Here is a 144,179-nt window from a genome sequence, read left to right as displayed (position 1 = left end):
TAGCAATGGCAAGCCTTTTCCATCATCTTCTCAGCAACAGACAGAGAGTTCTAAGCAGAATACTTCTGACTTAGCAACAATGGTCTCTGATCTAATCAAAACCACTCAAAGTTTCATGAATGAAACAAGGTCCTCCATTAGGAATTTGGAAGGACAAGTGGGACAGCTGAGTAAGAAAGTTACTGAACTCCCTCCTAGCACTCTCCCAAGTAATATAGAAGAAAATCCAAAAGGAGAGTGCAAAGCCATAAACATGGCCGAATGTGGAGAGGAAAGAGAGGAGGAGGACGCCAATGAGGAAGACCTCAATGGGCGTGCACCAATCTCCTCTGAGTTCCTCAATGAGGAACCATGGGAATCTGAGGCTCAAAATGAAACCATAGAGATTCCATTGGACTTACTTCTGCCATTCATGAGCTCTGATGAGTATTCTTCCTCTGAAGAGGATGAGTATATCACTGAAGAGCAAGTTGCTAAATACCTTGGAGCAATCATGAAGCTAAATGACAAGTTATTTGGAAATGAGACTTGGGAGGATGAACCCCCTTTGCTCACCAAAGAACTGGATGACTTGTCTAGGCAGAAATTACCTCAAAAGAGACAAGATCCTGGGAAGTTTTCCATACCTTGTACCATAGGCACCATGACCTTCAAGAAGGCCTTGTGTGACTTAGGGTCAAGTGTAAACCTCATGCCCCTCTCTGTAATGGAGAAGCTAGGGATCTTTGAGGTACAAGCTGCAAGTATCTCATTAGAGATGGCAGACAACTCAAGAAAACAAGCTCATGGACTTGTAGAGAATATTTTGGTAAAAGTTAAAGACCATTACATCCCTACTGATTTCATAGTCCTAGAGACTGGGAAGCGCATGGAAGAATCCATCATCCTTGGCAAACCCTTCCTAGCCACAGCAAAGGCTGTGATTGATGTTGATAGAGGAGAGTTGATCATTCAAGTGAATGAAGAATCCTTGGTGTTTAAGGCTCAAGGATATCCCTCTGTCATCATGGAGAAGAAGCTTGAAGAGCTTCCCTCAAATCAGAGACAAATAGAGCCCCCACAGTCAAACTCTAAGTTTGGTGTTGGGAGGCCACAACCAAACTCTAAGTTTGGTGTTGAACCCCCACATTCAAACTCTAAGTTTGGTGTTGGGAGGTTTCAACATTGCTCTGAGTATCTGTGAGGCTCCATGAGAGCCATCTGTCAAGCTAATGACATTAAAGAAGCGCTTGTTGGGAGGCAACCCAATGTTTTATAATTAACTATTTCCTTTTGTTATTTTATGTTTTTTGTAGGTTGATGATCATAAGAAGTCACAAAATCAATGAAAAAAGCAAAAACAAAATGAAAAACAGGAAGAAAATCAGCACACCCTGGAGGAAGATGTTGCTGGCGTTCAAACGCCAGTAAGCCTAGCAGTTGGGCGTTTAACGCCCAGTCTGGCACCATTCTGGGCGTTTAACGCCAGAAAGGGGCACCAGACTGGCGTTAAACGCCAGGAAAGGGCAAGAACCTGGCGTTAAACGCCAGGAATGGGCACCAGCCCGGCGTTTAACGCCAGAAATAGCTCAAAACGTGATTTTGAGCAACATTTGGTGCAGGGATGACTTTTCCTTGACACCACAGGATCTGTGGACCCCACAGGACCCTCACCAACCCCACCACCACCCTCTCTCTTCTTCCCCCATTCACCAATCACCTCAATACCTCTTCCCCAAAAACCCCTCACCTATCAAATCCCATCTTTCTCTTCACCACTCACATCCATCCTTCATAAAACCCCACCAACCTCACCCTTCAAATTCAAACCAATTTCCCCCTCTTTGGCCGAATTAACCACCATCTCCCTTCTCCCTCATTTCTTCTTCTTCTACTCTCTTCTTTCTTCTTTTGCTCGAGGACGAGCAAACCTCTTAAGTTTGGTGTGGTAAAAGCGTTGCTTTTTCGTTTTCCATAACCATTTATGGCATCCAAGGCCGGAGAAACCTCTAGAAAGAGGAAAGGGAAGGCAAAAGCTTCCACCTCCGAGTCATGGGAGATGGATAGGTTCATCTCAAGGGTGCATCAAGACCACTTTTATGAAGTTGTGGCCTTGAAGAAGGTGATCCCCGAAGTCCCCTTTTCACTCAAAAAGGGTGAATATCCGGAGATCCGCCATGAGATCCGAAGAAGAGGTTGGGAAGTACTTACTAACCCCATTCAACAAGTCGGAATCTTAATGGTTCAAGAGTTCTATGCCAATGCATGGATCACCAAGAACCATGATCAAAGTATGAACCCGGATCCAAAGAATTATCTTACTATGGTTCGGGGGAAATACTTGGATTTTAGTCCGGAAAGTGTAAGGTTGGCATTCAATTTGCCTATGATGCAAGGAGATGAACATCCTTACACTAGAAGGGTCAACTTTGATCAAAGGTTGGACCAAGTCCTCACAGTCATATGTGAAGAGGGCGCACAATGGAAGAGAGATTCAAGAAGCAAGCCGGTTCAATTGAGAAGGCATGACCTCAAACCCGTGGCTAGAGGGTGGTTGGAGTTCATCCAACGCTCAATCATTCCCACTAGCAACCGGTCCGAAGTTACTCTAGACCGGGCCATCATGATTCATAGCATCATGATTGGAGAAGAAGTGGAAGTTCATGAGGTTATAGCCCAAGAACTCTATAAAGTGGCGGACAAGTCTTCCACCTTGGCAAGGCTAGCCTTTCCTCATCTCATTTGTCACCTCTGTTATTCAGTTGGAGTTGACATAGAAGGAGATACCCCCATTGATGAGGACAAGCCCATCACCAAGAAAAGGATGGAGCACACAAGAGACCCCTCTCATCAAGAGATCCCTGAGATGCCTCAAGGGATGCACTTTCCTCCACAAGACTATTGGGAGCAAGTAAACACCTCCCTAGGAGAATTGAGTTCCAACATGGGACAACTAAGGGTGGAGCATCAAGAACACTCCATCATCCTCCATGAAATTAGAGAAGATCAAGGAATCATGAGAGAGGAGCAACAAAGACAAGGAAGAGACATTGAGGAGCTCAAGCACTCCATAGGATCTTCAAGAGGAAGAAAGAGCCGCCATCACTAAGGTGGACCCGTTCTTTAATCTCCTTGTTCTTTATTCTTCTGTTTTTCGAATTTTATGCTTATGTTTATCCATGTTTGTGATCATTGGTGTCTTAGTGTCTATGCCTTCAAGTTATGAATGTCCTATGAATCCATCACCTTTCTTGAATAAAAATGTGCTTAAATTAAAAAGGAAAGAATTGCATGAATTTTGAATTTTATAGCAGTTTAATTATTTTGATGTGGTGGCATTACTTTTGTCTTCTGAATGTATGCATGAACAGTGCATATGTCTTTTGAATTTGTGGTTCATGAATGTTGGCTCTTGAAAGAATGATGAAAAAGGAGACATGTTACTGAGGATCTGAAAAATCATAAAAATGATTCTTGAAGCAAGAAAAAGCAGTGAATACAAAAAAAAAAAAGAGAGGAAGCAAGCGAAAAAAAAAAGAGAAGAAAAACCGAAAAAAAAAAGAGAAAGAAAAGAAAGAAAAAGAAAGAATAAAGTTGTGATCCAAGGCAATAAGAGTGTGCTTAAGAACCCTGGACACCTCTAATTGGGGACTTTAGCAAAGCTGAGTCACAATCTGAAAAGGTTCACCCAATTATGTGTCTGTGGCATGTATGTATCCGGTGGTAATACTGGAAGACAGAGTGCTTTGGGCCACGGCCAAGACTCAATAAGTAGCTGTGTTCAAGAATCATCATACTTAACTAGGAGAATCAATAACACTATCTGGATTCTGAGTTCCTAAAGAAGCCAATCATTCTGAATTCCAAAGGATAAAGTGAGATGCCAAAACTATTCAGAGGCAAAAAGCTAAAAGCCCCGCTCATCTAATTAATACTGATCTTCATAGATGCTTTTGGAGTTCATTGCATATTCTCTTCTTTTTATCTTATTTGATTTTCAGTTGCTTGGGGACAAGCAACAATTTAAGTTTGGTGTTGTGATGAGCGGATAATTTGTACGCTTTTTGGCATTGTTTTTAGTATGTTTTTAGTATGATCTAGTTAGTTTTTAGTATATTTTTATTAGTTTTTAGTTAAAATTCACTTTTCTGGACTTTACTATGAGTTTGTGTGTTTTTCTGTGATTTCAGGTATTTTCTGGCTGAAATTGAGGGATCTGAGCAAAAATCTGATCCAGAGACTCAAAAAGGACTGCAGATGCTGTTGGATTCTGACCTCCCTGCACTCGAAGTGGATTTTCTGGAGCTACAGAAGCCCAATTGGCGCGCTCTCAACGGCGTTGGAAAGTAGACATCCTGGGCTTTCCAGCAATATATGATAGTCCATACTTTGCCCAAGATTTGATGGCCCAAACCGGCGTTCAAAGTCACCTCAAGAAATCCCAGCGTTAAACGCTGGAACTGGCACCCAAATGGGAGTTAAACGCCCAAACTGGCATAAAAGCTGGCGTTTAACTCCAAGAAGAGTCTCTACACGAAAATGCTTCATTGCTCAGCCCAAGCACACACCAAGTGGGCCCGGAAGTGGATTTTTATGTCATTTACTCATCTCTGTACACCCTAGGCTACTAGTTTTCTATAAGTAGGACCTTTTACTATTGTATTGAGATATCTGGGTAGCTATCTTCATTTTATGCTATCTTAGATCATTGGGAGGCTGGCCTCACGGCCATGCCTAGACCTTATGCTTATGTATTTTCAACGGTGGAGTTTCTACACACCATAGATTAAGGTGTGGAGCTCTGCTGTACCTCGAGTATTAATGCAATTACTATTGTTCTTCTATTCAATTCCGCTTGTTCTTTGTCCAAGATATCACTTGTTCTTCAACTTGATGAATGTGATGATCCGTGACACTCATCATCATTCTCACTCATGAACAAGGTGACTGACAACCATTCTTGTTCTACAAGCAATCAAAGCTCTAGTGAATATCTCTTGGATTCCTGATAACACGATGCATGGTTGATCGCCTGACAACCGAGTGCTCGCCTGACAAACGAGCCAGCCATTCCGTGAGATCAGAGTCTTCGTGGTATAGGCGAGAACTGATGGCGGCATTCAAGAGAATCCGGAAGGTCTAACCTTGTCTATGGTATTCTGAGTAGGATTCAATGATTGAATGACTGTGACGTGCTTCAAACTCCTGAGGGCGGGGCGTTAGTGACAGACGCAAAAGAATCACTGGATTCTATTCCGGCCTGATTGAGAACCGACAGATGGATAGCCGTGCCGTGACAGGGTGCGTTGAACATTTCCAATGAGAGGATGGGAGGTAGCCACTGACAACGGTGAAACCCTTGCATAAGCTTGCCATGGAAAGGAGTAAGAAGGATTGGATGAAGACAGTAGGAAAGCAGAGAGACGGAAGGGAAGGCATCTTCATGCGCTTATCTGAAGTTCCTACCAATGGATTACATAAGTATCTCTATCTTTATCTTTTATGTTATTTTCGTTCATCACCATATACATTTGAGTTTGCCTGACTGAGATTTACAAGGTGACCATAGCTTGCTTCATAGCAACAATCTCCGTGAGATCGACCCTTACTCACGTAAGGTATTACTTGGACGACCCAGTGCACTTGCTAGTTAGTTGTGCGAAGTTGTAGTGATCACAATTTCGTGCACCAGGTACCAGAGAGACGTCATATGGCAATATCTGATTGTGCAGAGGAGTAGTAGATGATATTCCACCTTTTGATGATGTTCTACCTGACTTGAGTTTTGAAGACTTAGCACGTACTTTCCCTCGCTTTAGTAGTTTAGAGAGACTAGGTGAGTATAGAGTCTTGGCTAGCCTGGGCTCCAACTTAGGAAGTTCTTAAACAGGTCAGGGACTGGAATGTTGTGTGTGTGTGTATGTGTGTGTGTGTGTATATATATATATTTTACCTAGTTATATCTAGTGGTGTTCTAACTAAAAGTCTATACTTTAATAAAGGCCGAATAACCAAACGTTATTAACTATTGAGATGTATACAAGTGTGGTTGTTTATAATTGTGGTATTTGTTATTATTTGTGAATTAATAAATAATAGATAATAATTAGGAAGACGAGTTGGTAGTGCTCAGTTTCTAGTATGATCATGACATACCAGAAATTGGGTTGTTACATAAGACATCCAAAATTGCAGTTTTTAGGTGTCCAACAATTTCATATACACCAACTTTATATATATTTGTACACTTTTCATATTTTTAATACTGAATACTAACTGTGATAATTAGTTGAGGGAAAATCTTTGCCTTCACAACATACCAACAGAATCTGTGACCATTGGCGGAGAAGCCTGAGTAGGGAATGGCAGAGACGAAGACACCAGCAGGGACGAAAGAACAAGGCCTGAAAGAGCAATGTTTCTCTCAACACGAGGAATATCATTCCAGGTGGCAACAATAGTACCCCAGATGGTGCCAGAAATTAAACTAGTTGTTGCACCCTTAATAGTTTTCATCAATGATGAATCCTCATCCTCCAAATACCTAAGTTCTGCAGGGTCTATATCCATGACTTTCAACTACAAAAAAATTTCAAAGAATAAATAAAAGTAAGTCTTTGATCAACGATCACACTACTACTACTACTCAATCTTAGAAATTGCAAAATTGCAATTAGACAATATCTTAGATTAGATAGCCTTTATACTACTCATATAGAAGAGGGGAAACACATGTTATCCTCCACATATATCATTTTGATGGGACTCCATTCCAAAAGGGAATATGGAATTCCAAATAACTAAGTCTAAAATCTACACAATGCTTACATTTAATGTCAATTTTCCTCCCTTTGAAAAAAAAAACGAAATCGACCAAAATCAGAAAAATGGATCCTAAAAATTATTGTTTGATTGGATTAAAAAAGGAGACCCGGAGGGAAAAAGGGGGGTTGGGAACCAAAGAATAATATTAATAATGGAAAACATTTAGATCGGGAATCGTTTCTGAAAACCCTAGAAAGATGCGGAAACCAGCTAAGCTATTGAAAGTATGATATGAGAGATTGTGAGGGATTGCAGTTACAATTAGAGACGAGAATTCACATTAAAACGCGGCGAAGAGGAAGAAGAAATGTTACCTAAGAGAAATTGAAAAGAGAAACAAGGTTGGAGAGTGAGGAGCTACCGCCACACACACACTGAAGCATCGTTCTTCTCTTTGCTTTCTTCCATTACCGTTTTCATTCTGTCCAAATACGAACGACAAGGATGCTGGTGCGTGGTGCACGAAATTGTGATCCTCAACAATGGCGCCGAAAACTTGGTGCTCTAAAACGTGAATCACACTTTGTCACAACTTCGCACAACTAACCGGCAAGTGCACTGGGTCATCCAAGTAATAAACCTTACGTGAGTAAGGTTCGATCCCTCGGAGATTGTTGGTATGAAGCAAGCTGTGGTCATCTTGTAAATCTCAGTTAGGCGGATTCAAATGGTTATAAAGGTTTCGAAAATAATAATAAATAAAGCATAAAATAAAGATAAAGATACTTATGTAATTCATTGATGAGACTTTCATATAAGTGTATGGAGATGCTTGTCCCTTCTGAATCTCTACTTTCCTACTGCTTTCATCCAATCCTTCATACTCCTTTCCATCGCAAGCTGTATGTAGGGCATCACCGTTGTCAATGGCTACTTCCCATCCTCTCAGTAAAAATGGTCCAAATGCTCTTGTCACAGAATGGCTAATCATCTGTCGGTTCTCGATCATGTCGGAATAGAATCCATTGATTCTTTTGCGTTTGTCACTACGCCCAACAATCGCGAGTTTGAAGCTCATCACAGTCATTCAATCCCTAAATCCTACTCGAAATACCACAGACAAGGTTTAGACTTTCCAGATTCTCAAGAATGGCCGCCAAAGGGTTCTAGCTTATACCACGAAGATCCTGATTAAGGAATCCAAGAGATACACGCTCGTTCTAAGGTAGAACGAAAGTGGTTGTCAGTCACGCGTTCATAGGTGAGAATGATGATGAGTGTCACGGATCATCACATTCATCATGTTGAAGTGCAGCAAATATCTTAGAATAAGAATAAGCATGAATTGAATAGAAAATAGTAGTAATTACATTAATACTCGAGGTACAGTAGAGCTCCACACCTTAATTTATGGTGTGTAGAAACTCCACCGTTGAAAATACAAAAGTGATGGTCCAGGCATGGCCGAATGGCCAGCCCCCAAAACGTGATCAAAGGATCAAAATACAATCCAGATATGTGGTCAAAAGACTCTCCCCTACAATAGTAAAAAATTTCTATTTATACTAAACTAGCCACTAGGGTTTACAGAAATAAGTCTAAATGCAGAAATCCACTTTCGGGGCCCACTTTGGTGTGTGCTTGGGCTGAGCTTAAGCTTTACACATGCAGCGGCTTCTCTTGGGGTTAAACGCCAAGCTGTAACGTGTTTTTAGCGTTTAGCTCTGGTTTGTGACGTGTTTCTGGCGTTTTACTCCAGAATGCAGCATGAAACTGGCGTTGAACGCCAGTTTGCATCGTCTAAACTTGAATAAAGTATGGACCTTTATATACTACTGGAAAGATCTGATGTCTACTTTCCAACGCCGTTGAGAGTGCGCCATTCGGAGTTCTGTAGCTCCAGAAAATCCATTTCGAGTGCAAGGAGGTCAGAATCCAACAGCATCAACAGTTCTTTTTCAGCCTGAATCAGATTTTTGCTCAGGTCCCTCAATTTCAGCCAGAAAATACCTGAAATCACAGAAAAACACACAAACTCATAGTAAAGTCCAGAAATGTGAATTTTGCATGAAAATTAATGAAAACATCCCTAAAAGTAGCTAGATCCTACTAAAAACCACCTAAAAATAATACCAAAAAGCATATAAATTATCCGCTCATCACAACACCAAACTTAAATTGTTGCTTGTCCCCAAGCAACTGAAAATCAATTAGGATAAAAAGAAGAGAATATACTATAAATCTCAAAACATCAATGAATATTAGATCTAACTAGATGAGCAGGACTTGTAGCTTTTTGCTTCTGAACAGTTTTGGCATCTCACTTTATCCCTTGAAGTTTAGAATGATTGGCATCTATAGGAACTCAGAGTTCAGATAGTGTTATTAATTCTCCTAGTTAAGTATGTTGATTCTTGAACACAGCTACTTTTATGAGTCTTGGCCGTGGCCCTAAGCACTTTGTTTTCCAGTATTACCACCGGATACATAAATGCCACAGACACATGACTGGGTGAACCTTTTTAGATTGTGACTCAGCTTTGCTAAAGTCCCCAGTTAGAGGTGTCCGGAGCTCTTAAGCACACCCTTTTTGCTTTGGATCACGACTTTAACCACTCAGTCTCAAGCTTTTCACTTGGACCTGCATGCCACAAGCACATGGTTAGGGACAGCTTAATTTAGCCGCTTAGGCCTAGATTTTATTTCCTTGGGCCCTCCTATCCATTGATGCTCAAAGCCTTGGATCCTTTTTACCATTTCCTTTTGGTTTTAAGGGCTATTGGCTTTTTCTGCTTGTTTTTTTCTTTTTCTTTTATATATTTTTTTGCCACTTTTTTTTCACAAGCTTTGTTCTTCACTGCTTTTTCTTGCTTCAAGAATCAATTTCATAATTTTTCAGATTATTAATAACATTTCTCTTTGTTCATCATTCTTTCAAGAGCCAACAATTTTAACATTCATAAACAATAAGATCAAAAATATGTACTGTTCAAGCATTCATTTAGAGAACAAAAAGTATTGCCACCACATCAAAATAATTAAACTAGTTTCAAGATAAAAAATATGCACCGTTCAAGCATTCATTCAGAAAACAAAAAGTATTGTCACCACATTAATATAATTAAACTAATTTCAAGGATGAATTTGAAACTCATGTACTTCTTGTTCTTTTGTATTAGAAATATTTTTCATTTAAGAAAGGTGAAGGATTTATGGAATTAGTCATAGCCTTAAGAAATAGTTACTAAATACTAATGATCATGTAGGAAAGACACAAACATAGATAAACATAAAGCTCAAAAACCGAAAAACAGAGAAATAGGAACAAGGAAGTTAAGGAATGAGTCCACCTTAGGGATGGTGGCGCCTTCTCCTTGAAGGACCAATGGCATCCTTGAGCTCCTCTATGTCTCTTCCTTGCCTTTGTTGCTCCCCTCTCATAGCTCTTTGATCTCTAATCTCATGGTGAATGATGGAGTGCTCTTGGTGCTCCGCCCTTAATTGGTTCATATCATGACTCAATCCTTCTAGAGAAGTGTTGAGTTGTTCCCAATAGTTGTTTGGAGGAAAGTGCATCCCTTGAGGCATCTCAGGGATTTCTTGATGATGAGATTCCTCATGCGTCTCTTGAGATCCATGGATAGCCTCTCTTGTTTGCTCCATCCTCTTCTTAGTGATGGGCTTGTCCTCTTCAATGAGGATGTCTCCTTCTATTACAACTCCAGCTGAGTAGCATAGATGGCAAATAAGATGAGAAAAAGCTAGCCTTGCCAAGGTGGAGGGCTTTTCGACTACTTTGTAGAGTTCTAGAGAGATGACTTCATGAACTTCTATTTCCTCTCCAATTATGATGATATGGATCATGATGGCCCGATCCACAGTAACTTCAGATCGGTTGCTAGTGGGGATGATGGAGCGTTGGATGAACTCTAACCATCCTCTAGCCATAGGCTTAAGGTCCAGTCTTCTTAATTGAACCGGCTTGCCTTTTGAGTCTCTTTTCCTTTGAGCTCCTTCCACACATATGTCCATGAGGACTTGGTCCAACCTTTGATCGAAGTTGACTCTTCTAGTGTAGGGGCGTGCATCTTCTTGCATCATAGGCAAGTTGAATGCCAACCTTACATTTTCCGGACTGAAATCTAAGCATTTTCCCCGAACCATTGTAAGATAATTCTTTGGATTCGGGTTCATACTTTGATCATGGTTCCTAGTAATCCATGCATTGGCATAGAACTCTTGAACCATTAAGATTCTGACTTGTTGAATAGGGTTGGTAAGAACTTCCCAACCTCTTCTTTGGATCTCATGTCGGATCTCCAGATACTCATTTTTCTTGAGCATGAAAGGGACCTCAGGGATCACCTTCTTCTTGGCCACAACTTCATAGAAGTGGTCTTGATGGGCTTTTGAGATGAATCTCTCTATCTCCCATGACTCGGAGGTGGAAGCATTTGTCTTCCCTTTCCTCTTTCTAGAGGTTTCTCCGGCCTTAGGTGCCATCAATGATTATGGAAAAACAAAAAAGCTATGCTTTTACCATACCAACCTTAGAATGTTGCTCATCCTCGAGCAAAGAAAAGAAAGAATAGAAGAAGAAAAAGAAGATATGAAGGAGAGGGAAAGGGGTGTGTTTCGGCCAAGAGAGAGAAGAGAGGGTTGTGTTGTGTGAAAATGAAGAAGGATGGAGGGGTTTATATAGTGGAAGGAGAGGGGTTAGATGTCAGTCATTTAGGGTGGGTTTGGGTGGGAAAGAGATTTTGAATTTGAAGGTAGGCGGGGTTTATGGGGAAGAGTGGATGGATGTGAGTGGTGAAGAGGTGATGGGGAAGAGTGATTGAGGTGATTGGTAAAGGGTTTTTGGGGAAGAGTGTTATTGGATTGTGTGAAGAAGAGAGAGAGAGAGGGTTGGTGGAGATCCTGTGGGGTCCACAGATCCTGAGGTGATCCTGTGGGGTCCACAGATCCTGAGGTGTCAAAGATTTCTCATCACTGTACCCTTTAGGCGTGTAAAATGCCCTCTGTATGCAATCCTGGCATTTAACGCCAGATTGATGCTTATTTCTGGCATTAAACGCCAGCTCTATGCTTGTTTCTGGCGTTAAACGCCAGCTTGGTGCTTGTTTCTGGCGTTTAACGCCAGCTTTTCTCAGGGTGCGATCCTGGCGTTCAAATGCCAGACTGCTGCATGTTTCTGGCATTCAACGCCAGATTCATGCTCTGTTCTAGCGTTAAACACCAGCCAGATGCTTCTTACTGGCTTTTAAACACCAGTAAGCTCTTCCTCCAGGGTGTGCTGTTTCTTCTGCTGTTTTTTATTCTATTTTTAATTTTAGTACTGTTTTGTGACTCCACATGATCATGAACCTAATAAAACATAAAAGAACAATAAAAATATAGATAAATAAAAATTGGGTTGCCTCTCAATAAGCACTTCTTTAATGTCAATAGCTTGACAGTGAGCTCTCATGGAGCTCACAGATCATCAGAGCATTGTTGGGACCTCCCAACACCAAACTTAGAGTTTGAATGTGGGGGTTCAACACCAAACTTAGAGTTTTATGGTGGCCTCCCAACACCAAACTTAGAATTTGATTGTGGGGGCTTTATTTGACTCTGCATTGAGAGAAGCTTTTCATGCTTCCTCTCCATGGTTGCAGAAGAGGATCCTTGAGCTTTAAACACCAGGTAGTCTCCATTCAATTGAAGGACTAGCTCTCCTCTGTCAACATCAATCACAGCTCCTGCTGTGGCTAGGAAGGGTCTTCCAAGGATGATGGATTAATCCTTATCCTTCCTGGTGTCTAAGATTATGAAATTAGCAGGGATATAAAGGCCTTTAACCTTCACTAACACGTCCTCTATCAATCCATAAACTTGTCTTATTGACTTGTCTGCCATCTCTAATGAGAATGTGGCAGCATGTACCTCAAAGATCTCCAACTTTTCCATTACAGAGAGTGGCATAAAATTTATGCCTGACACCAGGTCACATAGAGCCTTCTCAAAGGTCATGGTGTCTATGGTACAGGATATTAAGAATTTACCAAGATCTTATTTCTTTTGAGGTAAAGTTTGCTGAACCCATGTATCTAGTTCACTAATGAGCAAGGGAGGTGCATCTTCCCAAGTCTCATTACCAAACAACTTGGCATTCAGCTTCATGATAGCTCCTAGATATTGAGCAACTTGCTCTCCAGTTACATCTTCATCCTCTTCAGATGAAGAATAGTTCTCAGAGCTCATGAATGGTAGAAGGAGGTTTAATGGAATCTCTATGGTCTCTATATGAGCCTCAGATTCCTTTAGGTCCTCAATAGGGAACTCCTTCTTGTCTGGGAGACGTCCCATGAGGTCTTCCTCATTGGGATTCACGTCCTCCCCTTCCTCTCTAGGTTCAGCCATTTTGATTATGTCAATGGCCTTGCACTCTCTTTTTGGATTCTCTTCAGTATTGCTTGGGAGAGTACTAGGAAGAATTTCAGTGATTTTTTACTCAGCTGGCCCACTTGTGCCTCTAAATTTCTGATGGATGACCTTGTTTCACTCATGAAACTTAAAGTGGCCTTAGACAGATCAGAGACTATGTTTGCTAAGCTAGAGAAGCTCTTCTCAGAATGCTCTGTCTGTTGCTGAGAAGATGATGGAAAAGGCTTGTTATTGCTGAGCCTGTTTCTTCCACCATTATTAAAGCCTTTTTGGGGCTTTTGTTGATCCTTCCATGAGAAGTTTGGATGATTTTTCCATGAAGAATTATAGGTGTTCCCATAGGGTTCACCCATGTAATTCACCTCTGCCGTTGTAGGGTTCTCAGGATCATAAGCTTCTTCTTCAGAAGACGCCTCTTTAGTACTGTTGGATGCATTTTGCCATCTATTCAGACTTTGAGAAATCATTTTGACTTGCTGAGTCAACATTTTGTTCTGAGCCAATATGGCTTTCAGAGCATCAATTTCAAGAACTCCCTTCTTCTGAGGCATCCCATTACTCATAGAATTCCTCTGAGAAGTGTACGTGAATTGGTTATTTGCAACCATGTCAATGAGTTCTTGAGCTTCTACAGGCATTTTTTTTAGGTGAATGGATCTACCTGCAGAATGGTCCAGTGACATCTTAGAGAACTCAGACAGACCATAATGGAATATATCCAAAATAGTCCACTCTGAAAGCATGTCAGAAGGACACCTTTTGGTCATCTTCTTGTATCTTTCCCAAGCTTCATAGAGGGATTCACCATCTTTTTGTTTGAAGGTCTGAACATCCACTCTAAGCTTGCTCAGCTTTTGAGGAGGAAAGAACTTAGCCAAGAAGACCGTGACCAGCTTATCCCAAGAGTTCAGGCTATCTTTAGGTTGTGAGTCCAACCATGTTCTAGCTCTGTCTCTTATAGCAAAAGGAAAAAGCATGAGCCTATAGACTTCAAGATCCACTCCATTAGTCTTAACAATCTCACAGATCTGCAAGAACTCAGTTAAAAACTGATAGTGATCTTCTGATGGAAGTCCATGAAACTTGCAGTTCTGTTGCATTAGAGCAACTAATTGAGGCTTCAGCTCAAAATTGTTTGCTCCAATGGCAGGGATTGAGCTGCTTCTTCCATCAAACTTGGAAGTAGGTGTAGTATAATCACCAAGCATCCTCCTTGCATTATTATTTTCGGCTGTCATCTCCTCTTCCTTTACTTCAGAGTCCTTTCAGGTTCAGGATCTGCTTCAACAAGAATATTCTAGTCCTTGCTCCTGCTCATATGAAAAAGAAGGAAACAGAAAATAATAATAGGGATCCTTGATAAACCCATATTTCATGGTTTATCTTGTGCTCAATTGAGTGGTTTTTATCTACTCTTTACCTACTTATTCATACTATTTGCATGTTTTACATTTTCCTTCCTAATTATGTGCTTTGATTGAAAACATGCTTCTTTGACCTTAATTTTATTAATATTAATTCTCCTTTTATACCATTAGATGCCTTGATATGTGTGTTAAGTGTTTTCAGAGATTACAAGGCAGGAATGGCTCAGAGGATGGAAAGGAAGCAAGCAAAAGTGGAAGGAATACAAGAAGTTGGAGAAACTGCTAAGCTGTCTAGCCTGACCTCTTCGCACTCAAATAGCGATAACTTTAGCTACAGAGATCCAAACGACGCGGTTCCAGTTGCGTTGGAAAGCTAACTTCCGGGGCTTCGATTTGATATATAATTTGCCATAGCTACCTCGATGCCAGACGACGCGAACGCGTGGTTCACACGGACGCGTGACCTGGCAGGAACGCAACCCGCGCGGCCGCGTGAGCCATGCGGCCGCGTCACTTTTCCGCGACCTGTACGGACCAGAAACCGCTGGAAGTGACTTCTGGGTTATTTCTGACCCAGTTTTTGGCCCAGAGAACACAGATTAGAGGCTATAAAGTGGGGGAATGCATCCATTCATGGGGAGGCACTCATAATTCACTTTGTATTACTTTAGATGTAGTTTTTAGTGAGAGAGGTTCTCTGCTCTCTCTTAGGATTAGGATTTAGGACTTCTCTTAGTTTTAGGAATGACTCTCAATCCCAAGTTCTTTATTTTTATTTATTTTTCCAATTAAATTTATGAACTCTTTCATGTTATGATTTTCTTTGAATTAATATTATTTGAGATATTTCAGTTATTATTGCTTTCTTTTAATTACATGATTATTGCTTCCCATCTGAAGGCATTTTTATTCTAGCAGTTTCAATTTTTTTTCTTTTTGGCTTTGGTTAAATAATTGGTGACTCTAGAGTTATCAAACTCATTGTTGATTGAAAATTGGAATTCATCCACTTAACTTACCTTCATAGTTAAAGGTTAACAAAGTGGGAGAAAAATCTAATTCTCATCACAATTGATAAGGATAACTAGGAAAGGACCTCCAGTTCTTTTACCTTGCCAAAGGTTTATTTTACAGCTATTATTATTTTATTTTACTTGTCATATAATATATTCCCACCTTACTTCCAAAACCCCAATTTTACCTTTTTCATAGCCAATAATAAGAACATACCTCCCTGCAATTCCTTGAGAAGACGACCCGAGGTTTAAATACTCAGTTATCAATTTTAAAGGGGTTTGTTACTTGTGACAACCAAAACGTTTGTACGAAGGGATTTTTGTCGGTTTAGAGACTATATCTACAACGCGACTGTTTTTATGAAATTCTTTACTGGCAAAAATCCCGTCGTCAAAATGGCGCCGTTGCCGGGGATCGAACCCGGGTCACCCGTGTGACAGGCGGGAATACTTACCACTATATTTTTTTATCTTATCTTATCTTTTTCAAAAATCATATCTTTTTCAAAAATATTTTCATATCTTTTTTCAAAAATTATATCTTTTTCAAAATATTTTCTTTTTATTAATTTTTGTTTTTCTTTTCTCTTACTACTATGAACTCTCACCCCTTTGGCTATGAGTCTGTTACAATTATGTTGCAGGAAGAGGAAACTATAATGAGAACAGGCATCAAGGTTGGAACAATCAAAGATGGGAGGAGCCACAAGGATTTGATCAACCCTCATGGCAACAACCACCTCCAATGGACTATCAACAACCATTCTGTGATGCATATCAAGATGATGGCTATGGTGAGCGCTCTTTTGATTATCAACAACCACCACCATATGCCTATGAACCCCCTCCTCAACATGACTTTAGACCACCATACTCACAAGCCCCTTTCCGCCATTCACCTCCATGTAACCCTAACCCTCAACCATCATACCAACCACCTTATGAGCCATATGAACCATATATAGAACCACTCCAATTCCAACCCAATTACTCACAAGAACCACCACCTCAATATTCCCCATCTCTATATAATTATTAAGATGAATCACCTTCCTATTATGAACCCTCTCTCCCAACCAATGAATCCTCATATCCATCCCAACCTCCAATGGATGACAGACTTCGTGTTTTTCTTCAAAATACTTCAGAAAGGCAAGAAAGGATGAATAAGAGTATGCAATATTTTGCGGACACCATAGGCGAGTTAGTAAATACAATAGTTTCCCAATATCTGAGCACTCAAAGAACTCCCATGGCTACATGTGGAGAATCAAAAGAAGAGCAAAGCATGAAGGAGATAATCGAAACTTCGGTGGACAATGAGGAACATGGTTTTGTATTGGAACAAGGGGAGGAAGCCATAATAATTGCAGAGGAAGAAGTGGTTGAAGACTTGGGAGATACAGAACCTCCATGGGAAAGTCCAGTCATAGAACCCCCTTCCAAGACGTTTGAAATTGATGTTGAGGAGGGTGTACAACCTCCAAGGCATATCACAGTTGAAGCCTTGGAAGAGGTTGATCAAGAGATGGAGATTCAAGAAGAAGAAGCACAACCTCCCATGCCCTTGGAAAGCAATGAAGAGGAGATTGAATTGGAAGGGAGCTACCAAGAGGAAGAGGTTGAAATTGAAGAAGCTTGCAAAGAGGTGGTAGTTATCCGAAAAGAGCACAAGGGAGTAGAGCTTGCAATTTCATTAAAAATACCTCACCCTAAGTTGCCATCATCCTTCAAAACATTCAAGTGGGTAAAATTCATATCCCTTAGCTTTCTAATTCCACTTGAATATGGGCTACTGGAGACGGATGGTCAACTTAGAGCTCTTTGTGACATTAAGAGTAAAAGGAAGATGATCGGTGGTAAGAATTGTCCTGCAAGGTTCATCATGGTTGGAAGCTTTAAGTTTAAACGTAAAGGTTGGTATAGAGCTCAACTGAATGGGTCTAGGAAGTTATTTGGCCGCTTACGTGAGAATTCAGACTGCTTGCCACCCGGATGGAACAATATTGCTCAACCAAAAGACGGGTGCAAAGGCAAGGTCTGGGACCCCGGAATCCATTCTACCAATCACCACTCTTGGGGCCTTGTCACTTGCTTTAACTTACTTGAAGGCCTTCTGCGCCTAGTTTGGGATCCCGGAGGACACTGGAATCACAAACATTGGTGGAGATTCCTGGATGAGTTCAAGCACAAGCCACCATAACAGGAAGCTCCTCAAATGTCCAACTTAAGGACTTTAACTAAAAGTGCTAGGTGGGAGACAACCCACCATGGTATGATCGTTCCTTTTTCATTTTTATTTAGTTTTATTTGTTTTCGAGTTTTATTTTATTTTATTATATTGAACCTGGAGTTTTGCATCACATTCATATTAACACTGCATTCTGCATTTTATTTAAAAAAAAAAAAGATTTTCGCACGCGACGTGACAGCGTCACCGACGTGTCCGCGTCGTATGTGCGTTTGGAAGAAAATAAGCTTGAACAGAGAGTCACGCGAAAGCGTGGCTGGAGGCTGGTGGACGAAATTGTGATCAATGTTCTAACTATTTTTGGATGAAATCATTATTATGGCACCAGTTGAATTCACAACTCCGTTCAACTAACCAGCAAGTGTACTGGGTCGTCCAAGTAATAAACCTTACGTGAGTAAGGGTCGATCCCACAAAGATTGTTGGTATGAAGCAAGCTATGGTTACCTTGTAAGTCTCAGTTAGGCAGATTAAATATTGTTTATGGTTTTGGAAATTAATAAAGAAGAAAATAGATAAAATAATAAAAGGGATAGAACACTTATGCAGATTCATTGGTAGGAATTTCAGATAAGCATATGGAGGTACTGTATGGCTCAAGGACGCCTGCTCTTCTACTGCTTCAACTCAATCCTTCTTACTCCTTTCCATGGCAAGCTGTATGTAGGGCATCACCGTTGTCAGTGGCTACATCCCATCCTCTCAGTGAAAATGGTCCTCTGCGGTTGTCACTCGCATGGCTAATCATCTGTCGGTTCTCAATCAGGTTGGAATAGAATCCATTGATTCTTTTGCGCTTGTCATCACGCCCAGCCTTCAGGAGTTTGAAGCTCGTCACAGTCATTCAATCCTAGAATCCTACTCGGAATACCATAGACAAGGTTTAGACTTTCCGGACTCTCATGAATGCCACCATCTATCTAACTTATACCACGAAGATTCTGTTGGGGAATCTAAGAGATACACATTCAAGCTCTGTTGCATGTAGAACGAGAGTGGTTGTCAATCACGTGCATTCATAAGTGAGAATGATAATGAGGGTTATCTAATCATCACATTCATCATGTTCTTGGGTGCGAATGAATATCTTGGAATAAGAATAAGAGAGAATTGAATAAAAGAAAATAGAACTGCATTAATACTTGAGGTACAGCAGAGCTCCACACCCTTAATCTATGGTGTGCAGAAACTCCACTGTTGAAAATACATAAGTGAAAGGTTCAGGCATGGCCGAATGGCCAGCCCCCATGTGGTCACAAGACCGAATGATCAAAGACCTCTAATACATTAATAAATCATTCTATTTATAATAAACTAGCTCCTAGGGTTTACATGAGTAAGTAATTGATGCATAAATCCACTTCCGGGGCCCACTTGGTGTATGTTTGGGCTGAGCTTGATCAATCCACGAGCTGAGGCTTCTCTTGGAGTTGAACTCCGAGTTATGACGTGTTTTGGACGTTCAACTCCGGATCATGACGTTTTTCTGGCGTTTAACTCTAGACAGCAGCATGAACTTGGCGTTCAACGCCAAGTTACGTCGTCAATTTCCGAATAAAGTATGGACTATTATATATTGCTGGAAAGCCCTGGATGTCTACTTTCCAACGCCGTTGAGAGCGCGCCAATTGGAGTTCTGTAGCTCCAGAAAATCCATTTCGAGTGCAGGGAGGTCAGAATCCAACAGCATCAGCAGTCCTTTTGTCAGCCTTTTTCAGAGTTTTGCTCAAATCCCTCAATTTCAGTCAGAATTTACCTGAAATCACAGAAAAACACACAAACTCATAGTAAAGCCCAGAAATGTGAATTTAAGATAAAAACTAATGAAAATATCCCTAAAAGTAGCTTGAACTTACTAAAAACTACCTAAAAACAATGCCAAAAAGCGTATAAATTATCCGCTCATCAGAGGCGCGCTAATGGCACAAATTGATCCACGTGACCACGTCACTGACGCGCCCGCGTCACATGAGAAACATACCTCCCACGCGACCGCGTCACCCACGCGGCCGCGTGACCTGAAAATCGACGTCAACCAGGTGCATGGCCGAAAGTTGAGCTGGAGTTGGGCTGGATTCGTGCTAGAAGTCCAAGCCCTCCCACGTGAACGCGTGCCCCACGCGTCCACGTCATATTGAAAATAAGGCCATTCACGCGATCGCGTCACCCTATTTTGACAAATAAATTAATTTGAACAGAGAGTTGTGCTGGCGCGAGGCTGCACTCGCGCCAGAAGCATAACATGGGTCACGCGACCGCGTGACCGACGCGACCGCGTGACCATACTTAAAGCGCATCCACGCGAACGCGTGCCCCACGCAGCCGCGTCGCATGCGCCGCACAGCTCAACCTAAATTTGCCAAATATCTTATCTTTTCTTTCCCAATCCTAATTTTTCCCTTCCTCCTTTCTTACTCAATTCTTTCCCTTCTCATTCTCCTTATCTTTCATTTTCTTTTACTTAATTGCATCCTTTCATTCATTGCATTATTTTCATTAGTGTTGGAATTTTATTTGGGTCATTGCTTTTCTATATTTTTGTGGATTATTTGACAATTATATATTACTTTTTAAAGGATTGCTTGCATGTTCAATTTAATACTTTCAAATAGCTTATTTACCGTGCATGCTATGTGTTTGTGAAAACGCCCGTATGGCATTGTGCACTATTTTTAAGATTTCTTTTAATCTACTACTATAAATGCCTGCTTTTCACAAATTCCCTTTACTATTTTATTAATTAAATATAATTGTTAATACAAACGTTATTGTTAGTTTCTCACGACTAACAATACATTAAAAGCTTTTGATGCTTGATCTATGCTACTCATGCCATTGCCGGCATGCTAATAAACATCTTGCATCCAATACTCCCCATGCCTTGCTATATTTCCATTGATGAACTGATCACATGGAATCGCGACCATGTCTTTCATTCACTATTTTTTTTGCTTGGCATGATTATCACTCGTACCGCCCTCCTCTTTGCTCCATCCCTTTGACTTCTTGTGCCTTTCTCTTCTCTCTTTTTCAGGCTGGCCACCAAAACGGGTAAAGATAAAGCCTCTACAAGAGAGCACCAGCTGAGGAACCATAACCCCCATCCACCTACACATCTCAGCATGCACCGAGGACGGTGCAATCTTTAAGTGTGGGGAGGTCGATACCGATTTTCATGGGTTAGTACTTTCTTGTCTCAACACCAATGTTTAAATTTTCTTTGTAGATTAGTTGTTGCATTTGCATGTTTAATTGTTTTTGTGCATATTTTACTACTTGGTTAAAGTAATATTCTTCTTTTTCAAGAAATTTTTATAGTATTTCACTAATTTGAATAAAACTTTTTGAAAAACTTGTTTGAAGAAATATTATTTTGGAACATAGTTTAGAGCTCGAACACAAAACCAGTGAGATTTTGAGCCTATTTGATTGGTTGCATTTTACCAACCAATAATTTTATTTTTGGTGTGTGTTGTTCTCTCTAAAACTGTGATCTTTGTCTTGCTTAATTCTATATTTCCATTTATTTGATGTATGCATGCACTTACATGATTGAGGCATTTGTTTCACTAAGCTTACATACCCATATGGCCTTACCTTTCATTATCCCTTGCAAACCAATGTTGAGCCTATTTTACCCCTTTATTCTTTACTTTAGCACATCATTAACTCTAAGCGAAAAACAATAATGTCCTTAATTTGAATCCTTGGTTAGCTTAGACTAGTGAGAATGCTTATGAATTAAGTGTGGGGAAAAGTGGGTTTGGAAACATTTGGTTTGAAAATTGAGTATGTTAGAATTTTCTAAAAAAAATGTGAAAGAAATGTTTGGGACATAATTCATGTATCCAATAATTTAATCATATGCATTGAGAAAAATAAAGGAAAATATATATATATATAAAGAGCAAAATAAGTGAAAAGGGACAAAATGCCCCAAAGTAAGCGGTGAAAGCAATGCATATAAGTTATACTTGAAATTAGAATGCATGAATATGTGGAAAACATGGTTCATGGATGGTTAGATGTTGTATTATGATTACATGGATTGTTTAAGTTAGGTGGGAAAGTTTAAGTTAATTAAGGATTTAGATTTTAGTCCACTTGGCCAAATACAATCCTACCTTGACCCTAACCCCATTACAACCCTTAAAAGACCTCTTGATATGTGTATTTATGCATTAAATTTATGTTGATTGTTAGATGAAGAGCAAGCCTTAGAAAGCAATGTTAGTAGAGAATTGAGAGAATCAAACCTAAAACACTTAAGTGATTAGAGTGATATACACTACTAAGTGAGGGTTCGATGCTCGATTCTTTGTTTCCAGCTTTCAGGAGCTATTTTTTTCTACAAGTCTATTTGTACTTCATTTTTATGATTTGAATTAGTGAAATCCAGTTCATATTTATTCTTGGGGATTTATTTGCTTTTAAGCAAGTAAGTAGAAACATTTTTCATTTAGTTGCATTCATAAGTTGCATCTCATACATTCTATCATTCCTCTTCATCTTTATAGTTTCTCTTGAGCTTAGCATGAGGACATGCTAATGTTTAAGTGTGGGGAGGTTGATAAACCCATATTTCATGGTTTATCTTGTGCTCAATTGAGTGGTTTTTATCTACTCTTTACCTACTTATTCATACTATTTGCATGTTTTACATTTTTCTTCCTAATTATGTGCTTTGATTGAAAATATGCTTCTTTGACCTTAATTTTATTAATATTAATTCTCCTTTTATACCATTAGATGCCTTGATATGTGTATTAAGTGTTTTCAGAGATTACAAGGCAGGAATGGCTCAGAGGATGGAAAGGAAGCATGCAAAAGTGGAAGGAATACAAGAAGTTGGAGAAACTGCTAAGCTGTCTAGCCTGAGCTCTTCGCACTCAAATAGCGATAACTTTAGCTACAGAGGTCCAAACGATGCGGTTTCAGTTGCGTTGGAAAGCTAACTTCCGGGGCTTCGATTTGATATATAATTTGCCATAGCTGCCCCGACGTCAGATGACGCGAACGCGTGGGTCACGCGGACGCGTGACCTGGCAGGAACGCAACCCGCGCGGCCGCGTGAGTCATGCGGCCGCGTCACTTTTCCGCGACCTGTACGGACCAGAAAGCGCTGGAAGTGACTTCTGGGCTGTTTCTGACCCAGTTTTCGGCCCAGAGAACACATATTAGAGGCTATAAAGTGGGGGAATGCATCCATTCATGGGGAGGCACTCATAATTCACTTTTTATTACTTTAGATGTAGTTTTTAGTGAGAGAGGTTCTCTCCTCTCTCTTAGGATTAGGATTTAGGACTTCTCTTAGTTTTAGGAGTGACTCTCAATCCCAGGTTCTTTATTTTTATTTATTTTTCCAATTAAATTTATGAACTCTTTCATGTTATGATTTTCTTTGAATTAATATTATTTGAGATATTTCAGTTATTATTGCTTTCTTTTAATTACATGATTATTGCTTCCCATCTGAAGGTATTTTTATTCCAGCAGTTTCAATTTTCTTTCCTTTTGGCTTTGGTTAAATAATTGGTGACTCTAGAGTTATCAAACTCATTGTTGATTGAAAATTGGAATTTATCCACTTAACTTACCTTCATAATTAGAGGTTAACAAAGTGGGAGAAAAATCCAATTCTCATCACAATTGATAAGGATAACTAGGAAAAGACCTCCAGTTCTTTTACCTTGCCAAAGGTTTATTTTACAGCTATTATTATTTTATTTTACTTGTCATATAATATATTCCCACCTTACTTCCAAAACCCCAATTTTACCTTTTTCATAGCCAATAATAAGAACATACCTCCCTGCAATTCCTTGAGAAGACGACCCGAGGTTTAAATACTCAGTTATCAATTTTAAAGGGGTTTGTTACTTGTGACAACCAAAACGTTTGTACGAAGGGATTTTTGTCAGTTTAGAGACTATATCTACAACGCGACTGTTTTTATGAAATTCTTTACTGGCAAAAATCCCATCGTCAATCCTCTTTACCACAGTAGAGAGATTCCTTTATGTTAGTAGAAGAAGAAAAGAATAGAAGAAGGAAAAGAGGAAAATTCGAACTCAGAGAGGAAGATAGAGTTCAAATTTTAAGATGAAGAGAAGAGTGTTAGTAATTAAATAAATAACTAGAAGAAGATGAGAGAGGGAGAAATTCGAAAATTGTTTTTGAAAAATAGTTAGTGATTTTCGAAAATTGAGAGAAGAAATAAAATTAAAATTAAAATTTGAAATAATTAGTTATTTAAAAGAATTTTGAAAAAGAGGGAGGAAATTTTCAAAAATTAGAGAGATAAAATTAGTTAGGTGGTTTTGAAAAAGATAAGAAATAAACAAAAAGTTAATTAGTTAGTTGAAAAAGATTTGAAAATCAATTTTGAAAAGATAATAAGTTAGAAAAGATTTTGAAATTGATTTTGAAAAAGATATGATTGAAAAAGATATTTTGGAAAAGATTTGATTTTTTAAATTAAAATTGATTACTTGACTAACAAGAAACTAAAAGATATGATTCTAGAATTTAAAGATTGAACCTTTCTTAACAAGAAAGTAACAAACTTCAAATTTTTGAATCAATCACATTAATTGTTAGTAAAGTTTTTGAAAATCATGAAATAAAGATAAGAAAAAGATTTTGAAAAATAATTTAAATTTTTTAAAATCATAAAAGAAAAATGAAAAAGATTTGATTTTTGAAAAAGTTTTGAAAAGATAGAATTTTTAAAATTGAAAATTTGACTTGACTTATAAGAAATAGCTAAGTTTTAAAAAATTTTTACTAAGTCAACTCAAATTTTCAAAATTTTGAGAGAAATAAGGGAAAGATATTTTTTATTTTTGAATTTTTAATGATGAGAGAGAAAAACACAAAAATGACCCAAAACATGAAAATTTTGGATCAAAACACATGATGCATGCAAGAACACTTTGAATGTGAAGATGAACACCAAGAACACTTTGAAGATCATGATGAACATCAAGATTTTTATTTTTGAAAAATTTTCAGGAAAGGAAACATATGCAAGACACCAAACTTTGAAATTTTTCATGTTTAGACACTACGAATGCAAAAATGCATATGCAAAACAACAAAAAACACAAAACAAGAAAATTCAAAGATCAAACAAGAAGACTTGTCAAGAACAACTTGAAGATCATGAAGAACACATGCATGAATTTTCGAAAAAAAGCATAAATTTTAAAAACATGCAATTGACACCAAATCTAAGCAACAAGATGAACCGTCAATTGTCCAAACTCAAACAATCCCTGGCAACGGTGCCAAAAACTTGGTGCACGAAATTGTGATCCTCAACAATGGCGCCAAAGACTTGGTGCTCTAAAACGTGAATCACACTTTGTCACAACTTCACACAACTAACCAGCGAGTGCACTAGGTCATCCAAGTAATAAACCTTACGTGAGTAAGGGTCGATCCCACGGAGATTGTTGGTATGAAGCAAGCTATGGTCATCTTGTAAATCTCAGTTAGGTGGATTCAAATGGTTATAAAGGTTTCGAAAATAATAATAAATAAAGCATAAAATAAAGATAGAGATACTTATGTAATTCATTGATGAGACTTTCAGATAAGTGTATGGAGATGCTTGTCTCTTATGAATCTCTACTTTCCTACTGCTTTCATCCAATCCTTCATACTCCTTTCCATGGCAAGCTGTATGTAGGGCATCACCGTTGTCAATGGATACTTCTCATCCTCTCAATGAAAATGGTCCAAATGCTCTTGTCACAGCACGGCTAATCATCTGTCGGTTCTCGATCATGTCGGAATAGAATCCATTGATTCTTTTGCGTCTGTCACTACGCCCAACAATTGTGAGTTTGAAGCTCGTCATAGTCATTCAATCCTTGAATCCTACTCAGAATACCACAGACAAGGTTTAGACTTTCCGGATTCTCAAGAATGGCCGCCAAAGGGTTCTAGCTTATACCACGAAGATCCTGATTAAGGAATCCAAGAGATACACGCTCGTTCTAAGGTAGAACGGAAGTGGTTGTCAGTCACACGTTCATAGGTGAGAATGATGATGAGTGTCATTGATCATCACATTCATCATGTTGAAGTGCAGCGAATATCTTAGAATAAGAATAAGCATGAATTGAATAGAAAATAGTAGTAATTGCATTAATACTCGAGGTACAGCAAAGCTCTACACCTTAATCTATGGTATGTAAAAACTCCACCGTTGAAAATACATAAGTGATGGTCCAGGCATGGCCGAATGGCCAGCCCCCAAAATGCGATCAAAGGATCAAAATACAATCCAGAGATGTGGTCAAATGACTCTCCCCCACAATAGTAAAAAAGTTCTATTTATACTAAACTAGCCACTAGGGTTTACAGAAATAAGTCTAAGTGCAGAAATCTACTTCCGGAGCCCACTTTGGTGTGTGCTTAGGCTGAGCTTGAGCTTTACACATGTAGAGGCTTCTCTTGGAGTTAAACGCCAAGTTGTAATGTGTTTTTGGTGTTTAGTTCTGGTTTGTGACGTGTTTCTGGCGTTTTACTCCACAATGCAGCATCGAACTGGCGTTGAACGCCAGTTTGCGTCATCTAAACTTGAATAAATTATGAACTATTATATATTGCTGGAAAGATCTGGATGTCTACTTTCCAAAGCCATTGAGAGCGCACCAGTCGGAGTTCTGTAACTCCAGAAAATCCATTTCGAGTGCAGGGAGGTTAGAATCCAACAGCATCAGCAGTCCTTTTTCAGCCTGAATCAGATTTTTGCTTAGGTCCCTCAATTTCAGCCAGAAAATACCTGAAATCATAGAAAAACACACAAACTCATAGTAAAGTCCAGAAATGTGAATTTCGCATGAAAACTAATTAAAACATCCCTAAAAGTAGCTAGATCCTACTAAAAACTACCTAAAAACAATGCCAAAAAGCGTATAAATTATCTGCTCATCAGTGCGTAATGGAGACAACGATGCAGAGGAGAGGCTAATGGCGTAAACGACGAGGAGATGATGAGAGGCTAATGATACTGATGCTGTTGGATGCTAGGGCAGAGGCGACGAGGAGACAAGGCAGAGGGGAGGCTAACGGTGCAGCGAGGGCGGTGCTGGTGACGGCGGAGATTTGAGCTCTTCCAGGGTTGCCATTGATGAGAGTGATGGTAAGAGTTGAGAGTGAGGGTGTCCCGATCGAAGCTTTTGGCCAAGTTTGAGGGTGATTAGGAGCATTCAGGAGTTACGGGGTTGGGGGCCGGGTTATTAGGGATTTTTTTTAAAACCTTTTGGCCAGGCTTTTAAAGCGTTCCAAAAGAGTACCAGGATATGGCCACGCTTTATAAACGCTACCATAATGAAATCTTGTCACCACATTTTCAAAATGTCCCTGTTTCTCTCTATGGCCACGTTTTTGAAGCATGGCAGAAAAAAATGTGGCCGTATCTCTAATCAATTGCCACCCTTACAAAAGCATGGCCATTGACCCTTTTCGCCGTGTTTTTGAAGCGTGGTGAGAAAAAATGTGGCTGAATCTCTATTCAATCGCCACCCTCACAAAAAGGTGGCCATTGACTACTTTTGGTCACGGTTTTAAATCGTGGCAAAAAAAAGCGTGGCCATAGGCCTTTTTTCTTGTAGTGCATAATCCTTGAGCTTTAATAGTAGTGCTTATATGAATATTGCTTTAGTATGCATGTTTTGTGTGTTTTATTTTATATCATGTTTTAAATTCAATAAATGAAGATTGCTTGTTTCAAGTTTGAATTGTAGTAAAAGTTATTCAAAATAAAAGAATTTGAAGGAAGTTCAAGTAAAAAGAAAGTCTGATTAAGAAAATAAGATATAAATTGAGTATGAAACCATAAAATGAAGTTTCATGATTGTAGATTCTTGAAACAATAATGCAGGGAAGGATATTTGGAGGAATGTTGCAAAGGCCCTCAAACATCTATACAACGAAGAAGTAGTAGCACAAATAAGAGAAAGAAATGCATAGACAAGAGATAAGAAAAAGAAATAGCTCAAGGCTCTGAGTATTAATTACTGAAAAATCTAAGAAAGAAACTCAAAGAGTTATAATCCTAGCAAATACTTGTGGTGAACCTTGTGTCAAGGAGAGAGACTAGAGCAAGTAAATTCTTAGAGGTGTTTCAACACCTAGTACCTTAAACAAACTAGTTTGGAAGTGTTATTTGAAAGCTTACCTTAAAAGCCACCTTGAGACAAGAAACTTAGAGTCAAGGCTAAACAAAAATAAAATTAGGAAGAAGATAATAATGAAGCAAGAAAAGTGCAATGCTACTTCAAGGTGACAATATATAAAGAGGCCTCTGTGATACTATTTGAATAGAATTCTCAAATTTTAACAGTTTCAATAAAATATTTTAACAATGGGTAAATTTCATGTATGGATGTATACTCAATTTATCTCATCAGTTCTTGATTATATTACTTAGACCTCAAGCTTTCTCCAATAAAAAATAGTTTAAGAACCACAATTGCATATAACTCTAGCTTGCTTGCGGACAAGCGAGATTTAAGTTTGGTGTTTGTGTTCCATAGCATCATTTGCTTTATTTTCTTGATTAATTCTCGTGAGAAATGACTAATTCTTGATTTACATTGCTTGATATTGAAGAGGTTATGAATATTTTGATAACACTATTTTGAGTGCCTTAGTTTTGTGAATTGCAGGAAAATGGAACACAAATTAGTAGCCCAAAGTGGGGAGCAAGTGTGTGTGGCATGTGAAGCTAGTGTCTGTGGCGTGGCAAGGGTGAGAATTCATAGTAGCTAATAAAAATTAAAAATAAAAAACAAAAATAAATAAACAAGAAAAAGAAAATATTTACAATAACTAATAATAAGGCACACATTTGTAATTCCCCGGCAACGGCGCCATTTTGACGATCGGATTTCTATCGGTAAAGAAATTTAAAAATATAATCGCGTTGTAAGTATAGTTTCTAAACTAACAAAAATCCTTTCGTACAAAAGTTTTGTTTGTCACTTAAGCAAACCCAATAAAAATAAATAATCGAAGTATTCAACCCTCGGGTCGTCTTCTCAAGGAATTGTAGGGAATATGATTTATTATTGGTTATGAAAAACAATATTTTGGGTTTTTGAAATAAGGAGCAAGTAGTTTGAATGACAAGAAAAATAAAATAATAATAATAAAATCTCTTGGCAAGGTATGAGAACTGGAAATCCTATCCTAGTTATTCTTATTAGGCGTGATGAGAATTGTTTATTACTCCTACTTAGTCAACCTCTAACTATGAAGGTAAGTCAAGTGGATAAATCAATATGAATCTCAAGTCCTAGTCAACTCCTGTGGAGAGACTAGCTTTAGAGGTATCCAAATTAATTAGCAACTCCCAATTTCAACCACTGCTTTATTTTGACAACTCAAGCGTTACCAATTACTCAACCAAAGCCAAGAAGAGAAAATATAATTTAAAACATCAATTGAGAATAATTAATAAAAGAAGTAATAAGTCTGAAATACCTCAAATTAAATTAATAAAGATATCAAATATAACATGGGAATTCATAAATTAAATTGGGAAAACAAAAGGAACATTGAACCTAGAAATTGAGAAGAAGAAATCCTAAATCCTTTAAAAAGAATCCTAATCCTAAAACCTAAGAGAGAGGAGAGAACCTCTCTCTCTAAAAACTACATCTCAAACTAAAATTGTGTGTATGATCTGATTTCCTGAGTCTCTGCATGTTCCCTGACTTTAATCTGTGTTTCTGGGCTAAAATCTGGGACAAAACGCGGCCCGAAATCGTCTTCAGCGTATTCTGAAATTTCTGCAGATCGCGCATGTCATGCGTACGCGTCGGTCACGCGTACACGTCGTTTGACGATTCTCCTCTTCACGCGTGCACGTCAGGCACGCGCTCGCGTCGTTGCGTGAACTCCAATCCACGCGTACGCGTCAGGTACGCGTACATGTCACTGTGATTTTGTCCAATTCGCAGTCGCGTGAGCCATGCGTCCGCGTCGGTGTTCACTGGTCATCTCCTTGGTTTCTTGTGTTCCATCCATTTTTGCAAGCTTCCTCTCCATTCTCTAAGTCATTCCTGCCCTATGAAACCTGAAACACTTAACACACGGATCACAGCATCGAATGGTAAAAAGGAGAATTAAAATACACAATAAAAAGATCTCTAGGAAGCAAGTTTTCAATCATAGAATAGTTTTGGGAAGAAATTGTAAATACATGCAAATCATATGAATAAGTGGGCAAGAATTTGATAAAAAGCCATGTTAATCTTTAGGAGATGTTAATTAACCTTGTTTTATTGACATTAACCTTTAACTAAAATCAATTAGTAAGTTAGTTAAAACTTGTTGATTAAGGTTAAATAAGTTTAATTGACTTTTTTCAATTTATAGAGATTGATGAATTGGGTTTATTTTTGGTAATTATCACGTTGTGGTTAATGTTAAATATAATAATCTTAAACCGCAACCATTGCCCAGGATTTTTCAGATATTGAATTCATTTTCTTTTCCTCTAGTGATTGCTTTAATTACTCTTAGTTTAATCTCTTTGCTATTTAATCTATAATTATGCTTTTAACTACTTGCGATTTAAATTGTTGTCAATTGTAATCAAAATTCCGTTTCTTCTATAGCCAATAATTATGTACTACATTGTGATTCTAAAAAATGACCCGAGATTAAAACTTCTAATATTATTTTGAATTCAATTGTGATATCATTTTAACTAAACTTTGATAGTGTCAACTTTTGATTTGAACTATCTACAGCGAATTTGAGCTTTTTAATCTTAAAAATTTTTAAACTGGTATTTAACATTTATCAAGTATAGAGAAATCAATAAACTTAACAACTCAATTCGAAAATATATCTTAGTTTTGAGTTAATTTAAAAGTGTTATCAAACGAACACGAACTATCTTCAGATATACAAGTTTGCTATTTGGAGTAAGATATAAAATGTTAACTGTCTAGATTAAATTTTTGAAATCTCTTCTTAAAAAAAAAAGAATTATAGAAAAATAAGGTGTTAATAGTGTTATTTTAATTCAATGCTTCACCACCTTGCATGTATATTCAAGAATAAAAAAAATACTTTATCGTTATTTATAAAGGAAGTTCAGGTAAGAGGCAAATAATATTTTGGTTGTAATTACAATTGTTATTGTAGTTATAGAACTTTGACAATTATAAAAAATAAAAGTTTAAGAGTATATATTTAAATAAGTCTTTTTAAAAAAATTTATCGGATATTTTTGTTTTTATAAAAATTTTATTACGTTGAGTTCTCTGAATTTTATAAAAGTAAGATATATAGGTCCTTGTATTATACTTTTGAAGACTTATTTATCTAAATAAACACAACAGATTTAACTAAGATAGGAATTTATCGGTCTTAATTTTTGTCAAATTCAGAAATTTTAATGTAATAAAATTTTTTGTGAATAAAAATATCTAATACAAAGTTTTTTAAGAACTTGTTTAAATATATACTCAAAATTTAAATTGAGATCATATTTTTAATTTAAAATTTTAATTATATTATATTAAAAAAGTAATCAAATAATAAAAAATATTATTTTAATTTTAATTAATTTTAAATATTATAAAAATTTATAATCATCGTCATCATTAAATAATTATAGCCATTTGTAATATACTAATATTAGTTTAATTTGGTATTTATTATAGGCGGGCACACCTTAGTAGAGAATGAAGGTGAATATTATTAGTTGAGGAGACTTGTACTTTGTGGTTTGTACTGCATTTCAATCGATTAACCTGAATAGAGAAGTACAACAATACCATATTGTACTCTCTGTGATTTGTTGTACTACATAATTGTGCTTCATATTCAAGGAATAAATTCGGCAAGAAGTGGACTGAGCATACGTTTGATGAATAATGAATGATGAGCCCACTTCGCATTATCACATGCATAAGCATAACTATTTTCTGAACTAAAATGTCTTTTTCTTTAAAAGAAATAAAATATAATAAAATATAATAAAATAAAATAAATAAAAATAGAAAATTAAACAGGCTGAACTGTATAGCCAATCCATTTTGTTAAGAAATATACATCTATATATCACTAACCGTGACAGAAACTTTTATGTATGTTTAATATTCTAAGATTTAATTATCAATGTCGTTAATATGCCAGCATGACTATGATATTTAACTTCATATAATTATTATTGATCATCTTAACTATTTTTAGATAAATTTATATATATTATTTATTGAATTTAATTTTGATCAAAACTGTCAATATAAAATATTTTTACACATGTATGGAATCAAATAATAGTACATCAACAAACATAATTCTATTTTACATTGAGTGAATAAATAGTTATTAAAAAATGAATATAATTAAACTATTATATAAACATTTTATGAGTTCATCAAAATTAAACTATTAATTATTTTTAAATTATCCTGTGGTTTCATTTGCCTATACGTCCGTCCCTAAGTTACAAGTTTTGTCAGCAGAACATAATTATCTTCTCAAAAGTTTGCCACCAAAAAAGACGTTACCTTCTTCAGTGGTTAGAGTTGGCCCACCAAATACAATTCTGTTGTGGGAATACTTGTGAGTTTTCCCTCATCGCTCAGTAATACCTCATTGCCATTGCTACCATATAAATCACACCACCGCCATAACCACAGCCATCCCATTCCAGCTGTGTACTCGTCTTCTTTCTTCTTTGTTGGGCTATTTCAGTTCAATACCCCTAACCATGTCTTCCCAGGTATGAACATGTTTAATTTCTTTCTTCTCCCCTCTATGTTTGGTCTTCAGTTGTCTCGCTCCTTTTCCTCGTGATTTGTTCTCTCCTGCATGTTCTTGCTTTTTATCTTGACTCCGTCATTCTCTTTTTATGTTTATGCTCCACTCGAGAGTTTTTGAGTTGAGAAACAAGGAACATAGCATTGTTGGCTGCTTTTATTAACCTGTTTCTGGTATTCCTCTAGCTTTTTTAAGGATTGAAAATTACTTATTTAATAACCACTGTTCTTGTATATATACATTTTTGTCCTTGGATGATATTCAAAATGAGTTACAACGCGCTTGTGACGAAATCAGCATATTTTTTTCCTATAATTGAGAATAAGGGTTAAACCTTCAAAAATCATGGAGCAAATATTTCAACAATATCTCAAAAGAAAAAGATCTTACATATATACACTTCACAGGAAGGGAAAAAAAATATATTTAAAATGTTTTTGCTATTCTTTTTGCATCAAACTTACTTTTGCTCTGATTTCTTTAAATTGGTAGCCTTAGTTTGAAGGAAATGCTTTTGAACTAGTACTTAGATTTTTGTCTTATTGTTATCTATGTTGGATGCATGACGGTTGGCAGAGTAATCCGAATGCAACATCAATGGTGAAAAAGACTATTCTTTTATCGTTCATCTGTCTGATGCTCTGCTTTGTTCTCTTCTTTTGGGTCTTCTGTTTGTTTCACTTTCTGAATTTATACAAGTGCTTCTTAAATTCAAAGTATGAATGTGTTTCTCTCATGTGTGGATGCTATTTTAAGATGATTGTTAGGGCTTGTTTGGTGAGTTTTCAGCAAAATTTTTTTTTTGAGTTTTTTTTTAATAATTTTATGGAGAAATAAAAAGTAAAAATAATTTTATGTTTGGATATTTTATGTAATTTTTTTTTATTTGTCAATTATATTGAGTGTAATAATATAAAGTATTTTTTATTTATTTATTATGTAAAAATTACTTTTTAAAAATAAATGAAAAGGAATGTAAATTGTAACTTTTTAAAAATATCAACTTCATGTTTGTTTGAGTCTCATTAAGTTAATAGAAAAAAAATTTTATCAATAAATTTTTTTTATTTTTTAAAGTATTTGGTAAATTTTTAGTAAAAAAAAATAAAAATATTTAAACATAAAATTATTTTTATTCTTTTATAATTTTTTTTTAAAAATAACATAAAAAATCCTTTTTTAAAAAAAATTACCCAAACAAACTTTTAATGAGAGTCAAATAAGCACTTACCCTTTTATCTATTATTTGTTCATAAACTTTTTTCATTATGATTGCAGACTGTTGTCCTCAAAGTTGGAATGTCGTGCCAAGGTTGTGTTGGGGCGGTGAATAGGGTTTTAGGGAAAATGGAAGGTATGTTTCACTCCACACTCTAATTCACTTAAAAATTTTTATTTTGAATATATTTCAGAGTTTAAGTGTTTTCAAAAACACATGTATTATGTAATTTAACTCATTTTAATATCTACAAATATTATATATATACAAAAAATTAATCATTATATATTTCTATATAAATTCATAGGGAGATTAACTGTCTGAAATAAACTCTTGACATCGTCGGTGGCTTTTTTGAAAAAATGGTTGCGACTTAGGAAAATCTAATCAAATTGTGTGTCGTATGCCCTTATTTGTAGTGTCATTGATAGCCTTCATTAGTTGATCACTATTTTCTTGCATCTTCGTTTGTTTGTAAGCTGCAGTTTTGATGTTTCCGCCTCCAGTTAAACTCGCATGTTAATGTAAAAGTCCGCGTTTTAGTCATGATTTTGTGTTGCGTATCATGAAAAAGCTTTGTAGGACTATGGATTGATTATCTGAGAATATTACTTTGTAATATTTGCCATATTTTACGTATATGCATAGTCACAACTCCATCACTCCCTTGTGTCATTTTGAACAAATATGTGAACCTGTTCATTCAATTTTGAATGGTTTCCAAAGCCTCTTGGTTTGAGTAACATCACTAATATGGCTTTGGCTTGTTTAAGTATTTTTTTTTTTTCAAAACAAGAGTAGGTATTTAGATATAACAAATAAAAAATTACTTAGATTAAAGGTCGTACTTATGTTTGGATAGAAGGAATTATAAAACATGTTTTTTTAAATAATTAATAGATTATTATTGGATATTATTTTCATTTTAATATTAGGCTAGAGGTAATGTAATTATCTAATAACTGATGGTGAATAAAATTCACTAATAACTTTATATTCTAAATATTTTAATAAGAAAGTTAATAATGTTAATAGTTTGAAATGATTATCAATATTTTAATATAATTTATTTTTATTAAGATACATGTAGTTTAAGATAATGTTTTGTAGTGTTTATATATACATATTAAAACGCTAGTTTAATTAATTTATTTAATAGCAAAATTTAGAATTCTCTGATTTAAAAATTGTAAGGATAAATTTGGTGTATTAGTGATAAAATGTTACATTCTCTCTTTTCTACTACATACAGCATTTTTTTTTTCAAAAGAAGGTCCCTAATCCCTACAAATTTCTCAAAAAAAAAAAGAAAGAAAAGCATTGCTTATTTTCTGTTTCTACTTATCTCCTCAATTCTTGCCTGCTTCCTCTATCTAAATTTAAAATTTCATTAATAATGAAGTATATATAAGGATATTTTTCTAAACAAAATGAGGGAAGGAAACATGTACTTCGTCAATTATTGTTGCTATTTTGGATCAAAATAACTGTGTCACATTTGCAGGTGTTGAATCATTTGACATAAATTTGAAGGAACAGAAGGTGACAGTGAAAGGAAATGTAGAACCAGAGGCAGTTCTGCAGACTGTCGCCAAAACTGGGAAGAAGACAGCCTTCTGGGAGAATGAAGCGCCGGCATTGCCCACCCAGCCAGAAAACAAGCTTTCAGAAAATGCAACTGCTGCTACTTCAACTGAAGTTGAAATCAAGCCTTCTGAAACTTCTGCCATTGCCTCAGCTGAGCCTGAAAACAAGGCTTCAGAAACTGCAACTGTTGCCTAATTCATTTATGAGACTATTTTCTATGTTAATATAGGCCAATTTGAAATACAATTTGATGAACTTGAAATAACATTGCGTGTCTTCTGATATGTTTCTTGTGCTGTTACTGCTACCTATGCTAGAATAACTCATGGCCTAGTTTTTCACGTATATGATACTGTTCAAGTGTGTTATAATTTAGAATTTGATTTCTCTCTGTTTCTAGCTATTTTACTAATTTTTTTACCTCCTTATGATCGTACCATATTAGTTGGAATAACAGTCGTTTTCTGCCTACATACTGTGTACACTTATTTTAAAGAGACATAACACTTGGGAAAGAGTAAAGATTGAAGGTACTAAATTATCTTTTTACTTATTTTTCTAATACTTAAAAGAATAAAATATTTAAATACAATATATATATATATATATATATGATGAGATTTTTGGTGGCATTAGAAAAAGTAACACTTTGTTTGGATGCAAGATGGAAAATGAGAGGAAAAAAATAGATAGAAAAAAAATAAGAGAAAAGAAAATAAAAAGAAAAGTTAATTTTTTTTTTGTGTTGTTTGGATGAAGAGAAAATGAAAAAAAAAGAAAGCAGAAAAAAATCTTTCTTTTGTTTGAATGGGAAAAAAAAATAAGAAGAGTGAAAATCATATTCAAGTGAAATTATATTAACACTCTTTATAAATTATAATATACTAATATTATAATAACAAATTTGTAATTTTATCCATTTTTTCACCTCAATCTAACACATTGTTTGGTATAGAAGAATTTGGAAGGAAAGAAAATGAAGGAGAAGAAAATTGATGGAAAAATTAATTTTCCATTGTTTGGATTAAAAAAAAAAACGGATGAAAAATACAAAAGTACATGTGGGGTCTATATTAAAGTTTTTTCTCCAAAGTTGAGAAGAAAACTTAAACATTGTTTGGCGTAGAAGAATTTGGAAGAAAAGAAAATGAAGGAGAAAAAAATGGATGAAAAATTTAGTTTTTTATTGTTTGGATCAAGAGAGAAAATGGACGAACAATACTAAAGTATATGTAGGGTCTATATTAAAGTTAAATTTTCTCTCCAAAATTGAGAAGAAAACTTTGGATTGAGGTTGACTAACTAATACCTATTAGACACTTGACATTTGGCAAGAGAATTACGAAAGAAGGATAGTTAATTACCACAAAAAGTGAGTTAAGTTACAAAATTCAATGGAATGTTATTGTGAAAGTATAAATTGGATTTGGACACCAAAAAATTAGGCATGTGTTATGGAATCTGGACTTCGGTTAAAAAAAGGAGAAAACAACATCAATAAGCTAAAAAAATTGTAGAGTTCATGAATTTTGATGGTGATTTATTTTTTTTGTTACCCCAATACTAAATAAGTAACATCAATATATGGGAAGGAAAAAAAATTAGAAAAATAAATTTATTCGAATAAATAGTAAAAATTTTAAAAAATATTGTTAAATAGATGTTTGAGATGAAATTTTTTTAAAATAAAATGGTTTATATTGAGACACAAATTTTGAATAACTTTCTATTAATTATATATCAATATTGGGATTTAGATTTTAGGTTTTACTTGTATAATTTTTTTATTGTCATTTAAAAATTTAGAGTTTAAAATTTAAAATTTAGAATTTTAATTTTTTTCTCTTTTTATAGAATTTTTGGAAGAGATTTTTTTTTAAAAAGAATTTATATATATAGAATATTTGCATAAAAAAATTACACAAATGTCCCCAAAAATTTTTCACTGCATACAAAATTCCGTGTTATATGTTTGTTGATGATAGCCAATGGAATCTAACAATTTAGTATAGAAGAAAGGCAACACTAAATCATGGAATGTTACCATTATCTCGATGCATATTTTTAAATATTGTAAATAATTGGTTTCGGAAAAAACCGTCCGATTTGAGCAAACTTAATCATAGTGATAAAATTGAGTAGAATTTGATTGATTTAAGATGATTTGTAAAATTTAAATAGTCTGAGTTAAAAAGCAAACTCAATTCAATGAGATATTTTTTATTACAATTGATAGATTCGTCCTTGACATAGCATACCCAGTTATTCAGATTTAGTTCTAATTTTGATTAAAAATATTTTTGGTAGTGTCAATTGAAAGTTTTTTTAATTTATAAAAATTGAGTTGTTGAAAATTAAATAATATAACATAAATTGACAATAAAATTATCTTAAATTTATTTGCTTAAAATTTTTTTTCAAAAAATAATTTTTTGTCTAACATTTTTTATTATCAAATAATTTAAATAATTTGCTTTAGTTTGTAGCCACTTGATTAAGTGAGAGAAATAAAATGATTCAGACTCTAGGTAATTAAAATGATATCCAAATTTTTTAATGCAAAAATTAAAATTGCAAAGTATAACGAGGGGTTAAGTACGATTTTGGTCTTTAAGATATAGTCTAAAAATATTTTTCGTCTCCAACTTTTTTTGCATATAAAATTGTCCCTAAAGTTTAAAATCAAGTTTTAAAAACATTTTTTTTACTTTAATCTTAAAATTTTGGACCAAATTACCCATAACAAAAAAAATTATAAAATAAAAAAATAAGAGAAGAGAGTATTTCTGCTCCTGCGAAGGAAAAAGAGAAGAAGAAGAAGAAGGGGGAAGGAAAGAAGAAATTGTCCATAATCTACCTCTGTCTCTGTTTCTACAGCCAAAAATTTAAAACTAAATTAAACTTTAGAGATGATTTTAAAACCAAATTAAACTTTAGGAATGATTTTGTATGAAAAAAAAGATTGAGGACGAATATTGTCCAATTTTTTGTTTATTTTAAAAATTAAGAAAATCATAAATAGGATAATAAATAATTTTTTTATTCTAAAAATTGTAAAGTATAATTTTATTTGCTCTTTTTGTTTTTTCAATTTTTAGAATAAACAAAACAATTATACAAGTAAAATCTAAAACCCTAAACTCCAATATTGATATACGATTGATAAAAATTTATTTAAAGTTTGTATCTCAATATAAATCACTTCATTTAAAAAATTTCATATCAAATATCTATTTAACCATTTTTTGTTTGCTATTTTCTCGAATAAATTTGTTCTTCAGTTTTCATTTCTTCTTGCCGCTCATGAATTGTAAGCTTGCTTTCTTTTTTTCACTGACTAATATTACTTATTTAGTATTTGGTGTAACATCCTACCACACAAAACTTTATGCTTAAGTTCGTAAATCAGAGATGGTGGAGAATTACGACCTCTAAACGTAAAAATGCATACTTAGACATATATGAAAAGAAATTTAACTAGGAGCCTTGAAGAAAAAGTTAAGCAAAACAGAACTCGAAAGATGTGAAGAACGGATTTTTTGCTAGTAAAGAATTTTATAAAAATAGTCGCATTGTAAGTATAGCTTCTAAACCAACAGAAAATCCTTTCGTACAAACGTTTGGTTGTTACAAGTAACAAACCCAATAACATTTATAAACCGAAGTATTCAAACCTCGGGTCGTCTTCTCAAGGAATTGCAGGGAAGTATGATTTATTATTGGTTATGGAAAATAGTATTTTTGGGTTTTGAAAGGGTTTTGAACAGGAGAAATAGATTGCAGGAAATTAATAAATTAATAACTAATAAACTCTTTGCAATGTATAAAAACTGGAAGTCCTATCCTAGTTATCCTTATCAATGGTGATGAGAATTATATTTTTGCTACCACTAAGTCAACCTCTAACTGTGAATGTAAGTTAAGTGGACAAACCAATTTAACACCTAAAGTCCTAGTCAACTCCTGAGAAAAGACTAAAGTTATGGGGGTCTAAATTAATCAGCAAAGATAGTAATTATCAATCACGATGAGTTTGATAACTCAAGAGTTACCAATTAATCAACCAAAGCCAAAAGGAAAAATCTAAATTATTTATATAATAAATAGAAGAAAGCAATCATGAGTCTGAAATACCTCAAATTATATTAAATTAAGAAAATCATAACATGAATGGTCCATAAACAAGTAAAAGAATAAATAAAAAGAACATTGAACCTGTGATGAAGAAGATAAAAATATTCCTAAGTCCTTTAAGAGGAGTCCTAATCCTAATCCTAAGAGAGAGGAGAGAGCCTCTCTCTCTAAAAACTACATCTAAATCCTAAAACTATGTATGAATGTATGTTGTATGAAGTATATGATGAATGAATAGATTCTCCCACTTTATAGCCTCTAATCTGTGCTTTCTGGGCTGAAAACTGGGTCAGAAACAGCCAAGAAATTGCTGATTGCAAAATCTGGTACGTACAGGTCGCGGAAAAGTAACGTGGAAGCGTCGTCCAAGCGTTTGCGTGGATTGCAATTCGCAAATGCGACGTGGGCGCATCATTCACGCATTCGTGTCGCCTAACTTCGAGGCAGCTATTGCAAATTATATATCGTTGCAAAGCCCCGGATGTTAGCTTTCCAACGCAACTAAAGCCGCATCATTTGGACCTCTGTAGCTCAAGTTATGGTCGATTTAATACCAAGAGGTCAGGCTGGACAGCTTTAGCAATTCCTTCAGTTCCTTGTATTCCTTCCAGTTTTGCATGCTTCCTTTCCATCCTCTGAGCCATTCCTGCCCTGTAATCTCTGAAATCACTTAACACACATATCAAGGCATCGAATGGTAATAAGAGAGGATTAAACATAGCAAAATTAAGACCAAAGAATCATGTTTTCAATCATAGCACAGAATCAGGAAGGAAAATATAAAACATGCAAATCATATGAATAAGTGGGTAAAGAGTTGATAAAAACCACTCAATTGAGCATAAGATAAACCATAAAATAGTTGTTATCAACCTCCCTACACTTAAACATTAGCATGTCCTCATGCTAAGCTCAAGAGAAGCTATAAAGGGGTGAAGAGGAATGATAGAGAGTATGCAATGCAACCTATCTATATGAATGCAATTACATACAAAATGTTTCTACCTACTTGGTTAAAAGTAAATAAGTTCTCCAAGGCAAATATGAACCAAACTCCACTAATTCAAATCGTACAATAAAAATCAAGTAAACTTGTAAGAAGATAGCTCATGAAAGCAGGGAACATAGAATCAAGTATTGAACCCTCACTGGTAGTGTATATCACTCTAATCGCTCAAGTGTCAAGGGTCAATCACTCTACTCTTCCCTAATCGTGCTTTCTAAACTTTGTTCTTCATCTAACCAATCAACAAATATTTAGTATACCTATGCACACATCATGAGGTCTTTTCAAGGTTGTAATGGGGCCAAGGCAAGGGTGAGGATATATGTATGGCTAAGTGAGCTATAAAAGTGAATCCTTGATTAGTCTAAGATCTCACTTAACATACATACTTTATATAATTTCAAAGTTCGTTACCTAGCTACCCAAATTTTTTCCACTTTTGTATTACATGCTCATGTATCAAACTTATTTTTTAATTTTGTCCCATGTGCATTCATTCTTTTTATTTTGCATTTGGGGTAATATATATATATATATATATATATATATATATATATATATATATATATATATATATATATATATATATATATATATATATATATATATGTAACACCCTACCACACTAAGCTTTACGCTTAAGTCGTAAAACGAAGGTGGTGAGGTATTACGACCTCTAAAATAAAAATGAGTACATATAATAGCAGAAGAATTATAGTATGCTAGGAGCCTTGAAGAAAAGGGGGAAATAAAAATCGCACATAAAGGCGCTACGCTCAAGGAACGAGTTAGCCTACGTGCTAAGAAAACCATAACTATTTAACACAAGATAACAGAAGTGGGAATAGAGTGCCAAAGATACATAATATCAAGCTCCCAACTCAGCCTGCGAAGTCAAGACTGGCCGGAGAATATTTACACATATATACATATATATCCAAAACCCAAAAGTACATATATACAATCCTGCCTCTCCATAAACCTCTCTAAGAGGATCAAAAAGAATAAGTCATGCGGAGAGAAAGCTAAGTACATATAATACATCATATCATAACAAAATATCCCAGTAACCACTCCGCCTCAAGAGTCCAGACGCCTAACGAGATGCCTCTCGACCTGCATCTGAAAAACAACAACATAGTATGGAATGAGAACCGGAGGTTCTCAGTATGGTAAAGGTGCCCGCATAGTTAATATAAAAGGTATCGGGAAAGCCAGAGACATTCCTAAAACTTCGACCCTCAGAATCATTCTTAAGGAAAATAAACTAAACCAAAAGTTAGGTAAGCTATCTAAGGTATTCTAATTCTGAATCTAACTTTAACCTAATAATTCACGTTCTGTCTCCTCTAATCCTCCAAATCATTGGTGGAACAATCCTCTCTCCTCACACCTTCGTCAGGAGGAATTTCCCAAAAACATACACATACAATTCAAGCAAAGAAAACACAGATAGAGAAGCATTTATAGCAAGTAGAACAAGTAGCAGATAGTAGAATTTAACAGTTAAACAAACTAAAGCAATGCACACCAGACAAAGCAAACAAATGCATATGATGTATGCCTGTCCTATGGCTGATGAGTCTCATCTGTCGGTTATACAGCCAACCCGACAAGTCCTGGTAGTTAACCATTGGACAGTCCCTCTGTGCGTGCATCCCCAAGCTCAATAATATTCCATGGAGTCAAACTCCCAGTTCAAATATAATATTCCATGGAGTCACACTCCAAGCTCAATAGTATAGTATTCCATGGAGTTACACTCCAAGCTCAATAATATAGTATTCCATGGAGTTAAACTCCAAGCTCAATAATATTCAATATTCATATTTATATGCATGCACATGGGGGAATCCGGGGAGTTAAAGTGCCCGGTCACATCTTGCGACAGAGGGTCAACAAATAGTCTCAAATACACAAGCCACATAATAATCTCTTTCTTTTTAAAATACCACCTCAAATCAAACTCCAATTCTTAAAGAAATTTTGGCATTATCTCCTCTAAGACTCAAATTTCTGCCACCCTTCAAGGGTCCCAACTATCAAACCAAAGACCTCTCAGTCACTCAAATCATGTCCAGTAACAAATTATTTCATAATCAAACAAATACTAATATTAAATCTTTTTCCAAACCGACCAACTTCAACAACAAATTATTGACAACAGCTAAACCTCACATTTTATACCATATACACAATCCATCAATTATTCCTTCATTTCACTCCTATCTTAAGGTCTTCTGGCCTATGTTTTCACGTGACATTAAACATTAACTACAAGAAACCAAAACCATACCTTCGTACGGAATCAAAATATTCAAAGCTTCGGAGAAGCTTTCTGACTGAGCTATCGAAGAAGAAAATGTCCAGAATCGTCTATACCTCCTAAAATTTCCGTTGGCCAAACCCAAAGAAAAGATGAGCTATGTCACTGTCAATTTCCACTAATCAAAAATGGTGCCAACGTGTAGAAGAAGAGGTTACGAATACTCTTACCGGATTAGATTTTTGATTGGAGTTACGGATTGTAAGAAATCGAAACCGAACGTTTAACGGGACTTACGTTCTTTCGCTCCTCTCCTCTTGGTTACTCTTCTCTCTCGCCTCTCTTCTTATATATGCATACATATATATGGCGGCTCAGTATAATAATAATGAAGTAAATATTTAATTTCTTCAGTTGATACTATTATATATAGCTAATGATATAATAAAACTATAATAATACTCATACCTAGATATTATATATATGTGTATCCATATGAAATGGCTTTCCATTGAGTAAATGGTTGCCGCCTTACATATATATGCGTCCATGCATAATAGTAATAATAATTAGAATAATATACATATATACAATCGTAATGCATAATCAACACCGCCTTTTATTTTTTGTGCTTTATGATTAATAATAATAATAATAACAATAATAATAATAATAATACAGGAACGAACTTTAGTGAATAATAATAAGGTATATTATATATATATATAAACGAACGCATAGGTAATCAAATATTAATAATAATAATAATAATAATAATAATAATAACAATAATAATAATAATATGAATTTGATTAAATTAAAATTATTAGTTCGATTTCTGATAATTGGATAATTTTTTTTTTAAATAAGGAGATTTTAATTTTATAAAATAAATTATAACTTATTTATATTTATATTTTTAAAACTGAGGGTTGCTACATCCTATCCACCTTATAAAAATTTTCGTCCTCGAAAATTGATATAACATGGAAAAGATTCACGCTAACGTAACCTCCCTTCTTAAACATATCAAAGAAAAACAGAAAGATTTGACATGCTTTGTTTGTAAATCCAGGATATTCTTATGGCTTAAAAGTCTACGCAAAACGGAAGATGCAAGATAGACTCGATACAGAAAGGTTATAAGGCAGGTTGGTATTAGATCGACGGGTTTATCACTTCTAATACTCACTTCGTCTAGCTCTTAAGTTCTGCCGATTCTAATGGTTCCACCTTTCGTAATACAATCGAAACTGGTTCAGTCTCTAACACTAAATCTATCACAACTTACTTTTTCTCTCGCCACCTAACCGGTTATCAAACAGATATTTCTATCGGCCTAAATTCCTAGTCCATATCCAAGTTCAAAACTATCCAGCCTTTCCAGTCCTAAACTTCTCAGTTCGATTATGTAACCTAAACGAAAGCGGGGTCCTAGCTCTACACAGAACAAATCCATCCTACGCATTCGATATCATACTTACCTCGATCCTCTCGTGGCCAACTCGCATCTGCGGCTCTCCACGTGAACAATCCCTAGACATATGTCCCGGTGCTCCACATCGAAAACATTCCCAGTCCGTACCTGCGCGGCTCTTCTGGAGTGGTCTCACCAAAGCCTTCCTGTAGCTGTGTCCACTTCATGGAGCAATCCTCAGCGAGCTGGCTCTTCTTAACCAACTCAGTGAAATTTGTTAGCTTTTGTGGATACACGTAATTAAAGATATCTCTCCTTAGTCCTTTCTCATACTGAGCACACTTCCATTCTCATAATCAGCTGGATTTCCTTGACAAGTTTTTGAGAAACGGCACAGGTTGTCGAATTCACGGGTATAGTTGGCAACGGACATATCCTTTTGCTTCAGCTGCATTAACTCCAATTCCTTTGCAATGCGAAACGCATGCAAGAAATATCTCCCATAAAACTCTGTCTTGAATCCATGCCAAGAGACATCCGTTAACTCCACCTGCAAGGTTTGACACAATTCTTGCCACCAATTCTGAGCATCTCCTTCCAACATATGAGTCACTATCTCTACTGTACCTCAGGAACATGCTGAGTGTACAAAAACCTCTCCACTTCTCGAAACCACTGATCAGCCTCCAGGGCATTGGCGTTTCCGTTAAACCGAGGTGGACCACTCTTGAGGAAGTCAGTAAGGGTCATAGACCTATAGTATCGACTTACGTTACTTGTACTAGCACTAGGGTTTCCACCTGGACGTCCTTGCATTGGTTCAACCACGGGATTTCCTCTCTGAACACCTCGTTCGGATCCACGAGACGACATTTGGTCCCTGTTCACACCAAACAAGTGATATTAAGTTGATCAGTCTCAATATCGCAAGTTTAATGTTTCAAGTTCCAGATGCATGCTCATGAACATTTATGCCACATATCAATCAGATCCTAATAGCACATACACACACCCAGAGTATGCCCAGAAGCATAATCAGTCCATCCCTCAGGCTCTATAGGAACGAACTGCTCTGATACCATAATGTAACACCCTACCACACTAAGCTTTACGCTTAAGTCGTAAAACGAAGGTGGTGAGGTATTACGACCTCTAAAATAAAATGAGTACATATAATAGCAGAAGAATTATAGTATGCTAGGAGCCTTGAAGAAAAGGGGGAAATAAAAATCGCACAATAAAGGCGCTACGCTCAAGGAACGAGTTAGCCTACGTGCTAAGAAAACCATAACTATTTAACACAAGATAACAGAAGTGGGAATAGAGTGCCAAAGATACATAATATCAAGCTCCCAACTCAGCTGCGAAGTCAAGACTGGCCGGAGAATATTTACACATATACATATATATCCAAAACCCAAAAGTACATATATACAATCCTGCCTCTCCATAAACCTCTCTAAGAGGATCAAAAAGAATAAGTCATGCGGAGAGAAAGCTAAGTACATATATACATCATATCATAACAAAATATCCCAGTAACCACTCCGCCTCAAGAGTCCAGACGCCTAACGAGATGCCTCTCGACCTGCATCTGAAAAACACAACATAGTATGGAATGAGAACCGGAGGTTCTCAGTATGGTAAAGGTGCCCGCATAGTTAATTAAAAGGTCTCGGGAAAGCCAGAGACATTCCTAAACTTCGACCCTCAGAATCATTCTTAAGGAAAATAAACTAAACCAAAAGTTAGGTAAGCTATCTAAGGTATTCTAATTCTGAATCTAACTTTAACCTAATAATTCACGTTCTGTCTCCTCTAATCCTCCAAATCATTGGTGGAACAATCCTCTCTCCTCACACTTTCGTCAGGAGGAATTTCCCAAAAACATACACATACAATTCAAGCAAAGAAAACACAGATAGAGAAGCATTTATAGCAAGTAGAACAAGTAGCAGATAAGTAGAATTTAACAGTTAAACAAACTAAAGCAATGCACACTCAGACAAAGCAAACAAATGCATATGATGTATGCCTGTCCTATGGCTGATGAGTCTCATCTGTCGGTTATACAGCCAACCCGACAAGTCCTGGTAGTTAACCATGGACAGTCCCTCTGTGCGCGCATCCCCAAGCTCAATAATATTCCATGGAGTCAAACTCCCAGTTCAAATATAATATTCCATGGAGTCACACTCCAAGCTCAATAGTATAGTATTCCATGGAGTTACACTCCAAGCTCAATAATATAGTATTCCATGGAGTTAAACTCCAAGCTCAATAATTCAATATTATATTTATGCATACACATGGGGGAATCCGGGGAGTTAAAGTGCCCGGTCACATCTTGCGACAGAGGGTCAACAAATAGTCTCAAATACACAAGCCACATAATCTCTTTCTTTTTAAAATACCACCTCAAATCAAACTCCAATTCTTAAAGAAATTTTGGCATTATCTCCTCTAAGACTCAAATTTCTGCCACCCTTCAAGGGTCCCAACTATCAAACCAAAGACCTCTCAGTCACTCAAATCATGTCCAGTAACAAATTATTTCATAATCAAAAAATACTAATATTAAATCTTTTTCCAAACCGACCAACTTCAACAACAAATTATTGACAACAGCTAAACCTCACATTTTATACCATATACACAATCCATCAATTATTCCTTCATTTCACTCCTATCTTAAGGTCTTCTAGCCTATGTTTTCACGTGACATTAAACATTAACTACAAGAAACCAAAACCATACCTTCGTACGGAATCAAAATATTCAAAGCTTCGGAGAAGCTTTCTGACTGAGCTATCGAAGAAGAAAATGTCCAGAATCGTCTATACCTCCTAAAATTTCCGTTGGCCAAACCCAAAGAAAAGATGAGCTATGTCACTGTCAATTTCCACTAATCAAAAATGGTGCCAACGTGTAGAAGAAGAGGTTACGAATACTCTTACCGGATTAGATTTTTGATTGGAGTTACGGATTGTAAGAAATCGAAACCGAACGTTTAACGGGACTTACGTTCTTTCGCTCCTCCTCTTGGTTACTCTTCTCTCTCGCCTCTCATTCTTATATATGCATACATATATATGGCGGCTCAGTATAATAATAATGAAGTAAATATTATTTAATTTCTTCAGTTGATACTATTATATAGCTAATGATATAATAAAACTATAATAATACTCATACCTAGATATTATATATATGTGTATCCATATGAAATGGCTTTCCATTGAGTAAATGGTTGCCGCCTTACATATATATATGCGTCCATGCATAATAGTAATAATAATTAGAATAATATACATATATACAATCGTAATGCATAATCAACACCGCCTTTTATTTTTTGTGCTTTATGATTAATAATAATAATAATAACAATAATAATAATAATAATACAGGAACGAACTTTAGTGAATAATAATAAGGTATATTATATATATATATAAACGAACGCATAGGTAATCAAATATTAATAATAATAATAATAATAATAATAATAATAATAACAATAATAATAATAATATGAATTTGATTAAATTAAAATTATTAGTTCGATTTCTGATAATTGGATAATTTTTTTTTTAAATAAGGAGATTTTAATTTTATAAAATAAATTATAACTTATTTATATTTATATTTTTAAAACTGAGGGTTGCTACAATATATATATATATATATATATATATATATATATATATATATATATATTGTATCCCCTTATTTAATTACTTAATAAAAATTTTTTATTATTATTATTTTTTTATTTATTTTTTTCAATGAACATGGTAATTTAATTATTTTGATTTCACATGAGCATGCTTTCCAAATTTTTCAAATAACTTATTCAATTTAATTCCCTACTTTTTTTTATCATTCCATTGATGACAGGTCATCATATACCCATTTTTCAAGCTAATTTCACTTGTTTTATTAGTCTTTATGTACTTTCTTGCATCCTAAGTAAGTGATTTGGAATGAAAATGCATAACTTCTTTAAATCAAGCAACTACCATTAAATTGATGCTAAATCATGAGGTTTGAGCTAAAATTAATTGATTTTTAATGAATTATAAACCTTATGAGTTTAGAGATACTTTGATTGGTTGTTTTGGTTTCTTGTAGGTAAAGAAAAGAAGAAAAGAAGAAAAACGTGGCTTAAAGAAGTGTGGCCAAGAAATGAGAAGCGTGGTGCAACATAGAAGGAGGAGGCAAACATTGCCCTCCACAAGAGCACACTGCCCTCCAGGAGAGCAACATATTGAACCAAGCCTTGAAAAGCAACATTGCCCTGCCCACAACAAGGGCGGAGCACAATTTGATGCCAAGAACCAAAGGGAGCAAAAACTCTGCCCTGCCCTCCTCAAGAGCAATATCGGGCTTCATCCAAGAACAATTCAAAAGAAATTGCTTCCTAGTGCTTCCTATGGGTTTCGAACCCAAGGACAAAAAGGAAAGGAGTAGCGCTCAAGCACAATAAAAACAAGAAAAAATTGGCTTGCTTTCAATCTCCCAGGATCGAACACGGCACCATGAGGAAGCAAGGAATTAAGCATTACTTTGATGCCAAGAAAACCAAAGAAAAAGAAGCAGCGTATGCCTCCACCGAGTTTCGAACGTGGGACTTCACCTTTGGCATATTGCCCTGCCCTCCACAAGGGCAGGGCAGCATTTTGTGGTGCATGGCCAGCGCACAAGATTGGCACGCACAAAGGGAGTCTCGGCCAGCAGCAGCGCGCACGGGCAGCACTTGGCGCACCATGGCAACTCTGCCCTGCCCTCCACAAGGGCAGGGCAGCATCCTGATGCATCACGCACACCAAGCACGCACGCAATGAGCCGCACGCACCATTTCCTGCTCTGCCCTCCACAAGGGCAGGGCAGCCTCCTGGAAGCCACTTTCTCATGGGCTCAAAATTAGATTAAAAATCCAATTTAATTCATTTCTTCACCAAATTAAAAGCCCATCCAAATTCCAAAATCCAAGAATAGAAAGTGTATAAATAGGAGATAGTTTGATGTAATTAGAACCTTTCCTTTGGATTTTTGAATTTTCACATCTTGAGACTTGATTTTGAGAGCTTGGAACTGAGATTTTAGAGAATTGGGAAGGAAAATTGATCTCTCTTCTTCCTCGTTCTTGCTTGAGCAATTTTTACTTTTCTTGTTTGAGTCTTGGATGTGAAGAATTGAGGAATTTCTGTCTCAATCTCCATTTAAGATCTCTTTAATTTCCCTGCTGCATAATTGAGTTGAATCCAATTTCCTTTACTGCTTCATCTTTAACTTCTTGTTAATTGCTTTGTGAATTTGGATCTGGGAAGGCAATTGAGATCTAGACTTTGCTATCTAGTCTCTGGAGTCCTGAGATCCCATTTTCCTTTTGGTTCTTCTGTGAACCCCTGCTGCAATTTAATTTCCCTTTCTGTTTAAGATCTAACAGAACTCAAATCATCTCTTGCTTTGATAATTGTTGCAATTTAATTTCCCTCGCTTGAATCCTGAAATCCCAGTCCTCAAATCCCTTTTCATTACTGCAATTTATATTTCTTGTACTTTAAGTTACTGCAATTTACATTTCTTGCACTTTAAGTTTCAGTCATTTAATTTCTTGTTCTTTAAGATTCAGCTCTTTTACTTTCAGTTTTCTTTAATTTCTGCAATTCTTCCTTTCCCCTTTACATTTTCTGTCATTTACTTACTGTTAGATACAAAATCACTCAACCAAAACTTGATTTGCTTGACTAAATCAACCACTAAACTAAAATTGCTCAATCCTTCAATCCCTGTGGGATCGACTCACTCCCGTGAGTTTTATTACTTGATGGGACCCGGTACACTTGCCGGTGAGTTTTGTGTTGGATCGTTTTCCACACATCAAGTTTTTGGCGCCGTTGCCGGGGATTGAAATAGATTGACAATGATTAAGTGAAGTGGAGATCTAGATCTAGCACTTTTTCTTTCTTTTTAACTAACACACTAACTGTTTGAATTTTTGCTTAAACTAACTAAAACTTCATTCTAGCAATAGATTGAAGTTTCACTGGTTTTCTGGATCTGTGTGTCTCTTATTGTGTGTTTGTATGTCAGGTACAGGAAGAGCTTCCCCTATTCTCTCTGAAATTGACCAAAGAACTCTTCGAAGAATAAGAAGAGCTGAAAGAGGGAAGAACGTTATTGGAGAGGAAGAATCTGAGGAGGAATTCCAAGAAATGGAAGGAGATCCATCAAATCCCAATCAACCAGAAGGAGGGGCCAACAACAACCCACAACAAAGAAGAGTATTGGCTTCCTACACATTTGCAAATGCTAAACAATATGGGAGTAGCATTCTTACCCCTAATGTCAATGCAAACAACTTTGAACTAAAGCCACAACTCATCACATTGGTCCAAAACAACTGCTCTTTTGGAGGAGGGCCATTGGAGGACCCGAATCAACATTTATCTACCTTCTTGAGGATTTGCGATACTGTCAAAACCAATGGTGTGCCTCCTGACAGTTACAAGTTGCTGCTCTTTCCATTCTCTCTCAAGGATAAAGCCACTCAATGGCTAGAAACATTTCCAAAGGAAAGCATCAACACTTGGGATGATTTGGTGAGCAAGTTTCTTGCCAAATTTTATCCCCCTCAAAGGATCATAAGATTGAAGACTGAGGTGCAGACATTCACTCAAATGGAGGCTGAAAATTTATATGAAGCATGGGAAAGATATAAGGCACTGCTGAGGAAATGTCCACCAGAGATGTTCACTGAGTGGGACAAGCTGCAGAACTTCTATGAGGGACTTACTCTGAAGGCTCAAGAAGCACTTGATCATTCAGTTGGAGGCTCATTACAACTCATGAAAACTACAGAGGAAGCTTAAAATCTCATTGATATGGTGGCTAACAACCAATATTTCTTTGCTCACCAAAGGCAACGCCAACCATCACAAAGGAGAGGAGTAATGGAGTTGGAAGGAGTAGATTCAATCCTAGCTCAGAACAAAATGATACAGCAGCAAATTCAACAACAGTTTGAGCAGATGGCCAAGAGAATTGATAACCTTCAAGTTGCATCAGTGAGTGCCACAAGCCAACCATCAACTACTTGGGGGCAAAATGAAGAAATTCAAGAGGAGTAACAGCAAGAGCAAGTCCAATACATGCACAACCAAAATCCTGGAACAAATGAAGTCTATGGTGATACTTACAACCCCTCTTGGAAAAACCATCCCAACCTCAGATGGGGAGACAACCACAATCAAACTCAACAGCCATGGCAAAAGAACTCAAATCAAAACAATTGGAAAAGCACAAACCACAACAACCAGCCAAACACTAGCCAAAACACATACAGAAAACCATAAAATAATTACCCCAACTCTAACCATTATCCACCCAATAACCAACCAACTAACCAAAATACCTACCATCATCCATCAACACCCCAAAACCAACCAATCTCATAAGACTCTCAGAGGATTACTAATCTATAGCTGCTCATGGAGAAAATGATGAAGAACCAAGAATTGATAACAAAGAACCAAGAAGCTTCCATGAAGAGCCTAGAAAGGCAGATTGGACAAATCTCTAAGCAGATTTCTATAGAGAGACCTTCAAGCTCACTACTAAGTGATACCATTCCTAATCCAAAAGAAGAATGCAAAACTGTGCAATTAAGGAGTGGAAAGACATTGGTGGATGGCAACCAAGGAGCAACGAAGAAACTTATGGAGAGTGACAAAGAACCAACAGAGAAAGATGGAGCTAACAACAAGGACATAACAAGCAAGACTGTCCCAGAAAAGCTCACAGAAGAAAACAACCAACCAAAGAACTTAAAGAAGGGAAAGCAGATCATGGAAGAACCAAATCCAAAACAGCAGCAAGTGGAGAAGAGTCTTACACTTCCACTACCCTATCCACAGAGATTCCAAAAAGAAGCAAAGGATCAATATTTCCACAAATTCCTTGAGACTTTCAAGAAGCTGGAAATCAATATACCTTTGGCTGAGGCATTGGAGCAAATGCCTCTATATGCCAAGTTCTTAAAGGAGCTCATCAATAAGAAAAGAAGTTGGAATGAGAAGGAGACTGTAATGCTCAGTGAAGAGTGCAGTGCACTAATCAAAAAGGGGCTCCCTCCCAAGCTTGAAGATCCTGGAGGTTTCTTCCTACCTTGCACTATTGGAAGCCTATTCATCAACAAGGGGATGTGTGACTTAAGAGCAAGTATAAATCTAATTCCATCTTCTTTAGTGAAAAAGCTTGGCATAGGAGAGGTGAAACCAATACAGATGTCCTTGGAATTGGTGGACCAATCAGTGGTATATCCTAAGGGGTTGATTGAGAACCTTTTAGTTAAGGTTGACAAGTTCATCTTTCCGGCAGACTTTGTGATCCTAGATTCAGCAGAGAATGAGAATGACTCCATAATACTTGGTCGACCATTTTTGGCCACTGCTAGAGCCATTGTAGATATAGAGCAGGGAGAGCTAACCCTCAGGATGCATGAAGAGAGCATCACCTTGAAAGTGTTTCCAGAATCACAAAGTAATGAAGAAACAAGCAAGACAAGTGACTGTTGGTGCGCGAAATTGTGATCACTACAACTTCGCACAACTAACCAGCAAGTGCACTGGGTCGTCCAAGTAATACCTTACGCGAGTAAGGGTCGATCCCACGGAGATTGTTGGTATGAAGCAAGCTATGATCACCTTGTAAATCTCAGTCAGGCAGACTCAAATGGGTATAGTGATAAACGAATAAAGCATAAAGATAAAGATAGAGATACTTATGTATATCATTGGTAGGAACTTCAGACAAGCGTATGAAGATGCCTTCCCTTCCGTCTCTCTGCTTTCCTACTGTCTTCATCCAATCCTTCTTACTCCTTTCCATGGCAAGCTCGTGTAGGGTTTCACCATTGTCAGTGGCTACCTCCCATCCTCTCATTGAAAGCGATTGCATATGCCCTGTCACGGTCATAGCGGAATTCATCTGTCGGTTCTCAATCAGGCCGGAATAGAATCCAGTGATTCTTTTGCGTTTGTCACTAACGCCCCGCCCTCAGGAGTTTGAAGCACGTCACAGTCATTCAATCATTGAATCCTACTCAGAATACCACAGACAAGGTTAGACCTTCCGGATTCTCTTGAATGCCGCCATCAGTTCTCGCCTATACCACGAAGATTCCGATTAAAGAATCCAAGAGATATTCACTAGAGCCTCGAATGCTTGTAGAACAAGAGTGGTTGTCAGTCACTTTGTTCATGAGTGAGAATGATGATGAGTGTCAATCATCACCTTCATCAAGTTGAAGAACAAGTGATATCTTGGACAAAGAACAAGCGGAATTGAATGGAAGAACAATAGTAATTGAATTAATACTCGAGGTACAGCAGAGCTCCACACCTTAATCTATGGTGTGTAGAAACTCCACCGTTGAAAATACATAAGAACAAAAGTGATCATTGGTTTCGGCCCCAAAGAGGGAACCAGAAGAACCAAGATCTGATCTAAGAACTAGATGTCCGAAGATGAAAAATACAATAGTAAAAGGTCCTATATATAGAGAACTAGTAGCCTAGGGTGTACAAAGATGAGTAAATGACATAAAAATCCACTTCCGGGCCCACTTGGTGTGTGCTTGGGCTGAGCAATGAAGCATTTTCGTGTAGAGACTCTTCTTGGAGTTAAACGCCAGCTTTTATGCCAGTTTGGGCGTTTAACTCCCATTTTGGTGCCAGTTCCGGCGTTTAACGCTGGGAATTCTGAGGTGACTTTGAACGCCGGTTTGGGCCATCAAATCTTGGGCAAAGTATGGACTATCATATATTGCTGGAAAGCCCAGGATGTCTACTTTCCAACGCCGTTGAGAGCGCGCCAATTGGGCTTCTGTAGCTCCAGAAAATCCACTTCGAGTGCAGGGAGGTCAGAATCCAACAGCATCTGCAGTCCTTTTGAGTCTCTGGATCAGATTTTTGCTCAGATCCCTCAATTTCAGCCAGAAAATACCTGAAATCACAGAAAAACACACAAACTCATAGTAAAGTCCAGAAAGTGAATTTTAACTAAAAACTAATAAAAATATAATAAAAACTCAACTAAAACTACCAAAAACATACTAAAAATAATGCCAAAAAGCGTACAAATTATCCGCTCATCACAACACCAAACTTAAATTGTTGCTTGTCCTCAAGCAACTGAAAATCAAATAAGATAAAAAGAGAGAATATACTATAGACTCCAAATTATCAATGAAACTAAGCTCCAAATTAGATGAGCGGGACTAGTAGCTTTTTGCCTCCGAACAGTTTTGGCATCTCACTTTATCCTTTGAAATTCAGAATGATTGGCTTCTTTAGGAACTCCGAATCCAGATAGTGTTATTGATTCTCCTAGTTAAGTATGATGATTCTTGAACACAGCTACTTATTGAGTCTTGGCCGTGGCCCAAAGCACTCTGTCTTCCAGTATTACCACCGGATACATACATGCCACAGACACATAATTGGGTGAACCTTTTCAGATTGTGACTCAGCTTTGCTAAAGTCCCCAATTAGAGGTGTCCAGGGTTCTTAAGCACACTCTTATTGCCTTGGATCACAACTTTATTTCTTTCTTTTTCTTTCTTTTTCTCTTTCTCCCCCTTTTTTTTCGTTTTTCTCCTTCTTTTTCTCTTTTTTTTGTATTCACTGCTTTTTCTTGCTTCAAGAATCATTTTTATGATTTTTCAGATCCTCAGTAACATGTCTCCTTTTTCATCATTCTTTCAAGAGCCAACAATTTTAACATTCATGAACCACAAATTCAAAAGACATATGCACTGTTTAAGCATACATTCAGAAAACAACAAGTATTGTCACCACATCAAACTAATTAAGCTAGTTTTAAAGATGAATTTGAAATCCTGTACTTCTTGTTCTTTTGTGATAAAAACAGTTTTCATTTAAGAAAGGTGATGGATTCATATTCATAGCTTTAAGGCATAGACACTAAGACACTAATGATCATAAGACACGAACATAGATAAACATAAAGCACAATTTTGGAAAAACAAGAAAAATAAAGAACAAGGAGATTAAAGAACGGGTCCACCTTAGTGATGGCGGTTTGTTCTTCCTTTTGAAGATCCTATGGAGTGCTTGAGCTCCTCAATGTCTCTTCCTTGTCTTTGTTGCTCCTCTCTCATGATTCTTTGAGGAGGAGGATCTCTTGTTTGCTCCATTCTTTTTCTTAGTGATGGGCTTGAGGTCATGCCTTCTCAGTTGAACCGGCTTCCCTCTTGAATTTCTCTTCCATTGGGCGTCCTCTTCACAGATATCTATGAGGACTTGGTCCAACCTTTTGATCAAAGTTGACCCTTCTTCATGGCCATAACTTCATAGAAGTGGTCTTGATGCACCCTTGAGATGAATCTTCTCCATCTCCCATGACTCGGAGGTGAAAGCTTTTGCCTTCCCTTTCCTCTTTCTAGAGGTTTCTCCGGCCTTGGATGCCATAAATGGTTATGGAAAAACGAAAAGCAACGCTTTTACCACACCAAACTTAAAAGGTTTGCTCGTCCTCGAGCAAAAGAAGAAAGAAGAGAGTAAAAGAAGAAGAAATGAGGAAGAAGGGAAAGTGGTTTGAATTTGAAGGGTGAGGTTGGTGGGATTTTATGAAGGATGGATGTGAGTGGTGAAGAGGTATTGAGGTGATTGGTGAATGGGTGAAGAAGAATAGAGAGTGGTGGGGTTGGTGGGGGTCCTGTGGGGTCCACAGATCCTAAGGTGTCAAGGAAAAGTCATCCCTGCACCAAATGGCATTCAAAATCACGTTTTGAACCAATTCTGGCGTTAAACGCCGGGCTGGTGCCCATTTCTGGCGTTTAACGCCAGGTTCTTGCCCTTTCCTGGCGTTTAACGCCAGTCTGGTGCCCCTTTCTAGCGTTAAACGCCTAGAATGGTGCCAGACTGGGCGTTAAACGCCCAACTGCTAGCCTCACTGGCGTTTAAACGCCAGTGAGTTCTTCCTCCAGGGTGTGCTATTTTTCTTCCTGTTTTTCATTCTGTTTTTGCTTTTTTAATTGATTTTGTGACTTCTCATGATCATCAACTTACAAAAGACATAAAATAACAAAAGAAACTAGTTAATTATAAAACATTGGGTTGCCTCCCAACAAGCGCTTCTTTAATGTCATTAGCTTGACAGAGGACTCTCATGGAGCCTCACAGATACTCAGAGCCATGTTGGAACCTCCCAACACCAAACTTAGAGTTTGAATGTGGGGGTTCAACACCAAACTTAGAGTTTGGTTGTGGCCTCCCAACACCAAACTTAGAGTTTGACTGTGGGGGCTCTATTTGTCTCTGATTTGAGGGAAGCTCTTCAAGCTTCCTCTCCATGGTGACAGAGGGATATCCTTGAGCCTTAAACACATAGGATTCTTCATTCACTTGAATGATTAGTTCACCTCTATCAACATTAATCACAGCCTTTGCTGTGGCTAGGAAGGGTCTGCCAAGGATGATGGATTCATCCATGCACTTCCCAGTCTCTAGGACTATGAAATCAGTAGGGATGTAATGGTCTTCAACTTTTACCAAAACATTCTCTACAAGTCCATGAGCTTGTTTTCTTGAGTTGTCTGCCATCTCCAATGAGATTCTTGCAGCTTGTACCTCAAAGATCCCTAGCTTCTCCATTACAGAGAGAGGCATGAGGTTCACACTTGACCCTAAGTCACACAGGGCCTTGTTGAAGGTCATGGTGCCTATGGTACAAGGTATGAAAACTTCCCAGGATCTTGTCTCTTTTGAGGTAATTTCTTCCTAGACAAGTCATCCAGTTCTTTGGTGAGCAAGGGAGGTTCATCTTCCCAAGTCTCATTTCCAAATAACTTGTCATTTAGCTTCATGATTGCTCCAAGGTATTTAGCAACTTGCTCTTCAGTGACATACTCATCCTCTTCAGAGGAAGAATACTCATCAGAGCTCATGAAAGGTAGAAGTAAATCCAATGGAATCTCTATGGTCTCATTTTGAGCCTCAGATTCCCATGGTTCCTCATTGGGGAACTCAGAGGAGGTTGGTGCACGCCCATTGAGGTCTTCCTCAGTGGCGTCCACCTCCTCTCTTTCCTCTCCATATTCGGCCATGGTTATGGCTTTGCACTCTCCTTTTGGATTTTCTTCTGTATTACTTGGGAGAGTATTAGGAGGGAGTTCAGTAACTTTCTTGCTCAGCTGACCCACTTGTCCTTCCAAATTTCTGATGGAGGACCTTGTTTCATTCATGAAACTTTGAGTGGTTTTGATTAGATCAGAGACCATGGTTGCTAAGTCAGAGGTATTCTGCTTAGAACTCTCTGTCTGTTGCTGAGAAGATGATGGAAAAGGCTTGTTATTGCTAAACCTGTTTCTTCCACCATTATTGTTATTGAAACCTTGTTGAGGTCTCTCTTGATTCTTCCATGAGAAATTTGGGTGATTTCTCCATGAAGAATTATAGGTGTTTCCATAGGGTTCTCCTAGGTAATTCACCTCTTCCATTGAAGGGTTCTCAGGATCATAAGCTTCTTCCTCAGATGAAGCTTCCTTAGTACTGCCAGGTGCATTTTGCATTCCAGACAGACTTTGAGAAATCAAATTGACTTGTTGAGTCAATATCTTGTTCTGAGCCAGTATGGCATTCAGAGTGTCAATCTCAAGAACTCCTTTCTTCTGACTAGTCCCATTGTTCACAGGATTCCTTTCAGAAGTGTACATGAATTGGTTATTTGCAACCATTTCAATCAGCTCTTGAGCTTCTGCAGGCGTCTTCTTCAGATGAAGAGATCCTCCAGCAGAGCTATCCAAAGACATCTTGGATAGTTCAGAGAGACCATCATAGAAGATACCTATGATGCTCCATTCAGAAAGCATGTCTGAGGGACATCTTCTGATTAATTGTTTGTATCTTTCCCAAGCTTCATAGAGGGATTCTCCATCCTTCTGTCTGAAGGTTTGGACTTCCACTCTAAGCTTACTCCATTTTTGAGGTGGAAAGAACTTTGCCAAGAAGGCATTGACTAGCTTTTCCCAAGAGTCCAGGCTTTCTTTAGGTTGTGAGTCCAACCATGTCCTAGCTCTGTCTCTTACAGCAAAAGGGAATAGCATCAGTCTGTAGACCTCAGGGTCAACCCCATTAGTCTTGACTGTGTCACAGATTTGCAAGAACTCAGCTAAAAACTGATGAGGATCTTCCATTGGAAGTCCATGGAACTTGCAATTCTGTTGCATTAGAGAAACTAACTGAGGCTTAAGCTCAAAGTTGTTTGCTCCAATGGCAGGGATAGAGATGCTTCTCCCATAGAAATTGGGAGTAGGTGCAGTAAAGTCACCCAGCACCTTCCTTGCATTGTTGGCATTGTTGTTGTTTTCGGCTGCCATGGGTTCTTCTTCCTTGAAGAATTCGGTCAGGTCCTCAACAGAGAGTTGAGTCTTAGCTTCTCTTAGCTTTCGCTTCAAGGTCCTTTCAGGTTCAGGGTCAGCTTCAACAAGAATGCCTTTGTCTTTGTTCCTGCTCATATGAAAGAGAAGAGAACAAGAAAATATGGAATCCTCTATGTCACAGTATAAAGATTCCTTGAGGTGTCAGAGGAAGAAGAGAAATAGAAGACAGAAGTAGAAAATTCAAACTTATCAAAGAAGATGGAGTTCGAATTTTGCATTAAGGGATAGTGTTAGTCCATAAACAGAAGGATGTGAGAAGAAGGGAAGTAATTTTCGAAAATTAAGTAAAAGATGTTGAAAAATTTTTGAAAAACACTAATTGATTTTCGAAAATAAGAGTGGGAAAGAAATCAAGTGATTTTTGAAAAAGATTTTGAAATTAGAAGTTAAAAAGATTTGATTGAAAACTATTTTGAAAAAGATGTGATTAAAAAAATGTGATTGAGAAAATATGATTTGAAAACAATTTTAAAAGATATGATTTGAAAACAATTTGAAAAGATATGATTTTAAAAATTAATGACTTGCCTAACAAGAAAAGATATGATTCAAACATAAAACCTTCCTCAACAGAAAAGGCAAAAAATGTTCAATCAAATCATTAATTGTTAGTAAGTATCTTTGAAAAAGGAAAGAAATTGATTTTGAAAAAGATTTGATTGAAAAGATTTGATTTGAAAAAGATTTGATTTTGAAAAACTTTGAAAACTTGAAAAAAATTTGATTTGAAAACAAAATCTTCCCCCTTGTGCCATCCTGGCGTTAAACGCCCAGAATGTGCACATTCTGGCGTTTAACGCCCAAACTACTACCCTTTTGGGCGTTAAACGCCCAGCCAGGCACCCTGGCTGGCGTTTAAACGCCAGTCTGTCTTCTTCACTGGGCATTTTTGAATGCCCAGCTTTTTTTGTGTGATTCCTCTGCAGTATGTTCTGAATCTTCAATTCCCTGTATTATTGACTTGAAAAGACACAAATTAAAAATATTTTTGGATTTTTAATAATGAGGAATAATCAAAATGCAACTAAAATCAAATAACAATGCATGCAAGACACCAAACTTAGCAGTTTGTATATATGAGAAACAACAAAACGCTCAAGTCAATAGAATTCAAAGATCAAAACAAGGAAATCATCAAGAACAACTTGAAGATTAATGAAGACACATGCATGAATGCAATAAGAACAGAAACATGCAATTGATACTAAACTTAAGATGAGCCTCTAGACTCAAACAAGACATATTTTTGGATTTTATGATTTTGTAATTTTTTTGTGCTTTTTCGAAAATTAAGTGAAAAGGAAAATAAAGGTATCAAAATTCTTAATGAGAATTCCAGGAATCATGCAATGTTAGTCTAAAGCTTTAGTCTAGAGGAATTAGACATAGCTAGCTAAGCTTCAGCAGGACATTGCATTCAAGAGCTAAATTGATGATGATCAATCAGCTTTGGTGATGATAAGAACATCACTTTGAAACACTAGAATTCATTCTTAAGAACTCTGAAGAAAAATAATACCTAATCTAAGCAACAAGATGAACCGTCAGTTGTCCATACACAAACAATCCCCGGCAACGGCGCCAAAAACTTGGTGCGCGAAATTGTGATCACTACAACTTCGCACAACTAACCAGCAAGTGCACTGGGTCGTCCAAGTAATACCTTACGCGAGTAAGGGTCGATCCCACGGAGATTGTTGGTATGAAGCAAGCTATGGTCACCTTGTAAATCTCAGTCAGGCAGACTCAAATGGGTATAGTGATAAACGAATAAAGCATAAAGATAAAGATAGAGATACTTATGTATATCATTGGTAGGAACTTCAGACAAGCGTATGAAGATGCCTTCCCTTCCGTCTCTCTGCTTTCCTACTGTCTTCATCCAATCCTTCTTACTCCTTTCCATGGCAAGCTCGTGTAGGGTTTCACCATTGTCAGTGGCTACCTCCCATCCTCTCATTGAAAGCGATTGCATATGCCCTGTCACGGTCATAGCGGAATTCATCTGTCGGTTCTCAATCAGGCCGGAATAGAATCCAGTGATTCTTTTGCGTTTGTCACTAACGCCCCGCCCTCACACTACAAAAAAGGGGGTTAAAACGGCGGTTATTTTGGGGAATTACGGCGGTTAGAACCGCCATTATTACCAAAAATGGCGCCCCCAAGAAACGCCGTTATTCTGGGCGCCATTCTGGTTATTACGGCGGTTTTCAGAAAACCGCCACAATTACCTTAGGATAATACGGCGGTTCTCTGAGGGTTAAAATGGCGGTTTGTAACCGCCATTATTTCCGTATAAAATGGCGGTTTTTAAACAACCGCCGTTTTTACCAGGATGTTGTGACATCTCTTCCGTTTAAAATGGCGGTTAGAAACCGCCGTTTTTTCCATGATAACCGCCATTTTTACCATGTTATAATGGCATCTTGTGTGTTTAAAATGGCAGTTTCTAACCGCCGTTTTTTCCAAAATATAATGGCATCATTTTCATTTAAAATGGCAGTTTTTAACCGCCGTTTCTACCAGCGTATAATGGCATCGTTTTCATTTAAAACGGGGGTTTCTATCCGCCGTTTGTACCTAATTATGATGGCAATTTTATACTTTTTAAAATAAGATTGAAACCACTAATTTAAAGTGATATTTTCAAAACTCACTTAAAAATCTCATAATAACCAAAAGGTATAGCCATAAATCAAACATCATAAGATGATTTTTAATTCATACATGATCTAAAAGTCATAATCCAAGTTATAATTGAAATGTCATAATCCAAAAAACAAATTATCAAAATAATCCTTAACAAGCATTGACTAATTCTGACTTATAATTGTCTTAACATATAATCCTTAATATACGTCTTAACATATCAAGCAAGGTCATACTTCCTTGTTGCTTGCTCCAGAAGACCTACTTCCTAACTCTTTTGGTGATGGAATCTCACTCTCCTGATCCAATCCCTACAACAAAAATATAATTATTATGAGCACAAGAAATACAAGAAAAAGGCATATATTAATAATAAGTGGATAATTATGAATTTGAATTCATCTAAAAAATACATATAAAATGTTACTAATAATACTACTAGTGCTAGTTGTTAATTAGCTTTCCCATGTGCTTGTTAACCATAGCAGCGACAAAGAATGAAGCCTTAAGATCTTTCTATTCACTGATGTATAGAATCATTTTCAAACAAAGCAATAACAGCAATAACAACCCTTAGTCAACAACCAGCAATAACACATGCTCATGCTCACCTATTACCATTAGCTGCTTCCTACTTATGCCTATATACCACAAAAATTGATAAATCTTTTTTTTTTCACTTTTTGTTAATCAATTATAATTTAGAAGAAAATCAGAACGGGAAGTCAAAATCTGTATTCATGAACAGTTTACAATTATTTCACTCAAAAGTACATTCAAAATAATAAAGAAACAGTATATAGGATACTAGCGCTTGCAAAATATGAATGTACCTGTGAAACTTGTTGAGTAGGGAACATTCCAGCCAATTGTATTGGAATTCTACCTCCTTCCTTAGAAGCAATATAGGATACTAGCGCTTGCAATTGCGCTTTAACAGTATCAAACTCCTCTTGCACATTTAGACCACAAGTAGATGATGTGCCAACATCATTTGAAGAATCTAAATTCATTTGACTAATCCTTGTGGTGTTGTTCTTGAAAGCAATTGTTGGAACAGCTCCCATACCTAAACCTCGAACACGGCCAGGGTGCTCTTTCCCAAAAACTACTCCAAGAGCATCAAGAGGAGAATTAACAGTTAATTCCATCGGTTGTTGGCTGCTATGTGCTTCAATCTTCTCCTACATATATAAAAAGAAAGAGAAAGAATAAAAAAATAGTATTATCTTATAAAAAGGAAAGAAAAAGAAATACAAACAAGTTACTTATTGGACTTTAGTCTTACCGCTATTTCTTTAGCCTTTTCATTAACATAACTTCCATCTATTTTCTTGTGAGTGATGTCCCACATTTAAACTCTATTAACTTCTTTTCCTGTCTCTTCCGTCTAAAATTTAAGAAAAGTAGAAAGACTTGATAAACAAATGGCAGCCTAATAACTTAGATTAGATATGCAGAAAATTAAGAGATGATGCATGCATTATATTTGAGATAGATTAGATATGCATGCATTAATTGATTACCAATTCAGCCCTTCTTCTTGCAATTGATTTAGCACCTGAAGTATGAGGAATTATTTGTTTTTGCCGAATTTCTTGATTCCTCTTACAAAGTTTCTGCAAGTTGAATTTGGACACACATAAGAATAGGGTAAAAATGTGCACTAACCACAGCAATATTCCTCTTACTAAATTCTGTAAATTTATAGCAATATTCACTTCTGCATGTTAACCGCAAGAACCATCATCTTTCAAAACTGACTTAAATAGGATAAAAATGTGCATTAACCACAGCAATTTAGGACTAAAATAAACAGAGAATGCACCACTATTTAAGACTGTCCCGCAGCCAGAAATCAACATTACTCTTCAACAACATTGACTACTTCATATTCAATTATATATATTCAACAGCATTAACTAGGAGAGTAAGTACTTACCTGAGTTTCAGGCTTCAAACGATATTCTACGAATAAAGCCCATTGATCAGGAGCAATATCTTCTGGTGCATTATTTATGATCTCGGTTTTACTCAACCTCGGATCATAAAAATCATTCCAAAGCTTTATCCTATGTTCCCTCCATTTTTTGCCAAGCGATTGGAGCAAAAATCGTTTGGCCAAGTTATCACTCACTTTGAAGCAAAATCGAGCCTTCAATATTATAACAAAGAATATATATTATAACCGGCAAATATAACTAAATAATGGCAAAGAAATAAGCTTTAGAGTTTGAGTAATCTTCTTACTAGGAAAAAAATATTCCATTGATTTTCAAAAAAGCTTGTTGGAATGTCTGACCACTTGTCAAAACTAATTGGAAATGCAACACAATCAGTGGCCAATTGCCCACAAACTCCTGCAAGGAGTCCAGCTGCTTCTCCTATTGCTGCATAATCTTTATCAAAATTGACAACTATGCGCAAACCTTCTGGCAAATTATGCACATCCTTCACTAATAAATGAAGACGTGTACTATCTCCGTATTCATCTAAAATAGACAAACGAGTATAAATAAATGAGTATCAGACCAGACCAGAAAAGCTATAACAGTGAACTGTATCAATCACTTAAATTATTATTTTCTTGTCAATTACTCATATATACTTTATGAGGTAGTTCTTTTGGGATTCTAGACCAGCATATGAGGTAGTAATAGAACGAACAGAATCACAACTAAACATATATATGCAGTCTTCCTGTCACAAGATACACAGTTATGTACACTCTATGTATTCAAATTTTCTTCTTTAAATATTCTATGTGAAGTTTTCAAACATAGGTGCTTAACAAAGAAAACATATACAGGAGAAGGATTATGGGAAACAAAAAGAATAGATTCATGAAGAAACAAAATAAAAAAATAAAATACATTATAAAAATAAAGGAAAACTTCATGAAGAAACTTAAGTAACCATGAATAAAATTCAACTCCTATGGCATAGCCATACAGCACAATATCAATGAAAATGTAATTTAATTTATAGTTAATAAAACATCTATACATACCTATGGCATCAACAGTCCAATAATGTTTAGATTCACGTCCACGTTTACGTTTAGGTTCGGATGGATGCTCAGATATAGTTGCAGCAACTGATGATGGCTCAGAAGAATTTGAAGCTGCCGACTTGTCCCGGGAGGAACTTGCAGCTGCTGCCGACTTGTCTTTAGAGGAACTTGAAGCTGCCGACTTGTCCCGAAAGGAACTTGCAGCTGCTGCCGACTTGTCCCGAGAGAAACTTGCAGCTGCTGACTTATCCCGGGAGGAATTTGAAGCTGCCGACTTGTCCCGAGAGGAATTTGCAGCTGCTGCAGACTTGACTTGTGATGTATTTGCAGCTGCTGTGGACTTGTCTTGTGAAGAATTTGCAACTGCGGCTGCTGCTTTAAGTAGATTCTTGTACCTCTTTTGCTTTGGCATTCTTGTCAAGAATTCCTGTTCCAAACACACCAAATTAAAATTTGGTTTAGTTACAAATATATGTCACGCCAGCTAATAATTAATTATTTAATTATTATGGGACATATATACCTTTAATTTATATTAAGACTCATAAGAAAGAGTAAGAAGACATGTTAACATCCTAAACCTAAATCTTGTTTTGGATTAAACAAGAGATAAAACCTATAGTTAGATATATAACTTTGGTTGTACAAATAAGATTTCAGTTCATATAGTTAGATTGTGGTTAAATTAAACCTAAATAAGTCCTTTCATTCAGTTTTATCATAACTCCTCAAACACTGATTTAGAATCAACCAAAATCCTCAAACAACTAACTAACCGAATAAGATTAGGTGTGAAAAAAAAATAGCAAATACCCAAAGAATAACAAAATAAATAAATGAAGAGAAAAAATAAACAAAATCTAATCTAAAAAGGTGCTATATATATCAATGTCATTTAAAAAGGCTTAATTCAAAGCTCAGAGAATCTCAGATATCATAACAAGGTGAACGGTTTAGCCTTGAAAAAATAAATCTAGTAATAAAACTAAAAACTCAAGAGAAACAAAAATCTGAATGAACAAATTAAACAAAACCCGAAAACAATTCCACAATGATATAATATTATATCAAATTTCCAGAATCTGAAGAGTAGGAGAAGAGTTTAACATAGATAACAATAAGAATTAAACATGCATAATGAAAACATATCATAGTCCATAGATTTGTTAAATAAATTTACCTGCTAACTAATGATTTGAGTGAGATGTATATGTATGGTGATGTTGTGTTCTGAATGTGGTGTGTTTTGGATGCAAATTGATAAAGTCAATTTAACCACTAATTTTAATATACACCAAGCATTTCTGTACATGCATACCAGTACTAGGTCCCCAAGTTTTAAATCAATATAAAATTATTTTATATTAACCGTACATCAAAATTAAATTCTAAAACAAATAGTTTGTTAAAATTTTATACAAAATTACTAAAAAATCTAACTTTAATGGAGAAATAGTACTACCTAATAAACAATCTTCCTTCAACTTCTTCAAACATAAAGATTCTGAATCCACTTGTGAAGGGTATCTTCTTCCCTTGCCACTCTGCACAGAAATGCATGGGGGAAATATTCTTTAACCACATATGACTTTTGTTTTTCTCAAATATTATTTTATCGAGTTTTATACTCTATTCCTATGACAAATTAATGGATAGTGGACCATCTTAATATAGCAGGAGAAAATAACACTAAGAGTCCCTATACATAAATATTTTTTTTAGATAAATAATAGTTGGAAATAAAATAATTAATAAGTATAGATAAAATGTGAATTATAACTAAATGAAAACTTAAATATAAATTTCATACCATAAATTAATTTAACCTACTAACTATTCTGACATGTGTTCGTCTTCTCCAATGTCATCATCTAGTAGTTCATCATCTACCTCATCTCTTAACAATGATAGATTATCACCATTTTCAAATAAAGAATCCAAGTTTTGCTCTAACTATGGCTCATTCTCGCATGCTTCATCATCTTCATTTCCCCCCATATCATATGAGTCTCTTGGCTTCAAATGCACGACAACACTCCAATCTTTATTCACTTCATCATTGACAAAATACACCATTCGAGCTTGTGAGGCTTCAATATATGGATCATCCTCCTCTCGGTCACCACTATGTATTACTCGTGAAAAATTAATAGAAGTAAAACCCCAACTATCCTTTCTACAGCCCCATTCTCTAGTGGTGTCAGCCCATTTACATTTGAATAAAGTAACCTGAAATCGGCCATTGTAGTTTAGTTCTATAATATCTTCTAATTTGCCATAATATGACAAATCAGCATTCCTAACATTAGCATCACTAGCGCTAGCAACACAAGGAGTTGAAGACATTAAGAAAACTCCACTATTCTGGGTCTTTAACCCATTGTCTCGATTGGTAGTTCGAAAGGAGAACCCATTGATACTAAATGTAGAAAACCTCTTGGCATATCGTGATGGACCCCTTGCTAAGTATCTCAAATCCTCATGCACAGTATTCATAACGTCTGGGTTCATAAGCTATTATGATAGAACAACATATTAGTTATTATATCCACAAATACTGCTCAATATTAGCAAAAAATGATCACTTTTCTATTTACCTGCGTAGGAAACCAAGTAACAAAATCTTTATTGACTCTTTTTTCTATCTCTACATTTGATGGCCTTCTACCCTTAGATCTTCTTCGTATAAAATCTTTGAAGTCACTGTCAGATATGAAAGTTTAACTCTAACTAAACAACTATTTTCAAGTAAATAAAAAACATGTACGCAAATCCTTAAGTACTTACTCAATGAACGGTTTGACATATGGACAATTTAGAACCACAGAGCGATGTGCTTGTTTTTTTTCCATAGGTGACAACTCAAATACTGTGAAAGCTCCCTTAGAGTTACCCATTTGTGGAAAAAGCGAATCAACATGTTTATTGTAATTACCATCCGGACGGTCATCAACACGTGGTGGCCTATTAAATCTTGTCTCAATCCCTTCTAAGTATCGAGAGCAAAATGTAAGAGCTTCTTCAGCCACATATCCTTCAGCTATAGAACCTTCTGATTTAGCTTTGTTTCGTACATAGGACTTCAAATGTCCTAAATACCTAGTTTGTATAATTGGCTTTAGTAAGCAAGATATATCTAAGTGACAGGTTAAATGAACAATGATTGAAAAGAGATATTTACCTCTCAATAGGATACATCCACCTATAGTGTACTGGTCCTCCAAGTTTTGCTTCATCAACTAGATGACAGGTTAAATGAACCATGATTGTAAAGAAAGAAGGAGGGAACAACATTTCTAAATGACAAAGGGTAAGGATTATTCGAGGTTGGAGCTTCTCAAGTTCTGTAAGACTTAAGCTTTTAGAGCACAACTGTTGAAAGAATGAAGACAACTCTATTAGAACTGCAGTAACTTTATCTGGTAGCACATTACGTATGGCAATGGGTAATAGTTGCTGCATAAGGACGTGGCAATCATGGCTCTTCAATCCAGAAAGCTTTCTTTGCTTCAGGTCAACACACCGTGAAATATTACTCGAGAGACCATCTGGTACTCTAATATTCTTTATAGTACGCAAGAATACATCTTTCATGGAATTTGACATTGTGAACAAAGATGGATGATATCTCCCATTTTCATCTGGCCATAAATCTTTCCTTATACCCATTTCTTTGAGATCCTTACGAGCTTTGAGATTATCCTTTGACCTTCCAGTCTCATTGAGCAAAGTGTATAACACATTGTCGCAAACATTCTTTTCAATGTGCATGACATCTAGATTGTGGCGCAATAAGTTAGACTTCCAATAAGGAAGATAAAAAAATATGCTTTTCTTCCTCCATATCCCCGATTCATCATCTTCTTCAACAACTTTTCGTCGAGTCCTCTTACCTTTACTTGCCTGTAGTTCCTTCCCAAATGAAACATTGATGCCTTCAAGTTGTTCCAATATTTCTGACCCTGTTAGTACTGCTGGGGGATCCCTCAACTCGATATTTCCATTAAATTTTGCACGACTTAGCCTAAACTTATGACCCCTTTCTAAGAAACGGCGATGTCCCAAAAAACACCATTTTCCACCATGCTTTAATCTATATGAATCAGTGTTGAAGTTACATGTAGGACAAGCATATTTACTGTGTACGTTCCACCCAGATAAGTTACCAAGGCCTGGAAAATCACTAATTGTCCACATTAATGCTGCTCGCAATGTAAACATTTCATTATTGAACCTATCTAATGTTTGAACACCATCATGCCACAACTCTTTTAACTCTTTGATAAGAGGTTGTAAGTATACGTCTATGTTGTTCCCTGGCATTTTCTCTCCAGGAATAATCATTGACAAGATTAGTGATGTTGGCTTCATGCACTCCCATGGAGGTCGATTGTATGGAATAAGCACCACTGGCCAAACGCTATAGTTTGTACGCATAGCTCCAAAGGGGTTGAATCCATCAGCTGCAAGACCAAGACGTACATTTCGAGGATCTTCAGCAAACCTATCATTAAGTAAATCGAATGTCTTCCAAGCTTCAGAATCCCGCGGATGCCTCATCTTCGAATCTTTCTTTTCTGCCGAAGCATGCCATCGCATTGATTGAGCAGTCTTAGAACACATAAATAATCGTTGAAGTCTCAGTTTTAGTGGAAAGTATCGCAAGATCTTTGCCGGTTTCTTCTTTTTAGCATCGCTCCATTTAGATGTCTTGCATCTTTTGCATTCTTGCAAATCTTCATCCTCCCCCCAATATAACATGCAGTCATTAGGGCAAGCAGGTATCTTGGTATAATTAAGCCCTAGTTTGTTTATGGTTTTCTTGGCCTCATAGAATGTATTTGAAATCTTCGCATTTCCAAAAGCATCTTTTATTAACTTGAGAATTTCGGTCATGGCTTTGTCGCTTATTCTGTATAAGCACTTTATGTGATACAGACTAATCAAGAAAGACAGTTTTGAATACTTTGTGCACCCTTCATACAATTGTTCACTACCATCTTCCAACAACTTGTAAAATTCTACATTTTCTCCATTGTGCTCTTCATTTTTTGCATCTTCTATGTTGTCTTCATCTCCATCTCCATTTTCTATGTTGTCTTCATCTCCATCTCCATCTTCATTCAAGTCAGGTCCAGCAACTCCAAACGCGTCATTGAGCATTGTTACCATTGGATGTTGAGATGTCGAATCATCTTGTACAATTTGACTAGTTTGATGAGCTTGTGACCCAACTCCAACTGCTTCTTCACCATGCCAATACCAAACTTTGTAGTTTTCTGGAAACGGCTTGACTATTAAATGTTCAAAAACTTTCTCTCTTGTTTGCCACTTGCCAAAACCACACACCGGACAAGGGCATTTAATCTGATGACCCCCGAGAGATCGATGCTCAAAGGCGAAATCCAAAAACTTGTTTAGACCATCTTTATACTCGTGCGTGTTTCGTGGTTTTCCAATCCATGACTTATCAATTGACATGACTAAGAGGGACTACAAATAGGAATATTAAAAAATCTATTCATTAAAAATCTCTCTCTCTCTCTCATATTAACTAGGCAACTAACTAGTATATCAGCAGGCGCTACTATAAAAAGAAATTCTTGTATGCAAATTAGATATCAAACAAATACTTAAATAATATTCTAAAAAAATTATAAAAAAAATTATAATTACCTCTTTCAAATGATAATTTTGTGGCTGTAACTGTGGCTTTATGAACTTTTCCTTCTCAAGTAGTTGTATATATGCAAATTAATTTTTTTCTACAAGATAAAAAGAAACAAAAAAAATAAATAAAACAAATATATTATTTAGATGAAACGATCAGTAATTAAATTCAACTTTATATGTTATTGGGATTGATTAATTAAGCCCAAAGATATATAATGTGTTGGATACGATTGAGAATTAATTAAGCCCAAACATGATATTCCAACTTATTTGAATTTTGAAACTCAAATTAATAGCATCTAAATTTTTTCAAATTATTTATCTATATCTCAATTTAACCCAAATGAGTTAAAATTACAAAATCAGAGTTCTGATTCCATGCTAAGTAGGAGTAAGTAGCAAGAATGTGTGTGCATCCGACAAAATGCTATGTTATTATTTTGGTCCCAATTTCAGTTATTAAGTGTTATGGGGTCAAACAAAAGGGAAGCAACAACACGTGGTTATACACAATAAAACTATATTATTACTCTTAACCTAGCTAGCTAATTCAGAGAACAGAATGGGAGATGGGAGATGGGAGAACACAATAATTATAAGTTCGAACAATGGAGATGGGAGAACACAATATACAATTTTATATTAACAATATCAATTATCCAAAAAAAAAAAACAGAGAGAGAGAGAGAGAGAGAGAGAGAAAGTATAGTTCCTCCCTACCAATTACCAAATACTTTTGTGAAAATTGTATATTGGATAATGTAAAGCAAATCTAAGATACCTTGAAATGAAAACCTTTAGAATTAAATTTTAATAAATTCTTAATTCTTAATTTACCTGATTGTGAATCATTTGAGTGTTTGTTTCTTAAGGCTATCTTGGAAACAAAATGTGTCACAAATAAATTAATAAATAATGATATATAATTTAGTAATTATGTAACATATTTTCTTGCAATGTTTTAACTCAAACATTTAATTTAAGGAGATTAGTGAGGTACTTATGAAGATATAGAGTAGTGATTGAAAAATTGAGCCTTATTAATTAAAACTAATTTTAATATTAAGCAATTAGTTAGATCAAAAGTCCTGATAAGAACATGAAGCTCATTCTAAGGCTGAACTATTTCATAATTTTACTTGTGTAGCACCATACCTTTTAGTAGATGATGTAACTAACATTAAGAATATTTAAGACCATATGTCACCTTTTACAAGAACAAAAACTACAACAAATTTGTATTTTTAAATACACCATCTATCTTAGACTTGTCTCTTACTCCAAACATATTCTTTTAAATAGCTATATCAATCTAAGAGACTTTCAAAGCTAGTGTAAGAAATGTTAAATTTGGGGTTGAAAATATGTTAGTACGAAAAGCCGGTGTCATGGACACGAAACAAAATCAGAATAACCCTATAATAATCATTCAAACCTAAAACAATTCATGCATCAAGACCAAAAAAAAAAATTACAATTCATGCATGGGAAGAGAAAACATAATAGTTCAAGGTTTAGTATAGTTTCAATGAGTTCATTTCTTAAATTTTATAATCCACTATTGTCTATGGAGATGTAAGGTCTACACTGCAAATGAATGTCTTACCTTTTCAGACCTTTGATCAGGAACTCTGAAGTTAAAGATGGTTTTGAGACCAGGAGCAGGCTCATTAACAGTGATGGTTGTGAAGAGCTGAAACGCAAAAGCATGATTAACATTAGTAAAGCATACATAACAGGTAAGTCCAACATAGATTCTATTGTTAAGATTCATTCCATCTAGATTCAGACTTCAACTAGAAAGCACCAACATGAACTTAATGGCATTCCATGTGTCCAACACAAATCAGTCTGTCACTCAAAGATACCCCCATCCACCCACCATACATACAATCCTATTTAACCAAATATTCTTTTCCTTTTAGTATAGAAACCAACTGAATCACAGCTTAAATCTAGAGTAAAATGTCAATAAAAAGGATACTCTACAAACCATTCAGATAAACTTAGCAATGGTAAGTAATCTCATAAATTTGACATAGATCAAGAATGTTCAATAATATCAGGAAGAACCTGGAATGTATGGGGGGAAAAAATCAATGAGACTATTACCCTTATATTGAGCACACCAAAATACAATACATGCAAGAATGAAAGACAAACTTAAATTGTCAAAAAGCAGTGATTTATATACCTTGTAGATAGCTTCAGATTTGCTTTTGCACACAATAAAAATTTCACGCAATAAACAAATAAAAATTTCACGCAACAACAAGAGAAGCATAACAAGAAGATGAAGCATATGCTACAACAAGGGAAAGTAACTAAAGAAGTCTTCAACCTTTATCTGCAGTTTGTAAATTTAAAATTTTAAAATTTCTAATAAATTTAGAAGACTAATATCACTAAAGTCAACAAGGGAAAACTTGAAAATGAAAAATAAAATGGTATTTTTTCTAATAAGAAATACCGGAAACTCAGCTTCTGCAACACACGTGTATTCTTCTGGGACTGCACATTAGAAAATAAGCTCATATCAGCTGAGTTTTTGAAAAAATAATCCACTGCAGTTAACTATTTAAGTGTAACAGAGCTGCAAGACAATATAGCATACAAACTCCAATCTCATCTGTACATCAAAACTTCCCAATTGTTACAAACTTCAGGCAGGTTATTTTGTGACAATGAATGATAAAGTATACCCTAAAAGCCTGAATCAATAGAAAAGTAAAAAATTCATTTTACTTATATTTCAACAGAACCACCCATTCTTCCAATATACTATTAGCCAGATCCATTGAACAAACAATTCTAAAATAAAAACCACACAAGAAAATGACACCCATACTTCCAAAACCAATAAAATAAATAAATAAAAATCATTCAGCAATAAGAGTAACACCTTAGCAATTGCTTTGGGTGGATATTCTGCTCCAAGTTTTGGATCAACACACTGCTTGACTTTATCCTCGCTAAGTCTTAGTGTAGCCTGAAATACAAGTTGCTATGATAACCTAAATTGGAAGATATATAAAATTTAATACATCTCAATTAACAAACCCAAACTTGTCTAAATCAGAATCAGATACAGATGCAAATTTAAACAAGTCAGAACACTAAATACTTGAATCAACATAACAAAACCAGTTCAGATAAGAAGTGGTCTTTAATCAACATAACCAGTTCAGAACACTAGACATTGGCACTAGATCTGAGATCAGGGAGAGAGAGAATGAGAAAGGAGGGGGTAAGGTTACGAAAACAACTTCGCTGGCTTTGCAAGCAGTGTCGATGGCAGATGTGAGGAAGGAAGATCCAAGATCCAAGATCCAAGATCTGAGATCGTCGACTGGTTGAACACAAGATCCGATCGGCGTCAATCACTCCCGCACCAACGTCAATCGAATGCTTCAACACAAGACCCGATCACGGAGCTGCAGAGAAACAAAAACCCCCAAAAATCAGCAACAAAAACAATTTTGAAACCAAAACCCGAGCAAAAACGAAGAAATCAGTAACTGACGGAGAGGGAGAGGTACCTAGAGAACTTGGGAGTGAGCTGCAGAGAAACAAATCAGCGGAGAGGGAGAGGTATAGAGGAATCGTAACCGGCGGAGAGAGAGAAGCCCGAGAGGGAAGAACGGCGTTGTCGGAGCACGGATCGGAGGAGACGAAGGAGCGAGAGACCGCCGAAAATGTGTTTCGTTTAATGAGGCTAGGGTTGGAATTCTCTTGTTTTATATACGTGTGAAAACGGCGGTTCAAAACCGCCATAATCACCAGAACCGCCACAATACACAAAGTTAATTATGGCAACAACCAAACATGCCATAAAAATCGGGAATTACGGCGGTTCTTTAAAACCGCCGTAATATCAATGCCATTTTAAACTCTTTTTTTTGTAGTGTCAGGAGTTTGAAGCACGTCACAGTCATTCAATCATTGAATCCTACTCAGAATACCACAGACAAGGTTAGACCTTCCGGATTCTCTTGAATGCCGCCATCAGTTCTCGCCTATACCACGAAGATTCCGATTAAAGAATCCAAGAGATATTCACTAGAGCCTCGAATGCTTGTAGAACAAGAGTGGTTGTCAGTCACTTTGTTCATGAGTGAGAATGATGATGAGTGTCAATCATCACCTTCATCAAGTTGAAGAACAAGTGATATCTTGGACAAAGAACAAGCGGAATTGAATGGAAGAACAATAGTAATTGCATTAATACTCGAGGTACAGCAGAGCTCCACACCTTAATCTATGGTGTGTAGAAACTCCACCGTTGAAAATACATAAGAACAAAAGTGATCATTGGTTTCAGCCCCAAAGAGGGAACCAGAAGAACCAAGATCTGATCTAAGAACTAGATGTCCGAAGATGAAAAATACAATAGTAAAAGGTCCTATATATAGAGAACTAGTAGCCTAGGGTGTACAAAGATGAGTAAATGACATAAAAATCCACTTCCGGGCCCACTTGGTGTGTGCTTGGGCTGAGCAATGAAGCATTTTCGTGTAGAGACTCTTCTTGGAGTTAAACGCCAGCTTTTATGCCAGTTTGGGCGTTTAACTCCCATTTTGGTGCCAGTTCCGGCGTTTAACGCTGGGAATTCTGAGGTGACTTTGAACGCCGGTTTGGGCCATCAAATCTTGGGCAAAGTATGGACTATCATATATTTCTGGAAAGCCCAGGATGTCTACTTTCCAACGCCGTTGAGAGCGCGCCAATTGGGCTTCTGTAGCTCCAGAAAATCCACTTCGAGTGCAGGGAGGTCAGAATCCAACAGCATCTGCAGTCCTTTTGAGTCTCTGGATCAGATTTTTGCTCAGATCCCTCAATTTCAGCCAGAAAATACCTGAAATCACAGAAAAACACACAAACTCATAGTAAAGTCCAGAAAAGTGAATTTTAACTAAAAACTAATAAAAATATAATAAAAACTCAACTAAAACTACCAAAAACATACTAAAAACAATGCCAAAAAGCGTACAAATTATCTGCTCATCAACTGTCTTCCGAGGAAAGCAACCAACAACACAGTAGAACAGAAGAGTGAGCAGGTACAAGGAGGGGAAGGAATTCAAAAAGAGGCCGGGATGATAAACAAAAAGGGAGGTATCACAACTCGAGTCACTGTCAAAGCAGACAGATCAACAAGAAAGAAAAAGAAGAAAAACAAGAAGAAGGCTTATAAAGGGTGGAAGAATAAAAAAATTCCAACTGAAGGATTTTCCAAAGGTGACAAAGTACAATTAGTATATCAACAGCTGGGAACAGAAGATCATTACACTGTCAACCAAGTACTCTCTCTCGAGCACATTGAAATTGAGCATCAAGGCACACAGAGAAAGCTTACAGTGAGAGGGGACAAGCTGAGACATCACCAGCATCAACCACCTTAAAGGGAGTTCAATGTCAAGCTAGTGACAATAAAAGAGCGCTTCATGGGAGGCAACCCATGATTTAAGATTCCTGTCCTTTCTTTTATTCAATAAGTTATGATTACCTGAGCATGATTTTGAACGTTCATATAAATGCATACATTGTTTTGAAGCACATGTCAGACTTCTAAGTTTGATGTGCCTTAAGGCACACCCAAGTTTATTTTTCAAAAAAAAAAGGGGGGTTATTCTTAGAACATATGCATAGTCCTTTTTGATGAAGCATATGACCAAGCACTAAGTTTGGTGTCTGCATGTGTAACAATGTTCAGAAGATCAATTCCTACTTATGGAATCAAAATCATACAGAGGGGGGTCATGCATCATTTTCTTTTGAAATATAAATATATACATATATATATATATATATATATATATATATATATATATATATATATATATATATATATATATATATCAATTGTGAAGAATTGACTGCATTGCTAAGCCATCTTCTCACTAAGAGATAAGTTTGGTGTTCACCAACCTTTAGCAATTCTAATTGAAGGACACAATTGATCATTTATGAAAAAGAAACAAAAACATTTTTCTTCTTTATTGCAATTCACTTACCAACGTATACATTCATATCCTAAGGCTAGCTGTTTTGGTCTATTCAGGAGAAAGAGATTGAGACAAATACAAGGAGGGGCCACGGCTAGGACAAGCTAAGTGAGGAGTGGTCACATGTGCCTAGAAAAGCATGCTCCTTGGGAAGCAGAATTTGCATGCATGCATCATCGAACACCTAAATGTATGCAACCAATGAGAAGAGAATCCTCGTCAAAGCCTCAACAATGCATGCAGACCGTTCAATCCATGAACCTACTGTATGATCAACTCAATCTCAACCCTTCATGAGCACCAACGAACTCCTTCCTCATTCATTGTGGTTTTGTTAGAAAGTTTGAAGAACTTGCCTATAAATAGCCGTTAGCACTAAATGGTTTACACATTCATTCAAGCTACCTTCACTTGTAAGCCATAATCTCCTCTATTCCCAAAACTAAAGACAACAAAACCGAGCACCATCCCAAACACAACACATTTTTCCTCTACTCCCACTTTTCCCTTCTTCTCACCTCAAATCTAATGGCCTCCTCAAGTTCAAAAAGAAGGCCGGGAAAGGAACCAATGGTGACCGAGCCTCCATCATATGATGCAAGAAAATTTAGGTCCCAATTCCATGAAGGGAGATATCATAGGTTCATGAAAACAAAGAAAGTCATCTATGAGAAGGGCCTTGAGTTGAAGGTGATGGTGTTTTTGTGGAAAAACGAATTTCCAACACACAAATCCAACCGGCAAGTATACCGGGTCGCATCAAGTAGTAATAACTCACAAGAGTGAGGTCGATCCCACAGGGATTGATGGATCAAGCAATTTTAGTGGGTGATTAGTTTAGTCAAGCTAACATTGAAGGGATATTGTGTGAAGTGTAGCCAACCGAATTGTAAATGACAGAAAATTTAAAGTTGCAGAAAGTAAAGTTGCAAGTAACTTAAATAACAAGAAAGTAAAATAACTGAAACTTAAATTGCAAGAAAAGTAAATTGCATGAAAATATAAAGGGGAATGGGAACAAGGAGATTAAAGCAAGCAGCAAGAAGAACTTGGAACAATTGCATAAGAATTAAATGGCATGAAAAGTAAAAGGACTTGGGTGCTGGGAATTAAAATTTAACAAGAGAATGTAAGGAGAAATCAAACAGAAAAGTAAAAGATGAAATAAGTGCAGCAGATTTAAACAGAAATGGAAAATTGCTTGAAGAAGCAACACAGAATGTAACTCAGCTTGATTTTGAAATTCAAAGAGACAAGATCTCAGGGAATCAATGAGACTAGAAAACAAGTCTAGATCTCACTCCCTTCCTTGATCCAACAGCAAATAGATTGAAGAAGAAAGAAAAATAAAAGCAGTAAGAGAACTTTAATTCAAAATGTAATTCACTAAAATTATGCAGCAAGACAAACAAAGAGAAATCTCAGAGGGAGAATGAAACAGAATTCCTTCACTTCTCAATCCAAGATTCAAGACAAAAAAAAATAAAGGAAAGAGCTCTCAAATCCTAATATTCCCTAGTGGGTCTCGCCTTTCTCTACAAAGATGGAAATGATGCCTTATATAGGCTTTACAAAATGAAAAATGAAAATGAAATTAAAACAAATTACAAAAATGAAAATCCTAATTTAATTGATCCATGTGCCTTTGAGTGATGATGTGGGCTTAGCTTGCTTTGGATTTGAGGAGAAATGGGTTTGGTTGGCCTTGATTCAATTTGTTGAAGAATTGAATTAATTTGAATTTTGGTTGATTTTGGCCCATGTTGCTCCCAGGAGGCTGCCCTGCCCTTGTGGAGGGCAGGGCAGAAAATTGGTGCATGGTGGTGCGTCCGTGGTGCAAGCTGGTGCGGCCTTGGTGCGTGAGATGCTGCCCTGCCCGCGCCAAGGGCAGGGCAGGAAAAGTTGGTGCGCCAGAAATTCCTTGGTGCTGCCAGAATCAGGAATTGGTGCGCCAGAATTGAAAATTGGTGCGCCAGAATTGAGCTTGGTGCATAGGATGCTGCCCTGCCCTCGCAGAGGGCAGGGCAGGAAATTTTGGTGCTGCCAGGATTGAGGTTGGTGCGCCAGATGCTGCCAGGGACGTGCCATGGTGCGCCAGATGCTGCCAGAACGTGCCATGGTGCGCCAGATTTGTGCACCAACCCAAATGCTGCCCTGCCCTCGCGGAGGGCAAGGCAGTGTTTTCACTTTGATGTCCCAAGTTCGAACCATGGCCGAAACACACGCTACTTAATTTTCTTGGCTTTCTTGGCACCAAAGTAAGGCCTAGTTTCTTGCTTTCTCATGGCCCTTAAAGATGCCTTTCGTTCCTGCCTCAATTGGACGCCAAATATGGATTTCTATATATCGTTGGAAAGCTCTGAATGTCAGCTTTCCAACGCAACTGGAAGCACATCAATTGGACGTCTGTAGCTCAAGTTATAGCCCTTTGAAGTAGGCATGGTCATGCTGTGTGCGGCCAGATTTTAACTTAGCGAAAATTCTTGCTTCCAACCACACTTTGCATCACGATTCTGCCCTGCCCTTGGCAAGGGCAGGATCGTGTGCGTGCTGGCTGCTTCCTTCCTTGATTTGGTCATGGGCCACGCTTTTAAAAGCGTGGCCTAAGGCTCCAAAGTGTACCCCAACTTCAAAGTGTACCCCAAAGCTCTTTTTTTCTCCTTTTTTTGTGCTTCTTTGCTTCTTTTTCTTCTTATTTCCTACAAGATTTATAAAATTAAAATATCAAGAAAATATATCATTTAAGTACAAAAAGCATTCAATATTTAAGCACAATTCATCAATTTCTTGTATGAAAAAGCATAGAAAATGGGTATATGATGACATGTCATCACAACACCAAACTTAAATCTTGCTTGTCCCCAAGCAAGAAAAGAATCATGCAATAAAGATTGACAATCCAAGGTAAGAAGAATAGCAACTCAATGTTCATGGCAAGCTAGTTTTCTATGCATGCTACAATTACAAAAGAGATGTAAATGATTGATGCTTCTATCTAGCTTATTTTATGAAATCTTTTTCTTATAATTCTTCCTTGAAACAAGCTTTTGATTTTTTTTCTCCTTTTGGGTGCTTTGCCCCATGAGTTAATAACAAAGCTACGACTTCTAAATGCTTTGTTTTCAAGTATTACCACTTGATACATAAGCACCACAAGCATTTAATTAGAGGACTTCATTAAGCTCATCATTTTTTTTCTTTTCTTGACTCTCTAATTATTGATGCTCAGAACCTTGAGCTTTGAGGGAGTGCTTTTGCACTTGAGCCTAGCCTTGACTTCTAAGTGTTTTGTTTTCAAGCATTTGGCTTGATACATAAACACCACAAGCACTTAGCAAATAAATTGCCATTGGTACTCAGAGCCTTCAACTTTCTTATTCTTTCCCTTTTTCTTTTCTTGCTTTAATTGTATTTGCTTCTTCAAGGTTTTCATGATTTCAAAAGATTTCACAAAATGTACTAGATGAAAAACTTCAATTAAATAAATTCCAATGCAATTGAGCAACAATCAATCATACTAGCTTTCCAATACTTGTATGCATATGCTAAATTCTTCTTTAATTCCTTGTTTGTTTATGATCATGATGCTTTATTGCTTTTGAATTCACAAAGCTCAAGTTGGTAGTTATAATGCCACAACAACATATTTCAAATCAAATTCAAGCTATGCTTAGTCATACCACACATGTATACAGAAAATATAAAGACAATCATGCAATTTAAAGTGCTAGAAATAAATGAGAGGAAAAGGAACTTTACAACCTTGTAGTCCATCTTCTCTATTGTTGTCATTTTCCTCCCATTCTTCTCCTTCCCATACCAAATCAGAATGCTTGCTCTTCCTCAAGCAACAATTAGAACAATGGTGGTGGGGTCTAAAATGGATCATGAATGTCTCACACAAAAGGATGTCAGTAGCATATGTGTTTAGGCAAGCAAGATTAAGAGTAACCATCAAGGCACAGAGAAACAAAAACATTATGATTGCAAACATAAGATGGTGTGCATGATACATTGCATAAAAGAAATAAGTGGCACACCAAACTTAGTGTGACACTCTCACTTGGAATTGATGCAAGTATCTAGTAAACATTGAACCAAATTTTGTTGCATAGCAACACCAAACTTAAAATGCAACCATATGTCAATTTTATTTGAATTAAAACTAAACAAAAGAAACTGTTATTTGTTAAATACAATCACCAAGTGAAGAATCTTGTCATGAATAAAGGTCTTTTGGTGATGTATTAACAAACACAGTTAACAAAAGAAAGCATTAAAAACAAGTAAATGAATAAAACAAAAAGGAAACTGAAATGTTAAACCGAAAGAGAAAAATAAAATTGCAGAAGCATTATGATTATGCAAACAAGTAGTGTTGCTTGAATGAATTGCATAGAAAATAAGTGGCACACCAAACTTAGAATCTTGGTGTGTCACTTTCATTTTTGATTTGATGCAATCATCCAAAAAGATTGAAAACAATTTGTTGCAATGCAACACCAAACATAGAATGTAACCATATGCCCATTTATTGAATTTAAACAAAGTAAAGAATGAAAATAAAGCAGAGAAGAAATGTTACCTACGGTTGGGTTACCTCCCAACAAGTGCTCTTTTAGTGTCATTAGCTTGACATGTTGTTATTCACTTTCTTCCTCTTCTTCCAATTGGTTAAGAGGAATGACTTCAAGGGGAGAGAAGTTTCAGCTTTTGTCCCCTTTCTTGGTTTCCTCTCAGCAAGCTTCCCTTTGAATTTGGCTTGATTGAGCTTGCTTGCTGGGTCAGGGACAGGATTGGTGCTTTTGTTAGTTGCCTTCACTTCCTTGAGTCCAAGTCTTGGTGGTTGTGTAATTGTTGGAGTTTTGTCTTCATCAAGAGTTCCTTACAGTGATGGTTCAATGAGCTTGTCCTTCATGAGCCTCTCTGTTTCCCTTGAGTTTGGACGTTCTTGATTGTCCTCCTCACTAGCTTGTTCTTCCCCTTCCTCTTTTACACTCAACATTTGCTTTAGTAGCTCTTTCATGGAGGAGGTTTGTTGATCTTCCCAAGCTTTCTTCATCTCCTCTTCATACCTTTCAATCATGGATTCAAGTGTTGAGAGTTGTTGGGTCAGGAAAGTTTGTGAGAGTTGTGAGTCTTCATGTTCCCTTGTCATCTCAAGTGCAATTTCATTTTCAACCACCTTGTTCTTCATTGAAAGTTCACTTGATACAGTAGCCTCCTCATCTTGCTCTTCCTCCATTGAAATTTCAATTGATATAGGAACCTCTTCTTCCTCTTCTTCACTCACAGATTGTTCCTCATCCTTAAAACTTGGTGATCCTGAATGAATCTTCCTTTGCTCTACATGCCCTTCTGTTTTCTTGAGGAGGAATTCTTGTTCTGTCCAGCGTTGTTTTTGTTCTTCCATAATTTGTTCTTGTCTTTCCAATAATTCTCTGGACTTTTGAAGGGGATCCTCAGCCACTAGCTCAAAGGATAAAGGTTGAGAGTAATTTTGTGGTTGGTGAGATGAGTTGTATGGATCTTGGAGGGAATTTTGTGTTGAGGCATAATCAAATGATGAAGAATTTTGAAATGAGAAATTGGGAAGTAAGGGTGGATAATTTTTCATGTGATTTGACTGCTCAGAATTTGCAGTTTCTTGGTGATACTCCCATCCACCATGAGGATAATGATATGAATCATTTTGTGGTGGTGGTTGGTATCCCTCATAATTCTCTTGCTCATCTTGGGGTTCTGAAGCAAACCTCCATGGATTGGAGTGCTCAGAATTTGTGTCTTCCTGGTGATATTCCCAACCATAATTAGAATACTGACTTGAATCATATTGTGATGGCGGGCAATATCCCATGAAGTTTGTTTGACTAAAAGATGAGGTGAACTCCATTTGAATTTTGCAAAACACAACACCATTGAAAATTGAAAGTCATGTCACAGAGACCGAATTTCTTAGTGAGGCAAAAACACAAACACCTTGGTTTCAAGTTAAAACAGAGAATAAAAACAAAAAAAATGCTTGATCTAGACTTCTCACCCACTTAATCATTGTTGATCTAATCAATCCCCGGCAACGGCGCCAAAAACTTGATGGTGTTTTTGTGGAAAAACGAATTTCCAACACACAAATCCAACCGGCAAGTATACCGGGTCGCATCAAGTAGTAATAACTCACAAGAGTGAGGTCGATCCCACAGGGATTGATGGATCAAGCAATTTTAGTGGGTGATTAGTTTAGTCAAGCTAACATTGAAGGGATATTGTGTGAAGTGTAGCCAACCGAATTGTAAATGACAGAAAATTTAAAGTTGCAGAAAGTAAAGTTGCAAGTAACTTAAATAACAAGAAAGTAAAATAACTGAAACTTAAATTGCAAGAAAAGTAAATTGCATGAAAATATAAAGGGGAATGGGAACAAGGAGATTAAAGCAAGCAGCAAGAAGAACTTGGAACAATTGCATAAGAATTAAATGGCATGAAAAGTAAAAGGACTTGGGTGCTGGGAATTAAAATTTAACAAGAGAATGTAAGGAGAAATCAAACAGAAAAGTAAAAGATGAAATAAGTGCAGCAGATTTAAACAGAAATGGAAAATTGCTTGAAGAAGCAACACAGAATGTAACTCAGCTTGATTTTGAAATTCAAAGAGACAAGATCTTAGGGAATCAATGAGACTAGAAAACAAGTCTAGATCTCACTCCCTTCCTTGATCCAACAGCAAATAGATTGAAGAAGAAAGAAAAATAAAAGCAGTAAGAGAACTTTGATTCAAAATGTAATTCACTAAAATTATGCAGCAAGGCAAACAAAGAGAAATCTCAGAGGGAGAATGAAACAGAATTCCTTCACTTCTCAATCCAAGATTCAAGACAGAAAAAAATAAAGGAAAGAGCTCTCAAATCCTAATATTCCCTAGTGGGTCTCGCCTTTTTCTACAAAGATGGAAATGTTGCCTTATATAGGCTTTACAAAATGAAAAATGAAAATGAAATTAAAACAAATTACAAAAATGAAAATCCTAATTTAATTGATCCATGTGCCTTTGAGTGATGATGTGGGCTTAGCTTGCTTTGGATTTGAGGAGAAATGGGTTTGGTTGGCCTTGATTCAATTTGTTGAAGAATTGAATTAATTTGAATTTTGGTTGATTTTGGCCCATGTTGCTCCCAGGAGGCTGCCCTGCCCTTGTGGAGGGCAGGGCAGAAAATTGGTGCATGGTGGTGCGTCCGTGGTACAAGCTGGTGCGGCCTTGGTGCGTGAGATGCTGCCCTGCCCGCGCCAAGGGCAGGGCAGGAAAAGTTGGTGCGCCAGAAATTCCTTGGTGCTGCCAGAATTAGGAATTGGTGCGCCAGAATTGAAAATTGGTGCGCCAGAATTGAGCTTGGTGCATAGGATGCTGCCCTGCCCTCGCAGAGGGCAGGGCAGGAAATTTTGGTGCTGCCAGGATTGAGGTTGGTGCGCCAGATGCTGCCAGGGACGTGCCATGGTGCGCCAGATGCTGCCAGAACGTGCCATGGTGCGCCAGATTTGTGCACCAACCCAAATGCTGCCCTGCCCTCGCGGAGGGCAGGGCAGTGTTTTCACTTTGATGTCCCAAGTTCGAACCATGGCCGAAACACACGCTACTTAATTTCCTTGGCTTTCTTGGCACCAAAGTAAGGCCTAGTTTCTTGCTTTTTCATGGCCCTTAAAGATGCCTTTCGTTCCTGCCACAATTGGACGCCAAATATGGATTTCTATATATCGTTGGAAAGCTCTGAATGTCAGCTTTCCAACACAACTGGAAGCACATCAATTGGACGTCTGTAGCTCAAGTTATAGCCCTTTGAAGTAGGCATGGTCATGCTGTGTGCGGCCAGATTTTAACTTAGCGAAAATTCTTGCTTCCAACCACACTTTGCATCACGATTCTGCCCTGCCCTTGGCAAGGGCAGGATCGTGTGCGTGCTGGCTGCTTCCTTCCTTGATTTGGTCATGGGCCACGCTTTTAAAAGCGTGGCCTAAGGCTCCAAAGTGTACCCCAACTTCAAAGTGTACCCCAAAGCTCTTTTTTTCTCCTTTTTTTGTGCTTCTTTGCTTCTTTTTCTTCTTATTTCCTACAAGATTTATAAAATTAAAATATCAAGAAAATATATCATTTAAGTACAAAAAGCATTCAATATTTAAGCACAATTCATCAATTTCTTGTATGAAAAAGCATAGAAGATGGGTATATGATGACATGTCATCAGAAGGACGGGGAATACCCCATCATGAGGCAAATTACTAAAGAAAGAAGGTGGGAACTTTTATGTGCTCCTCTTGTTGACATCAGTGCAGTCATGATCAGGGAATTCTATGTAAATGCTGTAAAAGAGAACAAAGATAGTGTCCCCTATACGAGTTATGTCAGAGGAGTTGAAGTGAATTTCAGTCCAGCAGCCATCACAAGGGCCCTGAAGTTAAGAACTATAACTTATGCAGAGCCTAGTTATGAGACCAGATTGCAGATGGAAAACAATCCTGATGAGATCTTGCAAGGGTTATGTATGGAAAACACAGACTGGGAAAGAGATTCAAAAGGAATCCCAAGCCACTTGAAGAGAATAAATCTCACTCCTGTGGCCAAGGGATGGTATGAAATAGTAAGGAGATCTATCCTTCCTACTGGAAACGCTTCTTGGGTCACAATCAAACGAGCACTCTTGACATATTGCATCCTACATGGAGGTGAAATCAACCTCGCACAACTCATATCCGACAGTATTCAAGAGATGGCCAACAGCACAAGCAAATCAAGTGGCCTTGGCCATCCAAGTACAATTCTCAGACTGTGCAATAAAGCTGGAGTAATCTTTGAAGATGAGGATACAGAAAAAGTGAAAAAAGGGAAAGGAATCACCAAGAGGAGCATGGAAGGGTTGAATGAAGAAGATGATCAAGAGGGAGGGGTAGCTCCCAAACAAAGAAGACCTCAAAGAGAGGGAGAACAAGAGCAAGCTCATGGTGCCATAGACATGAGCCAGCTACACAGAGCAATTGAAGAGCTATCTCAACAACTCATGCAAACTCAAAAAGAGCAAAATCAAGGGCGCCAAGAGCAATATCTAGAGCCCCATCCAGAGTTTCGAGAGCAATATGTGAGGGATAAAGAGGAGCGAGAAGCTTGGCAGCGTCAAATGGAGGAGAAGCAAGAGAGATGGCAACAACAAATGATGACTCAACAGCAAGAGTTTCAAGCACAAATTCTTGAAAGACAAAAAGAGCAATACAAAGAATTCAAAGAATCATATGATAAGCTGTACTTTAGTCAAGCTAAAGCAGGGAAATATAGTCACAACCTGTATCAATGGAAGAATGTTCATCACACCATGGGAGAAGTTAGATATGCACAAAGAATGGAGAGTGATGAAAACATACAAGCAAGGTTGGAGTACCTGACCCATAATTTGCCAACACTCAATCCACAGATCAAGCCATTTGAGCAATGCCCTGAATTTGGAGCCAAGCAACAAGCAAGGTCTCATCACTATACGGAGGTAACATTTAACAGATTGGAAGAAGTTGGGCTCTCAGGACTCTTAGATTCTATCTGGGATAGAAGATGTCCTGGTGAAGAAATCTGAGACTATTCCAAGCTAGGGAAGAGAAAGAAGAAAAAGGGAGAATCAAGCAGCAGCCTGGTGGACGAAATTGTGATCAACAATATTGGGTCTTTAGTATGTACACAAAAACTATTGTGAGAGAAATCATTATTATGGCACTGGTTGAATTCACAACTCCGTTCAACTAACCAGCAAGTGTACTGGGTCGTCCAAGTAATAAACCTTACGTGAGTAAGGGTCGATCCCACAGAGATTGTTGGTATGAAGCAAGCTATGGTCACCTTGTAAATCTCAGTCAGGCAGATTAAATATTGATTTATGGTTTCGAAAATTAATAATAAAAGGAAATAATAAAAGGGATAGAATACTTATGCAGATTCATTGGTGGGAATTTCAGATAAGCATATGGAGATGCTGCATGGCTCAAGGACGCCTGCTTTCCTACTGCTTCAACTCAATCCTTCTTACTCCTTTCCATGGCAAGCTGTGTATAGGGGTTCACCATCAGCGGTGGCTACTTTCAATCCTCTCGGAAAAATGGTCCTCTGCGGCTGTCACTCGCATGGCTAATCGTCTGGAGGCATCACCCATGGTTGATGGCTACATCCCATCCTCGCAGTGAAAACTACGCTCACGCACTCTGTCACAGCACGGCTAATCACTGGTTGGTTCCTGCTCCTACTGGAATAGAATCCCTTGATTCTTTTGCGTTTGTCACTAACGCCCAGCACTTGCAAGTCTGAAGCACGTCACAGTCATTCATTACCGGAATCCTACTCGGAATACCACAGACAAGGTGAGACTTTCCGGATTCCCAGGATCCTACTCGGAATACCACAGACAAGGTGAGACTTTCCGGATCCTCATAAATGCCGCCATCTATCTAGCTTATACCACGAAGATTCTGTTGGGGAATCTAAGAGATACACATTCAAGCTCTGTTGCATGTAGAACGGAAGTGGTTGTCAATCACGCGCATTCATAAGTGAGAATGATAATGAGGGTTATCTAATCATCACATTCATCATGTTCTTGGGTGCGAATGAATATCTTGGAATAAGAATAAGAGAGAATTGAATAAAAGAAAATAGAACTGCATTAATACTTGAGGTACAGCAGAGCTCCACACCCTTAATCTATGGTGTGCAGAAACTCCACTATTGAAAATACATAAGTAAAAGGTTCAGGCATGGCCGAATGGCCAGCCCCCTAAAACGTGATCAATAGCCTCTTAGGATGAAGAATAAAACAAAACTGAGACCAAAGATGTCTAATACATTAGTAAATCATCCTATTTATAATAAACTAGCTCCTAGGGTTTACATGAGTAAGTAATTGATGCATAAATCCACTTCCGGGGCCCACTTGGTGTATGCTTGGGCTGAGCTTGATCAATCCACGAGCTGAGGCATCTCTTGGAGTTGAACTCCGAGTTATGACGTGTTTTGGGCGTTCAACTCCGGATCATGACATTTTTCTGGCGTTTAACTCCAGACAGCAGCATGAACTTGGCGTTCAACGCCATGTTACGTCGTCAAATTCCGAATAAAGTATGGACTATTATATATTTCTGGAAAGCTCTGGATGTCTACTTTCCAACGCCGTTGAGAGCGCGCCATTTGGAGTTCTGTAGCTCCAGAAAATCCATTTCGAGTGCAGGGAGGTCAGATTCCAACAGCATCAGCAGTCCTTTTGTCAACCTTTTTCAGAGTTTTGCTCAAATCCCTCAATTTCAGTCAGAATTTACCTGAAATCACAGAAAAACACACAAACTCATAGTAAAGTCCAGAAATATGAATTTAACATAAAAACTAGTGAAAACATCCCTAAAAGTAGCTTAAACTTACTAAAAACTACCTAAAAACAATGCCAAAAAGCGTATAAATTATCCGCTCATCACAACACCAAACTTAAATTGTTGCTTGTCCCCAAGCAACTGAAAATCAAATAGGATAAAAAGAAGAGAATATACTATAAATTCAGAAATATCAATGAATATTAATTATAATTAAATGAGCGGGACTTGTAGCTTTTTGCTTCTGAACAGTTTTGGCATCTCACTTTTTCCTTTGAAGTTTATGAATGATTGGCTTCTCTAGGAACTTAGAATTTCGGATAGTGTTATTGACTTTCCTAGTTAAGCATGTTGATTCTTGAACACAGCTACTTATGAGTCTTGGCCGTGGCCCTAAGCACTTTGTTTTCCAGTATTACCACCAGATACATAAATGCCACAGACACATAACTGGGTGAACCTTTTCAGATTGTGACTCAGCTTTGCTAGAGTCCCCAGTTAGTGGTGTCCAGAGCTCTTAAGCACACTCTTTTGCTTTGGATCACGACTTTAACCACTCAGTCTCAAGCTTTTCACTTGGACCTTCATGACACAAGCACATGGTTAGGGACAGCTTGATTTAGCCGCTTAGGCCTGGATTTAATTTCCTTAGGCCCTCCTATCCATTGATGCTCAAAGCCTTGGATCCTTTTTACCCTTGCCTTTTGGTTTTAAGGGCTATTGGCTTTTTCTACTGCTCCTTCTTTTTTTTTTCTATTTTTTTCGCCATTTTTTATTCTTTTTTTTTTCGCAAGCTTTCTTTTTCACTGCTTTTTCTTGCTTCAAGAATCAATTTCATGATTTTTCAGATCCTCAATAACATTTCTCTTTGTTCATCATTCTTTCAAGAGCCAACAATTTTAACATTCATAAACAACAAGATCAAAAGACATATGCACTGTTCAAGCATTCATTCAGAAAACAAAAAGTATTGTCACCACATCAATATAATTAAACTAAATTCAATAGCTATTTTCGAAATTTATGTACTTCTTGTTCTTTTGAATTAAAACATTTTTCTTTTAAGAGAGGTGAAGGATTAATGGAATTTATTCATAGCTTTAAGGCATGGTTACTACATACTAATGATCATGGAGTAGAGACACAAAACATAGATAAACACAATATTAAAAACCGAAAACAGAAAGAAATAAAGAACAAGGAATGAATCCACCTTTAGTGGCGTCTTCTTCTTGAAGGACCAATGATGTTCTTAAGCTCTTCTATGTCCCTTCCTTGCCTTTGTTGCTCCTCCCTCATTGCTCTTTGATCTTCTCTTATTTCTTGGAGAATGATGGAGTGCTCATGATGTTCCACCCTTAATTGTTCTACATTATGGCTCAAATCTTCTAAAGAGGTATTGAGTTGCTCCCAATAGTTGTTGGGAGGAAAGTGCATTCCTTGAGGCATTTGTTGATGATGAACTTCCTCATGTTCTTCTTGAGGGCCGTGAGGCACTTCTCTTGTTTGCTCCATCCTTTTCTTGGTGATGGGCTTGTCTTCTTCAATGGAGACATCTCCATCTATGATAACTCCGGCTGAGTAACATAGATGGCAAATAAGGTGAGGAAAAGCTAGCCGTGCCATAGGTGAGGGCTTGTCGGCTATTTTGTAGATTTCATTGGAGATGACCTCATGAACCTCTACTTCCTCTCCAATCATGATGCTATGGATCATGATGGCCCGATCCACAGTAACTTCGGATCGGTTGCTAGTAGGAATGATGGATCTTTGGATGAACTCCAACCATCCTCTAGCCACAGGCTTGAGATCCATTCTTCTTAGTTGGACCGGTTTGCCTTTGGAGTCTATTCTCCATTGGGCGCCTTCCACACATATGTCCATTAGGACTTGGTCCAACCTTTGATTAAAGTTGACCCTTCTTGTGTAGGGGCGTTCATCACCTTGCATCATGGGTAAGTGAAACGCCAACCTCACATTTTCCGGACTAAAATCTAAGTATTTCCCCCGAACCATTGTGAGATAGTTCTTTGGATTCGGGTTCATACTTTGATCATGGTTCCTAGTGATCCATGCATTGGCATAGAATTCTTGAACCATCAATATTCCAACTTGTTGCATGGGGTTGGTTAAGACTTCCCAACCTCTTCTTCGAACTTCATGTCGGATCTCCGGATACTCATTTTTCTTGAGCTTGAAAGGGACCTCAGGGATCACTTTCTTCTTTGCCACAACATCATAGAAGTGGTCTTGATGGCTCTTGGAGATGAATCTTTCCATCTCCCATGACTCGGAGGTGGAAGCTTTTGCTTTCCCTTTCCCTTTTCTAGAGAAAACTCCGGTCTTAGGTGCCATTGGTAATGGAAAAACAAAAACAAAAAAAAGCTTATGCTTTTTACCACACCAAACTTAAAATTTGCTCATCCTCGAGCAAGAAAGAAAAGAATAGTAGAAGAAGAAGAAGAGAATATGGTAGAGAGGGAGAGAAGTAGGTTCGGTTATATGGGAGAAGAAGGGGTTTGTGTTGTGTGAAAATGAAGAAGAATGGAAGGTTATTTATAGGGAGAGGGAGGGTGGGAGTTCGGCCATTTTGGGTGGGAATGGGTGGGAAATTGAATTTGAATTTTATGAGGGTAGGTGGGGTTTATGGGGAAAAGGAGGTTGATGTGAATGATGAATGGGGTAATTGGGAAGAGGACTTGAGGTGATTGGTGAAGGTTTTTGGGAAGTGTGATATGGGGAAGAGTGAAATGAGATTTGGATTAGGAGAGTGTGATTAGGATTAAAAGGTAAGGTGGGAATATGGTAGGTGGGGATCCTGTGGGGTCCACAGATCCTGTGGTGTAAACAAATACCATTCCTTCACCATATAGGCATGTAAAATGCCTTCATGCATCATTCTGGCATTCAAACGCCCATTGGTGCATGTTCTGGGTGTTCAACGCCCATGTAATGCATGTTTCTGGCGTTGAACGCCAGTTTCATGCTTGTTTCTGGCGTTCAGCGCCAGTTTGTCCTCTCTGTGCACGTTCCTGGCGTTTAACGCCAGGTTGTTGCTTGTTTCTGGCGTTCAGCGCCAGGATGGTGCTCTGTTCTGGCGTTGAACGCCAGCCAGATGCATCTTACTGGCGTTGAACGCCAGTCTGCGCTACCTCCAGGGTGAACAATTTTTTTCTTCTGTTTTTGACTTTGTTTTTAATTTTTTTTGATTTTTTTCGTGACTCCTCATGATCATGTACCTAATTAAACACAAAAATAACAAAGAAACAAAATAAAATAAATTTAGATAAATAAAATTGGATTGCCTCCCAACAAGCGCTTCTTTAATGTCAATAGCTTGACAGTGGCTCTCATAGAGCCACAAGGTGATCAGGTCAATTTTAGTGTGGTCCCAACACCAAACTTAGAGTTTGGATATGGGGTCTTAACACCAAACTTAGAGTTTGGTTGTGGCCTCACAACACCAAACTTAAAGGTTGACTGTGTGGGCTCTTCTTGACTCTGAACTGAGAGAAGCTCTTCATGCTTGCTCTCTTTTGTCACAGAGGGATGGCCATGTGCCTTAAACACAAGGTAGTCTCCATTCAATTGAAGGACTAACTCACCTCTGTTGACATCTATCACAGCTCCTGCTGTGGCTAGGAAAGGTCTTCCTAGGATGATGCATTCATCATCTTCCTTCCTAGTGTCTAAGATTATGAAATCAGTAGGGATGTAAAGGCCTTCAACCTTTACTAGCACGTCCTCTACTATTCCATAAGCTTGTCTCAATGACTTGTCAGCCAGTTGTAATGAGAACAAGGCAGGTTGTACCTCAATGATCCCCAGCTTCTCCATTACAGAGAGTGGCATAAGATTTATCCCTGACCCCAGATCACACAGAGCTTTTGCAAAGTTCATGGTGCCTATGGTGCAAGGTATTAAGAACTTGCCAGGATCTTGTTTCTTTTGAGGTAGAGTTTTCTGAATCCAAGTATCCAGTTCACTAATGAGCAAGGGGGGTTCACTTTCCCAAGTCTCATTACCAAACAACTTGGCATTCAGCTTCATGATAGCTCCTAAGTATTGAGCAACTTGCTCTCCAGTCACATCTTCATCCTCTTCAGAGGAAGAATAGTCTTCAGAGCTCATGAATGGCAGAAGGAGATTTAATGGAATCTCTATGGTCTCAATGTGAGCCTCAGGTTCCTTTGGATCCTTAATAGGAAACTCCTTCTTGCTTGAGGGACGTCCCAGGAGGTCTTCCTCACTAGGATTTTCGTCCTCCTCCTCCCTTGTGCATTCGGCCATATTGACTATGTCAATGGCCTTGCACTCTCCTTTTGGATTCTCTTCTGTATTGCTTGGGAGAACACTGGGAGGAGTTTCAATAATTTTCTTACTCAGCTGGCCCACTTGTGCCTCCAGATTTCTAATGGAGGATCTTGTTTCATTCATGAAACTAAAAGTGGCCTTTGACAGATCAGAGACTATATTGTCTAAATTAGAAGTGTTTTGTTCAGAATTCTCTGTCTGTTGCTGAGAAGATGATGGATAAGGCTTGCTATTGCCCAGCCTATTACGTCCACCATTGTTAAAACCTTGTTGAGGTTTTTGTTGATCCTTCCAGGAGAAATTTGGATGATTTCTCCATGATGAGTTATAGGTGTTTCCATAAGGTTCACCCATGTAATTAACCTCTGCCATGGCAGGGTTCTCAGGATCATAAGCTTCTTCAGAAGCTGCCTCTCTAGTATTGTTGGATGCATGTTGCAATCCATTCAGATTTTGAGAGATCATGTTGACCTGTTGAGTCAACACTTTGTTCTGAGCCAGTATGGCATTCAGAGTATCAATTTCAAGAACTCCTTTCTTTTGAGGTATCCCATTGTTCACGGAATTCCTCTCAGAAGTGTACATGAACTGGTTATTTGCAACCATGTCAATGAGCTCTTGAGCCTCTTCAGGCGTTTTCTTCAGGTGAATAGATCCACCTGCAGAATGATCCAATGACATTTTCGAAAATTCAGAGAGACCATAATAGAATATGTCTAATATGGTCCATTTTGAAAACATGTCAGATGGACATCTTTTGGTTAGCTGCTTGTATCTTTCCCAAGCTTCATAGAGGGATTCACCATCTTTTTGTTTGAAGGTTTGAACATCCACTCTCAGCTTGCTCAGCTTTTGAGGAGGAAAGAATTTATCCAAGAAGGCAGTGACCAGCTTATCCCATGAGTCCAGGCTATCCTTGGGTTGTGAATCCAACCATATTCTAGCTCTGTCTCTTACAGCAAAAGGGAAGAGCATGAGTCTGTAGACTTCAGGATCAACTCCATTCGTCTTTACAGTCTTACAGATCTGCAAGAACTCAGTTAAAAACTGATAAGGATCTTCAGATGGAAGTCCATAAAACTTGCAGTTTTGTTGCATTAAAGCAACTAGCTGAGGTTTCAGCTCAAAGTTGTTGGCTCCAATGGCAGGAATGGAGATGCTTCTTCCATCAAACTTGGACGTTGGTTTTGTGAAGTCACCAAGCATTCTCCTTGCATTATTATTATTATTTTCGGCTGCCATCTCCTTCTCTTGTTCGAAAATTCCTAAAAGGTTGCTTCTGGATTGTTGTAATTTAGCTTTTCTTAATTTTCTCTTCAGAGTCCTTTCAGGTTCTGGATCAATTTCAACAAGAGTGCCTTTATCCCTGTTCCTGCTCATATGAAGGAGAAGAAAACAAGAAAAGAAGAGGAATCCTCTATGTCACAGTATAGAGATTCCTTTATGTTAGTAGAAAAAGAAAGGAGTAGAAGAATGAAGAGGGAGTTTCGGATTTTTGGATGAAGAAGGGTGTTAGTAATTAAATAATTAAATAGAAGAAGAAAAGAGAAGGGAGAATTCGAAAATAATTTTGAAAAAGAGGTTAATGATTTTCAAAAATTAGAAATAAAATGTAATTAAAATTAAAACATGAAACAATTAATTAATTAAAAAGAATTTTTGAAAAAGAGAGAGATATTTTCGAAAATAGAAGAGGAAAAAGTAGTTAGGTGGTTTTGAAAAAGATAAGAAACAAACAAGAAGTTAGTTAGTTGATTGAAAAAGATTTGAAATCAAAATTAAAAAAAAGATAAGAAGATAGCAAGTTAGATAAGATATTTTGAAATTAATTTTTGAAAAAGATAAAATTTTGAGAAGGATAAGATAAAAAGATAAGATAAAAATTTTAATAAAAAGATATTTTGCAAAAGATTTAATTTTTAAAATGACTTAACTAACAAGAAACTACAAGATAAGATTCTAGAATTTAAAGATTGAACCTTTCTTAACAAGAAAGTAACAAACTTCAAATTTTTGAACCAATCACATTAATTGTTAGCTAATTTTTGAAAATATGATATAAAGATAAGAAAAAGATTTTTGAAAAATAATTTTTAAAATTTTCGAAAAATAGAAAAAAAAAATGAAAAAGATGTGATTTTTGAAAAAGATTTTGAAAAGATAAGATTTTTAAAATTGAAATTTTGACTTGACTTGTAAGAAACAACTAATTTTGAAAATTTTTGACCAAGTCAACCCAAAATTTCGAAAATTTGGAGGGAATTAAGGAAAAGATATTTTTTTGATTTTTAAATTTTTTTAATTATGTGAGAGAAAAACAACAAAAATACTCAATGCATGAAATTTTTAGATCAAAACAATGAATGCATGCAAGAATGCTATGAATGTCAAGATGAACACCAAGAACACTTTGAAGATCATGATGAACATCAAGAACACAATTTTGAAAAATTTTTGATGCAAAGAAAACATGCAAGACACCAAACTTAGAAATCTTTAATGCATGGAAAATATGAATGCAAAAATGCACATGAAAAACAACAAACAACACAAAACAAGAAAACATCAAGATCAAACAAGAGGACTTATCAAGAACAACTTGAAGATCATGAAGAACACTATGAATGCATGGGATTTTCGAAAAAATGCAAAAATTTTTTAAAGCATGCAATTGACACCAAACTTAAAAATTTACTCAAGACTCAAACAAGAAACACAAAATATTTTTGATTTTTATGATTTTCTAATTTTTTTGGATTTTTTTATTAATTTTTTCGAAAATAATGTTAGGAAAAACGAAAAATAAAAGAAAAAATTTTGAAAAAGATTTTTGAAAAGAAAATTTACCTAATCTAAGCAACAAGATGAACCGTCAGTTGTTCATACTCGAACAATCCCCGGCAACGGCGCCAAAAACTTGGTGGACGAAATTGTGATCAACAATATTGGGTCTTTAGTATGTACACAAAAACTATTGTGAGAGAAATCATTATTATGGCACTGGTTGAATTCACAACTCCGTTCAACTAACCAGCAAGTGTACTGGGTCGTCCAAGTAATAAACCTTACGTGAGTAAGGGTTGATCCCACAGAGATTGTTGGTATGAAGCAAGCTATGGTCACCTTGTAAATCTCAGTCAGGCAGATTAAATATTGATTTATGGTTTCAAAAATTAATAATAAAAGGAAATAATAAAAGGGATAGAATACTTATGCAGATTCATTGGTGGGAATTTCAGATAAGCATATGGAGATGCTGCATGGCTCAAGGACGCCTGCTTTCTTACTGCTTCAACTCAATCCTTCTTACTCCTTTCCATGGCAAGCTGTGTATAGGGGTTCACCATCAGCGGTGGCTACTTTCAATCCTCTCGGGAAAATGGTCCTCTGCGGCTGTCACTCGCATGGCTAATCGTCTGGAGGCATCACCCATGGTTGATGGCTACATCCCATCCTCGCAGTGAAAACTACGCTCACGCACTCTGTCACAGCACGGCTAATCACTGGTTGGTTCCTGCTCCTACTGGAATAGAATCCCTTGATTCTTTTGCGTTTGTCACTAACGCCCAGCACTTGCAAGTCTGAAGCACGTCACAGTCATTCATTACCGGAATCCTACTCGGAATACCACAGACAAGGTGAGACTTTCCGGATTCCCAGGATCCTACTCGGAATACCACAGACAAGGTGAGACTTTCCGGATCCTCATAAATGCCGCCATCTATCTAGCTTATACCACGAAGATTCTGTTGGGGAATCTAAGAGATACACATTCAAGCTCTGTTGCATGTAGAACGGAAGTGGTTGTCAATCACGCGCATTCATAAGTGAGAATGATAATGAGGGTTATCTAATCATCACATTCATCATGTTCTTGGGTGCGAATGAATATCTTGGAATAAGAATAAGAGAGAATTGAATAAAAGAAAATAGAACTGCATTAATACTTGAGGTACAGCAGAGCTCCACACCCTTAATCTATGGTGTGCAGAAACTCCACCGTTGAAAATACATAAGTAAAAGGTTCAGGCATGGCCGAATGGCCAGCCCCCTAAAACGTGATCAATAGCCTCTTAGGATGAAGAATAAAACAAAACTGAGACCAAAGATGTCTAATACATTAGTAAATCATCCTATTTATAATAAACTAGCTCCTAGGGTTTACATGAGTAAGTAATTGATGCATAAATCCACTTCCGGGGCCCACTTGGTGTATGCTTGGGCTGAGCTTGATCAATCCACGAGCTGAGGCATCTCTTGGAGTTGAACTCCGAGTTATGACAGTGTTTTGGGCGTTCAACTCCGGATCATGATGTTTTTCTGGCGTTTAACTCCAGACAGCAGCATGAACTTGGCGTTCAACGCCAAGTTACGTCGTCAAATTCCGAATAAAGTATGGACTATTATATATTTTTGGAAAGCTCTGGATGTCTACTTTCCAACGCCGTTGAGAGCGCGCCATTTGGAGTTCTGTAGCTCCAGAAAATCCATTTCGAGTGCAGGGAGGTCAGATTCCAACAGCATCAGCAGTCCTTTTGTCAGCCTTTTTCAGAGTTTTGCTCAAATCCCTCAATTTCAGTCAGAATTTACCTGAAATCACAGAAAAACACACAAACTCATAGTAAAGTCCAGAAATGTGAATTTAACATAAAAACTAGTGAAAACATCCCTAAAAGTAGCTTAAACTTACTAAAAACTACCTAAAAACAATGCCAAAAAGCGTATAAATTATCCGCTCATCACAGCCACAACCATTAGAAGGTGGCAAAGTTCTTTCATACCTCTTCTTTCATACTTCTAATAAGGAGAAGCATTTCTGAAACATGATATGCCTCCACTGTTTATTTCCTTTTTATTTCATTTTCTTGTACTTGTCCTTGTTCAATAAGTAGCTAGAGAAATGATCTGCATAATGCTTGTCATCCATCACCTAGCTGAATTTTGTTTTGTTTCCCATATGCTTGAATAAAAGAGAATTGTTTGAATTGGAAAGTAAATATCCAATGTTGCATAAGTTAGAATGGAAGTTAATGGTGGTGTATGTGTTTGATTAAATGCATAACTCATAAAATAATTGCTGCATAATGTCATTTTCATTGAAGTGTGAGCTAGCTTGCTGTTATAAAGGTTCTTATCAGTAAAGAAAAAAAAAGCCCTTGAGAACAAAAATAAAACAGAAAGAAAAGAAAGAAGAAAAAGCCAATGTGGCAAGAAAAACAAAGAATAAAGGCTGGACACCAATAGCTTGGACCCTTGGACACATGCCTGTGGTGTTCTTGTACTAGGATATGCTTGGATAAGTAAATTCTGAGGGGTATTTCAAAACCCGGTCACTTAGATCAACTGATTTGGGATGGCCAATTGAAAGTCCACAATAAAGAGCAACCTAGATACAGAACATTTAGTTATCCAAAGAGATGCTGGGCATCAATGATCCTAGGAAGAAATAGTGACCCATGTGTCTGTGGTGGAAAGATGTTGAGTAAAAATAAAGCCAAAGGCTACTACTGCAACATTAGACACCAAGCCTCCAAAAAAAATAATAAGCTTGTTAAGCAACATGAGAAAAGAAAAGTTAGCAAGGGAGCAAAGAAAGAACAAACCTTACAACAGCAAGTTTAGTAAGCCTTTGAGGAAAAATGTATATTATGTAACAGCAACAATAATTGAGTTATCATTGTCTGCATAAAAACTCCATGAATCAAGTTCTGCTATATGCCTAATAAGGATATGTTTTCTTTTCTTGTTCATTTCATTTTCTCTTAGTTTTGATGCTTGCTTGGGGACAAGCAAGAATTAAGTTTGGTGTTGTGATGACAGGTCATCATATACCCATTTTTCAAGCTAATTTCACTTGTTTTATTAGTCTTTATGCACTTTCTTGCATCCTAAGTAAGTGATTTGGAATGAAAATGCATAACTTCTTTAAATCAAGCAACTACTATTAAATTGATGCTAAATCATGAGGTTTGAGCTAAAATTAATTGATTTTTAATGAATTATAAACCTTATGAGTTTAGAGATACTTTGATTGGTTGTTTTGGTTTCTTGTAGGTGAAGAAAAGAAGAAAAGAAGAAAAACGTGGCTTAAAGAAGTGTGGCCAAGAAATGAGAAGTGTGGTGCAACAAAGAAGGAGGAGGCAAACATTGCCCTCCACAAGAGCACACTGCCCTCCAGGAGAGCAACATATTGAACCAAGCCTTGAAAAGCAACATTGCCCTGCCCACAACAAGGGCGGAGCACAATTTGATGCCAAGAACCAAAGGGAGCAAAAACTCTGCCCTGCCCTCCTCAAGAGCAATGTCGGGCTTCATCCAAGAACAATTCAAAAGAAATTGCTTCCTAGTGCTTCCTATGGGTTTCGAACCCAAGGACAAAAAGGAAAGGAGTAGCGCTCAAGCACAATGAAAACAAGCAAAAATTGGCTTGCTTTCAATCTCCCAGGATCGAACACGGCACCATGAGGAAGCAAGGAATTAAGCATTACTTTGATGCCAAGAAAACCAAAGAAAAAGAAGCAGCGTATGCCTCCACCGAGTTTCGAACGTGGGACTTCACCTTTGGCATATTGCCCTGCCCTCCACAAGGGCAGGGCAGCATTTTGTGGTGCATGGCCAGCGCACAAGATTGGCACGCACCAAGGGAGTCTCGGCCAGCAGCAGCGCGCACGGGCAGCACTTGGCGCACCATGGCAACTCTGCCCTGCCCTCCACAAGGGAAGGGCAGCATCCTGATGCATCACACACACCAAGCACGCATGCAATGAGCCGCACACACCATTTCCTGCTCTGCCCTCCACAAGGGCAGGGCAGCCTCCTGGAAGCCACTTTCTCATGGGCTCAAAATTGGATTAAAAATCCAATTTAATTCATTTCTTCACCAAATCAAAAGCCCATCCAAATTCCAAAATCCAAGAATAGAAAGTGTATAAATAGGAGATAGTTTGATGTAATTAGAACCTTTCTTTTGGATTTTTGAATTTTCACATCTTGAGACTTGATTTTGAGAGCTTGGAACTGAGATTTTAGAGAATTGGGAAGGAGAATTGATCTCTCTTCTTTTTCGTTCTTGCTTGAGCAATTTTTACTTTTCTTGTTTGAGTCTTGGATGTGAAGAATTGAGGAATTTTTGTCTCAATTTCCATTTAAGATCTCTTTAATTTCCCTGCTGCATAATTGAGTTGAATCCAATTTCCTTTACTGTTTCATCTTTAACTTCTTGTTAATTGCTTTGTGAATTTGGATCTGGGAAGGCAATTGAGATCTAGACTTTGCTATCTAGTCTCTGGAGTCCTGAGATCCCATTTTCCTTTTGGTTCTTCTGTGAACCCCTGCTGCAATTTAATTTCCCTTTCTGTTTAAGATCTAACAGAACTCAAATCATCTCTTGCTTTGATAATTGTTGCAATTTAATTTCCCTCGCTTGAATCCTGAAATCCCAGTCCTCAAATCCCTTTTCATTACTGCAATTTATATTTCTTGTACTTTAAGTTACTGCAATTTACATTTCTTGCACTTTAAGTTTCAGTCATTTAATTTCTTGTTCTTTAAGATTCAGCTCTTTTACTTTCAGTTTTCTTTAATTTATGCAATTCTTCCTTTCCCCTTTACATTTTCTGTCATTTACTTACTGTTAGATACAAAATCACTCAACCAAAACTTGATTCGCTTGACTAAATCAACCACTAAACTAAAATTGCTCAATCCTTCAATCCCTGTGGGATCGACCTCACTCCCGTGAGTTTTATTACTTGATGCGACCCGGTACACTTGCCGGTGAGTTTTGTGTTGGATCGTTTTCCACACATCACCCATGTTCCCATAAAATTCTCCACACTTAAATTATACACAATATCTATCTTAAGCTAACCAAGGATTCAACTTGGGATTTTTATTTTGTTTTTCTACTTAAGGCTAGTAATGTGGTAATGAAATAGAAGGGGATTAAACGGCTCAAGGGGGCTAACAAAGATGGCATAAAAGGTAGGTTTATTTGGGATAAGTGAGCAAAAATACAAATAATGGCCTCAATCATATGTAAGCATGTAAATATACCAAACAATGGACATATAGACTGGAACAAAATCTAGATTGCAGTTATAGAGAAGAAAACACACAAGAATAAAATATTATGGTTAAATAATATAACCATACAATTACGCTCAAATCTCATAGGTTGTGTGTTCTTTAGCTCAAAAACCATGTTCTAATTACAACTTCCAAACAAATTTAACACATAGAAAATTTTAATTTTTTAATTTAAATTAGTGAAAATTTTCAAAAATAGGGTCTTTAAAAAGAAACTTATTATTTTTCAACCAAGTAGTACTTAAATGCAAACAATCAACTACACATGCAATCTATTATGCAATGCAACAATGAACAAACAAAGAAAATATAATATTGGTGTTAAGAAAAGAATAACTAACCCATGGAGATCGGTATCGACCTCCCCACACTTAAAGATTGCACCGTCCTCGGCGCATGCTAAGATGTACAAGTGGACGGGTGATGAGCGGATAATTTATACGCTTTTTGGCATTGTTTTTAGTATGTTTTTAGTATGTTTTAGTTAGTTTTTATTATATTTTTATTAGTTTTTAGTTAAAATTCACTTTTCTGGACTTTACTATGAGTTTGTGTGTTTTTCTATGATTTCAGGTATTTTCTGGCTAAAATTGAGGGACCTGAGCAAAAATCTGATTCAGAGGCTGAAAAGGACTGCAGATATTGTTGGATTCTGACCTCCCTACACTCGAAGTGGCATTTCTGGAGCTACAAAAGCCCAATTGGCGTGCTCTCAATTAGACATCCTGGGCTTTCCAGCAATGTATAATAGTCCATACTTTGTCCGAGATTTGATGGCCCAAACCGGCATTCCAAATCAGCTCAAAACTGCCCGGCGTTAAACGCCAGAACTGGCACAAGAATGGGAGTTAAACGCCTAAACTGGCACAAAAGCTGGCGTTTAACTCCAAGAAAAGTCTCTACACATAGAAGCTTCAATGCTCAGCCCAAGCACACACCAAGTGGGCCCGAAAGTGGATTTTTATGTCATTTACTCATTTCTGTAAACCCTAGGCTACTAGTTCTCTACAAATAGGACCTTTTTGCTATTGTATTTTCATCTTTGGATCTTTGATCATCTTTAGATCTTTGAATCTTTTGATCACGTTTTGGGGGCCGGCCTCACGGCCATGCCTAGACCTTGTTCTTATGTATTTTCAACGGTGGAGTTTCTACATACCATAGATTAAGGTGTGGAGCTCTGCTGTACCTCGAGTATCAATGCAATTACTATTGTTCTTCTATTCAATTCGGCTTATTCTTGTTCTAAGATATCACTTGTTCCTCAACTTGATGAATGTGATGATCTGTGACTCTCATCATCATTCTCACCTATGAACGTGTGCTTGACAACCACCTCCGTTCTACCTTAGATTGAGTGGATATCTCTTGAATCCCTTAATCGGAATCTTCGTGGTATAAGCTAGAATTGATGGCGGCATTCAAGAGAATCCGGAAGGTCTAAACCTTGTCTGTGGTATTCTGAGTAGGATTCAAGGATTGAATGACTGTGACGAGCTTCAAACTCCTGAAGGCTGGGCGTTAGTGACAGACGCAAAAGAATCACTGGATTCTATTCCAACCTGATTGAGAACCGACAGATGATTAGCCGTGCTGTGACAGAGCGCGTTGAACATTTTCACTGAGAGGACGGGATTGTAGCCACTGACAACGGTGATACCCAACATACAGCTTGCCATGGAAAGGAGTAAGAAGGATTGGATGAAGACAGTAGGAAAGCAGAGAGACGGAAGGGACAAAGCATCTCCATTCGCTTATCTGAAATTCTCACCAATGAATTACATAAGTATCTCTATCTTTATTTTATGCTTTATTCATAAATCACCCATAACCATTTGAACCTGCCTGACTAAGATTTACAAGATGACCATAGCTTGCTTCATACCAACAATCTCCGTGGGATCGACCCTTACTCGCGTAAGGTTTATTACTTGGACGACCCAGTGCACTTTCTGGTTAGTTGTGCGAAGTTGTGATAAAAAGTTGAGATTTCAATTGAGCGTACCATTTTGATGGCGCCATTGATGATCACAATTTCGTGCACCAAGTTTTTGGTGCCGTTGCCGGGGATTGTTTGAGTTTGGACAACTGACGGTTCATCTTGTTGCTTAGATTAGGTATTTTTCTTCAGAGTTCTTAAGAATAAATTCTAGTGTTTCAAGGTGATGTTATTATCATCATCAAAGCTGATTGATTCTCATCAATTTAGCTCTTGAATGCAATGTCCTGCTGAAGCTTGGCTAGCCATGTCTAATTTCTTTAGACTAAAGCTTTAGACTAACATTGCATGATTCCTGGAATTCTCATTAAGAATTTTGATATCCTTATTTTCATTCAATTTTCGAAAAAAAATCCAAAAAAATTACAAAATCAAAAAAACCAAAAATATTTTATGTTTCTTGTTGAGTCTAGTGTCTCATTTTAAGTTTGGTGTCGATTGCATGTTTCTATTCTTCTTGCATGTTTCTACCTCTTCCTTCTATTTTTCTTTTCCTCTGACACCTCAAGGAATCTCTATACTGTGACATAGAGGATTCCATATTTTCTTGTTCTCTTCTCTTTCATATGAGCAGGAGCAAAGACAAAAGCATTCTTGTTGAGGCTGACCCTGAACCTGAAAGGACCTTGAAGCGAAAGCTAAGAGAAGCTAAGGCACAACTCTCTGTAGAGGACCTAACAGAAATCTTCAAACAAGAAGAAGACATGGCAGCCGAAAACAACAACAATGCCAACAATGCAAGGAAGGTGCTGGGTGACTTTACTACACCTACTCCTGACTTCTATGGGAGAAGCATCTCTATCCCTGCCATTGGAGCAAACAACTTTGAGCTTAAGCCTCAATTAGTTTCTATAATGCAACAGAATTGCAAGTTCCATGGACTTTCATTGGAAGATCCTCATCAGTTTTTGGCTGAGTTCTTGCAAATCTGTGACACTGTCAAGACCAATGGGGTTGACCCTGAGGTCTACAGACTTATGCTATTCCCTTTTGCTGTAAGAGACAGAGCTAGGATATGGTTGGACTCACAACCTAAAGAAAGCCTGAACTCTTGGGAAAAACTAGTCAATGCCTTCTTGGCAAAATTCTTTCCACCTCAAAAATTGAGTAAGCTTAGAGTGGAAGTCCAAACCTTCAGACAGAAGGAAGGTGAATCCCTCTATGAAGCTTGGGAAAGATACAAACAATTGATCAGAAAGTGTCCCTTTGACATGCTTTCTGAATGGAGCATCATAGGTATCTTCTATGATGGTCTGTCTGAACTGTCCAAGATGTCATTGGACAGCTCTGCTGAAGGATCTCTTCATCTGAAGAAGACGCCTACAGAAGCTCAAGAACTCATTGAAATGGTTGCAAATAACCAATTCATGTACACTTCTGAAAGGAATCCTGTGAACAATGGGACGAATCAGAAGAAAGGAGTTCTTGAGAATGATACTCTGAATGCCATATTGGCTCAGAACAAAATATTGACTCAGCAAGTCAATATGATTTCTCAAAGTCTGTCTGGAATGCAAGCTGCACCAGGCAGTACTAAGGATGCTTCATTTGAAGAAGAAGCTTATGATCCTGAGAACCCTTCAACGAAAGAGGTGAACTACACGAGAGAACCCTATGGAAACACCTATAATCCTTCATGGAGAAATCATCCAAATCTCTCATGGAAGGATCAACAGAGACCTCAACAAGGTTTCAACAACAATAATGGTGGAAGAAACAGGTTTGGCAATGGCAAGCCTTTTCCATCATCTTCTCAGCAACAGACAGAGAATTCTAAGCAGAGCCACTCTGACTTAGCGACCATGGTCTCTGATCTAATCAAAACCACTCAAAGTTTCATGACTGAAACAAGGTCCTCCATTAGGAATTTTGAGGCACAAGTGGGACAGCTGAGTAAGAAAATTACTGAACTCCCTCCTAGTACTCTTCCAAGCAATACAGAAGAGAATCCAAAAGGAGAATGCAAGGCCATCAACATGGCCGAATTTGGAGAGGAGGAAGAGGCAGTGATCGCCACCGAGGGAGACCTCAATGGACATTCACTGGCCTCCAATGAGTTCCCTAATGAGGAACCATGGGAATCTGAGGCTCACACTGAGACCATAGAGATTCCATTGGATTTACTTCTGCCATTCATGAGCTCTGATGAGTATTCTTCCTCTAAAGAGGATGAAGATGTCACTGAAGAGCAAGTTGCTAAATACCTTGGAGCAATCATGAAGCTAAATGACAAGTTATTTAGTAATGAGACTTGGGAGAACGAACCTCCTTTGCTCACCAAAGAACTGGATGACTTGACTAGGCAGAGATTACCTCAAAGGAGACAGGATCCTGGGAAGTTCTCAGTACCTTGTACCATAGGCACCATGACCTTTAAGAAGGCTCTGTGTGACCTAGGGTCAAGCATAAACCTCATGCATCTCTCTGTAATGGAGAAGCTAGGGATCTTTGAGGTACAAGCTGCAAGAATCTCACTAGAGATGGCAGACAATTCAAGAAAACAAGCTTATGGACTTGTAGAGGATGTTCTGGTAAAGATTGAAGACCATTACATCCCTGCTGATTTCATTGTCCTAGAGACTGGGAAGTGCATGGATGAATCCATCATCCTTGGTAGACCCTTCCTAGCCATAACCAAGGCTGTAATTGATGTTGACAGAGGAGAATTGATCATTCAAGTGAATAAAGAATCCTTTGTGTTTAAGGCTCAAAGATATCCCTCTGTTACCATGGAGAGGAAGCATGAAGAGCTTCTCTCAAAACAGAGTCAAACAGAGCCCCCACAGTCAAACTCTAAGTTTGATGTTGGGAGGCTACAGCCAACTTCTAAGTTTGGTGTTGAACCCCCACATTCAAACTCTAAGTTTGGTGTTGGGAGGTTCCAACATTGCTCTGAGTGTCTGTGAGGCTCCATGAGAGCCCACTGTCAAGCTACTGACATTAAAGAAGTGCTTGTTGCGAGGCAACCCAATGTTATATTTATCTATTTTCCTTTGTTATTTTATGTTTTCTGTAGGTTGATGATCATGTGGAGTCACAAAATCAATTGAAAAAGCAAAAACAGAATGAAAAATAGAAAGAAAAACAGCACACCCTGGAGGAAAACCTTGCTGGCGTTTAAACGCCAGTAAGGGCAACAAATGGGCGTTTAACGCCCAGTCTGGCACCATTCTGGGCGTTTAACACCAGAAATGGGCACCAGACTGGCATTAAACGCCAGGAAAGGGCAAGAAGCTGGCGTTAAACGCCAGAAATGGGCACCAGCCCGGCGTTTAACGCCAGAATTGGCATAAAGAGCATTTTTGCTCGCCACTTGGTACAGGGATGAATTTTCCTTGACACCTCAGGATCTGTGGACCCCACAGGATCCCCACCTACCCCACCACTCTCTCTCTTCTTCACCCATTCACCAATCACCTCAATACCTCTTCTCCAAAAACCCCTCACCTATCGAATCCCACCATTCTCTTCACCACTCACATCCATCCTTCATAAAACCCCACCTACCTTACCATTCAAATTCAAACCACTTTCCCTCCCAAATCCACCCATAATGGCCGAACCTTACCCCTCTCTCCACTCCTATATAAACCCATCTTCACTCCTTCATTTTCACACAACCTACACACTACTTCTCCCCCTTGGCCGAACCACAAAGCCACCTCCATCTCCTCTATTTCTTCTTCTTCTACTCTCTTCTCTCTTCTTTTGCTCGAGGACGAGCAAACCTTCTAAGTTTGGTGTGGTAAAAGCATTGCTTTTTATTTTTCCATAACCATTTATGGCACCTAAGGTCGGAGAAACCTCTAGAAAGAGGAAAGGGAAGGCAAAAGCTTCCACCTCCGAGTCATGGGAGATGGAGAGATTCATCTCAAGGGTGCATCAAGACCACTTCTATGAAGTTGTGGCCAAGAAGAAGGTGATCCCCAAGGTCCCTTTTCAAACTCAAAAAGGTCAACTTTAATCAAAGGTTGGACCAAGTCCTCATGGATATCTGTGTGGAAGGAGCTCAATGCAAACAGGAGATCCCACTCATAGACATGAGCATGAGGAAATTCCTCATCATGAAATCCCTGAGATGCCTCAAGGGATGCACTTTCCTCCACAAAACTATTGGGATCAAATCAACACCTCCCTAGGAGAATTGAGTTCCAACATGGGACAACTAAGGGTGGAGCACCAAGAACATTCCATCCTCCTCCATGAAATTAGAGAAGATCAAAGAATCATGAGAGAGGAGCAACAAAGGCAAGGAAGAGACATTGAGGAGCTCAAGCACTCCATAAGATCTTCAAGAGGAAGAACAAGCCGCCATCACTAAGGCGGACCCGTTCTTTAATTTCCTTGTTCTTTATTTTCCTGTTCTTCAAATTTTCATGTTGATGTTTATCTATGTTTGTGTCTTATTACATGATCATTAGTGTCTTAGTGTCTATGCCTTAAAGTTATGAATGTCCTATGAATCCATCACCTTTCTTAAATGAAAAATGTCCTTAATTGAAAAAGAGAAGAATTGCATGAATTTTGAATTTTATAACAGATTAATTATTTTGATGTGGTGGCAATACTTTTGGTTTCTGAATGTATGCTTGAACAGTGCATATGTCTTTTGAATTTGTTGTTCATGAATGATTGGCTCTTGAAAGAATGATGAAAAAGGAGACATGTTACTGAGGATCTGAAAAATCATAAAAATGATCCTTGAAGCAAGAAAATGCAGTGAATATTCAAAAAAAAAAGAAAAAAAAAAGAAGGAAGAGAAAGAAATAAAGTTGGGATCCAAGGCAAAAAGAGTGTGCTTAAGAACCCTGGACACCTCTAATTGGGGACTCTAGCAAAGCTGAGTCACAATCTGAAAAGGTTCACCCAATTATGTGTCTGTGGCATGTATGTATCCGGTGGTAATACTGGAAGACAGAGTGCTTTGGGCCACGGCCAAGACTCATAAAGTAGCTGAGTTCAAGAATCATCACACTTAACTAGGAGAATCAATAACACTATCTGGATTCTGAGTTCCTATAGAAGCCAATCATTCTGAATTTCAAAGGATAGAGTGAGATGCCAAAACTGTTCAGAGACAAAAAGCTAAAAGTCCCGCTCATCTAATTAATTCTAATCTTCATAGACGTTTTTGGAATTCATTGCACATTCTCTTCTTTTTATCTTATTTGATTTTCAGTTGCTTGGGGACAAGAAACAATTTAAGTTTGGTGTTGTGATGAGCGGATAATTTATACACTTTTTGGCATTATTTTTAGTATGTTTTAGTTAGTTTTTATTATATTTTTATTAGTTTTTAGTTAAAACTCACTTTTCTGGACTTTACTATGATTTTGTGTGTTTTTCTGTAATTTCAGGTATTTTCTGGCTGAAATTGAGGGACCTGAGCAAAAATCTGATTCAGAGGCTGAAAAGGACTGCAGATGCTGTTGGATTCTGACCTCCCTGCACTCGAAGTAGATTTTCTGGAGCTACAGAAGCCCAATTGGCACGCTCTCAATTACGTTGGAAATTAGACATCCTGGCTTTCTATTAATGTATAATAGTCCATACTTTGCCCGAGATTTGATGGCCCAAACCGGCGTTCCAAATCAGCTCAAAACTGCCCGGCGTTAAACGCCAGAACTGGCACAAGAATGGGAGTTAAACACCCAAACTGGCACAAAAGCTGGCGTTTAACTCCAAGAAAAGTCTCTACACATAGAAGCTTCAATGCTCAGCCCAAGCACACACCAAGTGGGCCCGAAAGTGGATTTTTATGTCATTTACTCATTTCTGTAAACCCTAGGCTACTAGTTCTCTACAAATAGGACCTTTTTGCTATTGTATTTCCATCTTTGGATCTTTGATCATCTTTAGATCTTTGAATCTTTTGATCACGTTTTGGGGGCCGGCCTCACGGCCATGCCTAGACCTTGTTCTTATGTATTTTCAACGGTGGAGTTTCTACACACCATAGATTAAGGTGTGGAGCTTTGCTGTACCTCGAGTATCAATGCAATTACTATTGTTCTTCTATTCAATTCGGCTTATTCTTGTTCTAAGATATCACTTGTTCCTCAGCTTGATGAATGTGATGATTCGTGACACTCATCATCATTCTCACCTATGAACGTGTGCCTGACAACCACCTCCGTTCTACCTTAGATTGAGTGGATATCTCTTGGATCCCTTAATCGGAATCTTCGTGGTATAAGCTAGAATTGATGGCAGCATTCAAGAGAATCCGGAAGGTCTAAACCTTGTCTGTGGTATTCTGAGTAGGATTCAAGGATTGAATGACTGTGACGAGCTTCAAACTCCTGAAGGCTGGGCGTTAGTGACAGACGCAAAAGAATCACTGGATTCTATTCCAACCTGATTGAGAATCGACAGATGATTAGCCGTGCTGTGACAGAGCGCGTTGAACATTTTCACTGAGAGGACGGGACTGTAGCCACTGACAACGGTGATACCCAACATACAGCTTGCCATGGAAAGGAGTAAGAAGGATTGGATGAAGACAGTAGGAAAGTAGAGAGACAGAAGGGACAAAGCATCTCCATTCGCTTATCTAAAATTCTCACCAATGAATTACATAAGTATCTCTATCTTTATTTTATGCTTTATTCATAAATCACCCATAACCATTTGAATCTGCCTGACTAAGATTTACAAGATGACCATAGCTTGCTTCATACCAACAATCTCCGTGGGATCGACCCTTACTCGCGTAAGGTTTATTACTTGGACGACCCAGTGCACTTGCTGGTTAGTTGTGCGAAGTTGTGATAAAGAGTTGAGATTTCAATTGAGCATACCATGTTGATGGTGCCATTGATGATCACAATTTCGTGCACCAAGTTTTTGGTGCCGTTGCCGGGGATTGTTTGAGTTTGGACAACTGACGGTTCATCTTGTTGCTTAGATTAGGTATTTTTCTTCAGAGTTCTTAAGAATAAATTCTAGTGTTTCAAGGTGATGTTATTATCATCATCAAAGCTGATTGATTCTCATCAATTTAGCTCTTGAATGCAATGTCCTGCTGAAGCTTGGCTAGCCATGTCTAATTTCTTTAGACTAAAGCTTTAGACTAACATTGCATGATTCCTGGAATTCTCATTAAGAATTTTGATATCCTTATTTTCATTCAATTTTTGAAAAAAAATCCAAAAAAATTACAAAATCAAAAAAACCAAAAATATTTTATGTTTCTTGTTGAGTCTAGTGTCTCATTTTAAGTTTGGTGTCGATTGCATGTTTCTATTCTTCTTGCATGTTTCTACCTCTTCCTTCTATTTTTCTTTTCCTCTGACACCTCAAGGAATCTCTATACTGTGACATAGAGGATTCCATATTTTCTTGTTCTCTTCTCTTTCATATGAGCAGGAGCAAAGACAAAAGCATTCTTGTTGAGGCTGACCCTGAACCTGAAAGGACCTTGAAGCGAAAGCTAAGAGAAGCTAAGGCACAACTCTCTGTAGAGGACCTAACAGAAATCTTCAAACAAGAAGAAGACATGGCAGCCGAAAACAACAACAATGCCAACAATGCAAGGAAGGTGCTGGGTGACTTTACTACACCTACTCCTGACTTCTATGGGAGAAGCATCTCTATCCCTGCCATTGGAGCAAACAACTTTGAGCTTAAGCCTCAATTAGTTTCTCTAATGCAACAGAATTGCAAGTTCCATGGACTTTCATTGGAAGATCCTCATCAGTTTTTGGCTGAGTTCTTGCAAATCTGTGACACTGTCAAGACCAATGGGGTTGACCCTGAGGTCTACAGACTTATGCTATTCCCTTTTGCTGTAAGAGACAGAGCTAGGATATGGTTGGACTCACAACCTAAAGAAAGCCTGAACTCTTGGGAAAAGCTAGTCAATGCCTTCTTGGCAAAATTCTTTCCACCTCAAAAATTGAGTAAGCTTAGAGTGGAAGTCCAAACCTTCAGACAGAAGGAAGGTGAATCCCTCTATGAAGCTTGGGAAAGATACAAACAATTGATCAGAAAGTGTCCCTTTGACATGCTTTCTGAATGGAGCATCATAGGTATCTTCTATGATGGTCTGTCTGAACTGTCCAAGATGTCATTGGACAGCTCTGCTGAAGGATCTCTTCATCTGAAGAAGACGCCTACAGAAGCTCAAGAACTCATTGAAATGGTTGCAAATAACCAATTCATGTACACTTCTGAAAGGAATCCTGTGAACAATGGGACGAATCAGAAGAAAGGAGTTCTTGAGAATGATACTCTGAATGCCATATTGGCTCAGAACAAAATATTGACTCAGCAAGTCAATATGATTTCTCAAAGTCTGTCTGGAATGCAAGCTGCACCAGGCAGTACTAAGGATGCTTCATTTGAAGAAGAAGCTTATGATCCTGAGAACCCTTCAACGAAAGAGGTGAACTACACGAGAGAACCCTATGGAAACACCTATAATCCTTCATGGAGAAATCATCCAAATCTCTCATGGAAGGATCAACAGAGACCTCAACAAGGTTTCAACAACAATAATGGTGGAAGAAACAGGTTTGGCAATGGCAAGCCTTTTCCATCATCTTCTCAGCAACAGACAGAGAATTCTAAGCAGAGCCACTCTGACTTAGCGACCATGGTCTCTGATCTAATCAAAACCACTCAAAGTTTCATGACTGAAACAAGGTCCTCCATTAGGAATTTTGAGGCACAAGTGGGACAGCTGAGTAAGAAAATTACTGAACTCCCTCCTAGTACTCTTCCAAGCAATACAGAAGAGAATCCAAAAGGAGAATGCAAGGCCATCAACATGGCCGAATTTGGAGAGGAGGAAGAGGCAGTGATCGCCACCGAGGGAGACCTCAATGGACGTTCACTGGCCTCCAATGAGTTCCCTAATGAGGAACCATGGGAATCTGAGGCTCACACTGAGACCATAGAGATTCCATTGGATTTACTTCTGCCATTCATGAGCTCTGATGAGTATTCTTCCTCTAAAGAGGATGAAGATGTCACTGAAGATCAAGTTGCTAAATACCTTGGAGCAATCATGAAGCTAAATGACAAGTTATTTAGTAATGAGACTTGGGAGAACGAACCTCCTTTGCTCACCAAAGAACTGGATGACTTGACTAGGCAGAGATTACCTCAAAGGAGACAGGATCCTGGGAAGTTCTCAGTACCTTGTACCATAGGCACCATGACCTTTAAAAAGGCTCTATGTGACCTAGGGTCAAGCATAAACCTCATGCATCTCTCTGTAATGGAGAAGCTAGGGATCTTTGAGGTACAAGCTGCAAGAATCTCACTAGAGATGGCAGACAATTCAAGAAAACAAGCTTATGGACTTGTAGAGGATGTTCTGGTAAAGATTGAAGACCATTACATCCCTGCTGATTTCATTGTCCTAGAGACTGGGAAGTGCATGGATGAATCCATCATCCTTGGTAGACCCTTCCTAGCCATAGCCAAGGCTATAATTGATGTTGACAGAGGAGAATTGATCATTCAAGTGAATAAAGAATCCTTTGTGTTTAAGGCTCAAAGATATCCCTCTGTTACCATGGAGAGGAAGCATGAAGAGCTTCTCTCAAAACAGAGTCAAACAGAGCCCCCACAGTCAAACTCTAAGTTTGATGTTGGGAGGCTACAGCCAACTTCTAAGTTTGGTGTTGAACCCCCACATTCAAACTCTAAGTTTGGTGTTGGGAGGTTCCAACATTGCTCTGAGTGTCTGTGAGGCTCCATGAGAGCCCACTGTCAAGCTACTGACATTAAAGAAGTGCTTGTTGCGAGGCAACCCAATGTTATATTTATCTATTTTCCTTTGTTATTTTATGTTTTCTGTAGGTTGATGATCATGTGGAGTCACAAAATCAATTGAAAAAGCAAAAACAGAATGAAAAATAGAAAGAAAAACAGCACACCCTGGAGGAAAACCTTGCTGGCGTTTAAACGCCAGTAAGGGCAACAAATGGGCGTTTAACGCCCAGTCTGGCACCATTCTGGGCGTTTAACACCAGAAATGGGCACCAGACTGGCATTAAACGCCAGGAAAGGGCAAGAAGCTGGCGTTAAACGCCAGAAATGGGCACCAGCCCGGCGTTTAACGCCAGAATTGGCATAAAGAGCATTTTTGCTCGCCACTTGGTACAGGGATGAATTTTCCTTGACACCTCAGGATCTGTGGACCCCACAGGATCCCCACCTACCCCACCACTCTCTCTCTTCTTCACCCATTCACCAATCACCTCAATACCTCTTCCCCAAAAACCCCTCACCTATCGAATCCCACCATTCTCTTCACCACTCACATCCATCCTTCATAAAACCCCACCTACCTTACCATTCAAATTCAAACCACTTTCCCTCCCAAATCCACCCATAATGGCCGAACCTTACCCCTCTCTCCACTCCTATATAAACCCATCTTCACTCCTTCATTTTCACACAACCTACACACTACTTCTCCCCCTTGGCCGAACCACAAAGCCACCTCCATCTCCTCTATTTCTTCTTCTTCTACTCTCTTCTCTCTTCTTTTGCTCGAGGACGAGCAAACCTTCTAAGTTTGGTGTGGTAAAAGCATTGCTTTTTATTTTTCCATAACCATTTATGGCACCTAAGGTCGGAGAAACCTCTAGAAAGAGGAAAGGGAAGGCAAAAGCTTCCACCTCCGAGTCATGGGAGATGGAGAGATTTATCTCAAGGGTGCATCAAGACCACTTCTATGAAGTTGTGGCCAAGAAGAAGGTGATCCCCAAGGTCCCTTTTCAAACTCAAAAAGGTCAACTTTAATCAAAGGTTGGACCAAGTCCTCATGGATATCTGTGTGGAAGGAGCTCAATGCAAACAGGAGATCCCACTCATAGACATGAGCATGAGGAAATTCCTCATCATGAAATCCCTGAGATGCCTCAAGGGATGCACTTTCCTCCACAAAACTATTGGGATCAAATCAACACCTCCCTAGGAGAATTGAGTTCCAACATGGGACAACTAAGGGTGGAGCACCAAGAACATTCCATCCTCCTCCATGAAATTAGAGAAGATCAAAGAATCATGAGAGAGGAGCAACAAAGGCAAGGAAGAGACATTGAGGAGCTCAAGCACTCCATAAGATCTTCAAGAGGAAGAACAAGCCGCCATCACTAAGGCGGACCCGTTCTTTAATTTCCTTGTTCTTTATTTTCCTGTTCTTCAAATTTTCATGTTGATGTTTATCTATGTTTGTGTCTTATTACATGATCATTAGTGTCTTAGTGTCTATGCCTTAAAGTTATGAATGTCCTATGAATCCATCACCTTTCTTAAATGAAAAATGTCCTTATTTGAAAAAGAGAAGAATTGCATGAATTTTGAATTTTATAACAGATTAATTATTTTGATGTGGTGGCAATACTTTTGGTTTCTGAATGTATGCTTGAACAGTGCATATGTCTTTTGAATTTGTTGTTCATGAATGATTGGCTCTTGAAAGAATGATGAAAAAGGAGACATGTTACTGAGGATCTGAAAAATCATAAAAATGATCCTTGAAGCAAGAAAATGCAGTGAATATTCAAAAAAAAAAGAAAAAAAAAAGAAGGAAGAGAAAGAAATAAAGTTGGGATCCAAGGCAAAAAGAGTGTGCTTAAGAACCCTGGACACCTCTAATTGGGGACTCTAGCAAAGCTGAGTCACAATCTGAAAAGGTTCACCCAATTATGTGTCTGTGGCATGTATGTATCCGGTGGTAATACTGGAAGACAGAGTGCTTTGGGCCACGGCCAAGACTCATAAAGTAGCTGTGTTCAAGAATCATCACACTTAACTAGGAGAATCAATAACACTATCTGGATTCTGAGTTCCTATAGAAGCCAATCATTCTGAATTTCAAAGGATAGAGTGAGATGCCAAAACTGTTCAGAGACAAAAAGCTAAAAGTCCCGCTCATCTAATTAATTCTAATCTTCATAGACGTTTTTGGAATTCATTGCACATTCTCTTCTTTTTATCTTATTTGATTTTCAGTTGCTTGGGGACAAGAAACAATTTAAGTTTGGTGTTGTGATGAGCGGATAATTTATACACTTTTTGGCATTATTTTTAGTATGTTTTAGTTAGTTTTTATTATATTTTTATTAGTTTTTAGTTAAAACTCACTTTTCTGGACTTTACTATGAGTTTGTGTATTTTTCTGTAATTTCAGGTATTTTCTGGCTGAAATTGAGGGACCTGAGCAAAAATCTGATTCAGAGGCTGAAAAGGACTGCAGATGCTGTTGGATTCTGACCTCCCTGCACTCGAAGTAGATTTTCTGGAGCTACAGAAGCCCAATTGGCACGCTCTCAATTACGTTGGAAATTAGACATCCTGGCTTTCTATTAATGTATAATAGTCCATACTTTGCCCGAGATTTGATGGCCCAAACCGGCGTTCCAAATCAGCTCAAAACTGCCCGGCGTTAAACGCCAGAACTGGCACAAGAATGGGAGTTAAACACCCAAACTGGCACAAAAGCTGGCGTTTAACTCCAAGAAAAGTCTCTACACATAGAAGCTTCAATGCTCAGCCCAAGCACACACCAAGTGGGCCCGAAAGTGGATTTTTATGTCATTTACTCATTTCTGTAAACCCTAGGCTACTAGTTCTCTACAAATAGGACCTTTTTGCTATTGTATTTTCATCTTTTGATCTTTGATCATCTTTAGATCTTTGAATCTTTTGATCACGTTTTGGGGGCTGGCCTCACGGCCATGCCTAGACCTTGTTCTTATGTATTTTCAACGGTGGAGTTTCTACACACCATAGATTAAGGTGTGGAGCTCTGCTGTACCTCGAGTATCAATGCAATTACTATTGTTCTTCTATTCAATTCGGCTTATTCTTGTTCTAAGATATCACTTGTTCCTCAGCTTGATGAATGTGATGATTCGTGACACTCATCATCATTCTCACCTATGAACGTGTGCCTGACAACCACCTCCGTTCTACCTTAGATTGAGTGGATATCTCTTGGATCCCTTAATCGGAATCTTCGTGGTATAAGCTAGAATTGATGGCAGCATTCAAGAGAATCCGGAAGGTCTAAACCTTGTCTGTGGTATTCTGAGTAGGATTCAAGGATTGAATGACTGTGACGAGCTTCAAACTCCTGAAGGCTGGGCGTTAGTGACAGACGCAAAAGAATCACTGGATTCTATTCCAACCTGATTGAGAATCGACAGATGATTAGCCGTGCTGTGACAGAGCGCGTTGAACATTTTCACTGAGAGGACGGGACTGTAGCCACTGACAACGGTGATACCCAACATACAGCTTGCCATGGAAAGGAGTAAGAAGGATTGGATGAAGACAGTAGGAAAGTAGAGAGACAGAAGGGACAAAGCATCTCCATTCGCTTATCTAAAATTCTCACCAATGAATTACATAAGTATCTCTATCTTTATTTTATGCTTTATTCATAAATCACCCATAACCATTTGAATCTGCCTGACTAAGATTTACAAGATGACCATAGCTTGCTTCATACCAACAATCTCCGTGGGATCGACCCTTACTCGCGTAAGGTTTATTACTTGGACGACCCAGTGCACTTGCTGGTTAGTTGTGCGAAGTTGTGATAAAGAGTTGAGATTTCAATTGAGCGTACCATGTTGATGGCGCCATTGATGATCACAATTTCGTGCACCAACGAGCTGCTCCAACTGATGTCTTTCTCTATAGATTGTGCAGATTGACTTGCCTGTCTCCCCATTAAGAAGCTTTTTCTCTCTCTTCGTGGTGGCCATCCTGAAAGAAGAGAAAAAGGAAGGAAAGTAACCCAAAAATAAAGATAAGAACATAAATAAAATATGGGTGTTAATTCCAGATAATAAAGATCTCAATTACATGGTAGCTACAACATGCAAGTGAGAAAATAGTGGAAGTAAATGGCATATCAATAGTGCAAAAAGTTGCAACAATGGGGAAGAGAGTGTGGGTAATGCAAGATAGTGTAAGTGCATATCAATGCAAAAGAAATATCAGTAGTATAAAAATTAGCATTGACATAAGAATAATACCCAATCAGAATAAAAAAAGTCATGAAGCACCAGAATAATTCAAGAAAAGATGCAATAGTTGAAAAAGAGGATTTTAACACCAATGGAAAAGAAAAAGAAAGTAAGAAAGGAGGAAGAAATAAATAAGAAGGAAAGAAAAGATTTAGATTTAGGGAAGAAAAAGATAAGATATTTGGCTGATTTGGATAAGCTGTGTGCCGCTTGTGATGCGGACGCGTGAGTGACGCGTTCGCGTGGATAGCGCTTCTATGAAATAACGCGGACGCGTAGGTCACGCGTTCGCGTGAAGTGATTCGTGCCTTCAGCGCGAGTGCAGCCTCGCGGTCGCGCAACTCTCCGGTGAAAAGCTAATTTTGCCAAAACTTTGGGTTAGGCGATCGCGTGGATGGCCTCGTTTAAAGAATGACGCGGACGCGTAGGGCACGCGTTCGTGTGGTAGGGCTTGTGCTGCTAGCACAAATCCAGTCCAATTCCAGCTCAACTTTCAGCCATACACCCTTATACGTCGATTTACAGGGCCACGCGGTCGCGTGGGTGACGCGGACGCGTGGGGAGGTTGTTTCGTCAATGACGCGATTGCGTCATCCACGCGTTCGCGTGGATTAGTTTGTGCCAAAGGCACGCCTCCAGCCACACTTTCGCGTGACTCTCTATTCCTTTCTTCTCGTTTCTAAGGCACCTACGACGCGGACGCGTCATTGACGCTGTCGCGTCGCGTGCTCTCTCTCTCTTTTTCTTTTTCTTTTTTTGAATATGCAAGATGCAGATGCAGATGCAAATTATATGCACTAGGACTGAGGAGAATTATTGAAAAAGAAAACTACGGAGAGGGAAAAGAATGATCATACCATGGTGGGTTGTCTCCCACCCAGCACTTTTAGTTAAAGTCCTTAAGTTGGACATTTGGTGAGCTCCCTGTTATGGTGCCTTGTGCTTGAATTCATCCAAGAATCTCCACCAATGTTTGCAAATCCAATATCCTCCGGTATCCCAAACTAGGCGCAGAAAGCCTTCAAGCAAGTTAAACCAAGTGACAAGGCCCCAAGAGTGATGACTGTTGGAATGAATTCTGGGGTCCCAAACCTTACTTTTGCACCCGTCTTCTTATTGAGCAATATTGTTCCATCCGGGTGGCAGGCAATCTGAATTCTCACTAAAGTGGCCAAACAACTTCCTAGACCCATCCAGTTGAGATCTACACCAACCTTTGCGTTTAAATTTTGAGCACACGACCATGTTGAACCTTGCAGGACAACTCCTACCACTAACCATCTTTCTCTTACTCTTGATGCCACAGAGAGCTCTAAGTTGACCATCTGTCTCCAGTAGCCCATATTCAAGTGGGGAAGTAAAGGTCAAGGATAAGAATTTTACTCACTTGAATGTTGTGTTAGACGGTAATGACCTTGGGAGATGGTTTCTAATGATCTTGCAAGCTCCACCCCCTTGTTCTTTTCTTTGACAACTTCCACCTCTTTGCAATCTCCTTCAATATCAACCTCTTCTTCTTGGTAGATTTCTTCCAATTCAATCTCTGCTTCATTGTTCACCAAGGGCATGGGAGGTTGTGCTTTTTCTTCTTTCATCTCCATGTCAAGTCCAATGGGAGAGGACACAAATGTAGATAAGAATTCATTAATGATCGAATCTATCTCTTGACCATTCCTTTCAAAGTCTTCAATTATGAGATGCCTTGGAGGTTGTACACCCTCCTCAACATCAGTTTCAAACGTCTTTGAAGGAGACTCTATAACTTGACTTTCCCATGGAGGTTCCGCATCTCCTAAGTCTTCAACCACTGCTTCTTCTTCAATGGTAGGCGTAGCTTCTTCCAATTGTTCCAATACCAAATCGTGCTGCTCACTGTCCACTAGAGTGTCTAACTTCTCCTTCCTGCCACGTTCTTCAGTAGATTCTCCATATGAAGCCATGGGGTTCCTTGAATGTCCGAACGTCAGAAAGGTAATCGATTTATCGCTTGATCCAGGTGTTTAATATGAAATTGTATTCCTCCTTGATGGCTTCTTTTCTATGATAACTCCCTTCAACTACTCCTTCATATGCAAAGGTCTCTTCTACCTTCACCTTTAGTGCCTTCTCTAGCTCTTTATGAAGTATGGATTTGCGAAGATGATCCCTTCTCTCTTGTTCCATGTCAATAGCATCATTAGGATCATGTTGCTCTTGGATTGATGGATGTGGGTGCTCTTCCATGGATGGTGGTGATAGGATGGGGAGATCATTCTGTGGTTGAGATGGACGTGCATTGGAGCTTGAGGGTTGAACATTGGAGGTGGAGGGTTGGTCCATACGGGATATAAGATTTTGGAGTGTAGAGGTGAGATTAGTGAGAGAAGTAAGTGTGTTCTCCATGGAGGTTTGGGGTGGATAGGAGGGTCCATTATTTTGGGAAACAGATTCATAATACGGAGGTGGTTCTTTTTGATAAGGATATGGAGATGGTGAATATTGAGGTGGTGGTTCTGGGTATGATTCATATGGTGGTTGGTGTGGTGGATAAGGATTAGGGTCATATGGGGGTGAATGGCAGAAAGGGGCTTGTGAGTATGGTGGTCCAAAGTCATGTTGAGGAGGGGTTCATAGGCATATGGTGGTGGTTGTTGATAATCAAAAGAGCGTTCACCATAGCCATTGCCTTGATATGCATCACAAAACGGTTGTTGATAGTCCATTGGAGGTGGTTGTTGCCATGAGGGTTGATTAAATCCTTGTGGCTCCTCCCATCTTTGATTCTTCCAACCTTGATGCACGTTCTCATTATAGTTCCCATTCCTAACAACAATATTGGAATCAAACTCAAAGCCAGAGGGGTGAGAGTTCATAGTAGTAGGAGAAAATAAAAACAAAAACTAACAAAAAGAAAATATTTTGGAAAAGATATGGTATTTGAAAAAAGGATAAGATAAGATTTTGAAAAAGATATAATTTTTGAAAAAAGATTTAAATTTTGAAAAATAAGATAAGATAAGATAAAAATTTTAAAATAAAAATCTGAATTTTTTTTTGAAAAATATTTACAATAACCAATAATAAGGCACACGTTTGCAACTCCCCGGCAACGGCGCCATTTTGAAGAACGGATTTTTTGCTAGTAAAGAATTTTATATAAATAGTCGCGTTGTAAGTATAGCTTCTAAACCAACAGAAAATCCTTTCGTACAAACGTTTGGTTGTCACAAGTAACAAACCCAATAAAATTTATAAACCGAAGTATTCAAACTTCGGGTCGTCTTCTCAAGGAATTGTAAGAAAGTATGATTTATTATTGGTTATGGAAAACAATATTTTTGGGTTTTGAAAGGGTTTTGAACAGGAGAAATAGATTGCAGAAAATTAATAAATTAATAACTAATAAACTCTTGGCAAGGTATGAAAACTGGAAGTCCTATCATAGTTATCCTTATCAATAGTGATGAGAATTATATTTTTGCTACCACTAAGTCAACCTATAACTGTGAAGGTAAGTTAAGTGGACAAATCAATTTAACACCTAAAGTCCTAGTCAACTCCTGAGGAAAGACTAGAGTTATCGGGGTCTAAATTAATCAGCAAATATAGTAATTATCAATCACGATGAGTTTGACAACTCAAGAGTTACCAATTAATCAACCAAAGCCAAAAGGGAAAAATCTAAATTATTTATATAATAAATAGAAGAAAGCAATCATGAGTCTGAAATACCTCAAATTATATTAAATTAAGAAAATTACAATATGAATGGTCCATAAACAAGTAAAAGAATAAATAAAAAGAACATTGAACCTGTGATGAAGAAGATAAAAAAATATTCGTAAGTCCTTTAAGAGGAGTCCTAATCCTAATCCTAAGAGAGAGGAGAGAGCTTCTCTCTCTAAAAACTACATCTAAATCCTAAAACTATGTATGAATGTATGTTGTATGAACTATATGATGAATGAATGGATTCTCCCACTTTATAGCCTCTAATATGTGCTTTCTGGGCCGAAACTGGGTCAGAAACAGCCCATAAATCGCTGGTTGCAAAATTTGGTATGTACAAGTCACGGAAAAGTGACGCGGAGGCGTCGTCCACGCGTTTGCGTGGATTGCAATTCGCAGATGCGACGCGGGCACGTCATCCACGCGTTTGCGTCGCCTAACTTCGAGGCAGCTATGGCAAATTATATATCGTTGCGAAGCCCCGGATGTTAGCTTTCCAACGTAACTGGAACCACATCATTTGGACCTCTGTAGCTCAAGTTATGGTCAATTTAGTACCAAGAAGTCAGGCTAGACAACTTTAGCAGTTCCTTCAGTTCCTTGTATTCCTTCCAGTTTTGCATGCTTCCTTTCCATCCTCTGAGCCATTCCTGCCCTGTAATCTCTGAAATCACTTAACACGCATATCAAGGCATCGAATGGTAATAAGAAAGGATTAAACATAGCAAAATTAAGACCAAAGAAGCATGTTTTCAATCATAGCATAGAATCAGGAAGGAAAATGTAAAACATGCAAATCATATGAATAAGTGGATAAAGAGTTGATAAAAACCACTCAATTGAGCATAAGATAAACCATAAAATAGCGGTTTATCATGATGTATCACATTCGAAATAGTTAAGCGTAAAAGGGAATAGATAACAGCGCATGGAAAAGATAATATACATGTGAATATAGAGTTCCAAAGAAACATATAACTAGCTCCAGACTCAACCTGCAAAGCAAAGGCCAGTTTGGCTTGGGTCCAATATGGGCCAAATTCTTTAAAATTAGTGTCAAAATTCTTGTTTTAATTAGCTCTATCTTATTAAACTATAAAATTAATATTTTTAATTTCTTTTATTAAAAATTAATTTATTAATTAATTATTCACTAATTTTACAGGATTTACAAATTAGGTATAGGTTAGTAGAGTTGTTGAATGTTAGTGGATAATTAGTGTAGTTAGTAGAATTGTTAAGAATATTGTTGAAAATATTTATATAAATAGTTTCCTTTTATCAATGAATATGGCAACAAAGAAACATTTCCTTATTCTTTTCTTGTATTTCTATCATATTCCTTCACCATTTACTCAAAAGATAAAATAATCTTCTACAATTTAAGTAATTAGGTCAAACAGTTCCTAAAATATTAATAGATTATCGTTTATAAGAAGTTTAGATCAATTACTTAAATAATTTGAAATTAATTAAACTAATCTTGAATGGTTAAAAATTGAATAAAGTTTTTTTAACAATAAAATACTACTTTATCTTTCAAACAAATCATTAGAGAACAAAAAATATATTTACTGTAAAAAACACTTGAATACGATACTACGGTCGCTTTTGGTGTATATAGTATGTATAACTTTGTTGTATGCGAATATATAAGTATACACGTGTTTGTTTAGTATTGATGTTTGTCCATTTCCTTAACACGCCCTACATCAGGCTTATACCTATTATTAGAAGGGTCGCGTTAGTGTATAGATCAAAGTTGATACAGATATACAGATTTGTTTTCACTTAGTTTCACATGTCGACATATGTTGGTCCCTTGTTGCAGTATGCAGCTGGCGCAGTGGAGGTGGCGTGAGCTCATGGAAGGTGCGATGGAGCCGGCTTGCTAGATGTAGTCGAGCGGGGTTTTTATCGTCCCGTGATCCGTTAAAGGGAGGCTCGCGACATGGTCCTTGTTTGGGGCCGAAAAACCAAAAAAGGTTGGAACCCAGCATTTGGGTCTTGCCTTCGACCATCTCATAACATCGAAGGAAGCCCTAGGTGCAGTGAGGAGGACCGTCGTCGCTGGTGATGTTGCTGCCGCTCCTGTCGGTGGCGCGCGGGATCCGCCTGTGGTCGAAGTGGTCCGAGGCGGTGAAGGTGCTGGCCCACTGCGCGAAGTCCCAATTTCTTCGTGGTAGGTGAGGAGTGGGGGACTAGCGAGTCGTCATCCTGGTAAGTAAGGAGCTGCGTGGACCCTGTCTTCATTCATCTTCCATAATTGGAATTTAATAATGGGCAATGGTATAGGATTAACCAGAACGTGAATGGTGTCATGTTCTTTGTTCTGTGAGTGTATAAGTGAGAAAATATAGTATATATAAAATTAGTTAAGAAAAGTAATATTTTGATGCTGGGGTAATTAATTTTGGAATCCAATTGTAAGAGTAATTAATTTTTTGAAAAAAAATATGTTGCAGGAGGCAAAGAAAACAAGGAACAAGTACTGTAATTAGAAGCTAAACAACTATAGAGTATTTAGTTTGGTGTTATGCATGATAATTCTTGGTTTTAAAAATGGTTAGAAGAAAATATTGTCCCTACTAACATTTTTCACTTTTAAGGTTACCATCCCTATTAAAATTCACTATATAGCTCATACTGAATATTGATGCTTTTGCATTTCTACAATGATATGATTATATGAAGAAGTGATTTTTTATTCCATCAATTTAACTAGATTGTTATCCATTTAGTCACTCTCTTAACTTCCTCATCCAGTATTACATAGAGGTGTATGTATGAAATTGTCCCATGTGAGGAAAATAAATGAAACAGCTAGCTGCCTTGGAAAACATACAAGTGTCCCTACTTATCAATATTGAATTGAATTTCCAATTCTTCACCTTACATTGTATTTCTCCACTGCTGTGTAGTTTTCATTTAGTTTAGTTCAGTCAAAGATGTTACTTATTACTCTGGGAATTGACCGGATAGTAGGTAGGATAAAGAAGGTTAGATTTTTTGTTTCATGCCATGTATGGGATTCACAATGAAGCTTGTTGGTGTGCGAAATTGTGATCACTACAACTTCGCACAACTAACCAGCAAGTGCACTGGGTCGTCCAAGTAATACCTTACGCGAGTAAGGGTCGATCCCACGGAGATTGTTGGTATGAAGCAAGCTATGGTCACCTTGTAAATCTCAGTCAGGCAGACTCAAATGGATATAGGTAATAAACGCATAAAGCATAAAGATAAAGATAGAGGTACTTATGTAATTCATTGGTAGGAACTTCAGATAAGCGTATGAAGATGCCTTCCCTTCCGTCTCTCTGCTTTCCTACTGTCTTCATCCAATCCTTCTTATTCCTTTCCATGGCAAGCTTGTGTAGGGTTTCACCGTTGTCAATGGCTACCTCCCATCCTCTCAGTGAAAACGATTGCATATACTCTGTCACAGCACGCGGAATTCAGCTGTCGGTTCTCGGTCAGGCCGGAATAGAATCCATTGATTCTTTTGCGTCTGTCACTAACGCCCCGCCTGCTAGGAGTTTGAAGCACGTCACAGTCATTCAATCATTGAATCCTACTCAGAATACCACAGACAAGGTTTAGACCTTCCGGATTCTCTTGAATGCCGCCATCAGTTCTCGCCTATACCACGAAGACTCTGATCTCACGGAATGGTTGGCTCGTTTGTCAGGCGAGCACTCGGTTGTCAGGCGATCAACCATGCATCGTGCAATCAGGAATCCAAGAGATATTCACTAGAGCCTTGGTTGCTTGTAGAACAAAAGTGGTTGTCAGTCACCTTGTTCATAAGTGAGAATGATAATGAGTGTCACGGATCATCACATTCATCAAGTTGAAGAACAAGTGATATCTTGGACAAAGAACAAGCGGAATTGAATAGAAGAACAATAGTAATTGCATTAATACTCGAGGTACAGCAGAGCTCCACACCTTAATCTATGGTGTGTAGAAACTCCACCGTTGAAAATACATAAGAACAAAAGTGATCATTGGTTTCGGCCCCAGAGAGGGAACCAGAAGAACCAAGATGAAAATACAATAGTAAAAGGTCCTATATATAGAGAACTAGTAGCCTAGGGTGTACAGAGATGAGTAAATGACATAAAAATCCACTTCCGGGCCCACTTGGTGTGTGCTTGGGCTGAGCAATGAAGCAATTTCGTGTAGAGACTCTTCTTGGAGTTAAACGCCAGCTTTTATGCCAGTTTGGGCGTTTAACTCCCATTTTGGTGCCAGTTCCGGCGTTTAACGCTGGGAAATCTGAAGGTGACTTTGAACGCCGGTTTGGGCCATCAAATCTTGGGCAAAGTATGGACTATCATATATTGATGGAAAGCCCAGGATGTCTACTTTCCAACGCCGTTGAGAGCGCGCCAATTGGGCTTCTGTAGCTCCAGAAAATCCACTTCGAGTGCAGGGAGGTCAGAATCCAACAGCATCTGCAGTCCTTTTCAGTCTCTGAATCAGATTTTTGCTCAGGTCCCTCAATTTCAGCCAGAAAATACCTGAAATCACAGAAAAACACACAAACTCATAGTAAAGTCCAGAAAAGTGAATTTTAACTAAAAACTAATAAAAATATACTAAAAACTAACTAGATCATACTAAAAACATACTAAAAACAATGCCAAAAAGTGTATAAATTATCCGCTCATCACAACACCAAACTTAAATTGTTGCTTGTCCCCAAGCAACTGAAAATCAAATAAGATAAAAAGAAGAGAATATACTATAGACTCCAAATTATCAATGAAACTTAGCTCCAAATTAGATGAGCGGGACTAGTAGCTTTTTGCCTCCGAACAGTTTTGGCATCTCACTTTATCCTTTGAAATTCAGAATGATTGGCTTCTTTAGGAACTCAGAATCCAGATAGTGTTATTGATTCTCCTAGTTAAGTATGATGATTCTTGAACACAGCTACTTATTGAGTCTTGGCCGTGGCCCAAAGCACTCTATCTTCCAGTATTACCACTGGATACATACATGCCACAGACACATAATTGGGTGAACCTTTTCAGATTGTGACTCAGCTTTGCTAAAGTCCCCAATTAGAGGTGTCCAGGGTTCTTAAGCACACTCTTTTTGCCTTGGATCACAACTTTATTCTTTCTTTTTCTTTCTTTTTCTCTTTTTTTCGTTTTTTTTTTTCGTTTGCTTTCTCCTTTTTTTTTTTTGTATTCACTGCTTTTTCTTGCTTCAAGAATCATTTTTAATGATTTTTCAGATCCTCAGTAACATGTCTCCTTTTTCATCATTCTTTCAATAGCCAACAATTTTAACATTCATGAACCACAAATTCAAAAGACATATGCACTGTTTAAGCATACATTCAGAAACAAAAGTATTGCCACCACATCAAACTAATTAAGCTAGTTTTAAAGATGAATTTGAAATCCTGTACTTCTTGTTCTTTTGTGATTAAAAACAGTTTTCATTTAAGAAAGGTGATGGATTCATAGGACATTCATAGCTTTAAGGCATAGACACTAAGACACTAATGATCATAAGACACAAACATGGATAAACATAAGCATAAAATTCGAAAAACAGAAGAATAAAGAACAAGGAGATTAAAGAACGGGTCCACCTTAGTGATGGCGGCTCTTTCTTCCTCTTGAAGATCCTATGGAGTGCTTGAGCTCCTCAATGTCTCTTCCTTGTCTTTGTTGCTCCTCTCTCATGATTCTTTGATCTTCTCTAATTTCATGGAGGATGATGGAGTGTTCTTGATGCTCCACCCTTAGTTGTCCCATGTTGGAACTCAATTCTCCTAGGGAGGTGTTCAGTTGCTCCCAATAGTTTTGTGGAGGAAAGTGCATCCCTTGAGGCATCTCAGGGATCTCATGATGAGAGGGGTCTCTTGTTTGCTCCATCTTTTTCTTAGTGATGGGTTTGAGGTCATGCCTTCTCAGTTGAACCGGCTTCCTTCTTGAATCTCTCTTTCATTGAACGCCCTCTTCATAAATGTCTATGAGGACTTGGTCCAACCTTTGATCAAAGTTGACCCTTCTTCATGGCCACAACTTCATAGAAGTGGTCTTGATACACTCTTGAGATGAATCTTTCCATCTCCCATAACTCGGAGGTGGAAGCTTTTGTCTTCCCTTTCCTCTTTCTAGAGGTTTCTCCGGCCTTGGATGCCATAAATGGTTATGGAAAAACAAAAAGCAATGCGAAAGTGGTTTGAATTTGAAGGGTGAGGTAGGTGGGGTTTTATGAAGGATGGATGTGAGTGGTGAAGAGGTATTGAGGTGATTGGTGAATGGGTGAAGAAGAAGAGAGAGTGGTGGGGTTGGTGGGGATCCTGTGGGGTCCACAGATCCTGAGGTGTCAAGGAAAAGTCATCCCTGCACCAAATGGCATCCAAAAACACGTTTTGAGCCAATTCTGGCGTTAAACGCCGGGCTGGTGCCCATTTCTGGCGTTTAACGCCAGGTTCTTGCCCTTTCCTGGTGTTTAACGCCAGTCTGGTGCCCCTTTCTGGCGTTAAACGCCCAGAATGGTGCCAGACTGGGCGTTAAACGCCCAACTGCTAGCCTCACTGGCGTTTAAACGCCAGTGAGTTCTTCCTCCAGGGTGTGCTGTTTTTCTTCCTGTTTTTCATTCTGTTTTTGCTTTTTTCATTGATTTTGTGACTTCTCATGATCATCAACCTACAAAAAAGATAAAATATCAAAAGGAAATAGTTAATTATAAAACATTGGGTTGCCTCCCAACAAGCGCTTCTTTAATGTCATTAGCTTGACAGAGGACTCTCATGGAGCCTCACAGATACTCAGAGCCATGTTGGAACCTCCCAACACCAAACTTAGAGTTTGAATGTGGGGGTTCAACACCAAACTTAGAGTTTGGTTGTGGCCTCCCAACACTAAACTTAGAGTTTGACTGTGGGGGCTCTGTTTGGCTCTGTTTTGAGAGAAGCTCTTCATGCTTCTTCTCCATGGTGATAGAGGGATATCCTTGAGCCTTAAACACAAGGGATTCTTCATTCACTTGAATGATTAACTCTCCTCTATCAACATCAATCACAGCCTTTGCTGTGGCTAGGAAGGGTCTTCCAAGGATGATGGATTCATCCATGCACTTCCCAGTCTCCAGGACTATGAAATCAGTAGGGATGTAATGGTCTTCAATTTTCACCAAAACATCCTCTACAAGTCCATGAGCTTGTTTTCTTGAGCTGTCTGCCATCTCTAATGAGATTCTTGCAGCTTGCACCTCAAAGATCCCTAGCTTCTCCATTACAGAGAGAGGCATGAGGTTTACACCTGACCCTAATTCACACAGAGCCTTCTTGAAGGTCATGGTGCCTATGGTTCAAGGTAGTGAAAACTTCCCAGGGTCTTGTCTCTTTTGAGGTAATTTCTGCCTAGACAAGTCATCCAGTTCTTTGGTGAGCAAAGGGGGTTCATTCTCCCAAGTCTCATTTCCAAATAACCTGTCATTTAGCTTCATGATTGCTACAAGGTATTTAGCAACTTGCTCTTCAGTGACATACTCATCCTCTTCAGAGGAAAAATACTCATCAGAGCTCATGAAAGGCAGAAGTAAGTCCAATGGAATCTCTATGGTTTCAATTTGAGCCTCAGATTCCCATGGTTCCTCATTAGGGAACTCATTGGAGGTCAGTGCACGCCCACTGAGGTCTTCCTCAATGGCGTTCACTTCCTCTCCTTCCTCTCCAAATTCGGCCATGTTGATGGCCTTGCACTCTCCTTTTGGATTTTCTTCTATATTGCTTGGGAGAGTACTAGGAGGGAGTTCAGTAACTTTCTTGCTCAGCTGTCCCACTTGTGCCTCCAAATTCCTAATGGAGGACCTTGTTTCAGTCATGAAACTTTGAGTGGTTTTGATTAGATCAGAGACCATGGTTGCTAAGTCAGAGGTATTCTGCTTAGAACTCTCTGTCTGTTGCTGAGAAGATGATGGAAAAGGCTTGCTATTGCTAAACCTGTTTCTTCCACCATTATTGTTGTTGAAACCTTGTTGAGGTCTCTGTTGATCCTTCCATGAAAGATTAGGATGATTCCTCCATGAAGGATTGTAGGTGTTTCCATAGGGTTCTCCCATGTAATTCACCTCTTCTATTGAAGGGTTCTCAGGATCATAGGCTTCTTCCTTAGATGAAGCTTCCTTAGTACTGCCAGGTGCATTTTGCATTCCAGACAGACTTTGAGAAATTAAATTGACTTGTTGAGTCAATATTTTGTTCTGAGCCAGTATGGCATTCAGAGCATCAATCTCAAGGACTCCTTTCTTCTGACTTGTCCCATTGTTCACAGGATTCCTTTCAGAAGTGTACATGAATTGGTTATTTGCAACCATTTCAATGAGCTCTTGAGCTTCTGTAGGCGTCTTCTTCAGATGAAGAGATCCTCCAGCAGAGCTATCCAAAGACATCTTGGATAGTTCAGAGAGACCATCATAGAAAATACCTATGATGCTCCATTCAGAAAGCATGTCAGAAGGACACTTTCTGATTAATTGTTTGTATCTTTCCCAAGCTTCATAGAGGAATTCTCCATCCTTCTATCTGAAGGTTTGGACTTCCACTCTAAGCTTACTCAATTTTTGAGGTGGAAAGAACTTTGCCAAGAAGGCATTGACTAGCTTTTCCCAAGAGTCCAGGCTTTCTTTAGGTTGAGAATCCAACCATATTCTAGCTCTGTCTCTTACAGCAAAAGGGAATAGCATGAGTCTGTAGACCTCAGGGTCAACCCCATTAGTCTTGACAGTGTCACAGATTTGCAAGTATTCAGCTAAGAACTGATGAGGATCTTCCAGTGGAAGTCCATGAAACTCGCAATTCTGTTGCATTAGAGAAACTAATTGAGGTTTAAGCTCAAAGTTGTTTGCTCTAATGGCAGGGATAGAGATGCTTCTCCCATAGAAGTCGGGAGTAGGTGTAGTAAAGTCACCCAGCACCTTCCTTGCATTGTTGGCATTGTTGTTGTTTTCGGCTGCCATGTGTTCTTCTTCTTTGAAGAATACGGTCAGGTCCTCAACAGAGAGTTGTCCCTTAGCTTCTCTTAGCTTTCGCTTCAAGGTCCTTTCAGGTTCAGGGTCAGCTTCAACAAGAATGCCTTTGTCTCTGCTCCTGCTCATATGAAAGAGAAGAGAACAAGAAAATGTGGAATCCTCTATGTTACAGTATAGAGATTCCTTGAGGTGTCAGAGGAAGAAAAATGGAAGACAGAGGTAGAAAATTCGAACTTATCAAAGAAGATGGAGTTCGAATTTTGCATTAAGGAATAGTGTTAGTCCATAAATAGAAGGATGTGAGAAGAAGGGAAGTAATTTTCGAAAATTAAGTAAAAGATTTTGAAAACATTTTGAAAAACACTTAATTGATTTTCGAAAATAAGAGTGGAAAAGAAATCAAGTGATTTTTGAAAAAGATTTTGAAATTAGAAATAAAAAAAAAGATTTGATTGAAAACTATTTTGAAAAAGATGTGATTAAAAAGATTTGATTGAAAAGATATGATTTGAAAACAATTTTAAAAGATATGATTTGAAAACAATTTCAAAAAGATTTGATTTTAAAAATTAATGACTTGCCTAACAAGAAAAGATATGATTCAAACATTAAACCTTTCTCAACAGAAAAGGCAACAAACTTGAGATGTTCAATCAAATCATTAATTATTAGTAAGTATCTTTGAAAAAGGAAAGAAATTGATTTTGAAAACATTTGATTGAAAATATATGATTTGAAAAAGATTTGATTTTAAAAAACTTTGAAAACTTAAAAAAATTGATTTGAAAAACAAAATCTTCCCCCTAGTGCCATCCTGGCGTTAAACGCCCAGAATGGTATCCATTCTGGCGTTTAACGCCCAAACTACTACCCTTTTGGGCGTTAAACGCCCAGCCAGGCACCCTGGCTGGCGTTTAAACGCCAGTCTGTCTTCTTCACTGGGCATTTTTGAATGCCCAGCTTTTTCTGTATAATTCCTCTGCTGTATGTTCTGAATCTTCAATTCTCTGTATTATTGACTTGATAAGACACAAATTAAAAAATATTTTTGGATTTTTAATAATCAAAATACAACTAAAATCAAATAACAATGCATGCAAGACACCAAACTTAGCAGTTTGTATACTACTAACACTAATGAGAATGCATATGAGACACACAAAACACTCAAGTCAAGAGAATTTAAAGATTAGAGTAAGAAATCATCAAGAATTACTTGAAGATCCTTAAGACACATGAATGAATGCATGCAATTGACACCAAACTTAAGATGAGACACTAGACTCAAACAAGAAACATAAAATATTTTTGGTTTTTATGATTTTGTAATTTTTTTGTGCTTTTTCGAAAATTATATGGAAAAGAAAATAAAGGTATCAAAATTCTTAATGAGAATTCCAGGAATCATGCAATGTTAGTCTAAAGCTTTAGTCTAAAGAAATTAGACATGGCCGGCCAAGCTTCAGCAGGACATTGCATTCAAGAGCTAAATTGATGAGAATCAATCAGCTTTGGTGATGATAAGAACATCACCTTGAAACACTAGAATTCATTCTTAAGAACTCTGAAGAAAAATACCTAATCTAAGCAACAAGATGAACCGTCAGTTGTCCATACACGAAACAATCTCCGGCAACGGCGCCAAAAACTTGGTGCGCAAAATTGTGATCACTACAACTTCGCACAACTAACCAGCAAGTGCACTGGGTCGTCCAAGTAATACCTTACGCGAGTAAGGGTCGATCCCACGGAGATTGTTGGTATGAAGCAAGCTATGGTCACCTTGTAAATCTCAGTCAGGCAGACTCAAATGGATATAGGTAATAAACGCATAAAGCATAAAGATAAAGATAGAGGTACTTATGTAATTCATTGGTAGGAACTTCAGATAAGCGTATGAAGATGCCTTCCCTTCCGTCTCTCTGCTTTCCTACTGTCTTCATCCAATCCTTCTTATTCCTTTCCATGGCAAGCTTGTGTAGGGTTTCACCGTTGTCAATGGCTACCTCCCATCCTCTCAGTGAAAACGATTGCATATACTCTGTCACAGCACGCGGAATTCAGCTGTCGGTTCTCGGTCAGGCCGGAATAGAATCCATTGATTCTTTTGCGTCTGTCACTAACGCCCCGCCTGCTAGGAGTTTGAAGCACGTCACAGTCATTCAATCATTGAATCCTACTCAGAATACCACAGACAAGGTTTAGACCTTCCGGATTCTCTTGAATGCCGCCATCAGTTCTTGCCTATACCACGAAGACTCTGATCTCACGGAATGGTTGGCTCGTTTGTCAGGCGAGCACTCGGTTGTCAGGCGATCAACCATGCATCGTGCAATCAGGAATCCAAGAGATATTCACTAGAGCCTTGGTTGCTTGTAGAACAAAAGTGGTTGTCAGTCACCTTGTTCATAAGTGAGAATGATAATGAGTGTCACGGATCATCACATTCATCAAGTTGAAGAACAAGTGATATCTTGGACAAAGAACAAGCGGAATTGAATAGAAGAACAATAGTAATTGCATTAATACTCGAGGTACAGCAGAGCTCCACACCTTAATCTATGGTGTGTAGAAACTCCACCGTTGAAAATACATAAGAACAAAAGTGATCATTGGTTTCGGCCCCAGAGAGGGAACCAGAAGAACCAAGATGAAAATACAATAGTAAAAGGTCCTATATATAGAGAACTAGTAGCCTAGGGTGTACAGAGATGAGTAAATGACATAAAAATCCACTTCCGGGCCCACTTGGTGTGTGCTTGGGCTGAGCAATGAAGCAATTTCGTGTAAAGACTCTTCTTGGAGTTAAACGCCAGCTTTTATGCCAGTTTGGGCGTTTAACTCCCATTTTGGTGCCAGTTCCGGCGTTTAACGCTGGGAAATCTGAAGGTGACTTTGAACGCCGGTTTGAGCCATCAAATCTTGAGCAAAGTATGGACTATCATATATTGCTGGAAAGCCCAGGATGTCTACTTTCCAACGCCGTTGAGAGCGCGCCAATTGGGCTTCTGTAGCTCCAGAAAATCCACTTCGAGTGCAGGGAGGTCAGAATCCAACAGCATCTGCAGTCCTTTTCAGTCTCTGAATCAGATTTTTGCTCAGGTCCCTCAATTTCAGCCAGAAAATACCTGAAATCACAGAAAGACACACAAACTCATAGTAAAGTCCAGAAAAGTGAATTTTAACTAAAAACTAATAAAAATATACTAAAAACTAACTAGATCATACTAAAAACATACTAAAAACAATGCCAAAAAGTGTATAAATTATCCGCTCATCACTTGTATAGGAGGTATAGTAAGATATTCAACAGAAGAAGTGATATTGTAATACATGTTATGTGTTAAAGTATCTTAATTCTTGTGATAATGAGGTGGAGATGGTGTTTCGCCCTTTCGTTAATAGGTGTGACGAGAACCGCTTTGTGTCGAAGATGGGCTTTAGCTTGTTAAGTGTTTTTGTTGATATTATTAGTTAAGAATAGTTACAATTGATGAGCTTCGGTGAGGGTGGTAACACCTCCATGAACCATGTTTTGCATTGAACCCAGAAATAGCTGAATTAAGTTTACTCAGTTAAGAAAGACAGTTGATGGTAGCTAATTTGCTTATGGTTTAGTTATGCCCTTAATTTTTTTTGTTGTGAATGTGTGGTTGGATTCACCGTTACTAACGTTGTATTCAATTATAATGAGTTGCTTTTCGTCAATTTGAAATAGTCCTTGTTCAATTCTATCTTAAAGTAGATTCAATGCAGTGGTTGTATGCCTTATTTATGGAAGTGAATATTTCCTCCATTGTATATTTGTGGTTCTAGTTTTTAGTGTATATCTGCTGCGATCATGAGTTGCATTTCTTTGATTTGTATAGATTCAGGGTAGAACGTTGCACAGCGTTGGCCGATGGAGTTCAACCGTATCTTCGACAGTGAGGGTCAAGACTCGGATGGGAACAGTTCAAATGATTATTCCGGACATTATCGTGGTACTGACAAAGAATACGATGAAAAAGAGGGCTTTGAGGCCCAAGGTGGTCCCAAAGCAAGGGAAAAAGGTGTTGGTGATGGTGTCAATTGTAGGGGGTCTGGTGGTGCAAATGAGGAGGCAGGCAGTGTGCCAAGCTGGCAAGTCTTCGCGGATGACTTCCTGGGCAGAGAGTTTGCAACCGAGGAGGATGCTTATGCTGCATACAAAGAGTTTGTCAGATTAAGGGGTTTTGGAGTTCAGAAGGGAGATGTAGCTCGGGTTAATGGGGTTTTGGTCAGAAGAGACTTTTTTTTTACCATCGACAAGGGACAAGACATCCCAAGCACTACGACCGTCCTGAGCGAGTAAGAGAGGAGAGGCTCGAGAGCCGGATGGATTGTAAGGCAAAGTTGAAGATTTACTACGATTATTTTGACTTAAACCGATCGGTTCGGTTTGGTTCACAGTTGGCTCCTTGAAGACCGAACCGAGCCTAACATTATCGGAAGTGTGTTTCAAATTATGTTAGTTTTCTTTTTTTTTTGTTAGCCATTTTAAACTGTATTCCTTCGTATGTTTTACTGTTGGGTCAAGTTGAAATTGTCCTGAATTTGGACGCCATATACTATTGTTATTTTAAGTCACTTAAGGTTTTAAACTTCATTTTGCGGTGACTTAACTTATGATTATTAGGGTTTAAAAACCCGAAGTAACCGACCAAATCAATCCACTATCGGTTTTCTTCGGTTCATTGTCCATAACGCAGCAACCCAACCGATTGCCATCACTTCAGGACCGTATAGGCCGGTTCAGTTGTTTTACGGTCCAAAATAATAACAAACCAACCAAATTACACCCCTACAACTAATATCCTTCTTCTTCAATGAGCAAATCTCAGATCAAGTTATAGTCACCAATAACCCCCAAATTCGTTAATTTTGGAGTTTTCTCCCGAATGGTTTGGTTGAACAGATTTTTACCGATTTTAAGAAGTTTTCACATGCTTTGACCGACTTTGACCGGTTCTAACTGACTTTGACCGGTTCTGTTCCTTTAGCTGTTCCAAGATTGCATCAGACCAGTTGCGAGTCTGGTCCACCAGTTTTTGCAGTCGAACAGGCCGGTTCGGACCGATTCTTACAACTATGTCGATTCATTTAACCTTTCTTGCCTTCCACCAAAAGCCACGTCATCTCTTTTCTCCCGGAACTCCTACTCTTCGGTCAAATCATCCAACAACGAAGAAAGAAGGAAATGGAAGGTGCAGAAGCTACGGTGGGTTCTAGAACAAAAGGCATGTTCCCGCATCCATGCAACAAGAAAGGGCTAATACCAAGAGCCTAGTCATACTAAGGTCAGAGCACATCAAAAACTATTTTTCCTCATTTATACTGCAGCAAGGATCCAAGAAGAAATCTACCAAGTCTCAGGCACAAAACAAGCAATGAGGGAGAAATTGAAGTCAAATTCGGACAGTAGAAGATCCATGGTCCAAAACCAAACTTCGAGCCAAACCAAAACTCTATGTGCTAGATTCAAGAAACTTGAAAAAAAAAAGGATGAGAACGTATGGGTAACATGCATGCAATAGATTCAGATCTCTCTCTCCTCACTAACGAAGCCGCTACAGCTCTGATGCAAGACAACAAGACAGTATGGGTTTTGAACTTACTTCAACCTTGGAGGCTCCACTCTTCTATAATAACAGTGAATGGCCAACGGTTGAATGCAAGAGAGTAAGAACAAAACACAGGATTCACATCTCATCGCTGCCTCAGTTGTTTGAGTTCTTCTCCTTGATGGTTCTCATTTATTATTTCTTTTTCTCATTTTGGTCTGTCTGAGTCTCATCGAAATTCTCCAAACATGGTGAGGTTAGTCGAAAACTACCAATAAGAGGTAAAGGACAGTGACTTACACTTGGAGAAAATGCCGTAAGATGTTCCTGATTTTCTTTATACATCTTTCTGTTTTGTTTCATGATCCTATGGAGATTCCCTTGCAAGTTGGATTATCACGTGGCTGTTGAAGGCTATGATGAGTCCTAGTCAAATTCAAATTTAGTCAGAATCTGGATTAGTCCTAGATAAGATTTGGTAGATCCTATTCAAAACATTGGTGTATGTAATTCTGCAAAAAGTTAGTCAAATTTCATCAGCATTGTGACGGAGACTGGATATACGCTACATTGTATTTAGTAGCTAAACCAATATACATCTAGGTGTTACTTATACTGCTTTATTCCATTTCTGTTTCTGTTGCTCAAAAGACAAAAATAAAGTGTCCCTAAACCCAACACGAGACAAAATTAACAAAAATCTCCTAACTTCCTTTGAAAAGGAAACAAGTAAGATTCAGAAGAAAGGGAGGCTAACTGCTAACATACAACCCCCTCTTCTCTTAAGCACTGATAGCCATCAAAATTTAATTTTAATACATTGACAGTGTCAAATATTTTGTATAGTGGTTCAATTCCATTCTTACATTTACATGACTATTCATACTATTAACGTAAAATGTAATTATTTCTCTTGACATGTCGCTATTTAATTGGATGCATATAAAAAACAATTAATTGTAAAATACTATTTTATTCTTTTATAATTAAACAAAAGATTATTTCACTATTGTTAATATTAAATTTGAATTCATAATTACGGTCATAATCTTTGAACTTCAGTAACAATTTAATATTTTTTAAATTAATGCTTAACGGAATATGTTAGTGCTTTAGGAATAAACTAAAACCTATATCAATTTTTTAAAATTTAATCTTCGAATATTATTTTTTTATTTTGAAAAATAATTATCAAGGTGTTTTCATATTTTTAAAAAGTAAAATTTAATATTTTTGTAGGCATGTTTTTGAAAAATGTTTCAGGTGGCATTTTCATATTGCCTGTTTTCTGTATTAATTTTTTAACTAATCCTTTTTTTAATTTCATTTAAATTTTATACAAAAGAAAAATTTTTTTTTTACAGTTTCAACTTGTATTTGCAATTAATTATATTCATAATAAGAGAACCACCTCAACTATTTTCAACATGCTATTTCATCTTTATTTTTTCCTAGTTCACTAGACTAGCTTTACATGCATATTGTTTTTGGCACCCTCATATTTCCCCTGAAAGAGAACTTTTTTTCCGATTTGAATAATGTTACAACTCTTACTCCCTAAACCCATTAACAGCCCATGCCCATACACCTTGGTCCACACTCTTCTCTCCAAAACATATTCACTTGTCGTTACGGGGCCACCTCTGAAGTCCATTACGGACTTCCCTCACTCTGGCCAGCTGGCGCGGCTCCTACACCATCGAGCCTCGACAAGGAGTCTGACACCATTGTCAAGCTGCTCTCTATCAAAGATCATCATGCCACTTGTCACCACAACCTTTTCCAAAAGAGAATCTGTATACATTAATATCTGTAAGCTATAATTCCCCTTATTGGAATGAAGTAAATTAAACAAAAAATTTTCCAAGGCTAACGGTTATTGTCCTTCAAAGCTCAGCACTATAACTCGAGTATGCTTAGCTGCTGCGTTAGCGAGGATGTTTGATATATCATGAATAAATTAATTATAATTAAGATAGTTATTTAGAAATTAATTGTTGAATTAATCTTTTAACTCAACTGTAGGGTTGCTAGTACATCTCCAACTTAAATCCAAAATTTCTATTAAATATATAAAGTTTCGTCTATAGAAACTTATATAAAAGTAAAAAGTTAATTGTCTTTTGAATTTGGAAAAATTATTAGATATAAAATAAATTTTATATATTTATTTTTTTATGTTAATCTTATGGACGACAAAATTGACCCAAACATATTTAAAATAAGAGTTATATAAAACTAATTTGATTTTAAATAAATGGGTTTCAACTAAGAATTGCATATGAAAATTGTTTCAGCTTACATTAGTTCCAACCCAAACTAACTGAAAATGAAAATAGCTTACAAACGAAGAGGTTAAAGAGTTTCGTGTGGTTATCTTTAATTCTTTATATAAAGTTGATAATTAAAAATTATTAAATTTAATAGTTCTAACAGTTTTAAACTTCCAACTTTGCATGAAAATTACTGTCCATAAATTTCTATTTTATAAAAAATGAGAAACACAACGCTTCTCTAGTAAAAGAACCCCGACGAAGAGTAGATGTTCATTAAAGGGCAATGGAGGAAAAGACTTGAACACTGAAGATGAGACTCTTGGCACAATAATGTTAATAGGACAAACATCAAAGTTTACAAGACCTTGCTTCAAGAGGTAACCAAATACGTTATCATAGTTACTTATAATTTTACATTGGTTTAAATAATGAGATAATAAAAACTCATGAGCGCAATTTCATACCTGTTGTTCGATCTTGTGTGAACTTTTGTTTTATAAGGTTTTTGTTTGCACTATTTTGTCAAACATAAAATATTTGATATTATTATCGAGCGTAAAAAGTCTATCATTTCTACATTAGTCCCTAAATTATTTTAAATAATTATAAAGTGGCCTTTCTTACAGAAGATTGAATGACCAAGGGGGCATATCAGTAGGTTTGAATTTCAATTTTGCAACTCCAGTTTTGTGCAACATATTAGATACTCTAGTTATCTACCGAAATAAAAATACACTGTAGTACTATACTACAATATAATTCCAGTTGCACTTTTCAATAAACCATAATTAGTTTAAGAAACCATTCGTATAACGTTCAGTTTTACTTAACCCTTTTTGGAAATTGAATATAAACGGGATGAAAAACATAGCTTAAAAGTCAAATTTAAGAATTAGTAATTGCATAGTAACACTACTAAATTGAAGGCAACACTTCTGCATCCTGTGTCATGATCAAGAGATTTCCTCTAACCAAATAAAAAAAAAAAAAAAAAAAAAAAAAGAGATTTCCCAAACTTGTTTGAGGCAAGCCTTGTGCATGACACAGCAATCAAATGTCACCGCTTGCAGAGATTCATAAATTACAGAAGAAAATTGTAATTAAATCGGAATTTTATTGCAAGAATGATAGGATAAGACTATCAAGACTTAGAGGAATGAGTGAGTCTCGCCATGTTTTATGATCCAACCACCTCCATGAGTTCAGCAAAATTCTTATTGTACTTTTTCTCTCTGTGTGGCATTGCTTAATTCAATATAAACCAGCTTGAACACTCATTTTGGCAAGAAACAAGTTGTCACCTGCTTTTGATTCTAGCAAAAGTAATTAGAACATAAAAGGGATTTTCACTAACATCTTAACAGGCAACTCATTGCAATTTTCAGAAATATTATGCAATAAACAAATATTTACCGTATGAGAATGAGTTCTAATAAAGGCAATGCTCCCCAATCCCCATACAAACATAATAAGAAATTTCAAGCAACATTGATTGGCATTTGTATCTCTTGAAATTGAGAAAGCTGAGAATCAATTTCAAGTTCATGTATAATGGCTGAATGAGTTCTACACGTTTACAAAATATATGGCATTTTTCAAGCAGTGTCAATATCGGGAAGAATATAAGTTGCTATATCTTATCCTTTGTACAGTTTAAATCAAATTGCAGCCTTATGTAGGACTCTAAGCTTAAATTTTCTTTTCCTGTTATTCTCTTCTTCAATGCTTTGCAGACATTGCAATCTTGGTTTCCTTTGCCAAACATCACCTCAGAATAAAAAAAATTTAAAGAAAAAAAACGCCTTTGTCAAATGAGCTGTTTACACTTTACAGCACTCAAAAGTAACCATTTTGATTTTGATCATCCTATTTCATCAGAACATTCAAGCACGTTAAGCCAACTAACCTACCATCACTTTCTCATCCAAAAATCCCAATCCTACTCTGTCATAATTTTGTTCTATCTACCATGAGTTTAGTAATTAAAAACAATGCAATAATTCAGTCATCCTATTTCTACTTAAATGTGAGATACCGTGTATTTTTGCTAAGCAAGAACAATGTCATTATGACAATTCATTTATCCAACAAAATAAACCCACTTCCACATAAATATTTCCCCCAGTGGTAAAAAATAAGAAGCGACTCACTGACTTGGCAATTTGGAACAGAAACAGCAAACATGGGCACAAGTCAGAAAAGAGGATAACTATTATTATTATTATCAATGCAAGTTATGATTTCCACCAATGAAAACCACTACCACCAACAACAACAATACTGTGAACAAGAGGGGTTACGATACAACATTTTTACATGATCATTTCAAGTTAAACAAGAGATAGACACAACCAAGTTTCCAAATTACACCTTAGAAGCTCCACCTATTTAAAGTACATTATCTATCTCCCTTCGTTAGCATAAATGTTCATGGCTAATCTTAAAACAAACATGAAAGGGTATCAATCCAAACAACAGTTATCAGTTATGATACAGAGAGTATACGATATCCAAATGGACACAAAGACTTGCAATCATGAATATTAGAGGAAATTTTCAATTTTTCATCCCCCCTCCTGCGCGCGCGTCTTTTCTCCCTCTTTCTATAATGAATTCATGATCATACAGCTGAATTAGGTTTAATAACAGTATTAAACATAACAATTTTATTGGCAAATCAACAAGACCGTTTTGTAGAGGAAGAAGAGACGATATGTCTCCAAAGGTAACGCCCGCTAGCCATGTCAAGGAAGGACCAAAACCCAGATTCTAAAGCAGCGCGAACCTGAAGAATATAATCCCCAAAATCTAGGTTAGGGTTAAGAGAGGGAAAAGAAAGAAAGAAATACTATTTTTAACGCAATATTGAAGAGAGAGGCAGAAATTGATGAACCTTTGTAATTGAAAATTTTGAAGAATCGGAGGGTTTGGGATATGTAGGAGCAGAATTTGTTAAAGAAGGATCATCATTGCCTTCGTTGAGCTGAGGTTGAGATCTGAGGTTTCTGAGAACAAAGAAACCCGCGAGTGTTGCTGACAAGAATATGAGAATGATTCTCAAAGGGCACATTCTTTATTTTCTTTCTTGCCCTCTTTTTTCAGGGTTTTGAATCAAATTCAATTGAATTCAATAACTTTATTTTGCGAATTAGAATTTGATTGAAGCAAAGGAATAAAATGGATTCAGCTTTATGGGGTAGTGGTGAGCGGATCAAATGTGGTTGGTGGGTGGCTTTGGTAGGATAAAGTCAAATTCATCAGAAAATGGTTTTGATATGACATGATATGATATTGATAGTTGTTGCGGATGTAGACTTTGTATTTCGATGTTATTCTATTTTTCGATCAAACCCAATTACATTCGAACTTAATTAGTTCCGGTATCACATTTGGGATTAGAAAATTCACACTGATTCAATTATCTAATTATTTTATAAACTAGTGTACCCGGGCCAAAAATATTATTTCAGTATAATAATTAATTAGTACATATTCATTAAAATTAATAAGTGTGATTTTAAATTTAAAAAAATGTTCAACCTATTAATATAAATAATAATAATATTATTATTATTATTATAAAAAATAATAATATTATAATTATTATTATAATTATTATTAATATTATTATTAATAATATTATTATTATAATAATAATAATATTTATAAAAATAATATTATTATTATTTTTTAATAATATTATTATTTTTTATTTTTTTATTTTTTTATATTTTTTTATTTTTAATTTTTATGTGATTGTTGTCCTCTAAGACATACTTCTCATCCTTGATTAAAATAATTCACAAAAACTCTTTATTAAGATTTACAAAAGTAAGACACTTAAAAAAAATAATATATTTATTAAAATAATATATTTGAAATAATTTATTATTATTATTATTATTATTATTAAAATAATTTATTTAAAAAAATTTATTATTATTATTATTTTTCTGTTTATTAAAGTAATAGATTTGCTTTTATAACTAAAAATTACTTCCAACCTACTTGCCTTTATAATCTCACATTAACCTACAGAAATTTAAGTTTACTAAGATTAAATTTTAAATTCAAGAATTTTTAAATTATATGGTTTAACATACTTATTTAAGTTATTCAAAAAATATTAAATGAATTTTTTGGTTCTTATAAAATTCAAAAATAGTTCTTGTAATTTATTATAATTATTCAAATTTTGATACTAAAACAATTAAAGAAGATTGATTTTGATCACACAATTAATTTATTTATATTAATTGTTAAGGTGATCTGAAAACAAATATAAACGTTATATGTCAAATTTATACATATATCAATCAGCATTTAAAAATTAAGGACAAAGATCAGTATTTAAAAAATTATGTCACTATTTTAATTCATAATTTTTACAAAAAATATATCAATATATTCATCGTTCTTTAAATTAAATCTCAAATCCAATGAATCTTTTACTTTTATTTTCTTTTCTGAAAAATTCAATGTTATTAAGATAATACCAATGAATCGTAAAATCATAACATTAAAAAAGATTGAACTTAAATTCATTTTAAATTATCAATATAATCAACTCCACGAATAATATTTTAACTTTTTAATAATAAAAAAATTATTATTTATTTTGGACAACTTTTTTCAATATATATATATATATTCTGCTAACACAAAAAAACTAGCAAAATCTCATGAAAAAGCTTACCAACAATCTTTTAAAGATCTGAAACAAATTAACTACTATTTATAAATTTCTATTAGCCTAAAATGAGATATTTCTCTTAGTAAATAGAAGCAATTTAGTTTTCATTCACAGTGAAATTCAAAATATCCAAGCAAGTGTGATTCACCATATTAGAAGAAATAAGAATATGTATAACTATAATCAAACTCTTTTAGCAAAGCTTATATAAAAAGAATATCCAAGTTCATGTATCATAGATGAGTAAAATCAAATGCAACCAATCTTTATTGGGATAATCTTTTCTGATAGATTCAGCAGATTGCAACAAATGTTGAACCAATACAAATCAAAATAAAACTGCCAACAAATTATTACAAATATATGAAATGGTATGAAAACTAAAATATTTTGTCAACAAAAATGTAGTGAGAGTAGGGGCAACTGCAATATCAGGAACCAACGCCTGAAGGAATAACCACATTGCATCTCGCACTCTTATAATGGTAGCCTCTAGTATGCGCCACCAGGGGCGGAGCTAGAAATTATTTTGGGAGGGGCTAATATGAAAAATATAAATTAAGAAGAAAGAAAAATTAAAAATTAAAAAGGGGTTAAATTAAAAAATTAAAAACTTATATATACATCTTATTAGTTTTGGGGGGGGGGGGCATTGCCCCCCTTGCTCATAACGTGGCTCCGCCACTGTGCGCCACCATTTCAGCATCCATTTCTGGTATGTATAAAAAAAGAAAAGAAGAAACACAGAAAAAAAGAAAATTAACGGCTCAATGAAATATTGGCATTAATTTCTCCCCAAAATTTACATAGACAAATACACAAATATCATATGAGCAAGTGAATTATTACAAATTAAACACATACAGTTATGAGATTGTTGCACACATATATTGCTAAAAAGGAAAAAAGAAAAATTTCAATAAGGAATTCACACTTTAGAATAAGAATATATGGAAAAATAGTTGTTGTCATTTTTGATACTTCGCATATCAAACATACACATGCATGACACATATACAACACTAAAAAAATGTGCAACAAAAAAAAACTTAAAAAAATAAGAAAATTTTTGACATTAGTAACACAGAAATTATTGAAAAAACTTTTACATTGTCATAATAATAACCACCTTAATTTATTAGCAACATTGTATAAAAAAAGATCATATATTTACCTCTTGGACATCAACACCTTAATAACCACCTTTAAAAAGAGATTTCTAGTGTTACTGAAATAACTCCAGTCATAATGGTTAGAGTTTAAGCTTGCTAAGATCAAACTTCAGACTCAAGAAATTTTAAATTCTATGGTTTAACTTGGTTATTGAAGTTAACCAAAATACAAAAAATATTTAATAAATTTTTTGGATCTCATAAAATTTGTATTCATGTAATTTATCATATTTACTCATATTTTGATACAAAAACAACTCAAGAAGATTGATTTTGATCCACAATTAATTTATTTATATTAAATGTTAATCTATGGACAAATAGAGCATTAAAATTTGCAATACATTTCTTAAAATAAAATTAAGTTTTAGGACTTATAAATTTAACAATTACATTTAATACACTTTCTAGCTAAACTCTTAAAATATTTTAAGCCAAAAGAAAAAAAATTTCTACAAAAATTGAAAATTAAAAAAATCATGCTTTAGATTATGGCCAAAATTTTGTTTAACCAAAAACAGAATTATATAATTCTACTTAAAATAATTACCTTGTCATAGTTTGAAGTGTGACAATTAATTTAGAATCAGTAGATTCACCTTGCTTCTTAATCTGTAAAATATGTGATCAAAATAATTCACAAAAACTCTTTATTAAGAATTACAAAAGTAAGACACTTAAAAAAAATAATATATTTATTAAAGTAATATATTTGAAAAAAAATAATATATTTATTATTATTATTATTATTATTATAAAAAATAATATATTTAAAAAAATTTAATATTATTATTTTTTTCTATTTATTAAAGTAATATATTTGCTTTTATAACTAAAAATTACTTCCAACCTACTTAAAAAATAAAAAAAAATAATAACCCTCATGAGAGCACACCACCAGCAGCCATTATCTCTAAAGCAATGACTCCATGCAGCACATACTCCATTTCCTATCGAAACACATAAACTTGAAAATTCACAGATACATGGTGGTATTTTTTGCTGAAAGTTTGTTTAATATAAACACAACATAAATAGAAGAGGGATTTTTCTTAATATAAGAAAAAACTTCATGAGAAAAAAAAACAGCATGTGGAATAAGCATTTTGTTTTCTCTATTTTCAACTTAAAAATTCAAGTAATTTCGTTAAAGTTCTATAATATAGGCATAAGAATTGTCTAAACCAATTGTAACTGCAACTTCAAAAAAATATGACAGAGAGTGAAGCTTAGAAATGATTCTATAATGGCACAAAAATTTCTAACTAAAGCAAGATACTTCACTAAGAAATAAACTTTAACATATAAATAAACCATAATATCACATTTAACTGCATTTACAGTACTCATATTGCACCAATAACACTCCATCTATTTATAAAAACAATCATAAAAAAAGAAAAATAAACTCAAAAAACAAAAAGATGAGTTAAATTATATGTATAGGTCTATGATTATTAATTTGGCATAGCTTGAAATAGACCAATTAACTAACCATAAAGTGATAACATATTGTCTCCATAAGAAAGAATTATATTAGAAGACTAATTTTGATTTTACTAACAAAGGACAAAAGAAATCAAAATACCAATAAACACACTCACAAAAGATTAATGTAATCTAATACTATATGCATTTAGATTTGGAATTCAATCTTAAATCAGGACAATGCATAAAGCACAAATCAAGAGGGGTGGATTATTTTATTTAAAAAAATAAAAAAGAACATCCTGCCAAAACATATATAGCATAGAAAGAACATAATCCGTTACCAAATAAATTTTAGGAAGAAAATCTTATAATTAAATTATGCACACTATGCACTAAGTTTCGACATAGTGGTGATTGCCTATAGAAGCATCGAAGAGATATAAATCTCATATTTAAAATTTGAATTCTCACTAAAATTTGGTTTGCCGC

At 37.1% G+C, this 144,179-nt stretch overlaps 4 protein-coding genes and 4 non-coding genes across 8 annotated transcripts; 3 read left to right on the top strand and 5 right to left on the bottom strand.

Moving 5' to 3' along the window:
• Positions 1-13,910: 13,910 nt before the first annotated feature.
• On the top strand, positions 13,911-14,018 carry LOC130964950 (small nucleolar RNA R71). Its single transcript, XR_009081013.1, has one exon. It is a non-coding gene; the product is annotated as a small nucleolar RNA R71 (small nucleolar RNA).
• An 18,292-nt stretch (positions 14,019-32,310) lies between these two features.
• On the top strand, positions 32,311-35,803 carry LOC130960989 (copper transport protein ATX1-like). Its single transcript, XM_057886572.1, has 3 exons — positions 32,311-32,568; positions 33,885-33,960; positions 35,330-35,803. The coding sequence occupies exons 1-3, from the start codon at positions 32,557-32,559 to the stop codon at positions 35,605-35,607; spliced, it is 366 nt and encodes a 121-aa protein (XP_057742555.1). The 5' UTR covers positions 32,311-32,556; the 3' UTR covers positions 35,608-35,803.
• An 8,748-nt stretch (positions 35,804-44,551) lies between these two features.
• On the bottom strand, positions 44,552-64,779 carry LOC130962931 (uncharacterized). The gene is made up of 9 exons (XM_057889087.1): positions 64,365-64,779; positions 63,605-63,846; positions 63,297-63,509; positions 62,881-62,973; positions 62,188-62,538; positions 61,591-61,665; positions 61,433-61,437; positions 44,863-45,115; positions 44,552-44,785 (listed from the first exon to the last, which is right to left on the bottom strand). The coding sequence occupies exons 1-9, from the start codon at positions 64,777-64,779 to the stop codon at positions 44,552-44,554; spliced, it is 1,881 nt and encodes a 626-aa protein (XP_057745070.1).
• Positions 58,130-58,237, top strand: LOC130964441 (small nucleolar RNA R71). Its single transcript, XR_009080536.1, has one exon. It is a non-coding gene; the product is annotated as a small nucleolar RNA R71 (small nucleolar RNA).
• A 1,541-nt stretch (positions 64,780-66,320) lies between the features above and the next one.
• LOC130962930 (uncharacterized) lies at positions 66,321-73,814 on the bottom strand. Its single transcript, XM_057889086.1, has 8 exons — positions 73,580-73,814; positions 73,298-73,389; positions 72,943-73,029; positions 71,647-71,733; positions 67,549-69,860; positions 67,155-67,466; positions 66,965-67,070; positions 66,321-66,881 (listed from the first exon to the last, which is right to left on the bottom strand). Exons 1-8 carry the CDS (start codon positions 73,812-73,814, stop codon positions 66,321-66,323), a joined length of 3,792 nt encoding a protein of 1,263 aa, XP_057745069.1.
• A 29,123-nt stretch (positions 73,815-102,937) lies between these two features.
• On the bottom strand, positions 102,938-103,045 carry LOC130964551 (small nucleolar RNA R71). Its single transcript, XR_009080640.1, has one exon. It is a non-coding gene; the product is annotated as a small nucleolar RNA R71 (small nucleolar RNA).
• Positions 103,046-109,731: 6,686 nt separating this feature from the next.
• Positions 109,732-109,839, bottom strand: LOC130964550 (small nucleolar RNA R71). Its single transcript, XR_009080639.1, has one exon. It is a non-coding gene; the product is annotated as a small nucleolar RNA R71 (small nucleolar RNA).
• A 28,746-nt stretch (positions 109,840-138,585) lies between these two features.
• Positions 138,586-139,680, bottom strand: LOC130960336 (uncharacterized). The gene is made up of 2 exons (XM_057885717.1): positions 139,288-139,680; positions 138,586-139,179 (listed from the first exon to the last, which is right to left on the bottom strand). Exons 1-2 carry the CDS (start codon positions 139,462-139,464, stop codon positions 139,072-139,074), a joined length of 285 nt encoding a protein of 94 aa, XP_057741700.1. The 5' UTR covers positions 139,465-139,680; the 3' UTR covers positions 138,586-139,071.
• Positions 139,681-144,179: the final 4,499 nt, after the last annotated feature.

This window comes from Arachis stenosperma, chromosome 2 (genome assembly GCF_014773155.1).
Source record: "Arachis stenosperma cultivar V10309 chromosome 2, arast.V10309.gnm1.PFL2, whole genome shotgun sequence".
Taxonomy (NCBI): Eukaryota; Viridiplantae; Streptophyta; class Magnoliopsida; order Fabales; family Fabaceae; genus Arachis; species Arachis stenosperma.
The sequence above is the reverse complement of the archived record's forward strand: the minus strand, read 5'-3'. Positions and strand labels throughout refer to the sequence as shown.

What these genes read in the sequence shown, in the direction of transcription:
- LOC130962931 (XM_057889087.1), bottom strand. Translation starts at nt 64,779, where the DNA reads ATGCCAAAGCAAAAGAGGTACAAGAATCTACTTAAAGCAGCAGCCGCA. An exon ending in TTGGACTGTTGATGCCATAG is followed by an intron (nt 63,847 to 64,364) that starts GTATGTATAGAT and finishes TGTCTATTTTAG; the next exon opens with ATGAATACGGAGATAGTACA. An exon ending in AATGGAATATTTTTTTCCTA is followed by an intron (nt 63,510 to 63,604) that starts GTAAGAAGATTA and finishes ATAATATTGAAG; the next exon opens with GCTCGATTTTGCTTCAAAGT.
- LOC130962930 (XM_057889086.1), bottom strand. Translation starts at nt 73,814, where the DNA reads ATGGCGGTTTTGAACCGCCGTTTTCACACGTATATAAAACAAGAGAAT. An exon ending in CTCACTCCCAAGTTCTCTAG is followed by an intron (nt 73,390 to 73,579) that starts GTACCTCTCCCT and finishes GTGTTCAACCAG; the next exon opens with TCGACGATCTCAGATCTTGG. An exon ending in TATGTCAAACCGTTCATTGA is followed by an intron (nt 67,071 to 67,154) that starts GTAAGTACTTAA and finishes CATATCTGACAG; the next exon opens with TGACTTCAAAGATTTTATAC.
- LOC130960989 (XM_057886572.1), top strand. An exon ending in GGTTTTAGGGAAAATGGAAG is followed by an intron (nt 33,961 to 35,329) that starts GTATGTTTCACT and finishes TCACATTTGCAG; the next exon opens with GTGTTGAATCATTTGACATA.
- LOC130960336 (XM_057885717.1), bottom strand. Translation starts at nt 139,464, where the DNA reads ATGTGCCCTTTGAGAATCATTCTCATATTCTTGTCAGCAACACTCGCG. An exon ending in CAAAATTTTCAATTACAAAG is followed by an intron (nt 139,180 to 139,287) that starts GTTCATCAATTT and finishes TATATTCTTCAG; the next exon opens with GTTCGCGCTGCTTTAGAATC.